This window comes from Bos mutus, chromosome 6 (genome assembly GCF_027580195.1).
Source record: "Bos mutus isolate GX-2022 chromosome 6, NWIPB_WYAK_1.1, whole genome shotgun sequence".
Classification (NCBI taxonomy): domain Eukaryota; kingdom Metazoa; phylum Chordata; class Mammalia; order Artiodactyla; family Bovidae; genus Bos; species Bos mutus.
This window is the reverse complement of record NC_091622.1, coordinates 111,100,975-111,245,153: the sequence shown is the minus strand read 5'-3', so window position 1 is coordinate 111,245,153 and position 144,179 is coordinate 111,100,975. Positions and strand designations below refer to the sequence as shown.

The 144,179-nt window shown below is 44.9% G+C and overlaps 1 protein-coding gene across 1 annotated transcript; it reads left to right on the top strand.

Annotated features, from left to right (window-relative positions):
* The first annotated feature begins 83,443 nt into the window (after positions 1 to 83,443).
* On the top strand, positions 83,444 to 143,432 carry TAPT1 (transmembrane anterior posterior transformation 1). The gene is made up of 14 exons (XM_070372732.1): positions 83,444 to 84,518; positions 97,588 to 97,718; positions 112,458 to 112,576; positions 123,188 to 123,350; positions 126,089 to 126,224; positions 128,032 to 128,129; positions 128,314 to 128,383; positions 132,015 to 132,095; positions 133,419 to 133,528; positions 134,933 to 134,992; positions 135,525 to 135,593; positions 138,584 to 138,660; positions 140,561 to 140,721; positions 142,733 to 143,432. Exons 1-14 carry the CDS (start codon positions 83,726 to 83,728, stop codon positions 142,948 to 142,950), a joined length of 2,286 nt encoding a protein of 761 aa, XP_070228833.1. The 5' UTR covers positions 83,444 to 83,725; the 3' UTR covers positions 142,951 to 143,432.
* The last annotated feature ends 747 nt before the right edge of the window (positions 143,433 to 144,179 follow it).

Here is a 144,179-nt window from a genome sequence, read left to right as displayed (position 1 = left end):
TAGAGTAGGTTTCCCTCGACTCTTTGCAACCCCATGGACTGTAAACTACCAGGCTCCTCTGTCTATGGAAATCTCTAGGCAAGAATACTGGAGTGGATTGCTATGACATACTCCAACAGGGGATCTTCCTGACCTAGTGATCAAATCCGAGTCTCCTACAGCTCCTGCATGTACGAGGATTCTTTATCCACTGAGCCATCGGGGAAGACCAAAGCATCCACTGGAGCTTGTAAATGATAATGATTTCCTGATAACCCATGAGAGCACGGATGATCATACCTGGTAGAGCTCTCAAACTAGAACTCTTTAGGCATGGTTGACCAGTTGTCCGGTGCTTTTCAAACTTATTTATTTGACTACACTAGGTCTTAGTTTCAGCACTTGGGATCTCCCATCCTTCTTGTGGCATGTGAATTCTTAGCCAGGGCAAGTGGGATCTAGTCCTCTGACTAGGAATGGAACACAGGCCCCCTGCACTGGGAGCGTGAAGTCTTGGCCACTGGACCACCAGCGAAGTCCCAAATCATCCTATGCTTTAACCTTTTCCTCTTGCCCTCTGTAATAGTAGATGTCCATGGTTCTCCTCTCTGATAGTATCTCTAGAGCCTTCTTCACCAAATACACTCTGTGTAACTCCTAAGGTCTGATCTTTGCTTTCTCATTGTATATGCAGTGGTTCCTCACCTTTCATCGGTTACATAACCTACAGAGAACAAGTGGTCAGCCACGGACTGTGGTCCTTCTTTCCAGAAAAAAGACACTCATATGACCATCTCCTTCACACACATACTCTCTCTCCTACAAATACACACACACACACTCACACATTAGTCACTCAGTCGTGTCCGACTCTGTGCGACCCCATGGACTGTAGCCTGCCAGGTTCCTCCGTCCATGGGATTTTCCAGGCAAGAGTACTGAAGTGGGTTGCCATTTCTTCCTCCTATGGGAGCAGCCAAATTCACTTCACAATTCAAAATTCACTGCATATGCTACCAACTCTGGGAAGCCAACCATAATTAGAGAGAATCAAAATTTCCATTTTGTGATCTCTTAAGTCAATTTTTTATTCTTTACCTAAAATATTTCAGACCTCCCACAGTTTTTAACTGACTGTGGGTGTGAGCATGCTAAGCTGCTTCAGTTGCATCCGACTCTTTGTGACCCCATGGACTGTAGCCCTCCAGGCTCCTCTGTCCATGGGATTCTCCAGGCAAGAATACTGGAAGGGGTTGCCATGCCCTCCTCCAGGGGATCTTCCTGACCCAGGGACTGAACCTGTGTCTCCTGCATTGACAGGCAAGTTCTTTACCACTAGCGCCACCTGGGAAGCCCTATAACTGACCCTGTGTGTGTTAGTCCTTTAGTTGTATCCGACTCTTTTGCGACCCCGAGGGCTCTATCCATGGAATTCTCCAGGCAAGATTACTTGAGTAGGTTGCCATTCCCTTCTTCAGGGGATCTTCCCACCCCAGGAATCAAACCCAGGTCTCCCACATCACAGGCAGTCTTGAGTGTCTGAGCTACCAGGGAAGATGCTAATTCTTGAGGAAAGAAAGCATGTCCTATTTACTTTTGCAAGCTCCACAAGAATAGAGGGAAGGCAGTTAAGCTTCCCAAGCCTTGGTTCTTCCATACACAGGAATCTGACAACTTCTATAAGTGGGTCTTTGGGAGGGGACTCAACAAGGAGATACATGTGATGCACTTGGCACATTTCCTGGCACACAGTTGGTCAAATATGTTTCTTGAATAAAAGGATTCTTGATTTTGGAAACAAGTAGACTGTCCCTTCTTTCTGTTAAAGTGATTAAGTCCCTAAATGTCAGGAACTGAGCCAGGGACTAAAGATGCAGAGGTGAATCCACATGTTGCTCCAATAGGTCTGATCTTTCAACCTTCTCAGTCAATACTGAGACACCTCCCTCTGAAGCGCTGCTATATTAGCCATATTTATGAAAGTCAATTATAAAGCATTATTTTGTTTAAGACTGTGCACCTGGCTTTTCACTCCGAGCTGAAAATGAGCATGGGTCATCTGCTGTGGCTGGCTTCAGTCTCATGGCAACAATGGTCTTAACAGCACCTGCAAGTTGTCCCTGATAGAGCAGAAAGAGCACTCAAGTTGGAGGTGGTGGGTCTAACGCCACAAGGTATGTCCGTCTCCTCCAGACCACATTGCCCAGAGAACAATGAACCCACCTTCTGTATTCCTCAAGGCACCTCAGCTGTTGATATCCTTCAGTATGTGTGTGCACAGTCACTCAGTCATGTCTGACTCTTTGCACCCCCTGGACTGTAGCCCACCAGGCTCCTCTGTCCACAGAATTTCCCAGGCAAGAGTGCTGGAGTGGGTTGCCATTTCCTCTTCTAAAGGATCTTCCCGACCCAGGGATAGAAGCCGCGTCTCTTGCACCTCCTGCATTGGCAGGCAGATTCTTTGCCACTGTGCCACCTGGAAATCTATTTAGAAGTTCATGTTTCTAATTAAAAGTCTGTTTACAGCCTAAAAAATAATATCTTCCTGAGTTCTGCCATCTTTCCTGCCAGATCACTTCCCAGAATGTTGATCCACTCCCACCTGTTTCTCCACACCCTTGCCATACTTGTCAGACTTCATATTCTGTAACAATCTGATTCTAATCCACCCAACAGGTGCATTGTGGCATCTCATTACCGCTTATTTTTTATTGAAGTATTGTTGATTTTCAATGTTGTGTTCATTACTGCTGTTCAACAAACTGATTCAGTTATACACACATACATATATATGCCTATACATACATTTATTTTTTACATTCTTTTCCATTATGGTTTATCATAGGATATTAAATATAGTTCTTTGTGCTATACAGTAGGAAAGTGAAAGTGAAGTCGTGTCTGACTCTTTGTGACCCCATAGACTGTAGCCCAGGCTCCTCTATCCATGGGATTCTCCAGGCAAGAATACTGCAGTGGGTTGCCATTTCTTGTTGTTTATCCATTCTACATATAAAAGCTTATACTTGCTAACCCCAAGCTCCCGCTCCACCCCTCCTCCAACCCTTTTCCCCTTGGCAACCGCAAATCTAATCCCTATATCTTGTTTGTTTTGTTTTTGTTCATCTGTGTCATATTTCGCATGTGAGTGATGCCATACGGTAATTTTCTTTCTGTCTGATTGACTTCACTTAGTATGATCATCTCTAGTTGCATCCATGTTGCTGCAAATGGCATTGTTTTGCTCTTTTTTATGGCTGAGTAGTATCCGTTGTATATGTACCACATCTTCTTTATCCATTCCTCTACCGGCGGACATTTAGCTTGTTTCCATGTCTCACTGCTGTTTAAATTGGGCGTGTCTATGATGAAGAGTGAGTCTGAACTCTTTTCCATACTTGTGAGCCACTCGAGGTGTCTATTCTGAATCCCTACTCTTTGACCACTGCGTTAGTATTTGTGTCTTTTTGTTGTTCTTGATTTGCCAGAGCACTTTGTGTATACTCGATACTAATTCCATTCAAAAATTCTCCTATTGTTTCATTACCTTGCACGTCTATGTTTCTACATTTCGGTCTCAAACTGTCTAAAAGTTCTCCCTTTGTATATGGTGTGAGGCAGAGATCCCACTCTATTTTCTCTCTAGTATTAATCCATTTCCCAGTATCACCATCTTAAGAACTGGCCCTTTCCCTTTGATATGTCTGTCATTTCTTTCATACATCAAATTCCTAGATATATATGCTGCTGCTGCTGCTGCTGCTAAATTGCTTCGGTTGTGTCCGACTCTCGTGACCCCATAGATGGAAGCCCACGAGGCTCCCCCATCCCTGGGATTCTCCAGGCAAGAACACTGGAGTGGGTGGCCATTTCCTTCTCCAGTGCATGAAAGTGAAAAGTGAAAGTGAAGTCCATTGTTGAAGTTGGTTATTCCTGCACCAACTCTTTTTGTTACCATATCATGGCCGTATGTCTTCATATTTGCCAAAGAATTCCCCCTTATTTGCTCTTCTTTTAAAAACTTGACTTCCCTGGCAGTCTGGTGGTGAAGATTCCACACTTCCAATGCAGAGGGCAAATGTTCGATTCCTGGTTAGGGACCTAAGATCCCACATGCTATGTGGCATGGCCAAAAATCCAGTTAATTAATTTTTTAAATGGACTTGGCTACTCATAGACTTTTAATAACACCCTCAAGTTTGAGAGACTGCTAACTTGATCAAAAAAAAATAATAATGCTGAAATTTTAATTGTGTTTAATTCATAGACTGATTTTAGGAGTTTTGACTCCGTTATAATTTCAAGGCATCCCACTTGTGAACATAAGGTCCAGTCACGTTTTCAGGTGTTTAGCTATGTTTTAATAAAAGCTTTAAATTACTCTCTGTAGTGTTTTGTGCATTCTCTAATAAATTCTTAGAGATGTTACAGATTTATCACTGTTGTGAAAATTGTAGTATTTTCCACTATGTTTTCTGGCTTTTATTCCTGGTATAGAGGGACACCGAAATTTGAATAGTCTCTGCTAACATTCCCACTCTCACTAGTTCTAGTGGTTGGTGACTCTGAGGTGCTATGTGGATGCTCACCCCATCCTCCCCACGCCATCTGTACAGGAGGACAGGCTGCAGTCCAGACTCAGGTTGCCTCCTATGCCTCCTAGTGAGGTGAAGGAGGAGAGGGGATGATGCCTCAGGATGCTGAGCCTCTGGTGTTACACGGTCTTCTTAGTCTCCCCCATCAGCCTCCCCACCAGGCAATGCTGGCCTCGGCATTACTAAAACTCTCTTGGGGTTGCCTCAACAAAGGACCACAGTGGGGTGGACTAAGCAACAGAAACTTATTGTCTCAGAAATCTGGAGGCTTGAAGTCTGGGATCAAACTATCAACATGGTGGATTCCCTCAAAGACCTGTGAGGGAGAATCTGTCCTGTGCCTCTCCCTGAGCTCCTGGGGGCTAGCTGGCCATCTTTGATGGGTCTCGGCTTGCAGAAGCCTCACCCGCATCTCCGCCTTCACCTTCACGTGGCTTTCTCTTTGTGTGTGTGCCTGTCCCCAGCGTCCCCTCTTTGTGTGGACGGTCGCCATATTGGATTAGGGCTCACTTGCTCCATCCATCTTGACTAATTGCATCTTCAATGACCTTATTTCCAAATAAGGTCACACCCTGAGGTACTAGGGATGAGGACTTCAACATATGAATTTTAAGAAATTCAACCTTTTTACAAAGTCAGCCAATTCTCAAATTTGAGGCTGTTATTAAAAGTCCATGAGTAGGCAAGTCCCTTTAAAAAATTAATCAAGTTGTTTCTTGGACCATGCCACACAGCATGTGGGATCTTAGTTCCCCAAGCAGGGATCGAACACGTCAGCCTTCAAGAACCTTCCTGAGCCCTGAGCTCATCTCCTCCTTGGTATGCAGAGAGGAAGGAAGGTTCGCCCCCACCTCTCATTTTCTCCCCACTCCAGCTATGTGTGGGTGACATTCTTAGTTGTCTCCAGCCAGGGCTGTGCTTTTGCTGCTGTGTTTCTGGTTCCCACTGGCATAAAGCAGAGAAGAGAAAAAGATACACAAGAGAGTATCCTTAGGGCTTCCCTGGTGGCTCACTGGTTAAGAATCCGCCTGCCAATGCAGGGGACGTGGGGTCTATCCCTGGTCTGGGAAGATTCCACATGCCTCGGGGCAACCAAACCCATGAGCCACAACTACTGAGCCCTGGAGCCCTAGAGCATTTGCTGCACAACGGGAGATCCCACTGCAGTGAGAAGCCTGTGCACCATAGCCAGAGGGTGGCCCCTACTCACCACAACTAGAGAAAGCCTGTGGGCAACAGTGAAGAGCCAGCACAGCCAAAAATAAATAAATGAAAGAGAGAGACAGAAAGAGAGGATCCTCCATCTAAAGGGCCCCCTCCCCATTCTGAGCTGTCGGTTTTCTTCCACAACGTGGCCCAGTCACTGTTTTGTCTGCGGGAGCTGATCAGTTTCCTTCACATTCTCAGGTCCACCACCCTCTTGCTTGCTTCATCCTTGTCAAAGACCGCTTTCAAGGCAGGGAGACACAGTCTATGTTAATTTGCCATCTAGTCAGAACCATTTTTTTCTGGGCTCCAAAATCACTGCAGATGGTGATTGCGGCCATGAAATTAAAAGACGCTTACTCCTTGGAAGGAAAGTTAAGACCAACCTAGACAGCATATTAAAAAGCAGAGACATTACTTTGCCAACAAAGGTCTGTCTAGTCAAGGCTATGGTTTTTCCAGTGGTCATGTATGGATGTGAGAGTTGGACTGTGAAGAAGGCTGAGCGCTGAAGAATTGATGCTTTTGAACTGTGGTGTTGGAGAAGACTCTTGAGAGTCCCTTGGACTGCAAGGACATCCAACCAGTCCGTCCTAAAGGAGATCAGTCCTGGGTTCATTGGAAGGATTGATGTTGAAGCTGAAACTCCAATACTTTGGCCACCTGATGCGAAGAGCTGACTCATCTGAAAAGACCCTGATGCTGGGAAAGATTGAAGGCGGGAGGAGAAGGGGATGACAGAGGATGAGATGGTTGGATGGCATCACCGACTTGATGGCCATGGGTTTGGGTGGACTCCGGGAGTTGGTGATGGACAGGGAGGCCTGGCGTGCTGCGGTTCATGGGGTTGCAAAGAGTCAGACATGACTGAGCGACTGAACTGAACTGAACTGAGTCAGAACCATTCTTTACCTGGAGCTGTTCTCTCAAGACCTGAGTAGACAGCCCAGCCCAGCTGTTCGTTCACCAGTGATTTCCGATTTAGGAAAGGAAAAAAAAAAAAATGGAGCTTTCACAATTCCCACAATAGAAGCACATGGATAGGTAATTAAAGCTAAAGCAAAGTTTTAAACCACATCTTAAAGATTTTTGCTCAAGAAAGACTAAGCATCTATAGAAAAGTTAGGACATTGATAAATGATAGTTTTCCAGGCAGGGTTATTGCTGCAAACAAAAGGATGCTGGGTAAAAGGCCATCAATACGTTGGTTTTTCTTTCAGCCCTTATTCAGTGGATACTCTGGTTCCTCCTCCTGTTCTCATGCTGTCCACAGTTGCTGGAACGACAGGGGCCCTGGGGTGGGAGGTAAGATGCTCAGAGCTTCACCTTTGTCACTGAGTCGCCTTGAGAGGGTCCTCATCCAGCAACGGGTCAGATTATCAAAGTTCTCACCAAATTGAACATGAAATAGTGTGTGTTTGTTACGGAGTAAAGATGAGAATGCATTGTGTTTTTGTTAGTTTCTCTGAGAGCTTAAAAAAGCTAAAGCTCCAAGAAATTTTGCTTCAAGTTTCTCTCACCTTTCTGTAGCTCGCAGAGAGCTACACAGACCTATTTAAAATGATCTGAAATCAGATTGGTTTTATATAGCCGATGGTAACATGAGATTGGCGTGCCGCGGTCCACGGAGTTGCAAAGAGTCAGACACAACTCGGCCACTGAGCAACAACAACATGAGATTAATAAGGACACCATTTGACTCTAACATCAGGGCTTCCCTGGTGGCTCAAACGGTAAAGAATCTGCCTGCAATGCAGGAGACCTGGGTTCGATCCCTGGGTCGGGAAGATCCCTTGGAGAAGGGAACGGTTACCCACTCCAGTATTCTTTCCTGGAGAATTCCTTGGATAGAGGAGCCCTGTGACTGCCACAGCCCATGGGGTCACAAAGAGTCAGACGTGACTGAGCAACTAGCACTGTACATTTCTACTTGGATAAAGAACGAACGTGTTCTGAAAACATCTGAAAGAATGCAAGAAAAAACAAGCACTCTTTTGATTTAAGGAATTGACTTCCAAAATGAAGGGGTTACAGACTCACAAATAAAGAGAAGAAACTAGTGGCTACCAGTGGGGAGAGGGAGGTGGGGGCAGAAAATAGGGTAGGAATTAAGAGGTGCAAGCTACTATGTATAAGATAAGCTATAAGGAAGGATATGTTGTACAACACAGGGAATACAGCCAGTATTTTCTAGTAACTAAGTGGGGTCTAAACTTTAAAAATTGTGAATCACTATATTGTAGAGCTGCAACTTATCTAATGTTGCACATCAACTATAATTGAAAAAAATGAAGGGATTATAAAATCTTCAAAATGGGTTCTATCTATCCCCCAAGGGCTCAGAGAAGCACTGTGTTCTCTTTTCATGGAAAAATGCCATGTCTCAGAAAACAGACACTAAGAACCCCAGTCCCTTCCGAAGACAGATCATCCACCTCCAATGAGGAAAGTATGCATATAATGCTATTAACAGTCCTTTTAGATTGGGACTTATGCCTGCCTGGATGCTGTTGTTGTTTCTAATGGACTTTATTTTTAAGAAAAGTTTTAGGTTCACAGAAAAACTGAGCAAAAAGTAGAGAGCTTCCATATGCCCACAGCCTCCCCAATTCTTAACATCCCCCACAAAGGGGCACGTTTGTGAAAATCCATGAACCTTCATGAACTCATCATTATCACCCAAAGTTCATAACTGAAATCAAAGTTCACTCTAGGTGTTGCACATTCTGTGGATTTAGACACACGTGGGCTTCCGAGGTAGCGCTAGTGGTTAAGAACCAGCCTGCCAATGCAGGAGACTTAAGAGACTCTGGTTCGATCCCTGGGTCAGGAAGATCCCCTGGAGGAGGGAATGGCAACCCCCTCCAGTATTCTTGCCTGGAGAATCCCATGGGGAGAAGAGCCCGGCAGGCTATAGTCCATGGGGTCACAAAGAGTCATACACAACTGAAGCAACTTAGCATGCATGCATAATGACATGTATCCATCATTATAACATCATACAGTCTTCTCCAGTGGCTCAGAGGTAAAGAATCCACCTGCAATGCAGAAAACGCAGGAGATCTAGTTCGATCCCTGGGTTGGGAAGAGCCCCTGGAGGAGGGCATGGCTACTCCGGTACTCTTGCTTGGAGAATCTCATGGACAGAAGAGGCTGGCGGGCTACAGTCCATGGGGTCACAAAGAGGCAGACACGACTGAAGTGACCGAGCGTCGTGTAGTATTACACAGGGTAGTTTCACCGCTCTAAAAATCCTCTGTGCTCCTCCTGTCCGTCACCCCTCCCCTTCTAATGCTTGTATCTTTTAAATATCAATCAACATTCTTATTTTGCAATAGTTTTAGAGTTTCAGACAAGTTGCAAAGATGTTACACAGAGCTCCTGTACACCCCTCAGCCAGTGTCACTCACTGGAAACATCTTACATTTTACGCTTGTCAAAACCAAGACCCTGACATTTAACCAAGCTCCAGACTTTACTTGATTTCATCATTAGTTTCTGCTACTATCCTTTATAGTCCCAGATCCGGCTCAGATGCCACATTGCATTTAGTTGTCATGTCTTCCTGGTCTCCTCTGGTCTGGGACTTGGTAGCTGTGACCTTGAGAGTCGTAAAAATGTTGATCAAATACCCTATAGAATATCACATTACCTGGGTTTGCCTGTTTGTTCGTTCATTTGTTTTTTTTTTTTTCATTATTAGCCTGAGGCTGTGAGGTTTTTGAACAAACATACAGGTATGAATTAATCTTCTCATTACATCCAATTAAGGGGTGCAGGACACCCAGGTGGCATCGTATCACATGATGTAACTTTGGTTTATTTCCAGGTTTCTCCACGGTAAAGGTGCTCTTATTCCCTTGCCCTGTGCTATTCTTTGCAAAGAGTCACTGAGTGTAACCCACTGTCGGTGGTGGGGGAGGTGGGAGAGGAGTGTTTGGCAATTAAACCTTAACTCTCGAAAGGGGGGCCATCTACTCATATTATTTGGAACTCTCCTTTATCGCCTGCTCTTTCGATGAGTATGTTCCCTTCTGGCGTGTAGTTCGTCTGTCCTTGCTGTGTGCCAGTCATGTGGGACAGCCAGCTCACACCAACGTGGGAGGGCCTTATTGTCACGTTTTCAGGACTTGCAAAGCTGGTTGACATACCAGTCTGCAGTCAGTGTGCTGGGGGTATTTACACCACAGACATTGGCCAACACTACAAATCAAGACCCCACCCCACCCCTAGAACTGGTTGTTAAACACCAGCACCCTCCTTTATCATCTGTGTGATCAGATATTATTACGGGCCCTTTATTTCTTTGCTGATTGAAACAGAAAGTGGAGTCGGAAGATGTCCTCATTCTGCCATCCCCCTCCTGCATCAGACACTAGCCCATCGTGTATAGAAAGGCCCAGCTGTACATCTAGGTGACCCATCCACTGTTTGCCTCCATCAATGCATGAAATACACCACTCTTAAGGCTCCCAGCTGGGAAGTTTTTAATACTTGTATTTTTATATACTGTCCTGAATGCACACATGAAGTTTCCAGTCAAAGCAATCCTTATTCTTTACCTACAACAATAACTACCATTCCTCATGCCCCCGTTCTTCCCCCTTCTGGGGTGGTGCAAAGTGAGCCTCACAGGCACAAAGGGAGGTGCCCAACCACAGGGGCGGGACGCTGAAAATATATATCTGGGAGTGCATACGCATATTGTTCCCTGTGCTCCAGAGAGAGGGAGAAAAACCTCATTTCTTTAAGGTATATGCTTTCCTTTGGGGGAAACAAGGAGAAAATTCCAGAATTTTTACACTTTGGAATTTAAATAACTATCTCTAGGGTATAGAGAAGACAAACTGAAGTTATAACTAAAAGTCTTCTCCCCCTTTGACGAGTACATACAAGGAGAGATAAGCCTCCTAAGGTTCTTCAGTCAGTCTTTAACTCCTCAAATTGGTCCTTCAATCCAAGTCCTAGATTTCTTTGCTCAGAAAGCCCTAACTAGTAAAAACATAAAAGTGTTTTCTCTACTGGCTCACACCATCATCTAGGAGAAGGAAAAGACAGTACAGATTCTAGGTTTATTTAACAAGGACTAAAACAATGACAGATTGGCTGAGCTCAGTCTCTGAAGTCTCACATTTTCTTGTGTTATTATCCAAAACACCATCATTATAGCTTCACCAAAAGAGGCAGCCCCGGTTTGTAGAAATCTAAAGATGAACACCTGGGGCTTTCCAGGTGGCGCTAGCAGTAAAGCACCTGCTTGCCAATGCAGGAGACTTTAGAGACACAGGTTCGATCCCTGGGTCGGGAAGATCCCGTAGAGGAGGGCATGGGAATCCACTCCAGTCTTCTTGCCTGGAGAACCCCATGGACAGAGGAGCCTGGTGGGCTGCAGTCCACGGGGTCACAAAGAGTCGGACACGACTGAGCACGCACACCACACATACTGTGTGCCTCTTTGTCTTCAGTCTTGGATCCAAATCACTGACCATAGAGAGTAAAGTCCCAGTAAGTTCTCTGTTACACAATCACATCCCCAAGAGGTTGACTATAGGAAAGATGTCAAACCCTGTGGTCAAATCCCACAGTTGCATTTCCCATGTTTAATAGGATGACTGACTGTGATGTTGCAGCTTCTGTTGCTGTTCTGTTCAGTTGCTCAGTAGTGTCCAGCTCTTTGTGACCACAAGGACTGCAGCACATCAGGCCTCCCTGTCCTTACCTATCTCCCAGAGTTTGCTCAAACTCATGTCCATTGAGTCAGTGAAGCCATCCAACCATCTCATCCTCTGTTGCCTCCTTCTCCTCCTCCCCTCAATCTTTCCCAGCATCAGGGTCTTTTCCAATGAGTCTGCTCTAGAGTGACATTGCAGGCACTCAGTAGCTCTTGAATGAATGAATCAATGGAAACAGTGACAGACTTTATTTTGGGGGGCTCCAAAATCACTGTAAATGATGACTGAAGCCATGAAATTAAAAGACGCCTGCTGCTTGGAAGAAAAGCTTTGACCAACCTAGACAGTTATTAAAAAGCAGAGACATTACTTTGCCAACAAAGGTCCATCTAGTCAAAGCTATGGTATTTCCAGTAGTCATGTATGGATGTGAGAGTTGAACTATAAAGAAGGCTGAGCACTGAAGTATTGATGCTTTTGAACTGTAGTGTAGGAGAAGACTTTTGAGAGTCCCTTGGACAGCAGGGAGATCCAACCAGTCCATCCTAAAAGAAATCAGTCCTGAATATTCACTGGAAGGACTGATGCTAAAGCTGAAACTCCAATACTTTAGCCACCTGATATGAAGAGCTGAGTCATTAGAAAAGACCCTGATGCTGGGAAAGATTGAAGGCTGCAGAAGAAGATGACAGAGGATGAGATGGTTGGATGGCATCACCGACTCAATGGACATGAATTTGAGTAAACTCTAGGAATTGGTAATGGACAGGGAGGCCTGATGTGCTGCACTCCATGGGGTCACAAAGAATTGGACATGACTGAGTGACTGAACTGAACTGAACTGAATGAATCAATAAATCAGTCAATCAATCAATCAATTTGACTCTATGTTGGGAACCAAATTAGAGACTGGATTCTGTCTTTTCCTTACATTGGTACTTAATGGATTTTGTAAGGAGGCATTAGTCACCTCTCATCTAGCGTTGATAATAAAGATAAAAAAACAGGCACCCACTAAATACTGGGTAGGGATTATGGTTTAAAACCCTTTAACAGCCCTGTGAAGTAAGTATTATTGTCCTTGTTTTGTAAATGAGGAAATTGAGGCTCAGATACTTTAGTAAAATGACCAAGAACTCTCAGGATATATCTGATTAGTATCCAAGATTTCTCTCTGTATGTTTCTTGACCGAGAACGTGCAGGTTTTAGCTTTTGACTCCAATGTAGGGATGGCATCTGGGTGTGGTTTCACAGAACAACATTTAGGTGGTAGTTTTTGCCTGGAGCGCCATATCAAGGTCAGTGCTGTGATCCCAGACCAATCGATAGATTATGTCTGCTGTGCCTACCTAAGGGGGAAAGTGGTGGACACATGTACCAGCCCTGATCTAGGCAACTGTTGATACTTTTTCCAGCCAAATTAGAAACTGAGAAAGTCTGTCTTTGGTCTCTCCAGTCTCCCTGCTTCTGCGGCCTCATCCCCTCCTCTTCCTTAGACTGGGTGTCTGGTCTCTCCCTCACTCTGGCTTCGATATGGATCACTTTCATTTGTCTGTAATGACTCTCCCTGTGTGTGTTTGCACTTGGTCTTTAGAGTCTCGGGCTGTTCTACTGAGTGTGAAGTGTGCCTGCCCTAGAATCACAGGGCATTCCTTCCTCCCCCTAGCTGCCTGTGTGATGCTGTAAAACTGACTTAATTTTACTCAGACGATCATAACTCCTGCCAGACCTACTTCTAGCCTTGCCTTGAGAATTAAACAAATTTAATTAATTAAAAGACAATATATAGTCTTACTATCGGGATGTGACAGCATTTGTCTACTGTGGAAGGAAGTTCCAGACTTCCTGGAGGAGATAGTCTCCCTGACAAGTCCAGTTTCTCAGACCCTCTGCCACTATCCCATGTGGGCTTTGGCTAGTAAATAGCTCTGTGCTTGCATGCTCAGTCATGTAAGAAGACTCTCTGCGATCCCATGGACTGTGGCCCACCAGACTCCTCTAGCCATGGAATTCTCCAGGCCAGAATACTGGAGTGAGTAGCCATTCCCCTCTTCAGGGGATCCCCCCAACCCAGGGATTGAACCCAGGACTCCTGCATTGCAGGTGGATTCTATACCAGCTGAGCCAGAAGGGAAGCCCATGATGTTCAATAAATGTTAAACACTGGAGACGAACTCTTTGCCTTCCCTCTCACTTCTTCCCCATCAGTTGCTTCCAAGACAGCAATTACTTCAGCCACCAAGGTTCTTCAGTCTTGTTCTTTCCCAGAAATTGTTCCAGCAACAGGAAGTGGTGTTGCAGAGTAGGCAAGAGTGTAGTCTTTGGGTTCAAAACCCAGGTCTGCCACTTGTGAGCTCTATGACCTTGGGCAGGGTTTTTTTTTTTTTGCCACTTTTGAGCCTTGATTTCCTCCTCTGTCAGATAGTATTGTCATCACAGTGTGGTAAGAAATATTATGAACATAATTTGTTCATGTAGTGCCTTGCACATGGTAAGTCGTAAGGATAGTTAATGGTTGCTTATTCTCACTAGTCTGTAAGTGCCAAGAAGGCTGGGACTGTGGCTGGCTTTTTCTCCTCTGAACTTCTGATCCTGGGGAAGACTAGCCATCCAAAGTGAATAAATAGCCCCATGAGTGAATAAATGAGACACGATGTATTGGGAAAGTAAGTCCCCCTGCTCCCGAATCATGTTTGCTGTTGTATCTCCACGTTGCTTGTTCCCAGCAAACTGTGGGAAATGAATACATATTTGTTGAATGAATTACTGGCCTTTAATCAAAATGAGTCTCCAATTACATAATGGAGAGCACTGAAAATGAGATTCAATGTAAGAAATTTCGTCTTATGGGCCTTTTCGAGATAACCTAGTTCATTAATCTGCATATACTCAATCTTGATGCCCCCTCCATTTGGAAATTATATGCAAATGAAAAACAATGGAAAGTGTGTTAGTTACTCAGTCGTGTCTGACTCTTTGAGACCCCATGGACTATGCAGCCTTCCAGGTTCCTCTCTCCATGGAATTCTCTAGACAAGAATACTGGAGTGAGTAGCCATTCTCTTCTCCAGGGTATCTTCCTGACCCAGGGATCAAACCCGGGTCTCTGCATTGCAGGTGGATTCTTTACCAACTGAGTCACCAGGGAAGCCCACTGTAAATGCAATGCATGTATATTATTTCTTCCTTGCAATAAAAGCATCCTGATGGTAAAATTGTCTTAATAAGTCAAGCTACACTTTCCCCCTCCTTTGGCTTAAATGAATATCTCTGTGATCGCCCCCAAATTTTTATACCTGTATTCAAAAACTTTTCTTTTTACCATCTAATGACATCACTTGCTGTATTTTGTGAAGTTCTCAATCCATGGGGTCGCAAAGAGTCAGACACGGGTGAGTGACTGAGCACAGCACACACAATCTTACCTGAAAGATTTTTTAGATTCATTGCTTATTTCTTCTTTTTATTTGTTTCTCCAGGCCAGAATATTGGGGAGGGTAGCCAGTTCCCTTCTCCAGGGGATCTTTCCAACTCAGGGATCAAACCCAGGTCTCCTACATTTCAGCTGGATTCTTTATCAGCTGGGCCACCAGGGAAGCCCAGTATATACATATCCTTTTTTAGATCCTTCGAGGAGAAGGCAATGGCACCCCACTCCAGTACTCTTGCCTGGAGAATCCCAGGGACGGGGGAGCCTGGTGGGCTTCCGTCTGTGGAGTCACACAGAGTCGGACACGACTGAAGTGACTTAGCAGAGTAGATATTTTTATATCTGAAACATTAGCAAGGCAATATATGAAGGGTGATATGACCTGTCACCAACTTTATTATTCATCAATTGAATTGAATTACTGCCAATGGCTTTTTAAATATATTGTTTTTCCTAATATCTAATTTTCTACTATTACTTCTCTTGCTCTAACATAACTGATTTTTCTTTCTCTTTAACTTTCCAGAATCTAGCCTAGTTTTTTCATTGTCTTTCAATTGTTCTGAATTAAAAATAATATTAGTGATTCTCTTGAATATTTCATGAGAATAGAAAGGAATAATTTATTTATAGTCTCCAATGATCACATTTTGGCTGAAGAGGCAGTCTTTTTTTTTGTTGTTTAGGGAAGATTGTTGTCATCATTACCCCTCTGTAATACTTCAAGATGCTTATTATTAATAGATATAAAATTAAATTAAACTTAGCACTCACTGTTCATGCCAAGAACTTTACAATAATCAATGTTATCATCATAACTCATACATGCATATATTTTTTAAGTTTACTAAAGCATTTTCACATTCATGATCAAGTCTACTCAATCTTATAGCTCTGTGAAGTGGGAATCATTTTATTAATTTGGAGATAAGGAACCTGAGGCTCAGAGAAGTTATCCAAGACACAAACAGAGAAGAGCCAATTCTGAGAGCAATTCTAGAACTCACTCCAGTGTTATTCTGTAGGAATACCATGGAAACCGAAGAACGAAGGGAATGTAGAGATTAGCTGATAGAGAAAAAAGCAGCAGCAAACAGACTGGAGTTGTTCATATGCGTTCCACAGGATTTAGCCGGCGCCTACCGAGCTCTATGCCACGTGTGCGCATTGTTGGGATGAAACAGTGAACAAGGCACAGGGTGTTTCTGTTTCCCATGAACTGACTCTCTAATGAAGAAGAGAAATAAATGGGTATTGAGTATTGGAAAGGACCTCTGAGGGCTTCGTATGCAGCTCATTCAATCTGCAGGTAAAGAAACTGAGGTCTTGGGAAGCTAAAAGACTTGTCCAAGATCACAAGGCAAGTTGTCAGAATTCCAGCACAGTAAGCCAAGATTCCTGGTCCAGTTCAGTTGCTCAGTCATGTCCAACTCTTTGTGACCCCATGGACTGCAGCATGCCAGACTTCACTGTCCATCGCCAATTCCTGGAACTTGCTCAAATTCATGTCCATCGAGTCTGTGATGCCATCCAACCATCTAATCCTCTGTCATCCCCTTCTCCTTCCTTCAATCTTTCCCAGCATCAGGGTCTTTTCCAGTGAGTCAGTTCTTCTCATCAGGTGGCCCGAGTATTGGAGTTTCAGCCTCAGCATCAGTCCTTCCAATGAACACCCAGGACTGATCTCCTTTAGGAATGACTGGTTGGATCTCCTTGCAGTCCAAGGGACTCTCAAGAGTCTTCTCCAACACCACAGTTCAAAAGCATCAATTCTTTGGTGCTCAGTTTTCTTTATGGTCCAACTCTCACATCCATACCTAACTTCCAGTCTAATGGAATATATAGAAATATCATTTTCAAAATTATTGTTGAATAATAGGTCAAAGAAATCAAGGAGAGTTGGAAATGGAATTCTGAATTCATCTTCACCATATCTATGGATTATAGCGCATCCATTATCTGCATACTGTTTTGGCTGCTGTCACTGCAACAGCAGAGTTGAGTAGTGGCAGCAGAAACCTAAGGCTTACAAATCTGAAGTACTTACTATTTAGAACTTTATATGAACGCTTGCCCACTCCTGTGGTAGTGGAAAGAACTCCAAGTGAGGGTCAGAAATAATTGCAATGCCAGTTCTACCACCTGCTAACTTTGTTATAAAGATAGTCTGGCTTTTCACCTGCCCCACAGCCATTCCTTACTTCTAGTAAATCATCCAGGTAAGGATTTCCCCAGATAAAATCTCTGTGATGGAAGAGTTGCATCACTTAGGAAGGGTTTAACTGTAAATATCTGAGGACCAAACTCAACTGCTTTAGGTAAGAAGGAAAGATACATAGAGGCCCATGGACAGGCAAAGATTCAGGCAGGAGCACATTCAGTGACTCAGTGATGCCATCGAGGACCAAGGATCTTACCATGTCTCCATTCTATGACTCCATTTCACAGATTTCAGCAAGTTCTTCTTAATACTTATCCCCTTTGTGTTTATGTTTTGGTCAGTTGATCAGTTGACCAGCTGTGTCCAACTCTTTGCAACCCCATGGACTGCAGCACGCCAGGCTTCCCCATCGTTCACCATCTCCCAGAACTTGCTCAGACTCATGTCCATTGAATCAGAGATGCCATCCAACCATTTCACTCTCTGTTGTCCTCTTCTCCTCCTGCTCTCAGCCATTTCACTCTCTGTTGTCCTCTTCTCCTCCTGCCCTCAGTCTTTCCCAGCATCAGGGTCTTTTCTAGTGAGTCAGTTCTTTGTATCTCAGGTGACCAAAGTATTGGAGTTTCAGCATCAGTCCTTCCAATGAATATTCAGGACTGATCTCCTTTAGAATGGACTGGTTTGATCTCCTTGCAGACCAAGGGACTCTCAAGAGTCTTCTCCAACACCACAGCTCAAAAGCATCAATTCCTTGGCACTCAGCTTTCTTTATGGTCCAATTCTCACATCCATACATGACTAATAGGAAAACCATAGCTTTGACTAGATGGATCATTGTGTTTATGAGACACAGCCATTTTTTCTTGTAGGAATCACCTCTCTTGACTGACACACTATATCCAGAAGTGTTTTGTAAACTGTTAGGTGCTATACATAGATAAGGAGTTGGATTATTATTGTTGTGTTATTTTATGAGCTCCCTGAAAAAACAAACAAGAAACAGCATTAGGAATAATGAATACAAGCAATGCCTTGACTCTTGAGTGCTTAGGGAAGGAACCCTTCTTGACGTGTAGTGGGGGCTGCTAATTTTCCCACTGGACTCATCTTACAAAACCAAAATTCTCTTCCTGTTAAAAATGCCCCATTTCCCTTCCTTCCAGCTCCCAGCAACCTCCATTCTATTTTCTATTTCTATGATTTTGACTGTCCTACGACTGAGCGACTGAACTGAACTGAAGTAACTCATGTAAGTGGAGTCATACAGTACTTTTTTTCTTTTTGTGACTGATAATTCATTTAGCATAATGTCCTCAACGTTTCTCAATTCTGTAGACCTACCTACAGGTTAAGTAGGTCAGAATGACCTACCTTTTCAAAGCTGAATAATATCCACTGTGTGTATTCACTATGTTTTGTTTATCCATTCACTTGTCTGTGGACACTGGGGTTACTTCCACATTCTGGCTATTATGATGGGGCTGTTAGAAATATGGGTGTGCAAGGGGCTTTATGATTTGTGAATGTGGACTGCTCCGGTATTGTGATCTCATTTAATTTTCCTGGTTGCCATGTGAGGTGGGGTGGCAAACTGCTCGTCATGCCCCAGTATCCAGTCTCGCTCCTTCCTTAGTAGCAGAACCCTCTCTAGTTTCAAGTGAGCGCGTGGACAACCAAAGTGAAGATGAAAATGTCCCACTCCCCTTGCAGCCAGATGGGGCTGCTTAGGTAACTAAGTTCTCTCCAATAAGTGTGAACAGAGGTGATTGTGCAGCTTCCAGATAGGCTGTTAAAAGCTAGGGGCCCACCCTCACCTTCCCTTTTTCCTTCTCCTACAGGCTGGAATGCAGATGTGGTGGTGAGCTGCCCTGGATCTTGTGGACACACAGGAATGGGGAGCAGCAGGGAGCCTTAGTCACTGACTTTGGCTGTCCTGTGGAAGGCATAGCCCCCTGTGCTATGTAAGGCACAGTCTTTGGAGTTTCTGCGAAGGTTGTCAGTGTGCATGGTCAGTCGTGTCCAACTCTGTGCCACCCCATGGACTGCAGCCCTCCAGGCTCCTCTGTCCATGGAATTTTCCAGGCAAGAATAATGCAGTGAGTTGCCATTTCCTCTTCCAGGGCATCTTCCTGACCCAGGGATCGAACCTGGGACTCTTGGGTCTCCTGCATTGGCTGGCAGATTCTTAACCCCTGGGCCACCTGGGAAACCCAAGGTGTTCACCCTGTATCCCAGCTAATACCAATAGGTTACTGTTAGAGCTCTTTCACAGATGAGGAAACCACTGCTCAAGCAGAATGACTTCCATGCAATCACAGCCAAGGGTGGACCAGAGCTGCCTGGCTCCTCACCTGCTTTCTTTCCCCTGTACCATCCTGTCCCAGATAAACTTTAGGTGATGTGCATGCGTCTGCGACCGTGCTTGTGTTCGCGTGAGTGTTGTGTGTGTGTGCGTCAATTTAGACTTTTTGTTGAACTAATTTCTAAAAACTGTAAAGCTCTAGACATTAAATAATATTTATGTGGCTGCATCAGGTCTTTAGTCGCACCGTGAGGGGTCTCTCAGTGCAGCACCTGGACTCACTAGTTGTGGCGTGTGAGACACCAGTTGCAGCACAAAGACTCAGGAGTTGTGATGTGGTGGCTTGGTTTCTCCACCGAGTGTGGAGTGTTAGTTCTCTGAATAGGAATTGAACCCATGTCCTCTGCATTACAAGGCAGACTCTTTACCCGTGGACCTCCAGAATGAGTGAATGAGTGAAATCCCTCAACTGTATCCCGACTCTTTGAGACACCATAGACTGCAGCTTACCAGGCTTCTCCATCCACGGGATTTTCCAGGCAAGAGTATCAGAGTGGTTTGCCATTTCCTTCTCCAGGGGATCTTCCCGACCCAGGGATCGAACTCAGGTCTCCTGCATTGCAGGCAGATGCTTTACCCTCTGAGCCACTAGGGAAGCTAATTGTTAGGGACCTCCAGGGAAGTCCCTAAATAATATTTTGATTGCACCCAGGACACTGTGTGGTTCAAAGACATTTTTAAATACAATACTTTTGTAAGGTGAAGTCTAAGTCCCAGTTTTGTTTGGTTTTATTAAGCAAACTCAGATTCTCCTATGCTACATTTGGTTAGGGCAAAGTACACACACAAACACACACCCAGACACGTGCACACACACCCAGATACGTAAGCCTCAATTGTCTTGATAGCCCGTCATATTTGCTTGCAGGCTCTGTTGATAACAATGGAGGAGGGAGAGACAGTGGAGAAGACAAGATGCATAATTTGCACTACTGAATTTTTCTATTTTTTTCACTCTATTTTTTTTAATTAAAAAAATTTTTTTAGTTTATACAATGTTGTTTTGGTTTCTCCCGTAAAGCAATGCAAATCAGCCATTATTATACACACATCCCTTTCCTAGCCTCCCTTCCTCCCCTCCCCTCCCCCACCCCACCCTTCCAGGTAATCACAGAACACCAAACTGCACTACTGAATTTTTAAATAAAAGCTCCCCAGACCAATCACATTTGCAGCTTAAGTTGTTTTTCTGTTGCTTGAGTGGTTTAGAAAGTAAAACACATTTGAAGGAAGACGGGGGAGCAGACTGAAACATTGGTTTCGAACCTCAAATGACCATGAGTTTAGTGGGAGTATATTACTATACTTGCTTAATTCTGCCATCTGGTAAGGTTTTCCATGTGATTAATGAGAGACCATCATACAACATTACCAGAAGGGAAACAATCTCACTCACCAATATAGCTAAACTGTAATTACTATGCAAATGATTTCAGTAAATGTAATAGAAAGGAATCTCTGGTCATTACAGGGCAGACAATTCACAATGCTAATTGGGGTTAGTCTGTTTTCTGAAAGTAAATAATATTAACAGTCAAATAAATCCAAACTAATATTAAGTTTGATTTTGCTTATAATCAAGGAGAATGGCCTGCTTCCGAAATTACATTTCTATTCAGAAGATAAACTATACTTGCTGCAATCTCTAGTAAAAGTACAATGAGTTGGGATTGAAAATACTGGGGAACAAAATCATATGAAGATGAGATTTAGGACTTGAGAAAAATGGTCCTCAGCTGAAAATTTTCAGGCCAGAAGACAGACATGGAAGTGTTATTGTTGTTTGGTCACTAAGTTCCTTTGCGACCCCTACCAGGTTCCTCTGTCGATGGGATTTCCCAGGCAAGAATGCTGGAGTGGGTTGTCATTTCCTCCCCCAGGGAATCTTCCCAACATTGGGGCAGAACCCCCGTCTCCTGCATTGCAAGAGGATTCTTTACCACTGAGCCACCAGGGAGGCCCCAGATGTGGAAATATACAAGCTTTAACTCTCAGAGTTGCTTATATATACTTGGGGTCAGAGAAAATGTCTCAGAACGTGAAGAAAAAAGGGCAAAGAGGAAGAACACTGCTGCTAAGTCATCCTCTTAGATCTTGTAGTTTCTCCTCAGTCTCTCTCCTGTTACCCAAGTTTAAGTCTTACATCACCACTTACTTGTTCTATGATAATCGTTTTCAGATCTGTCTCTTCCTCTGCCCATTCTCACTTAGTCTTGCCCATCCCATGCTCTGGAAGGGCAGAAGTTCCTTTTCCCCCACAGCTAAAGCCCCACATTTTCTACCTTGGGAGGAGGTATCCAAAGGCTCCCTCCATCACAACCTTTCTCTCCCCATCCTGTACGCCCACTGGGACACGGAACCTGAGCTTGGACAATGGGCTCCTTTTCCCGTTGGAGCTCATAGCAATGGAGCCCATCCTTCCAGCTCCAGGCCCCTGTTGCTTGCGCTCCACCACACACAAGGTTTCTGTTTGTGGCCCCTCTCATTCTGTTTTTAAGGCAGATCCTCCAGCCTCCCTCCCTCTCCCTGATCCACACAACATCCCTCTAACAAATTCTCCTTTTTATATGATCTTAGCCAAAAAAAGAATCCTAACAGATACACTTATCCTAAGAAATTTAAGTCAGATCATCAGAGCATCCAGTGGGGCTCCGGGGCAGGAAGAAGGCAATGATTAGACAGTAAATTAGGGCTGTTTCTTAAGGTTGCTTGTGGTCAGCTTAAATTCAGAAATATCCTGTAAGCAGATGACATCATCAGAAGCAGTGGAGGTCGTGGTTAGGAACCAACCTCCAAACTCAGACCCAGTTGGTTTGAACCTCACTTCCTCCACTTCAGAGCTGCATGACCTTGGGCAAGTTGCTTACAAGTAAAAGGCAGGGTGCAGGAATCCATTCCTCCCAGGATTGTTAGGAAAATGGATGAGTTATATGTGTGGAATGCATAGAGCAGAGTCTGATGCCAGCAAGCATGGTAAGCATGTAAAATGTTATTATTAAGGTTTCTGAAAAACAGCTTTGAAAAATAAGATTCAATACACTGACTTGACATCTGTGTACAGAGAGTTAGGTAGCATCCAAAGTCATCCCCCTGGGGCTACAAATATTCCCATAGTATTGCCATGATTCAAGCCTGGGATTTTTCCCTTCAGAATTTCTCCTTTAAAGCCTGCCAAACATAGAAGCCTTGGACTGCAAGGAGATCAGACCAGTCAATCCTAAAGGAAATCAACCCTGAGTATTCACTGGAAGAACTGATGCTGAAGCTCCAATATTTGGGCACCTGATGAGAAGAGCCAATTCTTTGGAAAAGACTCTGATGCTGGGAAAGATTGAAGGCAAAAGGATAAAGGGGGTGGCAAGAGATGAGATGGTTAGATAGCATCACCAATACAGTGGACATTAATCTGACCAAACTCCAGGAGAGAGCGAAAGACAGGGGAAAGACTGGTGTGCTGCAGTCCATGGGGTTGCAAAATCAGACGCAACTTAGCGGCTGAACAATGACAGCATGCGTAGATAGGTTTGGTTGCCTTTGTGCCACTTAGAAAGGGATTCCGTTACTAAATACCAAGATAGTAACCGTGAGAATATCCAGCCTATGCCTGACCGTTCTCCCCAGTGGTCACTCATGCCCTGCCAAAAACGTAAATTACAGAAGTGAGGAATTACGAGTCTTTGTTCTCACAGACCCCTCTGGTTCACGAAAGTGAGTCCTGGGAAACAAGCAGGTGCTTGCCTGACAGCAAAGTATCCAGTCCATGATCCCCAAACTCCTCGGTCCCTGATGGCCTTCTTAGATAGTTTCTAAGGCACCTGGGTCCCAGGAGATGTCCCTGCCCCTCCCCATTGTTTCACTTCTCCCAGAAGCCCTTGATCAGCACCTGTGTCCTCTGCTTTACCTCCCGGTCCTTCCCCCAGGCTGGGGTGGGATTACTCTCCAGCCCTGTCCAAAGCGCTCTCAGGCTTTCCAAAGGGAGCTAATCTGATGCACCTTCACTTGAACGAGTTCCCAGGAGCCAGAGCCACCGAGCATTTGAGAGTCCACCAGGGCCTTACTAAGTCCAACCCTCTATACATTTCTGGAATTGAAGGCAGTGGGACACCCTGTACTCTGAACGAGATACTTGAGTTTGCAGCTGCCTGTACGTCATTGGAAAAGACCCTGATGCTGGGAAAGACTGAAGGCAGGAGGAGAAGGAGACCACAGAGGGTGAGATGGTTGAATAGCATCACTGACTCAATGGACATGAGTTTGAGCAAACTCCAGGAAACAGTGAAGGACAGGGAAGCCTTGTGTGCTGCAGTACAGGGGGTCACAGGATCAGACACAACATAGTCACTGAACAGCAATAAGAGCAGGACATCAAAAAGTCTATGGACCTCAGTCCCAGACTCCATCGTACACGTGTTTTGCATCCATCTTCCTGCTCAGGATGTCTTGCTTGAGCTGAGGTGGTGGTGGATAGATTCAAGGCACAGGCACATTTCAAGGCAGATCTGAGTCAGACACCAGGGCTTGCCAGGCAGCCCTAGTGGTAAAGAATATGCCTGCCAGTGCAAGAGATGCAAGAGACTCAGGTTTGATCCCTGGGTTGGGAAGATCCCCTGGAGTAGGAACTGACACCCCACTCCAGTATTCTTGCCTGGAAAATTCCAGGGACAGAGGAACCTGGTGGGCTACAGTCCATGGGGTCCCAGAGTCAGACACGACTGAATGCACACACACACACACACACACTGAGAGAAACAGTGGCCAGTGAGCTGAGGCTGCACTTGCCCGCTCGCCTTCTGATCCCCAAAGGTGGTCAGGTTACCAGGTCCTGTCGTGGACACAGTGGTACTGTCCTTCCCCGGAAGTCACTACTCTCAGGTGGGCTGCTGGCTCACCAGCAATGCAGGCCTTAAAGACTTTTTCACCCAACTTGTCAGGTTCTTAGATAAAAGTTCATTTGATTCCGTAGAGCTTTAGAGGTAATTACTGTCTCTAATGCCAGCCAGTGCCATGGGTTCCAATTACAGCACCCTAAGTGACAAGTCAAGGCTATGGTTTTTCCAGTAGTCATGTATGGATATGAGAGTTCAACTATAAAGAAAGCTGAGTGCTGAAGAATTGATGCTTTTGAACTGTGGTGTTGGAGAAGACTCTTGAGAGTCCCTTGGGCTGCAAGGAGATCAAACTAGTCAATTCTAAAAGGAATCAATCCTGAATATTCATTAGAAGGACTGATGCTGAGGCTGAAACTCCAATACTTTGGCCACCTGATGCAAAGAACTGACTCACTGGAAAAGACCCTGATGCTGGGAAAGATTAAAGGCAGGAGGAAAAGGGGACGACAGAGGATGAGATGGTTGGATAGCATCACCAACTCGATGGACATGAGTTTGAGTAAGCTCTGGGAGTTGGTGATGGACAGGGAGGCCTGGCATGCTGCAGTCCATGGGGTCCCAAAGAGTCAGACACGACTGAGTGACTGAACTAACTAACTAAAATAATGAGAGGCTTGGGAATAAGGGATAGTGACCCCCTCAGTGTAGCCAGGGATGCTTAGAAACAGGGCTACCATAGGACTCATGACAAGCTTCAGGGGAGAAATCTCTGGTGCATGGGAGCAGTCACTGAAATCAAGGCAGACATGCATGGAGGAGGCCCTCTGACAAGGAGGTTCTGGATTACAGGCCCCCCATCACAAGGCTCTGGAGAGGCTTGGCAGCACTTCCTAGGCTGTGCCCAGTGGGTTTCCATGGCTACAGGTTGGCATGGATCTTCCTACATGATTATGACACAGAGCACCTCATACCTTGCCAGCAAAAGGTGCCAAGTAGTCAACATTCTGAGTTCTGAGTACTGTCGGGTAACAGGATAATGACCTCTCTCCTTAAAATGCTTACTGAGCAGGGTTATTTCAACAGAATGAAACCACCATCCCAAGCCACATGCCAATAGGGATGGGGCAGAGGTTAAATTTTAACTGTTTTCCTAATGGCTCAGTGGTCAAGAGTCTGCCTGCCAAAGCAGGAGATTTAAGTTTGATCCCTGGGTCAGGAAGCACCCATGAAGAAGGAAATGGTAACTCACTGCAGTATTCTTGCCTGGAGAGCTCCATGGACAGAGGAACCTGGCGGGCTTTAGTGCATAGGGTCACAAAGAGTTGGGCACGACTTAGCGACTAAACAACAACAACAAAAGAGATTAATTTAGGGCTTGAGTAGGAGGAAATTGAGACATTATAAGATACCAGCCTGGCCTCCCTCCTCCTGAAGACAGGGACAAAGTCTCCAACTCACCACTCTGGCTCTAGTACCCAGGACATTTTGGCCCTCATCTAATGTGGTTGCTCTTCAGTCCCTGTCTTGTCCAGCTCTTCGTGACCCCATGGACTGCAGCACGCCAGTGTCCTCTGTCCTTCACTGTCTCCCAGAGCTTGCTCAAATTCATGTCCATTGAGTCGGTGATGCCATCCAACCATCTCATCCTCTGTCTTCCCCTTCTCCTCCTGCCTTCAGTCTTTCCCAGCATCAGGGTCTTTTCCAGTGAGTCAGTTCTTCGCATCAAGTGGCCAAAGTGTTGGAGCTTCAGCTTCAGCATCAGTCCTTCTGATGAACATTCAGGGCTGATTTCCTTTAGGATGGACTGGATGGTTGCCCTTGCCGACAAAGGAACTCATCCAATAGGAGCTGGATAAATACTTGTTCAGGAAGAGCTCTAAAAATGTCTTCAGTGGGAGACTATAGGAGACAGACGTTTTTCCTTCAGTCACACTGTCTGCTTTTAAGTTGGAACACAGCCACAGTCATGATCCTCCTTCCCTCTGATTTTCCTTCCGTAATTTTTTTCTAATCTATTCACAGAGATAATATGTATAGTTAAAAATGAACCAAAATAGAAAAGGATTAGATGGTTAGTGACCTCCACTCAAAACAAACCTTGTCAAGTTCAGAATTAAGCAGGAACATGTGGCCACGGTGATCTGTTATCTACTCTGTGTATCTAATCTAAAAAGGCCCATGTCCAAGACTCATTCCAAGATTTTCCGCATGTCTGCTTATCCCCAGAGTAAAATCTGTCCCTATCTGAATCACCAAATCCCCAATGCGGGGGATACAGGTTTGATCCCTGGTCTGGGAGGAGCCCACATGTCACAGAGCAACTAGCAGAGCTCAAGAGCTTAGAGCCTGTGCAGTGTCGGACATGACTGAGCAACTGAACTGAACTGAACTGAAGCTTTCTTACCATTAGCAGAAATATACCCATTTCTCCTTAAAATTCTTTCAGTGTTTTAGAATGTATTTTGAAAACCATGCTGTTAGGTGCAGATGAGTTCAGAACTGTTCGAGTTTCCTGGGGGGTTGTTTATGGTTACGATCGTCTTTATCTCTACCATTGATTTTACTGCTATGAAAAAGCTAGTACCAATTATTAACACAGCCAGTAATAATTAGATAGTTTTTGTTGTTGTTCAGTCACTCAGCCATGTCCGACTGTTTGTGACCCCATGGACTGCAGCATGCCAGGCTCCTCTGTCTTCCACCATCTCCCAGAGTTTGCTCAGATTCATGTTCATTGAGTCGGTGATGCCATCCAACCACCTCATCCTCTGCCACCACCTTCTCCTCCTGCCTTCAATCTTGCCCAGCATCAGGATCTTTTCCAATGAGTTGGCTCTTTGCCTCAGGTGGCCAAAGGATTGGAGGTTCAGCTTCAGCATCAGTCCTTCCAGGGAATCTCAGCATTGATCTCTTTCAGGATTGACTAGCTTAATCTCCTTGCAGTCCAAGGGACTCTCAAGAGTCTTCTTCCACATCGCAATTTGAAAGCATCAATTCTTCGGCGCTCAGCCCTTTTTATGGTCCAACTCTCAAATCTGTACGTGACAATTGGAAAAACCATAGTATACTAGTATACTAAATATTAACATGGAATTAAACTAATATAGGCAATTAACAATTACTAGTAATAATAAGTATATAATTTTAATAATTAATTGTATGAAATTAATAACTGATCATTAATGGCTAGTAATAGTATAAGACTATGGATATAGTAGTTTTTCTTTTTCTTGGCTTATATAGAAAAAGGTGTTTGAGGAGTCAAAGAGGATGGTGCAGGCTCAACCCCGTCAAGCCAGCTGCTAACTGTAGCTCAGCATCTCTCAGCTCCGGACAGCATCTCTGAATAGGAAGGGTAGCTGCTGCTGCTGCTGCTAAGGCGCTTCAGTCGTGTCCGACTCTGTGCAACCCCATAGACAGCAGCCCACCAGGCTCCTCTGTCCCTGGGATTCTCCAGGCAAGAATACTGGAGTGGGTTGCCATTTCCTTCTCCAACGCACGCATGCATGCTAAGTCGCTTCAGTTGTGTACGACTCTATGCGACCCTATGGACAGCAGCCCACCAGACTCCCCTGTCCACAAGATTCTCTAGGCAAGAATACTAGAGTGGGTTGTCATTTCCTTCTCCAAGGAAGGGCAGACGCACACCTTTTCCTTGCCTTGCATGACCTGAACAGATGCAGGGTGAGTCCCCACAGGCCGGGTGAAGAAGAGTTTGCTGATAAACACTTCTTCCTTGGCTGCAGACCACCCCACTGCTCCAGAGCTGAGGTTCCTTCTTCTGACCAGGGTCCTCCTGCCCCTCTGATGGAGCGACATCTCCTCCCCAGCCCAGCTCAGCCCCAGCAAGCTCTCTTATCAGGACAGCATGTCCTGGTGTCCTGATGGCCATCAAGACACTTCAGCCTCATCCCAGCACTGCTGTGAAGACGCTCTGGGGCCAGAGAAAGCCACAGGGCCCATCTAAGTGATGCTTCTTCTCTAAAAAGAGAAAAGTACATGTTTTTAAAGTCTGAGGTCATTTCTAGCAGAGGAGATGCTATGAATCTATGAATGATTACAGTAGGTGACCTGCTTGTCACATATTGGAAACTTCAGATATAAAGTACTTTGCTGAGAAATTAAAGCCCTAGAACTGGGGACAAAATGGTGGGGAGACTGGGAATGATGGGGGGAAGTAGGAATATAAGAATTTACTTACTAGGGTGCAGGCTGGTGCAGCAGGAACACTTTGCTTTAAAGAAACACTCAAAAGAATGATGACTTGTTTTCCCAGGAAATATCCCTGTTTTTGTGAACCTCCACATCTCTAAAAAATGAAACATGACAATTTTGAAAACAAAGCAAGCTATATGTAAGGCTAAAAGATTGCAAAGATATAACATGCCTTTGAATTTTTTCAAGATTTTGCTTTTTTTGTATTGGGGTATAGCTGATTAACAATGAGGTAGTGTCAGGTAAACAGCCAAGGGACTCAGCCATACATACACATGTATCCATTCTCCCCCAAACTCCCCTCCCATCCAGGCTGCCACATACATTGAGCAGAGTTCCCTGTGCTACACAATAGGTCCTTGTTCATTATCCATTTTAAATATAGCAATGGGTACATGACCTTCCCAACCTCCCTAACTATCCCCTCCCCCTGGAAACAGTAAGTTCATTCTCTAAGTCTGTGAGTCTCTTTCTGTTTTGTAAGTAAGTTCATTTGTATCATTCCGCCTATTCCACTTAGATTCCACCTTAAATTCCATTTAGATTCCACCTATGAGGGATGTCATATGATATTTTTCCTACTCTGACTTACTTCACTCAGTATGACACTCTACATCCATCCATGTTACTGCAAATAACCTGCTTTTGAATTTTATTTTAGACCTCCAAGAATCTAACAAAGTAACAATGCTTTTTAAAAAAACTAAGAGCATTCCTATTATATAGACCCTTCATTTTCTAGGGAATCTAGCCTATGTCAATACTTTCACTCCAAGTGTGGAAGTGAAAGTCTCTCAGTCGCATCCAACACTGCGACCCCATGGACTGTAGCCCGCCAGACTCATCTGTCCATGGGATTCTCCAGGCAAGAATATTGGAACGGATAGACATTCCCTTCTCCAAGGGACCTTCCTATCTCAGGGATTGAACCCGGGTCTCCAAGAATACTGGAGTGGGTTGCCATGCCCTCCTCCAGGAGATCTTCCCAACCTAGGGATCAAACCAACGTCTTTTATGTCTCCTGCATTGCTAGGCAGGTTCTTTACCACAAGCGCCACTATATAATTTGGGAGAATCACAATACTCACCAAAATTCAGATACAAAAAGCACAAAATTTGAACTCGCCCGCACAGCCCTTCTGCTATTTCACTAGGTGGCAGCAAGGAATAACAAATAATGATATCACACAGTAGCAATAAAACTGAAAAGTTACTTTAATAACAAAAGTCAGCTTCTCACGGATTTCTAAAACAACAGAAAGAACTTCAGTGCTTTTTTAGCTTAACTTGAAATTGGATTTATTAGAGGCATTATTGTAGTCCACACATTCACACATTCCATTTCAGGTAAAAATTCTTGAGACTGAAGTATGATGGAGGAAAAGGGTGGATTCTACGAGGTATGTTTTCCTCATTAATATTTAACCAAAGGAAATAACAATTCACCTCTAAGCAAAGAATCCGCCTGCAATACAGGAGACCTGGGTTCGATCCCTGGGTTGGGAAGATCCCCTGGAGAAGCGAAGGGCTACCGACTCCAGTATTCTGGCCTAGAGAATTTCACGGACTATACGGTCCACAGGGTCACAAAGAGTCGGACACAACTGAGCGACTTTCACTTTCACTTTCTAAGCAAAGAGAGCTGTTGATGGATACCAACGCCAGTTATAACAAAACTTTTCTCAAAGTCAGATCTTGGATTTTACTTGTCAATGAATGACCTACAAATGAAAATTGAAATTTTAACTCTAAGAAAACATACCAGCACAAATTAGAAATCTAAGACTGTTGGTAGAAAACTGGCATTCTACAGAGTCAGGGCATGAAGGTGCTTCCTTGACTTCATATGTATACATGTCTGTGTGTGTGTGTAGAATTTCCATATTAAAATTCAAGCTCTTTCATACAAAAATCCAGATTCTTGGCTTCTCTAGAGCCCACAGATCTGCAAACATTGAATCCATATTTTCTCTTTTTTAATTTATTTTTTAATTGCAGTATAATCGCTTTGTTTATACCACAATGTGAATCAGCTATGCTGCTACTGCTGCTCAGTCGCTTCAGTCGTGTCCAACTCTATGCGACCCCATAGACGGCAGCCCATCAGGCTCCCCCATCCCTGGGATTCTCCAGGCAAGAACACTGGAGTGGGTTGCCATTTCCTTCTCCAATGCATGAAAGTGAAAAGTCAAAGTGAAGTCGCTCAGTCGTGTCCGGCTCTTCATGACCCCATGGACTGCAGCCTACCAGGCTCCTCTGCCCATGGGATTTTCCAGGCAAGGGTACTGGAGTGGGGTATACTTATATGCTCTCCATATTTTCACATGCAGCAGAAGGCTGGCATCAAGTGGCAGCCGCCCCCTTTAACCAACTAGGAGCCCTTCAGAGTCTTCCATCTGCTCTGATCCTGGTGTCTGTTTCCTAGCTATGTTAGTTTTCTATTGTTTTGTAACAATGACCACACAAACTTAGAAGCTTAAAACAGCACCCATAGGGCAGCTGACATCTCTGTGGTCAGAAGCCCTGAGGTCAGAAGCCCGGGAACAGCATGACTGCATTTCCTGCTCACAGTCTTACAAAGCTACCGTCTGTGTGCCAGCCAGCCTGCTTTCTCATCCCCTTCCAGACCACGTGGTGGGAGCAGGGACTCAGTCCTGTGTGGTTGTATGCCTACACTTCCCACTTGTCTCTTGGTTCTGAGCAGGAACAGTCTCAAGTCCTGCTGGCCGCCAGCATTCCTTACCACGTGGCCTCGTCCATATTCAAAGGCAGCAAGGGAGCACCCCACCCATGCCCCAGCTCTCCCTCCAGGAGGAGCCCAGTCCCCTTTGAGGCCTCACCTGACTAGGGCTGGCCCACCCAAGTTCTTCTCCTATCCTTGAAGCCAAGTCCCTGTGTGACACAAGCTACTCATGGGGGTGACATCACACCACAGTGACAGTCCCAGGGCTTCTGCAGGCCATGCACACGAACACGAGGCAGGACTCTTAGAATCCTGTCTGCCACACTTGGCTAAATCAGTGTATCGTTCATTATCAAACTCGCACTGGCGTTTTTGTTGTTTGTTTCTTAGAATCGTGTTCACATGGAGCTATTTCCATGACAGGTTTCCAGCAAAAATTGAGAAGATGAAAATGTGAAGTCCATATAGTTTGAGAACAACAAGACAAATGTTCATACATGTTTCATATCAAAATAACATGGACTTTTTTTAGACTTGGGCCCCATGATTCATCTTTGCTGCCCACCTGGGAGTTTCAGTCTGTGGCCTCTGGCTTAAACCGTACTCAACATCTGTCTCCACTGAAGACATTTGAAGAACCTCTCCAATGCCTCTCATGTGACATCTGGCTCCCCGATTTCACTGCCCCTCTGCTCTTGAGTTTAGGAGCTTCAATCTTCAGGGTTCCCCGAGATGAGAGACTGTGCTTTTTTTTCCTAGTGCTTCTCAAATTCTCTGTGATGAAGAAACTTCCTTCCCCAACCCATCACGTATAGCTCATGACTCAATGAACATGAGTTAGCAAACTCCAGGGGATAGTGAAAGATAAAGAAGCCTGGTGTGCTGCAGTCTGTGTGGTCAAAAGAAGTTGGACACAACTACTTAGCAACTGAAAAATAACAACAACAACCCACCGCAGAGTGACATTTAAAAAAAAATACTGTAGAAATAAAATGAGTTCACTGATGATCTCAGATATTGAAGCAATGTAAAAAGTTGCTGTGAAAAAGTGTGAAAGTGAAAGTTAGCTGCTCAGTCGCATCTGACTCTTTGTGACCCCATGTATTGTAGCCTGCCAGGCTCATCTGTCCATGGAATGCTTCAGGCAAGAACACTGGAGTGGGTAGACATTCCCTTCTCCAAGGGATCTTGCCAACCCGGGGATCAAACCTGGGTCTCCTGCATTGCAGGCAGATTCTTTACCATCTGTGCCATCAAGAAAGCAAAAAAAAAAAAAAAAAAAATTGCTATAAAAGTTTCCAAATTTTACCTTGTAAGAGACTGTTAGCAGACTACTCACGGAGAGCTACCACCGTTGTTAGCACAAGAAGCTAATAATGACCATTCATTAAGCATGTTTTCAGTGTAAATGGAATTACATATACCTAGCATCAAATTGGAGAAGGCAATGGCACCCCACTCCAGTACTGTTGCCCGGAAAATCCCATGGGCAGAGGAGCCTGGTAGGCTGCAGTCCATGGGGTCGCACAGAGTCGGACACGACTGAAGCAACTTAGTAGTACTAGTAGCATCCAATTACATATAGTGCGACAGTTGTGATAGCTATATTTTCTGGTGGAATTATTATGCCAAGTATTGAATTGGTCAAAAAATTCATTCAGGTTTTTCTGCAATGTTACGGAAAACCCAAATGAACTTTTTGGCTGACTCAGCATTTTCCTAGTTCTTTACGTAAATTATCTCCTCTAGTCCTCAAAATCTACCTGTGAAATAGATTTTACTATTATTTCAGAGCTATGAAAACCAGCCCCAGATCCTGTAAATAAGTTGCCCCTTTACACACAGATAGTCCGTGTTCTCAGACACCACACTCGGTGGTCATTCATGGGACCGACATTCATGTGGCCACAAGGAGAGCTGGGGATTGAATGTGATTTTGTGTCAGAGACCAGGGCTCAAACCGCAGCCCCTCCAGCTCCCAGGTACATGACACGGGTTAAATTATTTAGCCTGTCTGAGACTCATTGTCTTCATTAAATTTCAGCATTGTAATATGCTTCTCACTGGGACAAAGGGAGAGAGAGGGTTACATGATGTAATTTGTGTTCAGTTCAGTTCAGTTCAGTCGCTCAGTCATGTCTGACTCTTTGCCACCCCATGAATCGCAGCACACCAGGCCTCCCTGTCCATCACCAACTCCCGGAGTTCACTCAGACTCACGTCCATCGAGTCAGTGATGTCATCTAGCCATCTCATCCTCTGTCTTCCCCTTCTCCTCCTGCCCCCAATCCCTCCCAGCATCAGAGTCTTTCCCAATGAGTCAACTCTTCGCATGAGGTGGCCAAAGTACTGGAGTCTCAGCTTTAGCATCATTCCTTCCAAAGAAATCCCAGGGCTGATCTCCTTCAGAATGGACTGGTTGGATCTCCTTGCAGTCCAAGGGACTCTCAAGAGTCTTCTCCAACACCACAGTTCAAAAGCATCAATTCTTCGGCGCTCAGCTTTCTTCACAGTCCATCTCTCACATCCATACATGACCACAGGAAAAACCATAGCCTTGACTAGATGGACCTTTGTTGGCAAAGTAATGTCTCTGCTTTTGAATATGCTATCTAGGTTGGTCATAACTTTCCTTCCAAGGAGTAAGCGTCTTTTAATTTCATGGCTGCAGTCACCATCTGCAGTCATTTTGGAGCCCAAAAAAATAAAGTCTGACACTGTTTCCACTGTTTCCCCATCTATTTCCCATGAAGTGATGGGACCGGATGCCATGATCTTTGTTTTCTGAATGTTGAGCTTTAAGCCAACTTTTTCACTCTCCACTTTCACTTTCATCAAGAGGCTTTTGAGTTCCTCTTCACTTTCTGCCATAAGGGTGGTGTCATCTGCATAGCTGAGGTTATTGATATTTCTCCCGGCAATCTTGATTCCAGCTTGTGTTTCTTCCAGTCCAGCGTTTCTCATGATGTACTCTGCATATAAGTTAAATAAGCAGGGTGACAATATACAGCCTTGACGTACTCCTTTTCCTATTTGGAACCAGTCTGTTGTTCCATGTCCAATTCTAACTGTTGCTTCCTGACCTGCGTACAGATTTCTCAAGAGGCAGGTCAGGTGGTCTGGTATTCCCATCTCTTGAAGAATTTTCCACAGTTTATTGTGATCCACACAGTCAAAGGTTTTGGCATAGTCAATAAAGCAGAAATAGATGTTTTTCTGGAACTCTCTTGCCTTTTCCATGATCCAGCAGATGTTGGCAATTTGATTTCTAAATGATAAACTTGTCCTAAGCATTAATTACACACACCCTCAGTTTGTAAACCAAGGTATCCATGCTCAGGCTTAGTTGTGTCTGACTCTTTGAGGCCCTTTGGATAGTACCACACTAGGCTTCTCTGTCCATGAGATTTTCCAGGCAGGAAGACTGGAGTGGGTTGCCATTTCCTTCTTCAGAGGATCTTCCTGACCCAGGAATCAAACCCCCATCTCCTATGTCTTGTGTATTGTTGGTAGATTCTTTACCCACTGAGCTGTGTAATATTGTTACAGGTGTACTAGTAGTGATTCTCAATTTTCAAAGGTTATACTCCATTTACAGTTATTATAAAATATTGGCTATAATTTGAATTAGCATTTTCTGTTTTTTTTTTTTTTTCACATTTATACCCAGGAGTGGAATTATTGGTCATATGGTAATTCTATTTTGTTTTTTGTTTTTGTTTTTTTTTGAGAAACCACCATACTATTTTTCCACAGTGGCTGCACTAATTTACACGCCCACCAGCAATGCACAGGGGTTCCCTTTTCTCTACATTCTTGCCACATTTGTTATCTGTGTTCTTTTGGAGGATAGCCATTCCAACAGGTGTGAGGTGATGTATTATTGTGGCTTTAATTTGCATTTTGCTGATGTAATGATGCTGAGCAACTTGTCCTGCGCCTGTTGGCCCTCTGTATGTCTTCTTTGGGAGAGTGTCTATTCAGGTCTTCTTCCCATTCTTAAATTGAGTTGTTTGTTTTACTGATATTGAGTTGCATGAGCTCTTCATATATTTTGTAAATTAACCCCTTATCAGTCAAATCATTAGCAAATATTTTCTCCTATTCAGAAGGCTGTCTGTTTTGTAGATGGTTTCCTTTGCTGTGCAAAAGCTTTTAAGCCTAATTAGGCACCATTTGTTTATTTTTCCTTTTATTTATCTTGCTTTAAGAGACAAGATCCCAAAAATAATGCTACAATTTACATTGGAGAGTGCTCTACCTATATTTCCTTTCAGGAGTTATATGGTTTCTGGTCTTACATTTAGATCTTTAGTGAATTTATTTCTGTGTAGGGTGTGAGAAAATGTTCCATTTTCATTCTTTTACATGTAGCTGTCCAGTTTTCCCAGCACCACTTATTGAAGAGGCTGTCTTTTCTCCATTGTGTGTGCATGCCTCCTTTGTCATTGATTAATTGATCACAGTTATGTGGGTTTATTTCTGGGCTCTCTATGCTGTTCCATTGATCTATGACACACATGAATTTTTAAGGTAACGTTGGCATAGTCTGTAAACAATGTCCTTTGAAAAGTTTCTTTAAAATATGCTGTGTCAGTGAGGGCCAACAGAATAGAGAGATAACCCAGAGAGGACCTGCATCACTCAGGGCTCTGACAGAGAAACAGAGCCAGCATATTAGACAGACAGACAGACAGACAGATAGGTGGATAGATAGATATTACATACGTTACACATCGTGAGAAATTAGCTCAGGTCATTGCTGGCTAGGCATCAGCTAGGCTGAAGCCATCAGCTAGACTGTCAAAAAGTGTTCCCTCGGGATGCTTGGGTGATGCTGCAATCCACAGGGCCGCAAGTAAAATGTCTTCTTTCTCAAGGAAACCTCAGTTCTGCTCTTAAGACCTTTCAACAGAAGGACCTTGAATCAGACGTACCCACATTATTGATCATCATCTCCTGAAAATCAACTGCTTGTAGCTGTTGATCACATCTATAAAATACCTTCCCAGCAACACCTAGATCAGAGTTTGATGAATAACTGGGTGGTATACCTTAGTTGATACAGAAGACCGACCATCACACTACTGATGGCAAGAATCCATACCGCACTAGAGCTGGGGGGACAGTGGGATGCTGTGCTATCCTAGAGTCCAGATGCTGCGGAAGCATGGTGGGAGCTGCCTGGTAAGAGTTGGGACCACAGAAGACACATCACAGGTGGCAGAGCTGCCATGATTGGTGGGCGGAGCCAAAGACAAGGGAGAGAAACACCTGCCCGTTCCCCACTTTCCACCCATGTTTCTCATTGGCCAAAACTTCAGGAAACCAGAAGGCAAAGGGGCCTGGGAAATGTAATTTTCTCTGATGCAAAACAGTCTGGAGGAGTGAAGGGCAATGGGACTGTTGACATTATGTACCTAAACAAGAAAAGAAAAAAAAAAGGACAATGTGTCCCATCCTAGGGAAGGTTAAAATTCAGAAAACACTCCTTGGCTTAAGATAACTTGAAAGACAGCCTCTTCAGAAAACAAAGAATAGCCATGTCATTCTTACCTTTCATTTGTTTAGTAAATATCAAAGTTTTATGTGGTTGGAGATAAGGCCTCAGAAGAGGGACTTGGGTGCAATGCTTAAGAGCCTGGAGTTTTTCCCTGTGGTCTACGTGCCTCCAAGTGTGATGTGAGCACCACTTGCATCTGGATGACCTGTGTAGTTGTAGAAATAAAGATGTCTGAGCCCCATCCCAGACTACTGAGTCAGAACGTATGGAACGGAATACAGAACTGTGCATGCTCATCAAGATTCCCGGGTGATCCTGAGGCAGACTCAAGTTTGAGAATCAGAGTTTCAGGCAAGATGGGGAGCCATAGAGGGGATTAGCAGAGGAGTGTGATGATAAGATTTAAGTTTCAGAAAATAAGAATACAAATAACCAACACTTATTGACCAAAAGACCAAACAGTGTCTTATGTGCTTCACATGTGGATTTATTTAACTACTCCAGTGTCTCTGTGAACGATAGCCATTTTTTTTTTTGTTCTGAGTACCAAAATAATGAGTAACAGCCAATGAGTGCTTTCCAATTTCAGATAACTAAACCAACATCTGAAGGGGCTGAATCAGAACTTCATTAAACAAACATTATTTGCTCCTGATTTGGGGAAGATAGCGGAACGTGCACCACCAATTGCAATTGCATGTGGTTTATCTAACCACAAGTTTGAGCACATTCAAATACATCTACAGATAACACCCAGTGGGCGCGTGTTCAGTCGTTCAGTCATGCCGGCTCTCTGCAATCACATGGACTGCAGCTCATCAGGCTCCTCTGTCCGTGGACTCTCCCAGGCAAATATACTGGAGTGGGTTGCCATTTCCTCCTCCAGGGAATCTTCCCAACAAAGGGACTACACCTGAGTCTCCTGCATCTCCTGTGCTGGCAGGAGGGTTCTTTACCATTGAGCCCTCTGGGAAACCCAATACCTAGTGAATTTCTGGCAGTGTAGTAGAGTCCTTTGGTCCCATTATTAACACCTTCCTGCACGCACACTCTTTGCCATGTGACTCCGAAGTGAGCAGGGTGCTCTGTTGCACCCCTTGACCTTGGGCTTAATCATGTCACTTCACCAGCAGAGGTTAGCAGCTGTGACAGAAGCAGAGGCTTGAGATAGGGTGCACACTGGGCTTACTCTCTCTTGTGCCGCTGTCATCACGAGTGTGTGCCCTGGCTGGCCAGTTGGAAGATGAGAAGCACGTGGAGTGAACTTCACCCCACCAGCTGCACCAGCATGGCCAGCTGAGGTAAAACATATTCTTAGTGTAGACTGCACTACGGTTTCATAATTTCTTGTTACATAGTATAAAATTGGACCATATATAACTCTATCGGCACTACATTTCAATTCTTCTTCATTGCACGGTGGATCAGGAATGACATCTGCCGCATCAGGGAACAAAGGATGTTGCAGCCATCAAGCCATCTCAGGATGGAAACACGGTGCCCGCCATCAAGCCCACAACCACTGCAGGTACGTACCCTCCCCCAAGGGTGCTCCCTTGGAAACTCAGGAATGTGAAAACACAGGATACTGGCCCCAGAGAGCTGAGGTCCACAAGGAATAATTTCAATGAGTCCAGAATTTTGCATCTTCCCATGTATAGAAAAGCACTAAATTCATTAACTTGAGATATCTCATTTTCTTTAATTAACAGTCATCTTTTGATGTTCCTACCACCTGATTCTTGTTACAAAACTCCTATATATCCTGGCTCCTCCTTTATCTCTTCTGAGCGGTTCTCTCAGAGCCATCTGAGAGTCCTATCTCCTGGGCTTGAAGTTCTCAGGAAACCTGCCAAATAAAACACAACTCACAACTTTGATGTTGTGCATTTTTCTTTTCAGTCAATGCTATGCTGGTAAAATTCCTTGTAAACTGTGCTTGGTGAACAGTGCATGTCTCTCTAAAGTGATTGCTTTTTTCTTTAATTTTTCCAACTCTGTATCACCCTAAAACTTTATCCCATGTTTTTACAGGTCATGATCCTAAGAAATGTGGAATGGCCTTCCATTCCAGACACATCTAGGAAGGAACTTAGGGTTCTTGAGGTTAGTGCTAGAGCTGAAGGTAGAGTAAGGCATTCCCACCAAGACAACAACAGGCTCTAAGATCGGAGTTGCTGGTGAGGTCAGAGTCTAAAACAAAAAGAATGAAAGTCCAGACACAGAGGATGGAGAGAAACCACAGATTTGAAGAAATGATTGTAGTCCAGCTCTCCAAGGAAAACATTCAGGGATATGGAGCTGATTTTAAAGGCAATACCTACATAGAGAACCCTGAGGAATCTAAAAAAACATAACAAAACTGGTAGAACTAATTAAATGGAGCTGTCAAGGTTTTAGATACAAGGTCAGCAACCAATTATATTTCTACATATCAGCAACAGACATGAACACCTAAATTCCCAAAATAAGCCATTTTTAATAGCATCAAAAAACACAAACCAGTTAATAGCAAATGGAAATATATGTATATATAGGCTCTGTACCTTGAAAAATACAAAATACTGATGGGAGAAAGTAAAGGAGAGCTAAATTAATGGAGAGCCATATGGACTCAAGGGACATGAGTCTGAGCAATCTCCAGGAGGTAGAGAAGGACAGGGAAGCTGGCGTGCTGCAGTCCATGGGGTCACAAAGTGTCGGACACGACTGAGCGACTGAAAAACAACAACAAAATTCACAGATTAGAATACTCGATATTGTTAAGATGTCAATTCTACACAATCAGAAAAGCAGCAGGCAGTTTTTTTAGAAGACTTACATTCTACAGTTTTTTTGTAAATCTAAATGACTTAAAACTGCCAAAATGATTTTGAAACAGAAGAGTAAAGTTGGAGAACTTACATCGCCTAGTTTCAAAACTTACTGCAAAGCATCAGAAACCAAGACAATGTGAGACTCATACAAAGATAGACACATAAATAAATGGATCAGAAGAGAGTTCAGAAACAGATGCCAACAGACACGGCCCATTGATTTTTGCTGAAAACGCCAAGATAAATCAATAGCAATAGTCTTTTCCATAAATGATGTTGAACAACTGAATATCCATTCACAAAAAATTAACCTCAACTCTTAGCTCACTGCATGCATAGAAACCAGTTCAAAATAGACAAGAGGCAGACATAAAAGGGCAAACTACTAAACTTCTATAAAAAAAAAAACATGAAAATCTCCCCAACATTGGGGGCTTCTCAGGTAGAATACAGAAGCTTGCGTTATAAAAGAAAAATAATAAATTTGAGTTTTATAAAATTAAAACCTTTTCTTCAAAAGATGCTATTAAGAAAATGTAAGAACAAGCCACAGATGGGGAGAAAATATTTGCAATGAATGTATCTGACAAAGTACTTGAATTCAGAATATACCAAGAATTCTTACAATTGAATAATAGAAGGATAAACACTCAATAAAAATATGCAAAGGCTTAAACAGACACTTCACAGAAGAAGATGATATATGAATACCCAAAAGACAAACAACATCATTAGTCATTAGGTAATGCAGAAAATTAAAAGCCAAAAACAAAATACAGCTATCCATCTATTAGAATGGATAAATTTTAAAATATTGCCAGGAAGAAATGAAGCAATATTGCTGGTAGAAAACAGTTTGGCATTTTCCTATAAAGCCAAACAACACACTTACTTTCTTACTCCTGGGCATGTACCCCCTACCAAATATTCAAATTTATGTCCACACACATGAATGTTCACAGTAGTTTTATTCATAAGAGCCAAACATAGGAAACAACTCAAACGTGTTTATTGAATAAACAGATTGTGGTATATTTGTACAATAATACAGTGCTTCCCTTGTGGCTCAGTGGTGAAGAATCCACCTGCAATGCAGAAGAGCTGGGTTCAATCCCTGGGTCAAGAAGATCACCTGGAGAAGGAAATGACAACCCACTCCAGTATTCTTGCTTGGAGAATCCCATGGACAGAGAAGTCTGGTGGGCTACAGTCCATGGGGTTGCAAAAAGTTGGATACGACTTAGTGACTAAACCACCACCACCATAGACAATAAAATAGCACTGAGGAATAAAAAGGAACAAACTACTGATACATATAATAACATAGATGAATCTCAAACATATGATGCTGAGGAAAAGAAATCAAGCATAAACAAGTTATACTGTCTACCACCATTTATTTACACAGTCAAAACTAATATGTAATTCCACTCTAGAAAAGGCAGCACTAGTCAATACTAAGTGTCTTGGTCAGCTCAAGTTGCTATAACAAAAATACCATAAACTAGGTGGCTTAAACAACAAACATTTCTCATAGTTCTTGAGGTCAGATAATCCAGGATCAAGGTGAAGACAGATCTGGTGTCTGGTGAGAGCCTTCTTGCTGGTTTACAGAAGCAGATCTTCTCCTTGTATCTTTACATGGTAGAGACAGCAGACAGCTCGATAATAAGGGCACTTACCCCATGGAAGGAGGAGCCTGGTAGGCTGCAGTCCACGGGGTCGCTAAGAGTCGGACACGACTGAGCGACTTCACTTTCACTTTTCACTTTCATGCATTGGAGAAGGCAATGGCAACCCACTCCAGTATTCTTGCCTGGAGAATCCCAGGGACGGGGGAGCCTAGTGGGCTGCCGTCTATGGGGTCGCAGAGTTGGACACGACTGAAGTGACTTAGCAGCAGCAGCAACCCCATGATGCGGGCCTAATTATTCATGACCTAATTATCTCCCAGAGGCCCCACCTATTGGGGGTTAGACTTCCAACACATCCATCTTGGGGAGATACAAACATGCAGTTCAGGACACCAAGAGAAACCAGATCTGTGGTTTCCTAAAATTGTGAGTGGGGGACATTTGAATGCAAAGGGACATGAGGGGACTTTGGGGGAATGACGGGATTGAAACTACATCTTGAGTGTGCTGGTGATTCCATAACCGTATACATCTTTCAAAACTCATCGAACGGTGCATGTAAATGGGGGAATTATTTTATGTCAATTATATACTAGGATAAACAAGATAGTGGGTCCAGCAGTGGGGATAGGGAAATACGGAAGGGAGGAAGCCTAGTCACCGCATCCATGTCGCTATTGTCTGCAACTTGTCTTTCATGCATAGTAAGTGGGTGGTTCTGGTCACCATGCCCACGCTTTCTCTGCTAGCATGTATTAAAGCTCAGTACAAATAGCAGAGAATTCTCAGTCTCTCTGCCCAAAAATACCTCATGCTTTATGGTTCTCTGTTTTTGTACGTCTGTGTTTCTTTTTGTTATCTTTACTCCCACACTTCCCTGGCTTTCCTGGTGGCTCAGAAGGTAAAGTCTGCCTGCAGTGCAGGAGACCCAGGTTTAATCCCTGGGTTGGGAAGATCCCCTAGAGAAGGAAATGGCAACCCACTTCAGTATTTTTGCCTGGAAAATCCCATGGATGGAGGACCCTGGCAGGCTACAGTCCATGGGGTTGCAAAGAGTTGGACATGACTGAGCAACTTCACTTCACTTCACTTACCCCCACACTAGTCCAAACACACCCAGATAGATAGAAGCTAGATAGGTGAGAGATGGATAGATAGATAAATATGTTACTCATCTGGTTTACATATAAATCCTGTCAGCCATAAGCTTAGCATAGCAGACAATGAGATGAAAAAGCTAACTGCTACAAAATATTAAGTGCAAAGAACATCTCATATTTATTTCTAAAAAATTGTATGTTCACCAAATGAGCAAGCACCTGGAGAAGGTGGAAAAGAGTGAGGCAAGCAGAGAAGCAAGTAAACTGGTCTTGGGAAAAATCTAGGAAATCTATCCATTGAGATAGAAAGAAAGAAGGTCTTAAAATAGAGGTGTTTAGGAAGGATGCTACAGAATGGGTGGCCTTTTGCCTCTGCGTTGAGGGAAATAAAGTGAATGGGAGGGGAGGAGCTTGAGGGAAAAGGGGAAACTTTGTGTCAGTCTCTGCGAGCCGTGGGCGATGAAGGCACGGCAGAAGGGCAGGGGTGATGCTGCGTGGGATCAGCTGTGGCTGAAGTCATCACTGATTGATGGTTCCAACTCGTCTTGAGTCAAAATCCATCTCCTCTGAAAGTGCTGGTTCTCCTCCTTGCCTTTCATATGCAGGCATTTGTGCATTTTGCAAATGCAGAAGATATGTAAGATAGATACATAAAAAATATATATATATATTCAAGATATACATATATATATATATAAGATAGTATAAGATACAGAGAGTTACAAGATAGTAACACCCTGATGTTTCTCACAGCCTAGAGATATGCAGTGTGTGTGACATGTATATCTGGGTTGTGAGAACAGCAAAGCGTTCCTATCTTTGTATTATGATAAGCCCCTAAGTTGTCTTATTTCCAGTTTAATATCTCAACCTGCAGCTGTTCCTCAAAGAGCTGCTGTTTGGCCATTTTGGCAGCTCTCTCTTACAGATAGATAAATAACAATAAAAATATTGGTCATACTTCACAGTATGTGGTGGCTAATTTTATTTGTCAGCTTGGCTGGGCCATAATTCCCAGACAGTTGGTCAAGCATTGCTTTTGATGTTTCTCCAAAGGTATTTTTTTGGAGGACAGTAACACTTAAACTGGTGGAGTTGGGGTCAAGCAGATTGCCCTCCACAATGTGGGTGGGCCTCATCCAATCAGTCGAAGGTCCTAATAGAAAAGACTGACCTCACCCATGAAAGAAGGAATGCTACCAGCAGACTGCCTTTGGATTCAAACTACGACTCTTCCCAGGGTCTCCAGCCTACTGGCCTGTTCCATCAGAATTTGGACTCACCAAGCCTCCACAACTGCATAAGCCAATTCCTTAAAATAAGTCTCATAGATTGATGGATAGATAGAAAGAGAAAGAAAGAAAAATAAATATAAAGATTAGACATACATCCAATCCTTTAAAATAAATCTCACAGATCAATAGATGGAAAAATAGATACAAAGATTAGAAATAGAGATTGAAATACAGGTAGAGACAAATCTTTGGTTCTATTTCTCTGGAGAATCCTGGCTAATACACTTTACAAGAAGTACTTTCACATAAGGTAAGTGAATTATGGAAGTCATTTGTGCTAATCAGCTTACATAGCCTTTTCAAACATCTTTCACTTGGAAAAGAACATAAAGATTTTTGATCTCACTTCCAACTCTCCTAACTATAATTTCCAGACTTCAAACCCCACAGACGCCACTGACTTCTCAGGATATCTAGTTTATCAATATAGATCTTAAATGAGTTACAGAGGAATATTAAATATCAATTCCTTAATAGCATTTTTACAATATAGTGACTAGAAGTTTGTTTATTCACCAACTTTCCCTCTGATCATCAAATAAAGTGGTGTTTTTCAAATAACGCAGGATTTCTAACATTCCAGTTATACATATTGTTACTCAAGTGGATTTGAAATTCTGCATCAAATCTATAGTTCATGATGAGGAACTTGTCAGAATAAAAATGACTAATAATGGATTATCAGGAGCAGAGAACAGCTATGGATGATGCAATTGGCAACTCGCCCACGTATTCCCAAAACCAGACTGCATTTCACAGATTCCTAAAGGAACACTCACACGCCTCTCCTGATGCTGAGTTCTCGGGGGTCTTTTCTTTGACCTAGTTCTTTGACAGAACATTACTTGCTACTGCTAAGTTGCTTCAGTCGTGTCCGACTCTGTGCGACCCCGTAGGTGGCAGCCCACCAGGCTCCCCCATCCCTGGGATTCTCCAGGCAAGAACATTGGAGTGGGTGGCCATTTCCTTCTCAATGCATGAAAGTGAAAAGTGAAAGTGAAGTCGCTCAGTCGTGTCCAACCCTCAGCGACCCCATGGACTGCAGCCTTCCAGGCTCCTCCATCCATGGGATTTTCCAGGCAAGAGTACTGGAGTGGGGTGCCATTGCCTTCTCTGGAACATTACTTAGAAGCAAACAAACCCTAGTTTAGGATGGAAAGTGAATGGGAGAACAGTATAAATGGGATATATTCTCTCTCCTTTCAACTCCAGTTCCCAGAGGGTATAGTTTAGAGCTGCATCAGAACATAGGCAGGCTTTCCGGGTGGTCCCAGTGGTAAAGAAATTGCCTGCTGATGTAGGAGATGTGAGAGACTCAGGTTCAGTCCCAGGGTTGGGAAGATCCCCTGGAGAAAGGCATGGCAACCCACTCCAGTCTTCTTGCCTGGAGAATCCCATGGACAGAAGAGCCTGGAAGGCTACAGCTCATAGGATTGCAGAGTCGGACGCAACTAAACGACTGAGCATGCACACACGCAGAACACAGGCACCAACACAGCTGACCCAGATATTAAATCAGTGAAATGGTTTCCTATAGTGAAAGACAGTTTGTTTACAATACTGTTTTCCGGTGTGCAGCATAGTTATTCAATATTTTTATAGATCGTGCTCCCTTTAAAGTTAATACGAAACAATGGCTGTATTTCCCTATGCTGTACAATATATCCTTGTTGCTTATCTATTTTATACACAGCAATTTGTGCCTCTTAATCCCCTACTCCTACCTTGCCCTGCTTCCTTCCCTCCTCCCCAGTGGTATCCAGGAGTTGGTTCTCGATACCTGTGAGTCTGTTTCTGTTTGTCTTATTTCTTGGATTCCACATATAAGTGATAAATACAGTGTTTGCATTTCTCTGTCCAACTTATTTCACTAAGCATAATGCCCTCTAGGTCCATAGCAAAATTGGTTTGTATTTGTTAGAAAATGACTTCTATGCTACACGAACGTCTCTACCCCAGACCTCTATTCTTTTTCTCTGGTTCCTCCTTAGGGCTCCTCCAAGGCTTTCTCACAATCTTTAGCTAAAGGGATAATTCTGGGAAGGGTCGGAGGTCTTGGAACCCTACTCTCTGTAGCTACTGCTGGCAGCCATTCTGACTGATCTACACACACGCTTTACCAATTGCTAAGTATTTTAAATATCATTCCTGGTTGGTTGGGAAAGTTTTGAGCATCTTTCTCTCTCTCTCTTTTATTTATTTTTTTGTCACACAAAGGCTTTTGATTCCTTGACCTATTTTTATTGAGAAAATAAATAATAAAAAGCAGAAGCATTTTTATAACAATCTACACCTTGTAGATTTTCCAATACATTAGCTTATTCAACCATTATTTATTGTCTTACCATGTTCTGCCCTGTAATAGGTATTAAACACAGGTGCGCGCACACACACACAGACACATACACACATCATTTACTCCTCACGACAACCCTGTGACTTGGGTGCTGCTTTAATAACTTCCCCCCAAAATCATGTTAATATCACCTCACATTTTCCCCTGTGCTAGGTGACTAGCTCTATGCTAAGCACTGTGCATGCATTTGCTCATTGAATCTACAATGATATCATGAGATATGTGCTTTTTCTCATCCCCAATACATAGATGAGTCGTCTGGGACCAGAAAAGATTAGGCAAATTCTTAAGGTGCGTGAGCAGCAGGAACAAAGCAGGCACTCTCATCCAGTTTTTCAATCTCAACTTTTCCATTGCCTTCTCCATTGTTCCCTGTCTCCTTGCATTAGGAGTGGATATTGGCAGAAGTCTTGAATAACAGGGCTGGTGTAATTTCTAAATGGCTCAAAGTATCTTGAGCTCTAGGTTTCAGCTTTCGGATTGCCAACTTACAGTTTTCGCTTTAGAGAAGGGCCATGTTCACATCAACTAATCTCACTGATCTCTAGATGAAGTCCTGCTTCAGCTACTCAATGGTTCTTGTCTTTAAAGAGTGAGCATTTTGCTGTCCAGTGGAGACTGTTTCTGTGTTTTTCTTTCACACTGTATTTAAGATTCCCTGGCAGCTCAGAGCGTAAAGAATCCACCCACAATGCAGGAGACAAGGGTTTGATCCCTGGGTCTGGAAGATTCCCTGGACAAGGCAAGGCAATCCACACCAGTATTCCTGCCTGGAGAATCCCATGGACAGAGGACCCTGGCAGGCTACAGTCCATGGGGTCGCAAAGAGTCAGACCTGACTGAGCAATTAACACAAGTTTAAAATACTGAGAGTGCAACTTCCTGCAGACATTATAGAGACTTGCTCCATTACTGCCCCCTCCCCACTCTGCCCTGCTCTTTCCTGGTGGAGGATGCTACACCAGAAGGGGGCAGGGACTGTGCTGTCGTTTTATCCTTGGTCACTAACCCAGGGCTTCGGACATGAGAACATGATAAGTACCGTTTGAACGCAGGAGTAAGTATGAGTGAGTGGTGGTGCTTTTTCAGTGTCCCCAGAAGAGACAATTGTCCTCATCATGACGACCGTGTGCTTTTGGACCCCCAGCAAACCTCCACTCCCATCAGGTCAAAACTTGACCATGTCCAGTATATGGCCTCTGGTACATGGTGCTCTCTCTTAAAAATGAAAAAGATACTCTTGGCTGTGCTGGGTCTTTGTTGCTCTGGGTGGGCTTTCTCTAGCTGCAGTGTGCAGGCTGCTCGTGCGGCGGCCTCTCTTGTGGAGTGCAGTCTCTAGGGCACTTGTGCTTCAGTAGTTATATGTGTGGGCCCAGCAGTTGTGGCTGGAGGGATTCAGAGGGCGGGCTCATGAGTTATGGCTCACAGGCTCAGCTGACCCGAGGCCTGTGGGATCTTCCCAGACCCAGAATGGAACCAATGTCCCTTGCATTGCAAGGTGAATTCTCAACCACTGGCCCACCAGGGAAGCCCATATGGTGCTCTTTATACAACAAATGTTTAGTGAAATTTCTGTTCATTTACTTTACCGGTGTTTGTGCACACATGTCCCACACAAGGTGATACGCTAGATTCTGGGAATACAGTGATGAAGAAGAAGGTAAGCAAGGCCCCGTCTTCAGGGGGCTCACATGCTTGTTGAGGGCAGGAGACTGAAATGAATACTTCCAAAAACTAATGCAAAAAAAGAAGGCGGAGGATAATTACCAATTGTATGAAGGGCTATAAAAAAAATAAACAGGAAAGAGACATGGAGACACCAGAAATAGCAATGAGAAGGTGACCTGTGAGTTGAAATGACCTAAAGATGAAAAGGATGTTGTTGTTGTTTAGTCACTCAGTCGTGTTCAACTCTGCCACCCCCTGGACTGCAGCACGCCAGGCTTCCTTGTCCTTCACCATCCCCTGGAGCTTGCTCAAACTCACGTCCACCGGAGATGACCTACCCATGCAAAATGATGGGACAAGAGCCTCCCAGGCAGAGAGAAAACACGGGCAAGTGCCCAGGCTCCTGGGGAACAGAGCAGAGGGGGTGCTGCTGAAGTCCAGTGGGAAATGGGGCAAGGGTAAGAGCAGGAGAAGCCAGGCCTCCCAGGGCTCCAGAGCACACAGTGGGGCTTTTATTTGGAGAGAAATGCAAGATCAATGAAGGGAGTGTCTTCTGCAGTCTGAAGAGGAAAGAATAAAGACAGGAGGTGATGGGGCTTGGACTAAGAAGGGGACGGTAGACAGGGAAAGAAGTGGATGGATTTGAGTTCTACGTGAACAAAGTATATTTGACAAGAGAGGGGGACAGAAAGGGACTGGCTTAAGCACCTGAGATGGGGAAAAGTGAGATCGGAACAGGGTTTCCATCAAGAGTTTTCATTTCATATATACTATTTTTCCATTACCTATTGAATACCCAAATGGGGCTATCACGTAAGCAGGTGGATATACAAGCCCTGAGTTCAGGGAGAGAGAAAACTGCAGGAGAGAGAGAGGAGCCGGGAATATTCAATTCAAATTGATTTCAAGTATCAAGAACAGATGGTGGTGGCCGTTTAGCCACTAAGTCGTGTCCAACTCTTGTGACCCCATGGGCTGTAGCCCGCCAGGTTCCTCTGTCCATGGGATTCTCCAGGCAAGAATACTGGAGTGGGTTGCCATTTCCTTCTCCAGGGGATCTTCCTGACCCAAGAATTGAACCCAGGTCTCCTGCATTGCAGGCAGATTCTTTACCAACTGAGCTATGAGGGAACTCCAAGAACAGATAGATGGTATCAAAATCAAGCCAAGGATCTGCTCTTCAACACTGGTCAGCACCAGGCTAATTCTATGATCCTGAGTAAATAACTTCTTCGTGTCTCTATTTTCTCATCTATAAAATGGGAATAAAAGTACCACTGCTTAGGTTTGCATTGAGGATTAATAAAATAATCCATACCTTGTCAACTGAATGCCCTCTTTGAGGTCACTCAGACATGCGTCTCTATCACACTCTTAAAGTCCTGGACGGCCGTTCCTGCCCTCAGTGCTCAGTTTCCCTCTCAGACAGCTCTGATCAGCCTCCCACCCTCAGGACCCCCAGGCAAGGGGAAGGCCCCAGTCTCATGGTTGGGGGATGTTAATGTCCTCTCCTGGCAGACTTTCCTCCTTTCTAGCTTTGCTTGAGGACCACTCTAATTTGGCTTAAAGGGACAACCCTCCTTTCTCACCCCAGAGAGAAGACCAGAAAAATACTGTAATGCTCTTATACCTAAGAATCCCACTTAAAGCATCGTCTAGCTTTATCTTAAATAGTTGAAGGTGGTTGATGGAGTTGATGGAGCTGACAAAGAATCGGTTTCTTCACCTCTCAGTAAATCCTGCAGAAATGTGTCTAGCATTGATCTTTATAACACAGAGAATTTGTCATACATCTTAACTAGCTTTGAATTTTAGCCAGAATTTCTACAGGAAACTTCCCATTTCTCATCATACATATTTTATTTGTAATTTTGTTTCTTAGTGTCAGCTTTATTTGCCTATCACGACCTCCATGCCAATAAATCCTGGCCCATGAACCTGAAGTCTAAAGAGATTCAGGAAGAATAACAGTATAGAATATTGCCTCTCTTTTCTATATGCTTCTGATCTTAGGTTACAAATCCTGAATAAGATATTATACATTCTGTACTATAGGAGAGTACATTAAAAAAGATCATCTGGGTGATGTTTGAGTTTAAGGGAGGGTGATAATTAATTGCTCTTCCTCCTCAGAGTCCAGAAACAATTAAGAAATAGGGTCCAATGCATGGAGGCCAAAGCATTAGATTTACAATTCAGGAAGGCTATGTTGGAGCATGGAGCTCATCCTGTAGCAAATGTAGGCTCCTCCTCCTCAGAAAAGCAGGCCACTACATCCAGCAAGATGAAAACCCATCTTCGAAGTCTATCATACAGAGGCAGGAGGCACGAATGAAAGCTGGTTGTTGAAAGGCAGATCCCAGAGAGACAGTCATATGGCCCATTTGGAAGATTGGGGGAAGCAATCAGATAAGCTTGGACAAACAGACGTCCAACTTTCTCTACCTCCCCAATCAAGATGGAGAGAGAAGAGAGAGATACTAAAATTATTCCTTGCCTCCTTTTCCTTCCTTACTCCTTTAAGGAAAGGCTGGATGAGAGATGAGTGCTCCCTCAAAAAGAAGAACTAAATGCCATTAACATTCACTTGGAAGTGGAAAAACCCTGGGAGGATAGCACTGTCTTGAGGTCATTTGCTCTGAACCTACTAGGTGTGAATTTTTCAGGGGAAGGGGTGCAGGAAGCTTTTCTGCCAGAGAGAGACCATGAGTGAAGGGGAGGGGGAAAGGCAGCTGTCCTCAGGGACAACTACGTGGTCTAGATGGACTTGAACATCAAGAGCTTCAGTGGGTAACAGAGGGAGACCCTGGAAGGGCCATCTGAACTTGGGTTGGGGAAAATCTTGGTTACAAGCCAAGGATTTGTATATATTCTTTGGTCAGAAATTGGAAGACAGGCAAAGTTTTTGAGTAGGAGAGGAACATAATTATAGCAATGCTTTAAGAAAATTAAGTCAGCCGCAGAGTTTGGAATATATTATCTGGGGAGAGTTTGGAAGCAGTAAGATAACTGAGAGGCTCAAGTGGAAGCAGTGTTAATTAGTGTCATCTTGAGGTGGGTGGGGGTGATGGAAGGCACAAGATATGTGTGTGCGGTGCTTTAGAGTTTACAAAGTTCTTACCCCATCATTTATTACTGTTGATAAGGCAATTGTGGGAAGTAAATCACTCAATGGTAGACACACTGCAAGTCAATCAATTTGCATCAGTTAATCTTAATTGAATTAACACCAGGAAAATGCTAAAGGACTTGGTGACTTGACACAGGAAGGAAGGCGAGTGAAGAGGCAAAAATTATTCACAGCCTTCAAGCTAGAATAAGTCATTCATCTCTCAAATATTTATTTAGCTCTTACTATAATGCCAGGAACTGTTCCAGATTCTGGGCTGCAATGAAGAATTTGGTGAACCTTACCCTCAGGGAGCATCTGTACCAGGGATAAGATTATATCAGAAGATGTACAAAGAAATATAAAATGTCATGGGATTAAAGAGACAAAAGTCAGGGTGAGAGTACGGAGGGCGAGAGCATCAGGGAGGTACTTTTTAAGACGTGTGATCAGAGTCCTTTCTGTGGAAGTGACAGAGATCTGGAGGCTAAAAGGGGAGCCAAAGTCCAGGCTAAGGACTTCTGGTCATTGGGCAAAAGAATGATTCGTAGAGGAACAAAAGTAGAAATACAAAGACAAGCAAGAAGGTACAATACACGGGTCCAGGCAAGAGATGATGATGGCTTGACCTAAAGTGATGTTTTTAGAGAAGACAAAGGACCAGCCAGATTCCCCCAATATATGTTTAGATAAGGTTTCCAGGATCTGTTTTTTCAATGTGATGTAGTATGGAAGAAAAGGAGAGAAATTAGGATGCTTCCGAAGTTTCCACTCTGAGTGGTTGGGTATATAGTTGTTCCCTTCTCAGATGGAGACTAGTGGGCCAAGGAATCAAGGGCTTTGCTTTGAACCTGTTATCTTTGATCAACTTGCTGAAAATTCAAGTGGACAAGTTGCAAAGGAAGGACATGATTCTGGACTTGAGGGAGATGTCAGGGTTAGAGATCTAAACATCAGATGGCTTTTCCATCACCCAGGAGGGAGACGCTGATTCTTGTACTCATCCAGCATTTATTAACTACTTACTGTATGTTAAATACTTCTCTAGGCCTTGGGGGTGCAGAGATCAAAGACATTTTCCTTCCCTTCAAAGGGTGCACATCTTGTCAGGAACACAAATGAGGAAACAGCCAATCAGGCTGTAATGTGATAAGTTTCATAACAGGAGTTTCCTACTTCATAACAGGGGTGATACAGGAAACCACAGAGGGGCAGTGGACCCAGGAATTCAAGGAAGCCTTCCTCGAAAAGGTGATGCTCAAGGGAAGTTCTGAAGGTTGAAGAAGGGTTGTCTGGGAGAAGAGAAATCCAGGCGTAGAAAGAAGGGTTATTCAGGTGGAGGGAACATTGTTAAGAGTGTTGAAGCACAAGATTGCATGGCATGGTCATGCATCTGTGGTTATACACGACTGGGAAACCGGGTGTTTCTGTGAGGGCAGCAAGAGAAGAGATTGGACAGAGGTGGGTGAGGACAGATCATGAAGACCCCTCTAGGTCATGCTGAGGAGTCTGCCAGGTGGAGAAGAGAACAACCCTAGTCTTAGAAGTGCTGAGTCTGAGATATACACAGGACGTGTCTAGAGGGCAACAGAAAATGGAAGCTCAGACCCCAGAGAAGTTTGGGGCCAGACTCTTACTTTCATTTCTAGCTATGTCTGTAATATTTCAGCCTCTCCCTCACAGAGATCATTGTTGAAGACATTATTGTTGTTTTTGTTGTTCAGTCACTAAGTCTTGTCCAACTCTTTGTGACCTCACGGACTGCAGCACACCAGGCTTCCCTGTCCTTCACCATCTCCCAGAGCTTGCAGATGAGTCCATTGAGTCAGTGATGCCATCTAACCATCTCATCCTCTGTTGTCCCCTTCTCCTCCCGCCCTCAAGACCCAGAATCAGGGTCTTTTCCAATGAGTTGGCTCTTTGAATCAAGTGGTCAAAGTATTGGAGCTTCAGCTTCAGCATCAGTCCTTCCAATGAGTATTCAGGACTGATTTCTTTTAGGACTGACTGGTTGGACCTCCTTGGTGTCCAAGGGACTCTCAAGAGTCTTCTCCAACACCACAGTTCAAAAGCATCAGTTCTTTGGTCAAGCTAAAGAAGTTCAACCTTCTTTAGGGTCCAACTGTCACATCCATACATGACTGCTGGAAAAACAACAGCTTTGATTATATGGACCTTTGTCAGCAAAGTAATGTCTCTGATTTTTAACATGCTGTCTAAGTTGGTCATAACCTTTCTTTCACAGAGCAAGCATCTTTTAATTTCATGGCTGCAACCACTGTCTGCAGTGATTTTGGAGCCCAAGAAAATAAAGCCTGTCACTGTTTCCATCTTTTCCCCATCTATTTGCCATGAAGTGATGGGACCAGATGCCTTGATCTTCGTTTTCTGAATGTTGAGTTTTAAGCCAGTTTTTCACTCTCCTCTTTCACCTTCATCAAGAGGCTCTTTAAGACATAGATGTGAACTAAATGTCCAAGAAACAGGGAATGCAGAGAAAAGAGGAGCAGGAAAGGGACAGTTTGTAGGCAATGCCCACAGCTTGAGGACGGGGAGAGGAACAGAGTCAGGATGGAAATCAGGGCCAGAAAGGTCAGGGATGGTCAAGAACTGAAAGAGTACATCATCAGTGGAGCCAAGTGAGAGGGTAGCAGGCAGGAAGGCCAGGGGTCTCCAAATGGAGGAAATAGCCTGCAAGTGTCAGACATTGTTATCTCTCTTAAGCGGCAGGAGGAAACAAACTAGCGATATTTTTTCCTTCTCTATACAAATTTAAAAGGAGGTTTCTCTTAAAATACTATGTTGCCATAATGACACCTGGTTTCATCTGAAGTTAACTATTCTCAAGCCTAGAGATAACCAATGCCTTTTCCTTATGGGAATGTCTGTCTTAAGCTATGCTAATGTGCTAGGCATTTACCCCAGACTCTGTTTTCAAGTCGGTTCCGCCTCTTGGCTCAGAACCTACTTGACAAACCAGTATGTTATATTCAGATATTGTTCCCCTAATCCATGTAAATGAAACTATTTGTATGGTGGTCTGCCCTTCTTCAAGATTCAAGTTAATCATTTTATGGCCCAGGATGAACCTTTTAGTGCCAAGATTATCCCAAAATACATCTTATTGGTGAGGGCCCTGGTGCCATTCTGAGTTTTAAGACATTCCTTTCTTTCATTAACAGACTGCTAGTACTTTTGCCTGGAAAATCCCATGGACGGAGGAGCCTGGTAGGCTGCAGTCCATGGGGTTGCTAGGAGTCGGACATGACTGAGCGACTTCTCTTTCACTTTTCACTTTCATGCATTGGAGAAGGAAATGGCAACCCGCTCCAGTGTTCTTGCCTGGAGAATCCCAGGGCCGGCGGAGCCTGGTGGGCTGCCGTCTATGGGGTCACACAGAGTTGGACACGACTGAAGTGACTTAGCAGCAGCAGCAGCAGTGACTATATAACATCCAGCTGAAGACTAGCAGGGGGGGTACTCTTTCTGCCCCCTTCTGATGCCTATGTCAGAAGCTTTCTCTATCTCCTTTATGCTTTAATAAAACTTTATTACACAAAAGCTCTGAGCGATCAAGCCTCATCTCTGGCCCCAGATTGAATTATTCTCCTCCGGAGGCCAAGAATCCCGGCATCTTTCCATTCAGCAACAACTTTTCACAAGGACAGGGGAAGATGCGTGAAGGGGACAGTGGTTGGAAATGCCATATACTGAGCAAGGTTAAGGAAGGTGACATTTGAGGGAATGTCATTCAGTGTGCTGACCAAATGTCCCTCTGTGACCTTTGGGAGAATAATGTAGAGCAGCCAGGCATTAGAGGGACTAGGATTGGGGAGAGAAAGTGAAGGCGGAGAAGGGAGACTTCCAAGCCTCTGATCCTGAGCTCAGCCTAGTTTCCTGCCTGGCAGCGGCCATCTGTATTCAACCTTCATTGACCCTTTTTCCCTGGCTTCCTGTCCTGTCTCTCTGTCTGCTGTCTGCTGTCCCAACAGCACAGCATCTCCTGCCAACAACAATCCCAGCGTTCAGCCAATCAGCAAGCTATGAACTGAATCATCAAGTGGACTTCATCCGATAACAGAATAGGTCAAGGATTACCTCGATGACACGTGTGCTGTCCTCGATTCTGAAAAATGATTAGGATCTCTTTGAGGACACCTTCGACCTGGAAAAGTCCACAAGAATCTATGAAGAGTGGTTACTAACCGGGTCCAGAAAGTAGGACATTGTGGGGGGTGGGGACGTTTTTTCATTTCTACTGTATACCCCATTTTATCATTTTAGGTTATTGTCGTTGTTGTCATTGTTTTACAACAAAAATGTGTTAGTTTTGTCATTTTAAACACTTTTGGTAAAAAAAGAAAAACAAATGACATCACCCCCACCCCCGCCATGCTTCTAAGCTGCAGAGACACCATTTGGCCAAGACCATCTACATTTCTTCTTCTCTTTGTGTTCTCCTCTCATCAATCTTTGGCAGCTAGAATTAACTCAATGGAAATGTTGGCAAACCCTCCAGTCAGACATTTGTTCTCTTTAACATCATGGCCGTATCAAGATAATTGTTCTCCTGTATCAACTGATATCTAGCATTTAATTAATTGGCTTTGCATATCCAAAAGCCACTTATGCAAATTAAAATGATGACTCTGCTCAAGAAACTGGGAATGATAACCATGGTCATTATGAAAATGAGTGAAGCTAATCAAAGCCCATTGTCATCATTTTCTTTTTAGAGACCAACAGCTGAAACAAGTGGAATCAGGAAAAGAGTAATTGGCCACTTATTCCAAACGCCCACCATTTATAATAATAATGAACGGCACAAATAGCAAACAAATTGAGAACTGCTCCCGTTGAATTCATCAGTTACCAACATGACCGCTTTACCACTCACTACTTGAATTTCTCCCTTCTGTCTCTGGCCCCTTCCCTCTCCCTGGACCATAACAACCTCCTCCCAGAGACCACTCTTGTTCCTCTTAGGTATAGTCTCTACACCGGCCACTGGAATGAAGTCCTTAATACCAAAACCAGGCCACCGCCTTGATTAGAACTCTTTAGCCCAGAATTAAGCTCTTTATCAGGCATTCAAGATGGCTGGTCTCCTGGCTCCCACCTGTGGATCTTCTGGACTCAGGCTCATGGTGGATCAGCAGAAGCTGCCCACCTGGACTTGGGACTATCCTGTGGCACCAGAATCATTGCCAGACTCTGCTCTGTCTTGTGGGGAACGTCCCTTCGGGGAATTCAGGTGTCCTCTTCTGTCTCAGCACCTTGGTCAGGACCACCACCATCCACTGTAGCAGGTTTCCCTAATTTTAAAATTTAGGAGACTTTGCTGACAAAAGTCCGTATAGTCAAAGCTATGGTGCTTCCAGTAGGCATGAATGGATGTGAGAGTTGGACCTTGAAGAAGGCTGACCACTGAAGAACTGATGCTTTCAAACTGTGGTGTTGGAGAAGACTCTTGAGAGTCCCTTGGACTGCAAGGAGATCAAGCCAGTCAATCCTAAAGGAAATCAACCCTGAATATTCATGCTGTTCAGGACTGATGCTGAAGCTGAAGCTCCAACACTTTGGCCACCTGATGTGAAGAGTTGACTCACTGGAGAAGACCCTGATGCTGAGAAAGATGTAAGGTAAAAGGAGAAGGAGACGACAGAGGATGAGATGGTTGGATGGCATCACTGACTCAATGGACATGAATTTGAGCAAATTCCGGGAGATGGTGATGGACAGGGAAGCCTGGTGTGTTGCAGTCCATGGGGTCACAAAGAGTCGGTCATGACTTAGAAACTGAACAGCAACATGGTAGCCCAGTGGCTAAGGCTCCACACTCCCAGTGCTGGAAGCCTGGGTTTGATCCCTGGTCAGGGAACTAGATCCCACCTGCTGCAACTGAAGATCCCTCATGCTGAAATGAGGGTCAAAGATACTGCATGCCACAACTAAGGCCTGGCCCAGCAAAAAAAAAAAAAAACAGTTTTGGTGGAAGGGGTTTGGTACCTTACCTCTTCTCTTTTCACAAGTCTTTTGGGATCTTTAGGCAAATACGTCTACTTCCTCCCCAAACCTCTGAAAAATGAGGGAAAGTTTGGCTAAATCACAGGATTTTTTTTTAAAGCTACTTAGTATGCCATTTCCCAAAGTCAAGGTATACCTCAATTGTTACATTTATATAAAGGATGCAACTCCTATGTGAATTCCTGTGTTCACCTTTAACTAAAAAATTTCAGCACACCAGGTACTCATTATAGATATAAGCAGACACGTACATCTTAAGTCTTATTATCTCTGCTTAGAAAGTGACTTTTCTGAAAACATCTTTTAATAATATCATTGCAGTTTTGTAGGTAGTCTGACACATCATTCCCTGGAGTCAATAGCACTAAGATTAGAGCCTTCTTGACATTAACCAGAAACAAAATGAATGGACTGTCTCAATCAACTGTTAATTACTTATTCTGCCCAAGACTTCTAAAAGAAAGAAGGAAAGAAGCTAGCAATTACAGATTTCTCAGACCGTTAATAGGCGCTGTTGCAACAGCATCTGCCTCTATAGCTCTCAATCACACACACACAGAAAAGGGCAATAGCCACGGTTCTTAGGATCAGGTAAGTCTTCGGAAGGCAAAATTTTCAAACTCAGTTTTCAAACTGTTCAAGCTCTTTCACCAAGAATAACCTTCCCTCTTAGAAGACATTACTCAGGTGTCTAGAAAATGGTGACTGCAGAGACAGGACTGTCCACTGAAAACCTAATGGGAAAAACTTTAGAGATATGATGCTGGACCATCTGATATCAGTAAAACTTTCAGCAGGACCCACAGACATACAGTCAACTAGCAAGCTGTGTTCGTTTTAAAGACCCTTCGATACACAAAAATACAGAGTTGGACACAATTATGTCTTCAAGTCCACCAGCTTTCTGAGTTCATTTATTCTTACAAGGACAAGTTGAAGCAGACAAGGAAGTTATTTCAGGACACCGGGAGCGCTACAATCTCTGGGAGTCATGTTTGGAGCCATCTGAGGTATCTAACCAGGAACAAGGCTGCCAAAGTCAGGCACACGTTCCATCCATTCAGTTTGAGATTATTGAGAGAGGTTAATAAAGCTTTGTGTCTTTCTTCATATTATAGTTTCCTTTTACTCCAAATAATAGACTCTTATCCCATTTTTGTCTTAAGTCTCAGAGGTCAATTTAAAAGGTTTGGGCAGTGATTGTCAGGAGAAATATCAATAACCTCAGATATGCACATGACTCCACCCTAATGGCAGAAAGTAAAGAGGAACTTAAGAGCCTCATGATGAAAGTGAAAGAGGAGAGTGAAAAAGCTGGCTTAAAACCCAACAGTCAAAAAAGGAAGATCATGGCATCTGGTTCCATCACTTCATGGCAAATAAATGGAGAAACAATGGAAAAAGTGACAGATTATTTTCTTGGGCTGCAGATGGTGACTGCAGCCATGAAATTAAAAGACGATTGCTCCTTGGAAGAAAAGCTGTGACCAACCTAGACAGCATATTAAAAAGTAGAGACAGTACTTTGCTGACAAAGGTCCACCTAGTCAAAGCTATGGTTTTTCCAGTAGTCATGTATGGATGTGAGAGTTGGACTATAAAGAAAGCTGAGCACTGAAGAATTGATATTTTTTGAACTGTGGCGTTGGAGAAGACTCTTGAGAGTCCCTTGGACTGCACGGAGAGCAAACCAGTCCATCCTAAAGAAAACCAGTCCTGAATATTCATTGGAAGGACTGATGTTGAAGCTGAGGCTCCAATACTTTGGCCACCTGATGTGAAGAACTGACTCATTGGAAAAGACCCTGATGCTGGGAAAGATTGAAGAAAGGAGGAGAAGGGGACGACAGAGGATGAGGTGGTTGGATGGCTTCACGGACTCAATGGACATGATTTTGAGTAAACTCCGGGAGTTGGTGCTGGACAGGGAGGCCTGGTGTGCTGCAGTCCATGGGGTTGCAAAGACTCGGACACTACTGAGTGACTGAACTGAACTTGTCTTTTGGAGCAGCCTCATTTATATGAGTTAAAGTCAACAAAGTCAGGTAAAATTTCTAAATAAATTAGGTAAACTAAGTAGAAAGCATAACACACTGCCATAGTCGATTGCTTCTAGACCTAGACACAGGCATGGCACAGCTCTGGTCTTTTAAACAGATGCTGGATTATCAAAAAATGAATGGCTGATATTTCCCTTTTGCTAAGTTCTCTATCTTCTAAGATCATCATCCTATCAATATCCTAATGGAACTGTCTGGGCTCCATAACACGAATTGATGCTTTCAAATTGTGGTTGCTGGAGAAGACTGGAGAGTCCCTTGGACAGCAAGGAAATCAAATTAGTCCATCCTAAAGGAAATCAGTCCTGAATATTCATTGGAAAGACTGATGCTGCAATGAGTCTGCAATACTTTGGCCACCTGATGTGAAGAGTTGACCCATTGGGAAAGACCCTGATGTTGGGAAAGATTGAGGGCAGGAGGAGAAGGGTGTGGCAGAGGATGAGATGGTTAGATAGCATTACCAACTCAATGGACGTGAGTCAGAGCAAACTCTGGGGGATGGTGAAGGACAGGGGAGCCTAGTGTGTTGCAGTCCAGGAGGTCACAAAGCGTTGGACACGTTTAGTGACTGAACAAAAACAAACACGCCAGGTGCCTTGGGAAACCCCGGCACAGGCATACACATGGAGGTGCCATCTGCACCCACTTAGCACCTCCCATGTCAGTGTCTCCAAGGCGCCTGTGAGGTTATATTTCTAGTCATCAGTATGCCCTCTTAGCTTCCTCCTTCCACTTTGTTGCTCCAGGATCGTGGGCAAAATCTGTGGGCATCCAACCAAAAAGAGCTACATCATCCAGGAGGTTCAGCTTCCACCATCCCTTCTTCAGAGAAGACAGGGACAATGAGTGACCAACACAAGGGTCTGAAACACCGCCCCTTTGCCTGAAGAGGGGACCAGCTCTGTGATGCAGCGCATGCTCTGAAGCTCCCCACGGGGTCAGGTCCAAGTCAGCCCCCAGGCCACGTCCATGCGGGGTCCCCTCCTCCTTCCCCACTCTTGTCTTCTTACGCTCCTTCTGCGGGGAGCACTCCCTCAAAATATCACAGTCACAGCACCCCCTGCCTCAGGCTGTGCTTCTAAGGACCCAGCCAAACCCAGCTGGGTTTAGCAAACGTTTTCCAGAAGGGGACTGAGAACCCAACACAGACCCGCAAGGACTCAGGTCTGTGTGTTCCTTGCTGTGTTGCTAAACCAAGGATCCCCAGAAAGAAGCCCGCAGAGTAGAGAAACTTCTTCTTTCTGCAGGATGATGAGACAAAACCATAACTACTTTCATGGCTTCAGAGATTTTTATTTTGTTTTCTCTTAACTGCCTCCAAGGAAGCGGATGAGCTCAGGAAGGAGAGGCCAGCAAATCCTTGGTATAGGAACCTCCCAGAGTTTGACACTTGTATCAAGGAGTTTCTAGGACCTCTCTGGTGGTCCAGTGATGTGTAAGATTCTGCACTCCAAATGCAGGGGGCCCGGGTTCGACCCCTAGTCAGGGAATCAGACCCCATATTGCCACAACTAAAGATCCCGCGTGTCGCAACAAAGATCGAAGATCCAGTGTGCAGCAACCAAGACCCAGCACAGCCAAATTAACAAACAGATAAATAGGTCCTTGAAAAAGAAAAGTTCTAGAGAAGCATAAAGATGGTGTGGCTGTCAGATTATTTAGCTCCTATAAATCTGCCCTTCACCAGACTCATTCTTCTTGTTGTCTTTGGCAACCACTTTTTCGCACAGAATAAAGCATACTTGCCTCCATTCTGGTAGGGACTGAGACTACTGCTGGGAAGAGGGATGCAGGATGGCGTGAGCGAAGGTGGAAGGTGGTCTGATCCCAGGAAATCCTGTGGGCGCCGCAATGCACAGGAAGGGCACGGTTTTCCCCTCCATGGAGCCGGGTAGCCTGGGATGCACACGTGTTCTCCCTGCCGCAGCCACATCAGAGGGACTGACAAGTTGCCAGGAGACTGCAGGAAAGACAGCAGCCCACATGACACAGTGATGAGGAGGAGAAAGTCGGCAAAGGGTTCACTGAACTCAGGACATCTGATCTGTGCCTGAAGGCTGAGACACAGAGATTAGCCAAAGGAGGCAAGGTGAAAGAAGGCAAGCCCAGCTGAGAGTTCCGGGGGGCAGAGAGGTGACCGCAGGTGGCAGGGGAAGTTCCAGAGAGTCCTGCAGGGCTGTGCCAGGAGATGAGACCAGGAAGAGGGCTTGGAAGCCGCTTGAGAAGGTCCACAGGATTGTGCAAGCAGTTGCCACAGGAAGTGGTCTGCCCAGCCTGGGGGGAACGGATTAGAGAGAAACAGAGAAGGCAGCGAAGTCTGTCAGGAGGCTCTAGAAGTGATCGCCAGTGCTCACCGTGTACTTAGGACATCCCAGGTGCTGTGCCGAGCATCTTCCACACTTTATTTCACTTAATCCTCACAGAGGTTAAATGTGACAAGCCCTGTCATGCATCTCAAACGGCAGGAGGAAACTGAGACCCGGATGCCTAAGTGAGAGGTCCAGGGAGCCAAGGCTGCTAAGCACGGAGCAGTGATGTCAACCTGGGAGTCAGGACCTCCTTGGTGTCCAGTGGTTAAGACTCCAAGCTTCCCATGCAGGGGGCATGGGTTCGATCCCTGCTTAGGGAACTAAAATCCCACACGATGCTCTGCAGAGCCAAAAGCAAACAAAAAACCTGGGATTCTGGCTCCAGAGTCGGCAGGCTTTTCTGCTCGACTCCAGGGGAGAAATGTTTGAGGTTCTGTCTAGGGCAATAAGAACTGGAAGAGAAAAGTGTGGACGTGTTAGTTGCTCAGTTGGGTCCAACTCTTTGCAACCCCATGAACTGTAGCCCGCCAGGTTCCTCTCTCTATGGGATTCTCCAGGCAAGAATACTGGAGAGGGTTGCTATTCCCTTCTGCAGGGGATCTTCCCGATTCAAGCATCAAACCCAGGTCTCCTGTATTGCAGGCAGATTCTTTACCATCTGAGCCACCAGGGAACAGAGAAGGGACAAAACAAATGACATTTGCAGGGTGAAGAAGTGAGACAGAGATCAGCACAGATTACTGAGGTTTCCAGTGAACCAAGGCAAGGATATTCAAATTAATAAGATGGGGAACAGCAGCATCAGGGGTTAAAGTCTACCTGTGAGTGAGATGTGAAGGTTGCAGGGACTGTGGGTCTTACTCCTCTCCCCACCTCCCATCTTCCCACCTGGCACAGTCACACTCGCTCTGACCTTTGCTCTACTGAAACGTCTTCTCAAGGAAGTGCCTGGGACACTGGGACAGATGCCATCAACACACTGAGGCCAGTAAGTGCTCTCTGGCTGGACAGCTCTGATCGTAAATGTCGGGCTTATTCCCAAGAAGGGGTCAGGAAAAATCAGGGAATGTGCTGGAGAGGAGGCTTCCCGGCACCACGGAAACCCTGACCTGCTTAAGTAGAGGACCGTCAGTCCCACCCTCAAGGACAAATTCAAACTTCAAACAGAGCAGTTGTTGTTGTTGTTGTTGTTCAGTGACTAAGTCGAAGCTGGCTCTTGGCCGCCCCATGGACTGCCGCACTCCAGGCCCCTCTGTCCTTCACTATCTCCTAGAGCTTGCTCAAATTCATGTCCACCGAGTCGGTGATGCCATCCACCCATGTCACCTTCTGTTGCCCTCTTCTCTCCCTGCCCTCAATCCTTCCCAGCATCAGGGTCTTTTCCATTGAGTCAGTTCTTGGCATCAGGTGACCAAAGTATTGGAGCTTCAGCTTCAGCTTCAGCATCAGTCCTTCCAATGAATATTCAGGGTTGATTTCCTTTAGGATGGACTGGTTGGATTTCCTTGCTGTCCAAGGAACATATTGGACCCCTTCCGACCTGGGGGGCTCATCTTCCAGAGTCTTATCTTTTTGCCTTTTCATACTGTTCATGGGGTTCTCACGGCAAGAATCCTGGAGTGGTTTGCCGTTCCCTCCTTCAGTGGACCACGTTTCGTCAGAACTCTCCACCGTGACCCTTCCGTCATGGGTGGCCCTGCACAGAATGGCTCCTAGCTTCACTGAGTTACACTAGCCCTCTGACCACAACAAGGCTGTGATCCATGAAGGGGAAACAAATCAGGGTCCCCCATTAATTCGGTGCCTGTGGACGGACTAGGGTAGTTCTCAGGGTTCTCTCACAAGACACAAAGCCACTGGGAAGAGAAAATGCTTTGGAAAGTCAGCTTCTGCAAAAATGTTCTAGTCCCAAGCACTATCTTTTAAAACAATCAAGCATCTCTCTCTCTACCTCTCCATCTATTTCTCCCTCCTGCCTACTAACTCCTAGTGGTTTTACCTAAAGGAATTCACTGACAAAGGGCGAAGGCTATTTATTCACTGTGTCATAACTTATACTAGCAGGGCACGGGACACAATGCAAACCTCCATCCATAGAGGACTTATAAATTGCGATGTTGTTACTGCTGCTGCTGTTCAGTCACTCAGTTGTGTCCGACTCTTTGCGACTCTAAAGACTATAGCCTGCCAGGCTCCTCTGTCCGTGAGATTTCCCAGGCAAGAGTACTGGAGTGGGTTGCCATTTCCTCCTCCAGGGGATCTTCCCATCCCAGGGACAGAACTCACATATCCTCTGTCTCCTGCATTGCAGGAGCCCTCTCTTTACCACTGAGCCACCTGGGAAGCCCATAAACTATGATACATTCTCATAATCCTGTGTATTCAGCCTTGAAGAAAAATGAGATCAATGGCATATGTACCAATATGGAAGCTGAGATAAATGATGTGCAAAAAAGCAAGGTGCAACCCAGCAAGTCATATGCTGTGTTTCCTATATATATTCTTGTATTCGCAGAAAGAAATAGTAGAAGGCTACTTGCAGCCACAGCCTGAGTTACCTGCAGACTGCAGAGGCAACAGGGGTGCGGAGCACAGGAGGAAGGCAATGGGGCCCTGAGGATGACTCTCCCCTCTTGACTTTGGAATCACACAAATCTTGTGTTCCAAGAGTAAAACTTAATGTAAAAAAAAAAATCTCCTGCAGAAATTAAAAGGAGATATTTTACGAAAGTAAACCCTAGGGAGAAGTCAAAACGTGGTGTATGGCCCCCTGGACAAAACCCCCAAAGTGGGGGTCCGACTGGGGCCCGCCGGTCCTCTCCAAAGGGCTTTCCAAGGATGTCTATAGGACGGGAGGAGGACACAGGCGGGGACAGGCGGGGCTGCATGGAGAAGGGGGCCACATGGCTCAGGAGGAGGGGGCCCAGAGGAAGTGGCAGGAGAGCCGGAAGGGCAGAGCGGCAGGAGGGCGACAGCACTCCCACCCTACCCCTCCGCCGGCCCGCAGGGACTTCCCCCTCCGTCGTGCCAGGACTCTGTCATTCCCCCAGATTGTTTTTAAATCGGAAACATTTTTTTCTAAATATTTAGAAGAGACCCTCTCTGCTATCAGCATTTGGGGCTTGTGGGACAGGACCTTAACTGAAGACAGTGCACTGTGTCTTTGTTTCTCCACGTGTGTCCCACCCTTGGTCTCTGCTCCCATGTCCCCATCAGAGCAGGGAGGTGCCCGTAGGTTTCACTGCCTTGGGGAGCAAATGGGGAGGGTAGACCTCAAATGCTTGTCTGTCCAGCACTCACTGCTCCACCCACTGCACCAGGAAAGAGGGAAGACGAGCGAGAAAATGATGTCTAGGGTCCTGAGAATGAGGGGATCCTGCTAATATGCCAGGAATGGACTGAACATGAGGCCAGGACTCTCCAGGCAAAGCCCAGCCCGAAACCTGTGCTCCAAGCAAGGCAGGGAGACAGTGGCAGGCGGTGGGGGGCGGCGGTGGGGAGCGGCGGGGAGGGGGGCGGGTGGTGAAGGAGGAGGGGAGGGCAGGGGGGGCCTTGTGGGGAGACCCACGCCATGTGAAAAGGCTGTGCAGAGCCCCAGCTATAAAGACAGGCGGTGAACACTGCCCAGCCCCAGCCCCACCCATTCTCTGGCAGGGAAGGAGGTCAGGAACTCAGACACACGTCAGGAAGAGAGACCACTCTGAGATGGGGTCAGGGTTTCCTCTTCCCAGCAACCTCCGTGGGTCTGGAAGTGCAAGTGAAGTTGCTCAGTTGTGTCCAACTCTTTGCTACCGCATGGACTGTAGCCTACCAGCGTCCTCTGTCCATGGAATTTTCCAGGCAAGAGTACTGGAGTGGGTTGCCATTTCCTTCTCCAGGGCATCTTCCCGACCCAGGGATTGAACCCCGGTCTGCCGCACTACAGACAGATTGCTTTACCTTCTGAGCCACCATGAAAGCCCATGGGTCTGGAGTTAGTATTGTGGCTTAGAGGTTAAAGCATCTGCCCGCACTGTGGGAGACCTGGGTTCGATCCTGGGTCAGGAAGTTCCCCTGGAGAAGGAAATGGCAACCCACTCCAGTATTCTTGCCTGGAGAATCCCATGGACGGAGGAGCCTGGTGGGCTACAGTCCACAGGGTCGTAAAGAGTCAGACACGACTGAGCGACTTCACCCAGAACCCACAGATCACTTGCATGCAGGATTGATCGCACACTTTGATTTAGGGGATGAAAGATACGCCCAGTACCTCTGATTCTTTCCAACCTCATTAGACACATGCACGCTACAAGCGGAACTCTGGCTTGGTGCGGGGAAACAAAAGTAGGGTGTCTCTGATTTTCTTTGAGCTTACCCAGCCCCGTCCTGACCCACCAGGGGGTCACCCCACACCGGGTGTCTGTGCTAAGACCCAGAGGCAGCGGCATCTCTGTGGGGTTGGGAGGGCAACACGAAGCAAAGGCAGAAGCTGAGAGAACTTGTCAGGGAGGACTCATGATCGCTCGGTCCACCTTTCTTGAATTCAGAACGAAATTCCAAGGAGGTCACACAAACACAGTTGACTCAAGAACAGCCAACAGAAGTGCCCTGTACTTTGTCCTAAAGGCAAAACAACAGCAGAAAAACAAACCAAAGAAAGGTCAGAACGGGGACAGGGTGGGAGGGATGCTAGCTATAAATACAAAGGAAGCAAAGACAATGAGGGTTCTTCGAAGTCCTGAAGGTGGTAGCTGTGTCAGCTGCTACAGGAGACAAGCTTTCGTGAAGGTAATCACAGTCCTGAAACCTGTTCGACTTCCTGATACCAAGTTAACCTTTGGGTCTGTGTGAACTGGCAGGTGAAATGACAACATGAGGGAAAGAGTGCATTTCATGTGTATCAACGGTGAAACAAGTGAACTCACAAAACAGAAAGAGGCTCACAGACTTAGAAAAGGAGCTTAGGTTGCAGGGCTGGGTGGGGGAAGGGATAGTTAAGGACTTTGGGAAGGTCATGTACACACGGCTATATTTAAAACGGATAACCAACAAGGACCTATTGTATAGCATGTGGAACTCTATTCAATGTCATGCGGCAGCCTGGATGGGAGGGAGGTTGGGGGCGGGGGGAGAATGAATACACATATATGAAAGGCTGAATCCCTTTGCTGTTTACTTGAATCTATCAAAACGTTGTTAATGAGCTATACCTCAATACAAAATTAAAAGTTTAAAGTTTGAAAAAAAAAAAAAAGAGTGAATTTCATATGTTCAACTGCTCTCCTAAGATTGCTATTTGTTGTTATTGTTAGTTGCTCAGTCTTAGTCTGACTCTTTTGTGACCCTATGGACTGTAGCCCACCAGGCTCCTCTGCCCAGGGGATTCTCCAGGCAAGAATACTGGGGTGGGTTGCCATTTCCTTCTCCAGGGCATCTTCCTGACCCAGGGATTGAATCCACATCTCCTGTACTGGCAGGAGGATTCTTTATCACTGAGCCACCAGGAAAGCCCAAGATTGATACAGATTCTACAAAAATAATAATAATTAAGGCCATGTACTGGTGTATGCCTCCCAGGTGGCTCAGTGATAAAGAATCCATCTACCGATGCAGGAGGTGAGGGTTTGATCCCTGCGTCGGGAAGATTCCCGGGAGAAGGAAATGGCAACCCACTCCATTATTCTTGCCTGGAGAACCCCATGGACAGAGGAGACTGGTGGGCTACAGCCCATAGAGTGGTGAAGAGTCAGACGAGACTCAGCAACTGAGCATGAATGTGTGTACGCATCTCTGCTGGCTTTTTACCCCGTCCACTTTCACACATTATTGCGACTCATTCACTCATTATTGCAAACTAACTCACCTGCTGGACCGTGAGCTCTGAGAGGGCTAGAACAGTGTGTTTTCATATTTTAACCACACTGTTCACCACAGTGCTCGGTGCAAGTAAGCACCTACTAAGCAGGAAGCAAAGAGATGGCTGGGGGGGCTGGGGGGATCTTGGAGGATGCACAGCAGATATGTGTTGCTTCCTGCCTCCTTTTTTGTGAGGCAACCCAAGTACTGTGCAGTCTGAGAACAAATGGGAGAAGCAGGGATGGGCAGGGTCATAGCACCATGCCCGTGAGCAGCAGTTCTAGGTCAATGTGCTAAACGCCAGCTCGCAAACTAGAAAGCAAGGGTGTCAAAACATGCGTGAGTGCATGCTAAGTTGCTTCAGTCGTGTCCGAATCTTTGTGACCCTATGGGACTGTAGCCCGCCGGGCTCCTCTGTCCATGGGATTCTCCAGACAAGAATACTGGAGTGGGTTGCCATTTCCTCCCCCAGGGGATCACCCGATTCAGGGATCAAACCCGCGTCTTTTACTTCTCCTGCCTGGGTAGGCAGGGTCTTTACCACTAGAACCACCTGGAAAGCCAGGTGGCAGCTGGACATTCACTACAGCAGGTCAAGGCAGACGACAGCACTGTGGGTTTAGAGACAAGAGGTAAAACCCTCTTGGCTAAGGATTTTAAGTGTGAATCTAACAGCGACAGTTGAAGGCAGAGCTCCAGGCTCAGTAAGGCATTGCAATATTAACTGGGACACCAAACTAGACAGGCCAATTGATTTATGATGGTTACATCTCTGGGGGCACTGGGTGGCTGACTCACTGGATACAGAACTTTAGGCAGCGAGACTGATGTCAGATCACACCCCCTGGAAAGGACTGGGGCCTTAACTGTCCTTGGAGATCCTCTTCCAATTCTCCTGCATGTTCATTCTCTTGCTCCAACCCACAGGCCGTTAACCATGCTCAAACCTCTTTTCTGTTTGTTGTTGGCTTAGTCGCTAAGTCATGTCTGACTCCTTTGTGACTTTAAGGGCTTTCCCAGGCAAGAATACTGGAGTGAGTGCCATTTCCTTCTCCAGGGGATCTCCCCAACCCACTGATCAAACTCAAGTCTCCTGGTTGGCAGACAGATTCTTTACCACTGAGCCACAGGGGAAACCCATCTCTGTTTTGTTAAAAGGAAATAAATAAACCAATCAACACATAAGCAAACAAGCTTGCCTTCTAGCAGGCTAGGTTGGCTGGAGGACTTAATCCACTCTCACTCTCACTCCTCTTGTGAGTCCCCACCCACCCCTCCCTCCCCCTCCCCACCCACCCACCCCCCACCCTCTCCCCCACCCCCCGCTGTGTTTCCTGCTGTGACAATGAAGGTGTCACTGCTGCTCACGCTAAAGGACAGGTTCACGTGCCTGCTGCACGCCCTCTGCGGTGCCCTGGTCACTGACCACTGCTCTTCCTCGACGCGCCTTCCGTGGTGACACCGTCTGCTGGGTTTCCTCCTGCCTCTCCTCCATGGACCTCTCCTCCGGCTCCTCCAACTTTCTGGAATGCTGGTGCTCTTCCTACTTTTCCTGGGTGCTCTCCAATCATACTGCCTACCCTCCTTGGGAGATGTCACCCATCCCCTTGTCCTCAACACCCAACGCAAATGACACCCAAATCTACATTTGACCCCAATTTCTATCCAAATCGCCATACCTAAATACATATGCTATTTCCTGAACACCCCTCCTTGGCTATTAGTGGGCTGAAATAGGCCACTTTTATTCTATCATTAGAAGGCAGTTTGATTTGAAGGACCAAAATGAAGCTGACAAGGGCCAAAATGAAACAGATTTCCCAGGAAGCTCAATGGTAAAGAGTCTGCCTCAATGCAGGACACACAGGAAACTTGAGTTTGATCTCTGGGTCAGGAAGGTCCCAGGGATGCATGACATGACAACCCACTCCAGTATTCTTTCCTGGAAGATTTCATGGACAGAGGAGCCTGGTGGGCTACAATCCATGGAGGGGTCATGAAGAGTCAGACATGACTGAGTGAAGAGTCAGACACGACTGACTGACTGAGCACGGAAAATGAGATGCAAAAAAATTTATGACAGATGAAAAGCTGACTTGAGGATCATATATCATTGCTAAATTTAAAAATCACAATTTTTTTTTCAGAAAACATTGGGTTAGGTTAAAAAAAAAAAAAAAAGCAAACCACTGTGGGCAATAGCTAAATCAGCAAATGGTAAAATATATATATATATAGTTTATAGATTAATGAAAAATCAAAAGATTTGATTAAAGTTTATGTATATAAAAATTTGGCATGGTAAAAAAAAAAAAAAAAGTGGACCTAAAAGGAAACTTGCCATAGAAAAAACTATGATCTATAAAAATTTGACAGTGATGAAGAAAAAGAGGTTGAAAAGTCATGTCTTCCTTATGAAAGGGACATGAGAAAGATTTTATCCTGATGGAAATATTGGTAAGATGAAAATGAAAGTAGAAACCAGTGGAAACAGTTGTAATATGCTGCAGAGAAAGTGGATCAAGGAATTAAATTGCCTCCATGGCATTCACAGAATTCATCAGTGTTGACATCATCCTAACAGAGGTGTTTACATTCCAGAACAAAACCCAGCAGGGTCTAAATATACAAGAGCTGAAAACGATGAAGTCAAAAATGTCCCACACTCCCTCATGGGCACTTCAAACCCCACAGTTTCCAAACAGGACTCTCTTTTCCTCCCCCACTTACATCCCACATCATTTCTTCTCCCTCACTCCACTCCCCGCCCTCTCACCGTATCTGATCACATCCTGCCTTTTCTGGCTCCTAAAGGAAAAGGAAAGGAAAGTGAAGTTGCTCAGTTGTGTCTGACTCTTTGCAACCCCAAGGACTATAGCCAACCAGGCTCCTCGGTCCACGAGATTCTCCAGGCAAGAGTACTGGAATAGGTTGCCATTTCCTTCTCCAGGGCATCTTCCTAACCCAGGGAACAAATCTGGGTCTCCCGCATTGCAGGCGGATGCTTTGCCATCTGAGCCGCCAGGAAAGCTTTCTTGCTCCTAAATGTCCCTCGATGGGTTCCCATCACTCATCCCCACTATGATTCCTGCTATGGAAGCCACAGCACTTGAGCGCAGCAGCCTCTTAACTGGTCCTCCTGGTTTCTGAGACTATGGTAAACCACTCCCACTCACTGGACGGAGGGAGAGCTTTCTGAATCTCTCATCTGATCACACATTCGTCACAGGTTCCCTCTGCCTCGTGCCTGGCACGCAGGGGCCCTCATGGGTTTCTACATCTCCATCCTCAACCCCGCATCCACTGGTCAATGACGGCTGTCTCTGTGTCCTGACCTGCCATCTTCTCTCTGATGCAAGAGCAGTTCACGTTATTCCCGTAGACCTCAAATCCAGCTGCCCTCATCCAAACCCAAGAATCGCTGTGCTTGTGAATTCCTACATGTCCTTCAAGAATGACATTCCAGTTGCTTGTTTTCTTGTCCAATAAATCATAAAGTTCTCGGGGGAGAATCATGCCTCATTCACCACTGTATTCTTAGTACAGAGTACAGTGGCCTATGTGTAATAGGAGCCCTCTCTATGTGTTTGTCAAACAGAAGGATGGATCATATTTAATCTTCACAACAATCCTGCACAGCAGGCATTACTACCTTTATTGAAGGAAGCACAAAGAAGTCAGGCAACTTGTCCAAGTTTCCACGGAAAGTAAACAGCAGTTAAGGTTAAACCTATAACAGTTTAACCATAAAGTGTACATTCTTTTTATTCCATCATGTACTGTCTCTGTTACAAATTGGGTCTGGTTCCAAATAGGAAAAGGAGTACGTCAAGGCTGTATATTGTCACCCTGCTTATTTAACTTATATGCAGAGTACATCATGAGAAATGCCGGGCTGGATGAAGCACAAGCTGGAATCAAGATTGCCAGGAGAAATATCAATAACCTCAGATATGCAGATGACACCACCTTTATGGCAAAAAGTGAAGAACTTTCTGAAAGTGAAAGAGGGGAGTGAAAAAGCTGGCTTAAAATTCAACATTCAGAAAACTAAGATCATGGCATATGGTCCCATCACTATTTCCCATATGGCAAATAGATGGAGAAACAATGGAAACAGTGAGAGACTTTTTCTTCGGCTCCAAAATCACTACAGATGGTGACTGCAGCCATGAAATCAAAAGATGCATGCTCATTGGAAGAAAAGCTATGACCAACCTAAACAGCATATTAAAAAACAGAGACATTACTTTGCCGACAAAGGTCTAAGTCAAAGCTACAGTTTTTCTAGTAGTCACGTATGGATGTTAGAGTTGGACTCTAAAGAAAGCTGAGCACCAAAGAATTGATGCTTTTGAACTGTGGTATTGCAGAAGACTCTTGACAGTCCCTTGACTGCAAGGAGATCCAACCAGTCCATCCTAAAGGAAATCAGTCCTGACTATACATGTGAAGGACTGATGCTGAAGCTGAAGCTCCAATACTTTGGCCACCTGATGCAAAGAACTGACTCATTGGAAAAGATCCTGATGCTGGGAAAGATTGAAGGCTGGAGGAGAAGGGGACGACAGAGTATGAGATGGTTGGATGGCATCACTGACATGATGGACGTGAATTTGAGAAAGCTCCGGGAGTTGGTGATGGACAGGGAAGCCTGGAGTGCTGCAGTCCAGGGGTCACAAAGATTCAGACACGACTGAGTGACTGAACTGACTGAGTGTCTTTGAATTAGATGCAAACAAAATATAGATACGGAGACAATTCCTACAGATATGGTGTTGAGAGTCAACAGGAGAGCAATGCATTGAAAAATGACAGTGTAGGGCTTCCCTGGTGGCCCAGTGGTAAAGAATCCACTTGCCAGTGTTGGAGACACGAGTTTGATCCCTGGTCCGGGAAGATTCCACATACCACAGAACCCGTGTGCCACAACTACTGAGCCTGTGCTTTAGAGCCCGTGCTCCACAAGAGAAGCCACTGCCATGTGAAGCCCACTAGCAACAACTGCAGAGAGCCATCACTGAGCCCCAGCTCTCGAAACTTGAGACAGTCTGCACAGCAACGAGGACCCAGCGCAGCCAAGTAAGCAAGTGAAATTACTAAAAATAAATAACAATGCAGTTGCAGGCGCATGGATAATGGGTACATACAGGAAACAGACTGGCCACGGGGAAAGGGGAGGTTAGGAAAGACTGGGAGGAGGGATATGCCAACTAGGGTTTAAAGGATGACTAAGAGCTTGACTGGCAAAGCTGGGAAGCAAATCCTTAGGCAGATGTAGAAAATGAGTTTTCTCATATACCAGTTGCTGCATCATAATAAGCTTAAGAAATTAATATGCCCTCCGAGTGTTGTTTAGATGACAAAGCACTGAATGCCAGCATTTTGACATTTCAAAATACTGAAGTGATTAAATGTGTAAGAGTAAGTGCCAGCGAAGGTGATTTCTCAGAAGTGTCGGGCACAATGCTGGAAGCCGCTTTCCTGGACACTGCCAGGGTCCTCGGGCAGGCTGTTATGAACACATTTCTTTGTGTCGTGTACCTCGTCAACCTATTCTGCTGTGTTCTAAGTGCTAATTAAAATTGTACACTGCCTGCCAAAGGAAAAGTGCTTATATTAAAACAATAAGAGTCTAAATTAAATGGCTCCAAACAGCCTGATTCCAAGTTGACGTACAGTTCTTACCCCACCCCAGAACTGTTGGGGGGAGAGGGGTAAGACTCAGACATAACATTTACTAGTGTTCTTTCTGATATTTATAATTATTCAAAATAATCTAGAGCTTTAATGTTCCAAAGAGCAACCTCCAAGCTGTCATCCCATTTTATTCTTTCAATAGACTGAAAGATTTGGGGCTTGGAGCTGAAATGTAATATTCTCTATGTAAAGAATACATTGCTTATCATTAAATTGCCCCTGTGATTCTCTGACAAATACCTAATCCTTTGCCTTCTAGCCAAAAAAAACAAAACACATCTTTAAGAAATGTTTGTTCTGTAAACATACTGAGATAAATCCTCAGAAAAAAAGATGTCAGAGATCTCTTCAAGAAGATTAGAGATCCCAAAGGAACATTTCATGCAAAGATGGGCTCGATAAAGACAGAAATGGTATGGGCCTAACAGAAGCAGAAGATATTAAGAAGAGGTGGCAAGAACACACAGAAGAACTGTACAAAAAAGATCTTCACGACCCAGATAATCACGATGGTGTGATCACTGACCTAGAGCCAGACATCCTGGAATGTGAAGAATTTGTTCACTACGAACAAAGCTAGTGGAGGTGATGGAATTCCAGTTGAGCTCTTTCAAATCCTGAAAGATGATGCTGTGAAAGTGCTGCACTCAATATGCCAGCAAATTTGGAAAACTCAGCAGTGGCCACAGGACTGGAAAAGGTCAGTTTTCATTCCAATCCCAAAGAAAGGCAATGCCAAAAAATGCTAAACTGCTAATTGCTAAGTCACTTTAGTCGTGTCCGACTCTGTGCGACCCCACAGACGGCAGCCCAACAGGCTCCCCCGTCCCCGGGATTCTCCAGGCAAGAATACTGGGGTGGGCTGCCATTTCCTTCTCCAATGCATGAAAGTGAAAAGTGAAAGTGAAGTCGCTCAGTCGTGTCCAACTCTTAGCGACCCCATGGACTGCAGCCCACCAGGCTCCTCCATCCATGGGATTTTCCAGGCAAGAGTAAAAATGCTCAAACTACCACACAATTGCACTCATCTCACATGCTAGTAAAGTAATGCTCAAAATTCTTCAGGCTTCAGCAATACATGAACCGTGAACTTCCAGATGTTCAACCTGGTTTTAGAAAATGCAGAGGAACCAGAGACCAAATTCCCAACATCCGCTGGGTCATGGAAAAAGCAAGAGAGTTCCAGAAAAACATCTATTTCTGCTTTATTGACTATGCCAAAGCCTTTGACTGTGTGGATCACAATAAACTGTGGAAAATTCTGAAAGAGATGGGAATCCCAGACCACTTGACCTGCCTCTTGAGAAATTTGTATGCAGGTCAGGAAGCAACAGTTAGAACTGGACATGGAACAGACTGGTTCCAAATAGGAAAAGGAGTACATCGAGGTTGTATATTGTCACCCTGCTTATTTAACTTACATGCAGAGTACATCATGAGAAATGCTGGGCTAGAAGAAGCACAAGCTGGAATTAAGATTGCCGGGAGAAATATCAATAACCTCAGATATGCAGATGACACCACCCTTATGGCAGAAAGTGAAGAGGAACTAAAAAGCCTCTTGATGAAGGTGAGAGAGGAGAGTGAAAAAGTTGGCGTAAAACTCAATATTCAGAAAACGAAGATCATGGCATCCGGTCCCACCAGTTCATGGGAAATAGATGGGGAAACAGTGGAAACAGTGTCAGACTTTATTTTTGGGGGCTCCAAAATCACTACAGATGGTGACTGCAGCCATGAAATTAAAAGACGCTTACTCCTTGGAAGGAAAGTTATGACCAACCTAGATAGCATATTCAAAAGCAGAGACATTACTTTGCCAACAAAGGTCCGTCTAGTCAAGGCTATGGTTTTTCCAGTGGTCATGTATGGATATGAGAGATGGACTGTGAAGAAAGCTGAGTGCTGAAGAATTGATGCTTTTGAACTGTGGTGTTGGAGAAGACTCTTGAGAGTCCCTTGGACTGCAAGGAGATCCAACCAGTCCATTCCGAAGGAGATCAGCCCTGGGATTTCTTTGGAAGGACTGATGCTAAAGCTGAAACTCCAGTACTTTGGCCACCTCATGGGAAGAGTTGACTCATTGGTAAAGACTCTGATGCTGGGAGGGATTGGGGGCAGGAGGAGAAGGGGACGACAGAAGATGAGATGGCTGGATGGCATCACTGACTCGATGGACGTGAGTTTGAGTGAACTTCAGGAGTTGGTGATGGACAGGGAGGCCTGGTGTGTTGCAATTCATGGGGTCGCAAAGAGTCGGACACGACTGAGCGACCGAACTGAACTGAAAAGTTAACCAGGTATGAGACTTGGACTTTGAGAATAAGACTTGTTGTTGTTGTTCAGGGGCTAAATCAAGTCCCACTGTTTGCGATCCCACGGACTGTAGCACACCAGGCTCCTCTGTCCTCCACTATTTCCTGGAATAAAACTTAATACATAGTAAAGGGGGGCTGCCCCGATGGGTCAGTGGTAAAGAATCCACCTGCAATACAGGAGACTCGGGTTCGATCCCTGAGTCGGGAGGACCCCCTGAAAGAGGAAATGGCAACCCACTCCATTACTCTTGCCTAGAGAATCCCATGGACAGAGGAGCCTGGTTTAGCTCTGGAAACAAACTCAGTCTTGAACCTCTACTCAAACCCTGCATCTTCCTGCCTTGCTCTCTCTGCCCACACTGTTCCATCTCCCCGTTAAGGCCTTTTTAGCCACCTCCCTCTGCCCCGTTTTCCACCTGACAGACACATCTTCCCGGTGAAGTCGCTCAATCATGTCCGACTCTTTGCGACCCCTTGGACTGTAGCCCACCAGGTTCCTCCATCCATGGGATTTGCCAGGCAAGAATACTGGAGTGGGTTGCTGTTTCCTTCTCCAGGAGATCTTCCTGACCCGGAGGTTGAACTAGGGTCTCCAGCATTGCAGGCAGACTCTTTACCAGCTGAGCCACCAGGGCATCTTCCAAGACCTGTTCAAAAGCCACTTGCTTCTAAACTGTCCTGCCTGCCCCGTGCCCCCCCCCCCGCCCAGCGGAATTATTCCATCTCCCCTCTGAACTACCACAGCACTTCAGTCATCCCTCTACAGTGATACTTACCACGTGTGTGTGTGTGCTTAGTTGCTTCAGCCTTTTTTCTCTTTGCAACACTATGGTCTGTAGCTCAACAGGCTCCTCTGTCCATGGGATTCTCCAGGCAAGAATACTGGAGGGGGTTGCCATACCCTCCTCTAAGGGATCTTCCCGACCCAGGGATCAAACCAGTGTTCCCTGCATTGCAGAGGATTCTTTACTTACTGAGCCACTGTGGCTCAGCCATCAGGGAAGCCCTGATACTTATCATACTGCAATATAATTACTTGCAGACAGGAAATACATGTCATTTGTCTTTGTTACTCTTGGGTTCTGTATAGTAACCAATATCAAACACACTCAACGAATGTTTGCTGGATAGGAAATGCTGAGGTCTGTGGATTAAAGGTAAGCAACTTAAGATAAGCATTATAATTTAGAATAGGGAACTTGACTTCATCAGAAGAAAAATAACATTACAAGCTTTATGCTAAGTCGACATCTAACTTCAACCTAAAATACCCCCAAGAGTATTCATACTTAAAACCTCCTAAGTCTAAAACTGAAAGGAAACTTCAAGAAAATATAGCCCATCCTCTGCTATCAGGTTAAGACCCAGAGCTCATCCCAAGGACTAGTAATGTCTTCAGACTCAGTGAAGCTTTTCCAGCCTACTGCCATCACTTGATGTTAGATTGTAGAATCTTGTCCCATCCTTGTACTAAGTCGCTTCAGTCATGTCTGACTCTTTGCAACGCTATGGACTGCAGCCTGCCAGGCTCCTCTGTCCATAGGATTCTCCAGAAAAGAATACCGGAGTGGGTTGCTAAGCCCTCCTCCAGAGAATTGTCCCAACCCAGGGATCGAACCTGTGTCTCTTACGTCTCCTGCATTTGCAGGCAGGTTGTTTACCTGGGAAGCCAATGGGGAAGCCAGATTGTAAAGTCTGTGCTGTGCTTAATCACTCAGTCATGTCTAACTCTTTGTGAGCCCATGGACTGTAGCCTACCAGGCTCCTCTGTCCATGGGGATTCTCTAGGCGAGAATACTAGAGTGGGTTGCCATGCACTCCTCCAAGGGATCTTCCCAATCCAGGGATTGAACCCAGGTCTCCCACATTGCAGGCGGATTCTTTACCATCTGAACCATCAGGAAAGCCTTTGTAAGGTCTACTTCCAAATAAAGATGCCACCCACTCTGGTACAGAAGCAAAACAGATTGTTTTGAGAAAACCATCAGCTAGCTAGCAATAAATGCTTGCATGGATGAATCCACCTGTGTGTTTATGTAAGTCCCTTAAGAATCAACGGACACTGCCTATCTGAAAGTTTAGTTTAAAAATTACAGATTCTGAAAAAAAGAAAACCACTCCTAATATATTGTTTTTAAAAATACAACTTAACAATCCCCACAAATACAAAGAAAATGATCTGCTTTCAAGGGAGAAGCCAATTATACTACTCTCTATAAAACAGAACATTGTCTATAAAATACCAGTGAAGAGACCATATCGTACCAATTAGGCTTTCTCTATGGAACGTTATTACAATGTAAGAAGGAAATAAACGGCCGAAGATTTAGAGTGAATATTAAGTTGCCCAAACTCACCAGAATCAACTTATTTTTGAACCTGTAATTACTTAGTACAAGAATGATTTTATTGTCTGCACTAAGATAAACTGGAAACTATGAAAGAGAATAATAAGCTTGTAAAAATAAACTCAGATTGCATGAAACTGAACAATATCTAGAAAAAGGATATCTAGCTAACCATGTCAGATCATAAACTCCAGAATGATACATATTAAAACTGAATAAAATAATAAAAATAGCTTGCAGGACTAGAAATGAATTTTTATTTGTATATTGTGTTACTACAGAGCTAAGAAAAGGTCAGAGTTAAAGTCAAGAGATGATAAATAATGATCAACATCTGATTTAGCTTGTTTCCTTAGCAATCAGATATTTATGTGTGAATTACCCCTGCCACATTTGTAACCCCAGCACATATCTGTCACTGGTGGGCACAGGCACAAGGCAATGTGAATTAATATTAGTATCACCTTAGGCAAAGCATAATTAAGAGGATGAAACTGTCCCAAGAAAGTAATGCTCAATGCCCAAGAAAGTAAAGCCACAAGACACGTTTTCTTTTTATTGCTATTTTTAAGAACTAGCTATAATAATGTTTTTCTCCATGAAACTGTACACCTAAGCTAAGGTACTTATTAAGCGTTCATATGGAAGATAAGGAGGTAAAAGTTGTGCAGTATTTGAAATTGATACTAAATTAGAAAAATATCGGAAACCAAAAAAGGATTTTACATATAAACGTAAATTTAGAATATTGAAAAGGAGATTACGACAGATGCTTATAAAAAAGCAATTTGAAAATTCAAGGCCTTAAACTCATACAAATTTCTAAAGCCTGGATAGCAAAAACCCTTTTAAAAAAGGATTATTTTGAAACTCTATTATTTTGGTATCAAAGACCAAAAAGAGATAAATACTTGGGTTTGCACAAGAAGAGGCAAAATTTAAATAATGTTAGTAAGAAACAAGGGGTACATTCACTTCTAACTATATCAGAAACAAAGAGGAGAAATGGAAAAAAATATTAGAGTGGAAATACTGATTCATGAGCAGAAGGGAAACTAATTACAAGGGCAGGACTGCATGATCACAGCCGAAGGGAACTTAAAAGGGCATGAAGTAAAGAGAAAGTGCCTCAGTTACTCTGATCCAAGAGAGCTCAACTAGAGACACTAAAAGAAAAATTGACCTGAATAGCATGTGAGGTCTTCTGACTACCAACTACGACTCAGTAACTGGCCAGAAGAAGCAATAAATAACTCACCACCAGGGAATAATGGAAACAGACAATAAAAACAAAAAAATTCTGAAAGGCAAAATCCAAAAGGGCTACCAACATGAACTAAGAGATAAATGAAATCTTCTCTGCTGCATGATTCCTAAAATTAAAACCTTTGGTAGCTAGAATCCATTCTAATGAAGGATTTTGACAGTTATCAACGGTTCAGTCTGCAAATGGATTCTTGTTAATTAACTGACTAAATGATTAAAACCACTCTAAACACGACACATCTGTTTTTTTAATCGGGATAATGAAAAATGAACAATGTTTTTCTCCTCAAAGAGAGAACTCTGGACTGCACAGTTTGCTAAGCCATCACTATAGTCTCTCCCATCAGTATTTCAGAATTTTCCAGAAATTTAAAATTTCATATGAAACAAACCTTATAACTGATCATGAATAAAAGGTCTCATTAGCCAATATAATATGGGTTTATGTTCATACACTTTTATTACATAAACAGAACCTACTTTTAGGTCTTCAGAACAGAGTATCTTTTATGAAGCATCTCTTGTAACAAAATACAGTTTTCAGTAGGTCCTGTTTAAAATGGTTTGAGTCCTATATTCTTGTGCCAGAGAAAAGCTTTTAGAAATAAGATTTTGCTCATGACCATTTTAGTTAAGTTGTAACAGGTACATTAGAATCAAAGGCACAGCATTCAATTTGTGTTACATCTTCCAGAAACAAGCTGAGTTGATGTTCTTTAGAGATTCATGGAGTAAAGCCCAGACAGGATAAAACATAACAAGCGTCAGTCCAAAAATGATTACTGAAGAAGGGAAATATTATTACTGAAACTCAGAGATTCAATAAACTCACATAAATTTACTGCAAAGGCTTGCTCTGGGGCCCATAGTATATTTTATTTCTTTAGAACATCAGTTGCAAAGCTGCTCGGATTTTTTAAAAACATCAATTCATACATTTTTTCTCAGAAAGAAAATGGCAGATGAATTAACTTCAGCATTACATTTTGTGAATTAGATCCATGGTATTTATGGTTTAGAGAATAGAAGTCATGTATTGCCGAAATCAATTTTCAATTGGGAAATGCAGAATTCTTTTCAACTGTACTCTATTCATTGGAGAAGGAAATGGCAACCCACTCCAGTGTTCTTGCCTGGAGAATCCCATGGACGGGGGAGCCTGTGGGCTGCCGTCTATGGGGTCGCACAGAGTCAGACACGACTGAAGTGACTTAGCAGCAGTACTCTATTTGGTGGTTGAATCTATACTACCAAAATGAATGTTACAGCAGTAATCATCTCAAATACTGGGTTGGGCCAAAAAGTTTGTTTGGGTTTTTCGTAAGATGTTTATAACCCAAACGAACTTTTTGGCCAAACCAGTACCTCTTCAGTTGCTGTTCAATGCCACCTTCAAGCGGTATTCTTAGACTTACGTGTGCACAGGTCCAGTATAGGAAATTTACAAAAGTCCTGGGGTTAGGACTGGAAAGGTCAGTGGGAACCATCAGTTCTCACACACAGGGATGAAGAACTGATGCTTACATCATGAAGGGACATTAAAGATAACACACCTTTGATGTGCTATCAACAAAGTTGTGTGCCTACATGCTCAATCTCTAAGTCGTGTCCGACTCTGTGACCCCATGAACTTTGGCCTGCCACACTCCCCTGTCCATGGGATTTTCCAGACAAGAATACTGGAGTGGGTAGCCATTTCCTTCTCCAGGGGATCTTTCCCGACCCAGGGATGGAACCCACATCTCCTGCATTGGCAGGTGGGTTCTTTACCCACTGAGCCACCAGGGAAGCCTCTATCAATAAAGTTACTGCATTTGAAATCCCTGCATTCAACTTTTAGGCCTGATTACAAAGTAATTCTATAACTAAGGATTTCATACTTTTCTACAAATCTTGAGAGTGTAGGCAAATATCTAGCTTTTTACAATCCAGGGGTCCAAGAATCTGCAAAGGGTTAGGAAGGATTTATCACAAAATTCTACAAAAGGACACCAGGGTAATCTAGTGTAATGCTCTACAGGGGAGAAAATGAAACACAGAGATGTCACATGTGTCACCTTAGGTCAAAAGACTGATGGGACAGCTAAAGCCCCGGCTTCTCCAGATTCAGGGTCCTTTCAAGTCAGCAAAGCACGTGATGTTTTTGTTACTCGGGAAAAGTATATGGAGCTAATTTCAAACATATTTTAGGGGCAATATACCAGAAATATTATCAAGAGGTAAGTTGCTTCCTACTCAGTCTAAACAAAAGGAAGCATTCAAAGTTAGCACTAAGGAGGAATAAAAAGGAAAATCTTTTTTTGTTTTGTTCTTTTAACTCCTACTATTGTGTAGGTATTGCCCCATTTACTAGTGAAAGATACTAAGAACCAGAGTTTATAGACTCAAAAGAAAATTTTCTGGAGCTTGAATCCATGGTTCACATACAATGTGTTCAATGTATTTTCTATAGTCATAAAATCAGTTATTAAACATTTATTAAAAATGAAGTTGTGATTTATTTTTTAAACTGTATACACTACTCACCCACTTTTCATTCTTTTTAAAAACATTTTGTGTTTTGCTCTTTTGAAAATACAGCAGCTACATGGTAGCTATTACCACCATTAGGTAAAGGCTACACAGTTAATTAAGAATATGTGTAGCACTTTACAAGCTCTTGATTGAATTTACATAATCACTTATGTGTACATATTAAAATGTAATTTAAATGTATAAATCCCTTAAGTTTCTCCACTCCTTGAATAGTTTTCTTTCTATATTGTTGATATGTAAAGACTATTCTCAGCTTCTCATTCTTGCCCATCACTTTCCTCTATTGAAACTATTACCCAGCAATGAATTATTTCTTTCACTTGCAGTTAATACAGTGACATGTTAACAGCATACCATCTAATTGTTGAATTAATGTTTTAAGTTCAATTCCTGTAGCTTATTGTCAACCAAATCCTGCTTTTAACTTATACCTTAACTCAAAATGCTTCTTGATGTGTCTTAAATGGTGAGGGTTATCATGTCTTTTTGAACTACTCCTATTATTTCCTAACAGTAGCATTATAAATCTAAGCGTATACCTTTTGTTCTGCAACTGATAAAGAAAACATTGTATTTTAAGTTCTATTTATTGTTCTCAGAGAACTGTTGATTTTCTATGCTCTATAACTATTTAAGATTATGTGTAACTTGCCTTTTTGATAATACACAATACATATTTGACAATACCCTTTTCCTGGATTCTGAAATTCTGACAATGGGTTGAATGAACACAAATAAACTTTTCACGTACAATAAGATATTTGACTAATTATCAATACCTAGACAAGGAAAGAATAGTGTTAACTGAAAAAGTTAATGTTCATTTCAAAAATGCTTTGTATTTCCTTTTTGGCCATGCTGAGTAGCATGTGGGATCTTATTTCCCAGATCAGGGATTGAATGCAAGCCCCTTGCGTTGGAAGCACAACCACCACAGAAGTCCCTCAAAAATGCTTTTTATCATGTTCCACTTCAAGATGGGTTTGTTTGAAACGGTGCAATTTCATAAAACATCAGAGAAAATAATGTAGCGCCAGTAAAAAGATCCACTTGGTGAAAAGTTATCAGAGTTTCAGCTTTCCTGCTTCTGGTTAGTTCCTCTGCTGAAACACCTTCACACCTGACCTGGACACAGGACTCCCTCCCTTTGCTGACTATTTTAAAGGACAAAGACGGCCTTTAGAACAACTGGTCTTCTTCAGGCCCTTACAGAACAAGAGAGAAATCCATTCCTACAACTGGCTGCCTTAGGAAACAGACTTTACAATTCTTTCCCTTCCAGTTCCTGTGGAGTTAAAAGCAGGGACCATCAGCCAGTAAACCTGGTGAGACAGGAATTGGGAACTGACAGCAACAAGCAGTAAAAGCTTCCTTCCTCCTGGACAATCGGTAAATAATAGAACAGGATGGTTTTACTCTATCAAAAATCAGAGAATAACAGAATTCGAGCCTTAAGGAATCTCAGAGGCCACACAGTTTTCAGTACCTTTTGATTTTCAAAATAAATCTGAAGATTTGACCAGAGCACTTGTTTTTGACTAATTTAACTCAGTTTTGACAGATGTAACCAAAACAAGAGAATTTCGTGGTCACAGGGATGTTTAGAAATGTAATTCTCCCAACAGTTCCGTTTTCTGAAGGATAAGGATGTTCCAAAGACATCAGTTCCTCCTTTCACTGGCGCCCGAGGGCCAGTTCCCATCTACCGGGTCTTCCTGGTCCAGCTAGGTCCCTCACCCCCTACCCCTCGACCTGCTCTTAAATCTGTGAGGCAGCTGTCCTCTCTGCATGGAGCCCAGAACAGCCCACTCTGAGTCTGCAACCAGGTGGGTACCCGCTGGCGACAACAGAACCCTCAAGGTCTCTGATGAACCACCACGAGGTCGATTTTTGCTCTGTTCACAACCCGCTTGTATCTATCAGAGCTTCCCTGGGGGTTCAGACGGTAAAGCGTCTGGCTGCAATGCAGGAGACCCGGGTTCAATCCCTGGGTGGGGAAGATTCCCTGGAGAAGAGCATGGCAACCCACTCCAGTATGCTTGCCTGGAGAATCCCATGGACAGAGGAGCCCGGCGGCCTACAGTAGTCCGTGGGGTCACAAAGAGTCGGACACGGCTTAAGTGACTTCACTTTTCTATTTATCTATCTAGCTCTCCAGTTGAGGTCTAGGGAACTTCCAGACAACTTAACCTTAAGCGAAGAATTCCAGTTTTCCTTAATCAAAAGGGAACCCCCAGGGGCACAGGTTTTAGTTGGCAGACAAGAAACTGACCGGCCACAAAACCCCCCACGCCCATAAACGGAGCGGCCGGCCCCTTCCCAGAGTCTGGAGCATCCTGACTCCCAGCGGCGGCGGCTGGACACCCCGCTCGCTGCGGAGTCACACACGCCCGAGCTGCCTATGGCGGTCACCCCAAGTAAAGAGGGGGCGCCCCGGTGGATGAGCGAGGGCGGCCGAGAGCCGCATCCTAACCCTAACGCCGACAGGCGGCCTTAGGAGGTCCGCGGGCGCGGAAAAAAACAAACGCAAAAACGTAGACAGCACCCGGCTCCTCGGGCGGAGTCCCTGGGCCCGTGCCCTCCCCGCTCCGCACCCCCACCTGTTGGGCAGCATCTCCAGGGCACCTTCTGGCCCAAGTGCTTTGGAAACTGTCAACAACAACAACAACAAAAGCCCAGAGGCCCGGGATGCTGACGGGCGAGCCTAACAATGCAGAAGAGCGGGAGCCCGAGGAGCCGACCCGCGGGGGTCGGGGATCATCTGGAGGCCGGGCCGCAGCGCCGCGGCCGTGCCAGCGGTGCCAAGACCGGGCGGGCGGCGGCGCCGGCGCACTCCGGGCACCGAGCCTGCAAAAGGGGCCCCGGGCGAGCAGCCGGCCACCTCGCAGACGGCGGGCAGCGGGCGCAGCAGCAGCGGCCGCCGCTCCGGGGCTCCTCGGCCGACCCTCCGGCCGCCGCCGCCGCGCTCGGCTTGCTCCCGCCGGGGCCCCGACCCGAGCCCCGGTGGCGCTCGCTCTCCCCGGCCGCGCGGCCCGGCGGCATGGAGCCCGGCGCGGCGCGGGAAAGCAGCGCGCGGCACGGGGACGGCAGGAAGAAGATGGCGGCGGCCGTGGCGGCGGCGGCGGCGGCCGCCTCCTCTCACGCGCCGCTGACGCCAATGGCGCGCGCCGGCCGGCGGGCCGCGGATGGCGGCGGCGGCGGCGGCGGCCCGGGCTCCGCTGAGGGGCGGGGCGAGGCGGGAAGGGGGCCGGCCGGAGGCGGAGGCCGGGCCGGCGCCTGGAGGGAGGCGGTGGGGACGGTTTGCTGTGCTCGGAACATGGCGGGCGTCGGCGACGCGGCCGCCCCGAGAGAAGGCGGCGCGGACGGCGCCGAGCGGGATGGCCGCGCTGAGGCGGAGCAGCTGGGCGGCGGCGGCCACGGGCCCCCGCCGGCGCCTCAGCACACGGAGACGCTGGGCTTCTACGAGAGCGACCGGCGGCGGGAGCGGCGCCGCAGCCGCGCAGGTGAGGAGGGCGGGCGGGGAGGCGGGCGGCGCTAGGCCGCGGCCGCGGCGGCGAAGGGCGGCGAGAGGCGCCGCGCGGGACTCCGGCCGCGAGTCCGGGGGCGGCCGGGGCTTGGCTGGGCGCGCGCGGAGCCGGCGCGGCTCCCGAGGCGCCGCGGCCGCTGACAGGCTCCTCGGGCGGGGCCGCCGGCAGCGCCGAGGCCCCCGGGCGATAAAACGCCCGCCCGGCCAGGTGCGTCCGAGAGACAGAGAGAGGGGGGCAGCGGCCGGGGGCGTTCGTCCCCGCTCCCTTTTCCTGCTGCTTCTGGAAGGTCTTTCTTTAAAACAAACAAACGAAACAGAGCGCCTGGGGTGTCCTCCCGCCTCGATAACGTTGGCGAGCATCTCACCCCCGACCCCCGGCTCGAGGAGCTCAAAACTGAGCAGCGCGAGGCTGGATTTCATTATCTGTGTGCCAAGGTGACTTCTGTTCTGTTTTCAGCGAACTTGAGTCATCCGAACCTGTTAACTTGCTCTCTAAATAATGTGTTCTTCTGCCGCAGATAACGCGGTGGTAATGACAGCGAAGTTTCAGCTCTTCTGCCCAGGGTATAAATATTTAGCACTCCTGCACATGTTACCTGTGAACTTTTCCTAAACCGAAACTTCAGCCACTTTAAAAAAAAAAAAAAAGAAAAGGCAGCACTTGCGAATCCTCCTTTCAATGACCGGTTTTTAAGCCTGTTGTTTTAGTATTGTTTCTTTCGGCTGTAGGATTTTATTCTTGTGTTCAGAAAGTTTTTAAAAGTTGCCTTTGTATTCATACTGCAGTTCTGTTATGGGGCTCGAAAGAAGGGAAGACATTGAGATGTATGTTTCAGTGAATGTAGAGTGATCGTAGCATTTTAATTCCTGCGTAATTCTGAGTTTTGAAAATCAGTGGAGCCATAACTCCCTTTGAATTTCTTCCAACTACAAATTGTTTCAGCTCCACAGTAGGAGCTGCATTAGCCGTTATTCCTGCAGTTCGTGCTAATAAATGTTTAAGTCCTAAGGCTTACTGCATCATTGGCTGTACTTGTGTATGGAAGACTTGAAAGTCCTTTAGTGCTAACTTGGTCTGATCAAGTGAGATGGTGATTGATTTGCTAATTATCAGAGCTAGACATAGGTTAGCTTTTGTAGAGATCTTTATCTTTGAAAAATTAAGTACAGACTGTGCCTTGTTTTGTCTTTCTCAATGGGACCACTTAAAAATTCTCAACTCTGTTTGATTAAGTTGTCACTTTAAACTTTTGCTTGGGAGAGTGTTTACTTTCTGAATTGGTCAGATCTGAGTAAGACAAAGGATTAAATCTCTCAGCTGTCTGTTTACTTACTTGGACTTGAAAATTAAAAGCACTCTGGTGCAAATAGAGAGCAATGTGGCCAGGTTTCATTGTAATTTTTTGAAATATTTATGAGTTTCAGGAAATCCAACATTATAAATGTTGCTTGCACGCACAAAAAATGAAGTTGTCAGGAGCCTTTTGATGAGCACAGATGCTGGGACCCTTAGCACCATTTCCGTAGCCGTGCCCAACATCCCTCTGGATACCTGTGACCGTGGACTTCTACAGACTTCATGCCGCCCATGCATTCTTCCTCATCATGGGTTGCTGAGGGTGGTTTACTTAACATGTTCGAAGCTGGACTTTCAACCCAGAGTTGCGGCAAGTCGTTATCAGGGACACACTTCCGGCTCTGGTTGTTGGGGTAGTTAAGTGTTTCCCCAGTTCCATCCGTTCAGTGGAGGTGAGATGTGTGTGGCAGCCCTTGAGGATCAGGACTTAGGTGAGGGTCCCAGGAGATCTCAGCAGGAGTCACCAGCCAGCGTTGTTCTGTCTTGGCCTCCACGTGGGCCCCTTGTCCTCTCTCCCAGGTGTCTGTCCCTCTCTAGTAGGCACACAGCTCTCGCCACTGCCGGAACCCACTCCCTAACACTGATGCTGTTCTGGTCAGACTCTCCTCACTGGAGATTCGAAGCCTTGCAGTCATTCTGAAAGGCCGTGGCCCGCTCGAGTGCCCAGTGCATTCACCCTGACCCTCCAGCATCGCTCCCTTCCGCTGCTCAGCATCCTTTCCTTCCTCTCCCGTCCAGAATTTAGAAAATTCTTCCCTAGGGGCTGCCCTGGGCCAGAGGGCCTTAGAGTGGCACCACCTAGGGTCCTGTGAGCAGCATTTCTTCCTGAGTCAGATGTCTCCCAAGACTGGATGCTTGCACTAAAGGTGTTGCTCTGTCCATTTTTTATATTCCCGCGCTGCCTCTGATACTCTGGTCTTCCCTCCTTTCCTGCCAATTCAGGGCAACCTTTGTCTTGCCTTTTGAAAGTCAGAATTTTAGTGTCTTGGTGGCCTAAAGCATCAGTTAGTTCCAAAGTCTCCTTTATCATTTCTCCCAAGGAATGTAGGACTTGTATAAATTAGATGTTTGTTGGCCTGTCCTAACCATCCAAGATCCTGTAAATGAATATACAGATTAGGTAATTAGCCACACCCTATCAGTCCAAGGAAAATAATTCAGAACATAGTGTTTGAGGTTCCTAGTTTTATTTTGTACTTGTCCGTGTTTATGTATGTGTTTGTAGAATGCATAAGTACGTTAGTTGGTATATATACAGCTACATCAAGGGTCAGCTTTGTTTTTCTCCCTCAAACTCTTGTAATCATTTCATTCACTGAATTCCCTCTGAGTCGTGAGTAGCCTGGTGGTGGGCTGAGACTTTTCTCAGGTCTGGTACTTAAACTGTACCATGGTTAGAAATGCCTAGTTCACGCCTCACTCCCAGTTTCGTTCTCTCTCATGACGGTCGCTGTGTATTTAACCCGCCTTGCCTCACATGGTCCCCCGTCTTGAACTCTGGATGTATTCGTCATCACAAACTGCAGATTCATCTCTTCTTTTTTTCTTCTTCTTAAAAAATATGTATTAATGTGTACACTTAAGAATAGTTAAAATGGTAACATTTATGTATATTTTACTGCAATAAAAATAAATTTAAAAATTAAAACAAAATATGACCAACTTCTATTGTCCTTTTTGCTATAAGACCAGATAATAAGTACATATTGCTGATACTTCCTAGTGATCCAGTGGTTTCAGGACTCTACGCCTTCACTGCCAAAGGCGTGGGTTTGATCCCTGAGCAGGGAACTAAGATCCTGCCAGCCAGGAGGTTCCCACCCGCCTCACCAGCACTCCCCCACCCCTCCACCCTGCCAAAAAAAAGCACATGTTGCTATGTGTCCCTGTTTGTTCCCCACCTCACTGCTCTGCAGAAGTTCTAAGTGGTAGAGTTTCTGTATAACCATGTTCCCGTTTAGGAATCTAGGTCCAGCGAGTCAACTTTGGACCAAGCGTTGGGCAATCCATTCTTGGCTTATTTCGGTGGTTGAATTGCTTTGTAGACTCTGTGCTTGCCTAATCTACTTGGCTCTGTTTCATAACTCCACCACGCAGTGGTTTAGTATCCGAAGTATTTAAGTTGGCTCTAATAACTGGAGACTTAACAATAGAAGACCTGGTGTAGAATAAACACAGCAGCTACTGGTGAAGATGAAGCAGTGACTATGTAATGCAGGTATTGGAATATGTGTAGGAGCAGGTGTTGCTTATAAAACAAAAGAACTTGGAGTAGGGTATGGGTGAACAGCCAGGTTTCTGACTGTAAATGGCCCCGGTGCCATGGGGCCCATTTCGTTCCTTTCCCATGGCGACTCTTCACTTCTGGAACTTAAACTTGTTACCACCACGTTTGCTCCTCTTCACTTTCTTTGCATTTTAGACCTCTTGCTTACCTCCATGAGAGAGTGGACAGAGCAAGGAAAACTAAAGCCCAGAAAAACCAACTGACGCCTTTTTAGCAGCTCCCACAAAAGATTTCGTCTGGGACTAAGGTTCAGATTCACCATGTCTGTCCTGTTGTGTAACTGAAAATTTAATATGTTAAAATACATTTTCATTTAACCAGTCCTGAGTCGGACACGACTGAGCGACTGAACTGAACTGATCCTCTACAAATATGTTGCATAGTTATCCTTGTGGCCCGAGAGTTATCCTGATGGATGATTAAAGCCTGTGATTTGGAAAATTATGCCCTAAAGTAAATCAATTTCTCATCTACAAAGTGATCCAGTGGTTTTAGGACTCTACGCCTTCACTGCCAAAGGCGGGGGTTTGATCCCTGAACTGATCCTTAGGCAGTTGTAAAACTGCCTAAGAAATTACCTGGAGTGACCACAACTCTGATACAGATAATGTAAAATTAGCTTCTTTTCTTCTGACAAATGATTGCTTTTCTTTTAAAATTCTCACCTGCTTTATTTAACTAGTACTTGCAAACTAAAAAGCAATGATATGATCTTTGCCCAGGTCAATATCTTGACCTTTTTAAAGATGTTAAGCTTCCATCTGGTTTGCCCTCCGAAATTCAGTCCTAGAAGCTCATTTGCAGCCCATCTTGGGGAATGTTTGCGTGAAAGAGGTCTTTGAAAAGACTATATCATTGACTGTCAAGTTAATGATACTCTGTTCCCATATTTAGTTCTTTGTAACCTTGTAACCTTGGAAAAAGTCACCACTCTTTTTGTATCTGTTTTTCCATCTAAAAATTTATGAATATCTTTTCTGTTGTTTACTTCCCAAAAGAGGTTATTTATAAGTAGATTGAGAGCTTTGACAGCTTCAGATCAGATCAGATCGGTCGCTCAGTCGTGTCCGACTCTGCAACCCCATGAATCGCAGCACGCCAGGCCTCCCTGTCCATCACCAACTCCCGGAATTCACTCAGACTCACGTCCATTGAGTCAGTGATGCCATCCAGCCATCTCATCCTCTGTCGTCCCCTTCTCCTCCTGCCCCCAATCCCTCCCAGCATCAGAGTCTTTTCCAATGAGTCAACTCTTCGCATGAGCTGGCCAAAGTACTGGAGTTTCAGCTTTAGCATCATTCCTTCCAGAGAAATCCCAGGGCTGATCTCCTTCAGAATGGACTGGTTGCATCTCCTTGCAGTCCAAGGGACTCTCAAGAGTCTTCTCCAACACCACAGTTCAAAAGCAGCAATTCTTCGGCACTCAGCCTTCTTCACAGTCCAACTCTCACATCCATACATGACCACAGAAAAAACCATAGCCTTGACTAGACGAACCTTTGTTGGCAAAGTAATGTCTCTGCTTTTGAACATGCTATGTAGGTTAGTCATAACTTTCCTTCCAAGGAGTAAGTGTCTTTTAATTTCATGGCTGCAGTCACCATCTGCAGTGATTTTGGAGCCCAGAAAAATAAAGTCTGACACTGTTTCCACTGTTTCCCCATCTATTTCCCATGAAGTGGTGGGACCGGATGCCATGATCTTTGTTTTCTGAATGTTGAGCTTTAAGCCCACTTTGTCACTCTCCACTTTCACTTTCATCAAGAAGCTTTTGAGTTCCTCTTCACTTTCTGCCATAAGGGTGGTGTCATCTGCGTATCTGAGGTAATTGATATTTCTCCCGGCAATCTTGATTCCAGCTTGTGTTTCTTCCAGTCCAGCGTTTCTCATGATGTACTCTGCATATAAGTTAAATAAACAGGATGACAATATACAGCCTTGACGAACTCCTTTTCCTATTTGGAACCAGTCTGTTGTTCCATGTCCAGTTCTAACTGTTGCTTCCTGACCATATTTGAGTTAGGAAAGCAAGATTGCTATCATTGATTCCTAGTTGGCCTTGTACAAGGGTATGCCTTTGTATTTGTGTAATAAACTTGTAACTAATATCTTAGTGTAACTTTAGTAAAGCCTATTAAGGATCACATTATTTAAGATCATGGAGATTTGCATGTTTCATAGTATTGTCCTAGCAGTTAACCAGTATTACTTTCCAATTTTTTAATGGTCCATGCTATTTTAAGAAAGATATATTTGGACATATTACTGAACATGTAAATATATTTATGATTACTCATTACTTCAAATTAATACTTTTTATCCTGAGTTCTTATTTGTCTCTCAGAAGATAATTAATCATAACATGTCTCTGTTCAGGTATGAGGAAGAAGCCATTCATACTGTGGTCTTTGTCAATTTAGGGTAGTGGATCACAAGCAACTCTGCAGTAGATGCATACTCATTAAAACAATCTGGGCTAACTGATTCAGGTTTATGGTTGATATTATTTTCCCAGTGTTAAATGTTCATGACTGGCAAGGCTCACTTATTCAAATGTAGAAGCTCCTATTTCTATTAAATAGTGAAATACTTCTATTTTACTGAATAATATTTCTTGTTGGTGAGAACTGGATAAATGAGCTAAAATTGGTTGACATCTGAAAAGCTCAAATGGTATTGAGAAAACAATTGGGTTATTTTATTTTGGAAAATAATTTGCACTTACACTAGAAAGACAGATGTTTGACATAACAAATGAAAGTCACTCTTGCTAAGAAGGCGTGAAGCCCCGCCGCAGCACGGAGAAAGCGCAGGTCCCGTTGTGTGTGTGCTCAGTTCCCGAGTCGTGTCCAGCTCTTTGCGCCCCTGTGGACTGCCGCCCGCCAGCTCCTCTGTCCATGCGAGCTCTGGTCCACTGAACCAGCTGAGTTCTTGAAGAGTGGCAGCCAGAGGTCAAAGAGCAGTAGCCATCTTCCTGAATAATTAGCCAGGCAGCCTGCCAGAATTGCAGGACAAGTGAGTTCAGGTACATCCGTATAATGGAGAAAACAGTGTTTAAAACAATAGCAGTAACAAACAGAAACACTGAAACACAGCTATGCTGCAGAGCGGAAGGTTCCAGAACAGAAGTAGAAGGTATATTCAAGAATGTATCCGTGACCAGGAAAAGGTTGTGGGGGCGGCGGGGTGGGGACCAGACGGCAGCGGGACTGCCGCATTGTACCTGAGGAGCTCGGGCCACAGGGCAGCAGAAGCCCCTTCTGCAGTGCGGATCAGAGGCTCCTCCTGGGAGATGGAAGCCAGGCCAGGGCTCGGTCGTCTTCTCTAGAAGGATCGTCAGAGAGATGGATGGTAATTACGATCCAGGGGGAGAGTGTGTGTGTGCAGTCGCTCAGCCGTGTCCAGCTGTTTGCAGCTCCAGGGACTGCAGCACGCCATGGTTCCCTGTCCTTCACCATCTCCTGGAGTTTGCTCACATTCATGTCCATCGAGTCGGTGATACTATCTTAACTGTCTCATCCTCTGCTGTCTGCTTCTCCTTTTGCCTTCAGTCTTTCCAGCATCAGGGTCTTTGCCAATGAATCAGCTTGTTGAATCAGTTGGCCAAAGTATTGGAGCTTCAGCATCAGTCCTTCCAATGAATATTCAGGGTGGATTTCCTTTAGGATTGACTAGTTTGATCTCCTTGCTGTCCAAGGGACTCTATGTAGAGTCTTCTCCAGCACCGCATCAATTCTTTGGTGCTGGGTTCTATTCCCAACTTGCCTCTTAGCTTTTCAGTGACTTTGGACAAGTCTCTGAAGCTCTATGAGCCTCAGATTCTTGATTTGAAAAACGTGAACACTGTCAACTGTGCCTTTAGCTCTCAGAGTTGTGGTGAGGGTTTGATGAAGTACTGTGTGCAGCACCTTTGTAAGCCACCTCAGTCAGGTGTTACATTTGTGTTAGTCCCTCAGTTGTGTCTGACTCTGTGCCAGGCTCCCCTGTCCATGGAATTCTCCAGGCAAGAATGCTGGAGTGTGTGGCCATTCCTTTCTCCAGGGGATCGTCCCACTCCAGGGATTGAACCCAGGTCTCCTGCATTGCAGGCAGGTCTGAGCCACCAGAGAAGCAGAGGACCCTAATTCCTTAAGCAGGGCCAGTCCTTCAGGAGTGTGGCGGGGTGGAGGGGTGTGGTGGACAGGGAGGAGTGTGGGGAGGAGGAGGTAAGAAAGCTTTCCATCTGTCTCACCCATGAAGCTTGGTTCTTTTGTTAGTATTGCTTTAATGTTTCTTTTAAAACTGTTCTCCAACCCATTGCTGCTGCTGCTGCTGTCACTTCAGTCATGTCCGACTCTGTGCGACTCCATAGACAGCAGCCCACCAGGCTCCCCCATCCCTGGGATTCTCCAGGCAAGAACACTGGAGTGGGTTGCCATTGCCTTTTTTGCTCCAACCCACTAGTATGGTGTTAATGATAGGTAAACCTTACCCTTAGACTCAACTCATTCGGGGCTGGACTTGGGGAAGATCCGGATACATGGTGCTTGGTTTCAGAAAGTTTAAGGGCTGGCAAGGGAGCTGCTTAGTAAACAGTGTAACATCACAGAAGTAAACCCAGGGTGCTGGGAGCACAGAGATGGGGTCGGGGGGTGGTTCCCAGTTTTCCAGAACACAGTGGCCTGTTTACAAAAGCACTAAAGACAATGATAGAATGATCTAGTGCCAGAAGGTACAGGCTTTAGGGATGGACTGCTTGATTTAAATGCTGGCTGTACTGTACGCTTCTTCTGTGACCTTGGAGGCCTCCTTCACTTCTCTGTGCCTCAGTTTCTTCATCTATAAAATGGGCATGATGATAAAGCCTGTCTCGTGGTTATGAGAACTGTGTACTCAAAACATGTTTTATCCTTTAATGCTTGTGTTTACTGTTAAAATTTCCATTGGAGAATCAAAATTGGTATTTACAACTGAAATTCTTGCATTTCTAGAGGTAGAATCCTGATACAGTACTTCTTCACATTTATAATAGAGTTAAAACACCCTCATAGGTTTATATTTTATAATTTTTTAAAACTCGTTTAAGGAAAGTTCCTTAGGTTATACATTTCGTTAAATGTGCTTGTTAGACATGTTCCCTTTTATCCTTGGAAACAGGGTTGCAGCCGTAGCAGTAAAGGTTAGGTGACCACCAAACGCGGATTGGCTAGTGCTGTGACCATGTGAAGTTACCAGTAAGTAGTTCCAGACAGCGTGTCATGATTTGCGGTCTTCACACCCTTTCATACACAGTCGCTGGAACATCCTTTGTGAATGACAAGCAGGTGACAGGTGTTGTAAAACCGCTCCAAACCTCGGTTTCCCTCTTCTGTGACGTTGAGATATGTGGGTGGAGCAGGGTCCCAGGACCAGTGGGGACAGAACCGGCGCGGATCCGCCCTCATCTGACGGCTCTCCCTGTGCCCTCCTCTGGACCAGGGCAAAACCCTCGCTGTGGAGGAGGCTCCGTCTTCTGTGGGCCCAGGGAGGACACCGGCCCGGAGGATGACTTTCTAAATAAGCAAGGTACAGGGTCGGGCTGCAGCCCGCGGGCCCACCTGGCCTGAGCTTGCCCAGGTTCAGGACCGAAGGAAGAGCCGGGACTCGGCAACAGAGAGACCTCTGTGGTTTGAAAGGGATGAGGGTGGGGGAGGGGGGCTTCCAGGGAGAAGGTGGGGGGGAGCTCTTTGGTTACCAGGGAAACCAGCCGAGGGCCACGCCCCTCCCCGCCGTTTGACCAGTACAGACTAGGGCCGGGGGCAGCTCTGCTGGAAGTTCAGCCCTGCGCCAGGGACACAGTGAGGCAGGCCCTGGTCGGTCAGCCGATGGACAGAGAGCAAGAGGACAGCCGTCTTGAGCGGCCTCACCACACGGACAGCTCATCCCAGCCTTTCGGTTTAATTTGCTTTTCAAAAGATACACTCGTGTGACAGCCTGTTTATCTAATCCTTCACACACCGAGATACTAGCTCACGCCCCCCAGCTCCCTTCCCTGCCCTTACTGTATGTGGACGATGTGCCGGGGCCCTTACTGGCTGTGCCCCTGGGGCGGAGTGCAGGTGCCTGTCGGGGACCGTCCTTTGGATGCTCACTGACCAGATGCTCCAGAGCTCTTCCCTGCTGAGAGCGCCCGCATCTCAGAACACACCTGCCCCAGTCCCGGGCACTGTGCTCGAGAAGCTGCCGCGCTCTGCTTCCGCCGCCTCTTATTTCCGATTCTTGCTCTCCACCACACCCTCCTCTGTGACTGCCTTCCTCTCCTCTGAGCCACTCATTCGTTCAGGGAGCATCGGCTGAGCCCTCTTTAGCGCTGTGTCCCGAGGATGCAGAGGGAAAGAACACCGGAGGAGTGTGTGTGTACCCGGGCTCCAGGGGAAAACCCGGGGAGTCTTCCTGGAGCAGGTGACTCCGCGCGTCCCTCGCCCATAGAGGCTCACCTGTGTGCTCACATGAGTGGACAGAGGGAGCCTACACACAGCGTTTGCCCGCGGTGAGACGTGTTGTAACTAGAGAACAGCGACCTTGACGTTCAGGGGAGGCAGGCATGCTGCGCGGCGGGAAAGAAAGATAAACTGGGCTGAGTTGGCAGGGCTCTGCTGTCCCCTCTGCCAGGGTGTTGACCTCGCTTGGAGGTGCCACGAGCCCCGGAGGGTTTCTGCCGCCAGCCTGTGTGTGTGCCGACCCGCGCCAGGCCAGGTGGGGCCTAGGGGAGCGAGGAGCGGAAGGCGGGCGCTGGTCAGCCTCCACAGTAACCTGGAGAGAGCCGGGAGGACCACATGCAGACGGAGTTCGGAACAAGAGGGCAAGTTTATAAACGTTTTGAGGAGGAGTCATCAGGGCTTGGAAAGGGGCGGGGGGAAATGGTCAGAATCGGCCCCCAGCTGCCGGCCTGGAGCCTTGTCACTGGTGAGCCCGGAACTAACGATGGGGCTGCAGTAGTGGGGATTAATGGGGGAAGGGTGGATTGCAGTTTGCCGGCTAAAGGTGCCTTTGGAAATTCTAGGTGGAATTGCCCACAGGCAGTGGGAAGTAGTCCAGGCTCAGGAGTCAAAACCGGAAGCTATGGCAGCGTCAGGATTGAGGTGATGGTTTTGACCTTAGACCGCCCCAGGAGAGAATGTGTAGGGAAGAAAGATAAGAAGAATGAAGAAAAGACACCTGGTGACACATGAAACAATATGGCCTTACAGGGTGGCCGGAATTTTACTGTGGCCCTGCTGTGTTGCATGTGTGTGCGTGTGTGTGAAGTCCTCAGTCATATTTGACTCTTTGCGGCCCCACGGGCTGTGGCCCGCCGGGCTCGTCTGTCCATGGGATTCTCCAGGCAAGAGGACAGGAGCGGGTTGCCATGCCCTCCTCCAGGGGATCTTCCCCACCCAGGGATCGAACCCTTGTCTCTGGCGTCTACCTGCATTAACAGGCAGATTCCTGACCCCTTGCCACCTGGAAAGCCCATAAGAAGCAAGAGCACCCAACCAAACCCGCAAGCCCTTCAGGATCAGGTGGAGGAAGACCAGGGAGTCTGGTGATGCGCCCTTCGGGGCTCGTGACCCTGCTCGCTGGCGTCAGTGCCAGTTTGTGCCAGCGCAGTTTCTTCTGCTTCCTGAATGTCCCGTTGCTTCCCAGCATTCATTCACTTGAAAGAATTGATATTTATAGATATTCACTAATGAAAGCGTCTCTCTTCTGTCCAGTTGGAAAACCGAACTGTGTTCAAGTCTTAACTGTTTGGTCTTTCTCTTCGGTTTTAGCTGTCCTTGTTTACAGCACAAAACACTCTTTTTTCCCCTCTCCTTCAGGCCGTAGATCTTGTGCTGGATCTAGCCAGCCACCAACGTGTTAGAAAGTTCCGAGCCAGAAGTGTCACTCCGTCCGGATGCGGTTGCCTTGAGGCGCACACGGCGGAGCCCACACCTTGTGTCCGTGGCTTCAGCCGAGGTGTCCTGAGAGCACCATGCCCGCGGTCACTGTGCAGCCTGACCTGCCTCTCTGCCCAGCTGCAGTAGGCCCTGGTCGGGTTCTCCACCTCTTTCAGTCTCCAGGTGGCTTTCATGGTACCACTGACTCTCCAAGTCGATTATGAATCTTGTATTTAAAGAAATCTGTAATTTGGGGGTGGGTGGGACTCTGACTTCTGCACATAAGCAAGCCACTTCACCTGATGTTCAAGGAACTCGCTGTCTGTCCCAGTGCTGGAGGAAGTCAGCTGTTTTAGGCCCACTGGGAGGTAGTAAGTCCACTTCTGAGTCTTCCTAGAGACTCTTCCAGAGTGTTTAGGACTGTACACTTCCCCACCCCCGCAGCCTTTAAATCCTAGCGTCATATAAGACAGAACTCCGCAGGAGGACGCTTGTGAGTGAAATCGACCTTCCTGCTTTGTCATCTGTGGGAGGGAACACCAACATGGGGTTTGGGGAAGGAGCAAGAGGCCAGCTCAGAGCAGAGAGGACGCTTTGCAGCCCTTGGTGTCCTGAGTCCGGGAAGAGAGGACAGCCTCCTAGAGAGTGAAGGAGGAAGGGAGGATCTGAGGCCGGGGGCCAAGAGGTCGACCAGGTGGTGGGCTGCCGGGAAGCATGGCCCACACGGTGGAAACATTAGGATCAGGTAACAACCTTACTTGCCATCCCAGGTCTGCCAGATACAGCCCAGTGGAAAGCGTTCAGCCTCCTCCAGCCTTTCTTTGCTCAGCTGAGATGAGACAACGGAGGGTGAATTTGCATCAGAGGAACGGAAAACAGGTGGACAGGTCCACGGGGAGTGCGGTCTTCAGATGGGGTTGAGGTTCTGTCTTGTGTGACTCACAGTTACCATCGTGTTGGGAAGCCTTCACCTGGGGAAATGGTGTTATTTAGACACTGGCAGCATCTCTGAGGCTAAAGAAGAAGGAAGGATTTGTTCCAGTGTCGAGTGTGTTCTTCCGCCCAGCTCACTCCTGGACTGGAGGAGTGCCTCTCGGGTGACTCAGCTTGTGTGTGTGTGCGTGTGTGTGTCTCCGTTTTGTGTGCACTTGGTACCCACTCTGTGTGTGTGTGTGTGCGTGTGTCTCTGTTAGTATCTTTTCCCCTGCCTTCTACTCTGCGTCAGCCCAGGCCCTCTATCACCTAAGACCCCTCACTAGACTCTCAGAGAACTTCTGACTTATATTCTGGCTTATAGCAATGGCCCCTGGTATATTCCCCTGACATTTTCGGTTTATATCACACAAAAACAGCAGTTTTCTCACTCTCCGCTGATGGCTTATGTGTAGTTCAGTTCTGGGCACCGAAACGTAGATACTTTGTTTTATAACCTTGTTTTACGTCTGTGTTACCTGGGGCGCCAGCTAGCCTTGGAAGTCGCTTGATAAATGCTGTTCTTTTTGTTTTGTCTTTTTTTTTCTTGTAGAGCTTTCACTATTCAGGTTCCTCAGCGCTGAACTAACCAGAGGGTACTTCCTTGAACATAATGAGGCCAAGTATACAGAAAGAAGAGAAAGAGTGTACACGTGTATGCGAATACCAAGGGAATTGGAAAAGGTACTGTTATTTTTTTTAATTACTTGCCATCATTTTGAAAATTATGTCAACATGTTAATTCTATTAAAAACAATTTGAACCGCTTGAGTGGAATTTTTTAAATATTGGGAATAATGTGATCATGAATAATTAGGTGGAATAGGAATTCCCAGATAGGGAGAGTCTTTAAAAAGTGCATTTTTCAGTGTCAGATCCAGTGATCTGTAACTTCGCTATTTATTAAACTTGCTGAATTCCCATTTGAGTCCTCCCTGGTGGCTCAGTGGTAAAGAATCTGCCTCCAATGCAGGAGTCATGGGTTTTATTCCTGGGTCAGGAAGATCCCCTGGAGGAGGAAATAGGTACTCACTCCGAGTCTTCTTGGCTGGAGAATCCTGCAGAGCGAGGAGCCCTTGCCCACCAGGCTCCCCGTCCATGGGACCACAGACGAGCTGGACACTCCTGGCAACTAAACAGTACAAGCAATAGTTCCCATTTCTGTCCCATCCAGATAACTTTCTTCAAGGAATTACTCTTTTCTTATCCTTCTAGTTCTCTTCAGTTTGTTTTTCCTAGAATCAGTTTTTTTTTTTCCCATTCAGCACGATATAAATTATTTAATTTCCCCCTTTGTTAAGGTGTCAGTTTCTCAGAAAGCCCTCATTTTTAAAAATGTAAAGGACAGTTTCTTCAAAGAAAATTAGATAGTCTGTTTCACCTTCAACACAGAAAGCATTTCAGTGGGGAATAAACACATAACAACAGCACCGATCCTTCCGTGTGGTGCTCCCTTGATGTCTTCGTGCTCCCTTGATGTGTCCTAGGCCACCAGGACTGATCAGATACAAAGCCAAGGCTGCCCTTTTCCTCTGCATTCACAGAGTTGATGAGTCTGAACCATCTGGAAATTTCTTATAAGAAGGAAAGAGTTAAGCGATAATTCAGCTTTCAGTTCAGTTCAGTCGCTCAGTTGTGTCTGATTCTTTGCAACCCCAGGGGCTGCAGCTGCTAGGCTTCCCTGTCCATCACCAATTCCCAGAGCTTGCTCAAACTCATGTCCATCGAGTCGGTGATGCCACCCACCATCTCATCCTCTGTCATCCCCTTCTCCTCCTGCCTTCAGTCTTTCCCAGTATCAGGGCCTTTTCTAAGGAGTTGTTCGCATCAGGTGGCCAAAGTATTGGAGCTTCAGCATCAGTCCTTCCAGTGAATATTCAGTGCTGATTTCCTTTAGGATTGCCTGGTTTGATCTCCTTGAAGTCCAAGGGACTCTCAAGTCTTCTCCAACACTACAGTTCAAAAATACCAGTTCTTCAGCGCTCCGCTTTCTTTATGGTCCAACTTGTACATCCATGGAAGTTTCTTATAAGAAGGAAAGAGTTAAGCAATAATTCAGCTTTATCTATGCTAAAACATGTTTTCATACATTTTTAGAAACGGAACTTTTGATGTTCGAGTCACTTCCCTGGAATCACAGTTTCTCTTAGAGTTGGTATGGAAGGGTTTAGTTGGTGTGCTTTCTCCGTGGGCTGTAACAACAGGAGGAGCGGTAGACAGTGAGAAGGGAGGGCACGGGCAGTTTGGCCGAGGTTTGTTTATTTCTAACCATCCATCCGTATGGTAGAAGGAGGAGGGTCGCTTGTGAAGAGGTGGGTTGACAGACCTTGTTTTCTTGGGTTTTTGGTGGCAGGTGGCATGCGAGAGCTTTGGGGGGTTCTGTATTGGGGTGAGGTTAGACAGTGGAGGAACCAGCAGACGTTTGGTGCCTTTGGCCAGGGTCCTCAAACACGCGTGGCTGTTCCCGTGTCACTGCTTTTCTCTAGGGCTCTGTGCTGGAGCCAAGGCCTGGAAGTAAGGGAGGTGTTTGTGGTGCGGAGTGGGGGGCGGCGGTGCAGCCCTCCTCCCGAGGGCAGCGGCTCCCTTGTTTTGTGTATTAGAGTAGCTTTAAGGAGGAACCTGGCAGGTGACATTTCTTCTGCTTTTTATTTACAGTAATTCTTGTGTCTTTCTTAAAACACCTGAACCTGCTTTTCAAAGCTCGCTTTTTTCTGCCGTGATCAGCCATGGGCTAGAAGTGGAAAGCTGCTGCAGCTAACCCTGCCGGGGGCCTGCCTTCTCTCTGCAGCCTGGATGCTCGTCCACCGCCTGTCTGAGCTGCTGGCCTCCCTCTTTGCTCTGGGCGAGCCCAGAGGGTCGTGCCCACTGTCCACAGGCAGACTTTATGGACTTCAACTAAGGAGGTGTCCTTCTGACCCCTTGTACCACTCCACCTGCGGTAGAAATAACTCACAGTGACAGGACCCCCATAACTGTCACCTCGTCAGAGGCAGGCTCAGTACCCCCATCCTTCTCTTTCCTCATCTGTTGTCGTTCAGTCACTAAGTTGTGTCCAACTCTCTGCGACCCCATGGACTGCAACACGCCAGGCTCCTCTGTCCTCCTCTCTCCCAGAGTTTGCTCAAATTCGTGTCCATTGTGTCGGTGATGCCATCCAACTATCTCATCTTCTGCCACCCCCTTCTTTTGCCTTCAGTCTTTCCCAGCATCAGGGTCTTTTCCAATGAGTTGTCTCTTCATATTAGTGGCCAAAGTTTTGGACCTTCAACTTTAGCATCAGTCCTTCCAGTGAATATTCAAGGATAATTTCTGTTAGGATTGACTGGTTTGATCTCCTTATAGTAAGGGACTCTCAAGAGTCTTCTCCAGCACCACAGTTCTTTTCTTCATTCAGTTCAGTTCAGTTCAGTCGCCAGTCGTGTCCGACTCTTTGCGACCCCATGAATCGCAGCACGCCAGGCCTCCCTGTCCATCACCATCTCCCGGAGTTCACTCAGACTCACGTCCATTGAGTCAGTGATGCCATCCAGCCATCTCATCCTCTGTCGTCCCCTTCTCCTCGTGCCCCCAATCCCTCCCAGCGTCAGAGTCTTTTCCAGTGAGTCAGTTCTTTGCATGAGGTGGCCAAAGTACTGGAGTTTCAGCTTTAGCATCAGTCCTTCCAAAGAACACTCAGGACTGATCTCCTTTAGAATGGACTGGTTGGATCTCCTTGCAGTCCAAGGGACTCTCAAGAGTCTGCTCCAACACCACAGTTCAAAAGCATCAATTCTTCGGCACTCAGCCTTCTTCACAGTCCAACTCTCACATCCATACATGACCACAGAAAAAACCATAGCCTTGACTAGACGAACGTTTGTTGGCAAAGTAATGTTTCTGCTTTTGAATATGCTATCTAGGTTGGTCATAACTTTCCTTCCAAGGAGTAAGCATCTTTTAATTTCATGGCTGCAGTCACCATCTGCAGTGATTTTGGAGCCCAGAAAAATAAAGTCTGATACTGTTTCCACTGTTTCCCCATCTATTTCCCGTGAAGTGATGGAACCAGATGCCATAATCTTCGTTTTCTGAATGTTGAGCTTTAAGCCAACTTTTTCACTCTCCACTTTCACTTTCATCAAGAGGCTTTTGAGTTCCTCTTCACTTTCTGCCATAAGGGTGGTGTCATCTGCATATCTGAGGTAATTAATATTTCTCCCGGCAATCTTGATTCCAGCTTGTGCTTCTTCCAGTCCAGCATTTCTCATGATGTACTCTGTATATAAGTTAAATAAGCAGGGTGACAATATACAGCCTTGATGTACTCCTTTTCCTATTTGGAACCAGTCTGTTGTTCCATGTCCTGTTCTAGCTGTTGCTTCCTGACCTGCATACAAATTTCTCAAGAGGCAGGTCAAGTGATCTGGGATTCCCATCTCTTTCAGAATTTTCCACAGTTTCTTATGATCCATGCAGCATTGAAATCACAAGCAAGTTTCTGGGTGGATTTCTCACAGAAACTTGTAAGCATTTCATATTTGTCATTGTGAGTTCTAAGTTGTCTTCTGGGAAAATCTCTGCAGGTCTTGATGGGGCTTCAGTATAAACCAGTGTTTTTCAACCTGTGGTCTGTTGTAGGGCCACTAGTAGGTGGGATAACCCATGCACTAAGTTGTAATCAATGAGGATTTATTCTGTTTAATTGAAGAATAGAAAAAGTATCACATTGCATTCATTGCTTGTACTCAGGGTAAGTGTTTTGTTTTGTTGTTTTTTTTTGGAAACTTCGGTTTCACTTGTACGTGTTTGAAACGTTATTAGCGTGAGAAAAGTTTAGTGGACACCGCTCACACACAGTTGCCATTATGTTCTAATCCTGTTGCCCACGAGAAAGGCTTTGGTTTTAGGCCTATTTAGGACATGTCGATTTAGTCTCTGAGAACAATACTTCAGGTGTTTTACTGCTTAAAATATACAAAAGAATATCATCTTTTTCAGTTTAGAGAAGTTTCTTCTTCTATTAGGTTGGTGCAAAAGTAATTGTGCTTTGGCTCTTTGATATTGGAGTACATTCTTATATAAATGTGGTTATGTTATACCCCATTTTAAGGCTCATTTCTCAATTTATTTTTTTTTCCTAATGACTTACTACTTGCTGTTTGTTTTACGTTTATTTTAAGACTATAAAAATGATATTAGAGAAAAAGCAAATTTGAGCAATATTTTTATTCAAATTCAAAGTGGGTCGTAAAGCAGCAGAGACAGTTCACAACATCAGCAGTGCATTTGGCCAAGGAACTGCTAATGAACATATAATGCAGTGGTAATTCAAGAAGTTTTAGAAAGGAGGCGAGAACCTTGGAGATGACGGGCTTAGTGGCTGCCCGTTGGAAGTTAGCAACAACCAATTGAGAGCAATTATCAAGGCAGATTTTCTTACAGCTACATAAGAAGTTGCCAAAGAACTCATTGTCAACCATTCTACATTCATTCAGCATTTGAAGCAAATTGGAAAGGTGAAAAAGCTCGGTAAGTGGCTGCTTCATGAGCTGACTGAAAAATCAAAATAAAATCGTTTTGAAGTGTCGTCTTCTCTCATTCTCTTCAACAACAACGAACCGTTTCTCGATCGGATTGTGATGTGTGACGAAAAGTGGATTTTATACAACCAGTGATGACCAGCTCAGTGGCTAGACCAAGAAGAAGCTCCAAAGCACTTCCCCAAACCAAACTTGCATCAAAAAACAAATGGTCTTGGACACTGGTGGTCTCCTGCCAGTCTGATCCACTCCAGCTTCCTGAATCCTGGCAAAACCACTATATCTGAGAAGTGTGCTCAGCAAATGAATGAGATGCGCTGAAAACTGCCATGCCCGCGGTCAGCACTGGTCAGCACAGCGGGCCCAGTTCTTCTGCACGACAGTGCCCAAGCACACGTTGCAAAACCAAGGCTTCCGAAGTTGAACGAATTGGGCTGCAGAGTTCTGCCTCGTTCGCCATAGTCACCTGATCTCTCGCCAGCCGACTACCACTTCCTCGAGCATTCTGACAGCTTTTTGTAGGGAGAACACGGCCATAGCCAGCAGGAGGCAGAAGATGGCTTCCAAGAGTCCGTTGAATCCTGAAGCATGGATGTTTATTCTACGGGAATAAACAAACATTTTTGTTGGCAAAAATGTGTGGATTGTAATGGTTCCTATTTTGATTAATAAAGATGTGTTTGAGCGTAGTCATAATCTAAAATTCACAGTCCAAAACCACAATTTCTTTTGTATCAACTTAAGACTAAGTGGAGCATAGAGGAAAGCAGACTTAGATTTCAGTTTAATTCCAGGCTTAAATATCTCTCATAACAGCGTGAATTCACTCTGCTGTCCCTAAGGCCTTTATTTGATGTGGGGACGGGGTCCCACTTCAGGCATTTATCGTGAGAGTTGAGAGGCAGTCGAGACGTTTGTGGTAATATAACTTATTTTTATTGGTTACCTTTGTGTTTATTTAATATATAATGCCATACTAATTTTTAAAAAAATGTTCTTGTTACTGTATTTCCACCTAACCTTTGCAGAAAGAGAAACTTGATAATTAAAGAGCATTTTGTGTTTTCAGGGGTTGCAGATACTATAAAGCATGTAATTAATGCTTATTCTTTTAAAGTCAAGAGAAAGGTCAACTCAGCATCTCCAACTGAACCTGTTTAGTGGTTGTTAAAAAGAAAAAAAAAAAAGACAGGTTTTTTGTGTAATGTTGTCAGTAGATTAACATGTTATACTTGACATTTAATAAAGATGAATTACTTATATATTTAAAGTAGTTTTTCTAGTTATTAGCACATTTTTATGCCTGAACTTCTCAATGTGACGTAAGGATATAAAATTCTGGAGCATTTGTTGACCGGAGGCAACACTTCTTCTTTTCCTCTGCAGTCCTTTCTCCACGCTCCCACATGCGCCAGGGGTTCTTGTCTGGATCTGCTACTAACTGCACATATGCTCCACCTGGGGAGCTCTATTTTTTTCTTCCACACAAGGAGGAAGCTAAACTGCAGTATCTCTGCATCCTGAACTGAGAGCCAGGATAGCAAAGTGGTTGAAGGGCATGAACTCGAAGGCCAGCCTGCCTGAATTTGAATCTTGGCTCCACAGTTTATCAAGTATGAGGCCGTGACCAATTCACTTCTGTTTCTGTATGCCTCAGTGTTCTCATCTGAATGTCAATTACATGGTAAGCCTTCTGTGGGCTTCCTAGATGGCTCAATGGTAAAGAATCCAGGTTGGATCCCTGGGCGGGGAAGATCCCCTGGAGAAGGAAATGGCAACCCACTCAGTACTCCTGCTTGGATAATCCCATAGACGGAGGAGCCTGGCAGGCTACCGTCCATGGGTTCACAGGAGTCGGACATGACTTAGCAACTAAACAAGCGCAAAAGCCTTCTGTAAGTGTTTTAAAATCTTTACAAGTCTCACTTAGCAAATTGGAATGCCCTGCCTGGGAGAACAGGAAAAAGTTTGAAAGATTTCTTGTCCCCTGGTTGCACTGCTGTGACTGTTTCGTTTGCAGTGGGGATGGCAGTCACCTGGGCTGAGTCCAGCGGGGAGTGGGTGGGAGGGGACTGGTTTTCAAGGTTCTCTGTGTCCCTCTTTGATCTCCAGCTCTACTTCTAACCAGACTGCTTCACTTGCTAATAAAGGGCTCTTCTAACCCTGAAGGGTCATGATTTCTGACCCCTGGCCTCTTGGATTGCTGATTTCAGGCGGAAAGAACCTTTAGGAAAAATGTTTTCTTCCCTTTCTCCTTGCAGTCAAGCTATCTGAAAGTGAAGCTTATATCTTTCATGGGGGTTTAGCTGATGGCCACAGAGATAATGCTTGCTCTTTGGAAGAAAAGCTATGACAAACCTAGACAGTGTATTTAAAAGCAAAGACATCACTTTGTGGACAAAGGTCCATATAGTCAAAGCTATTGATTTTCCAGTAGTCATATATGTATGTAAGCACTGAACCATTAAGAAGACTGAGCATCGAAGAAGTGATTCTTTTGAACTGTAGTGCTAGAGAAAACTCTTAAGAGTCCCTTAAACAGCAGGATCAAACCAGTCCATCCTAAAGGAAATCAGCCCTTCATTGGAAGGACTGATGCTGAAGCTCCAATACTTTGGCCACCTCATTTGAAGAGCTGGCTCATTGGAAAAGACCCTGACGCTGGGAAAGATTGAAGACAGGAGGAGAAGGGGGCTACAGAGGATGAGATGGTTGGATGGCATCACTGACTCAATGGACATGAGTTTGAGCAAGCTCCGGGTGTTGGTGATGGACAGGGAGGCCTGGTGTGCTGCAGTCCACAGGGTCAGAAAGAGTCAGACACAACTTAGTGACTGAACAACCAACCACCCGCCCTCATGCAGTTATCTTCTCAGTTTTTGATTTGAGTGCTAGGTTCCAGGCACTTTTACCGTGGGGAAGTACAGAGGTAAACATGGGACTAACGAAGGGAATGGCAAGGTGATGAGGAAAAAGAGGTCACTTCTGTACAGTTTAGGGCATACGTGGAGGTGTTGGTTAGTGTTAGTCGCTCCATATTTTCCGACTCTTTGTGACCCCATGGACTGTAGCCCACCAGGCTCCTCTGTCCATGGGATTCTCCAGGCAAGAATACTGGAGTGAGTTGCCATTCCCTTCTCCAGGGCATCTTCCCGACCCAGGGATTGAACCTGGGTCTCCCATAGTGCAGGCAGATTCTTTACCATCTGAGCCACAGGGAAGTCCATGTGGAGGTGAGGGGTGAGGTATGCTAAGGAGACCCAGAACTGGGAGGTTGTCAGGAACACAGAGGACAGGCGCACTGAAAGGACGGGCTGGAACCAGGTGACGGAAGGTTAGGCTGAGGGGTTTAGACTGGCATCGGGAGGAAACGAAAACTTTCTCCTCTAGAATACTTTTAGCTGTGTGTATTGTATAACGGAATGGGCTTCCCGGTGGCACAATGGTAAAGAACCCACCTACTGATGTGGGAGACACAGAGAAGAGGCCTGGGTTCTATCCCTGGGTCAGGAAGATCCCCTGGAGAAGGAAATGGCAACCCACTCCAGTATTCTTGCCTGGGAAATCCCTGGTGCGCTACAATCCATTGGGGTTGTAAAGAGTCGGACACGAGTGAGTGAGTGAGCATGAATACCTAACAGTGACTTAAACAAAAAGGTTTTTACAACTTCTAACAAGCCTAGAGCAAGGAGATCTGTTTCCAGCGGATTCATGCGGCCAGCATGGACTCAAGTCCTTTTTCTCTTTCTCTTTCACCATCACTGGCAGATTGGCTCTTGGTCCCCTTACTGCCTTTCACTAGAAAGATGTCAGCTGCACCTCCGACCTTATATCTGCATTACAGTCAGATGGGCAGCGCCGCCTTCTCCACCGACCCTTTCATAATAAAAGCTTCCGCAGTGGTGCCCAGTGTGCCTTCTTCCGCCGATGCCTTGTGGGCCAGGCTGAGCCACACAGCCACCCCGCTGCACGGGGCCTGGGCTGGGGTAGATTAGGCTTTTCCAGCAAAGGGAGAAAGAGATTGAGGGTGATGAGGGGTCATCTGCCCCCTCCAGAGCTCTGCTTCTGAAGCATAGCGATGTTCAGCGTGGACTGGAAATGAAAGAAGCAGGGAGAGGTCAAGACCACTCCAGGTGTGTGCTCTTCAGGTTCAAACCAGTTGATTAATTTACTTCTTTAAGACATCTATCCCTCAAGTTAAACACATGTCAGATGTAGGGGTGATTATTATGAAGACTTTTATCAAAATTACTTTTCTATGGTAACATACATTTATATAGCTTTGCCTATCCTAAGATGTAGAACTAAGGTGAAATCATAATTTTGACTTTTCTTTGCCTTATAATTCTGTGCATTTTGACAGTCCTTTTCATTGTTACCATGCTTTGTACGTTATTTATAGAAAATTGAATTCAACTGCTTAGTCTTAAATAGTAACTACTTAGGTCACATCAGGTTGAAGAGATAAGTATGACGGTAGGTACAGAACGTTGTCTTTGGGGCATAGACTATGTTACTGTTGCAAAGGAGAGGTTAGTGCCGCACAGGGGGTCTTGGGGTGGAGATGAACAGCCTCACCTTCTCATCTCAGGTCCACCGATCAAGGCATTGCTTTTGCTTTGACTGTCTTTGTTTGAGATTAGGAGGTTGGACTCGGTCATCTCAGGAGGCCGGCAGTCCATGACCCTGTGAATGAGTTTGCCCACAAGGAGAGGATGTGGCAGCAAGGGAAAGAGTCACAGAAGGGAGATTTGATCTCGCTAGTGGAGGAACTCAGTTCTGCTCTTTTGACAGTCAGACAAGTGATAAACATTTAGGAAAAATAAATCAAAAACTTCTTTCAAAATAGGAACTGAATGAAAATACCATGTAAAGCCTTTTTGTTGCTTTGTAGTGTTGAGGGTATGTTAAGAAGAGGTAGTTGCAGCTGCTGTTTCGCTTTTGTGTCAGTGAGACAGTCCTGAGATGGCATTGTGAAGCTAGCGGAGAGCACTCAGGCGCTCTCATCAAGGTGCTTCCTTCTTTCTGTGCCTGGCAGCAGCTCGTGCCCATCTCTCTCCTCATGGGGGAGCTTTGCTGACCGTTCCTGCCTCCCCGGGGTGCCCACTCCCCAGCCCCTGTCCCCACCCCAGCTCGCACACAGCCCTTATCTTGTCCCCAGCGCACCCAGAGTACATCCTTCATCCAGCCCTTACCGTGCAGTCCTCCTCTTTAGCTTTGAATTCCCTGGGGAAGGGGTCCCTCCCCAGTGACCTCGTATCCCATGTATAGGACTGAGCAAGATGCAGGAGTGGACCCAGAACCTCACACACTGAGACCAGGGGCGGAAAGAAAGCCCTCCTCCTGCTTGACCCCTGCCTCCTGGCTCCCACCCCATAGCAGCGGCCTCTGCTCCAGGCGCTGCTTGGGGGCTGTGGGGGAATGGATACAGAATTGCCAGAGGTGGTTTCTGCAGCTCAAAGAGACATCTTCCAAATCCTTGTGCTGCTTTTAATTGTATCCATAACATTTTATTTATTTTGAAATTCCAAGTGGCATTAAAAGGAAGGCAGGAGGTTTTGGTCAAAAAAGGAAACATTTTTAAAAGGTGAAGAAACCTTGCTCTGCTCTCCATGGAGAGGGGCCAGCATTTGATTTGTTTTTATTTGTTTTGAGGCTACTAATCTTTCAGATGATCAAGAGCAATAGCAGTAGGTTCAAAATGAGTGTGGTAAGAGCTGGTTGTGGAACTTTTCACTAGCAGGTGATGTTGACCAGTGTTACAGAATCATGGTTGGTTTTCACATTGGAGTTCAGATGTTAAAAACTTAATGGTAAATCCTTTTTTTTTTTTTTTTAACATACAAGCCCAAATCCAGTGGCGAGGCTGAGGCTGAGTGGCAGGTGTCATTAGTAGAAATAGTGCTTCAGTCTCAAAGCCACGTCTCCTGCAGACCTGCGGGGGGCTGGCCCTGCCTCTGCCGCTCAGGTACCAGGTGAGCCCCCAAACCTTGCTGCAGAGTTGGGGGCATGGTGATGAGGTCCAGGTGGAGATGAGGCTGGACGGAGGCCAGCGCCCTGCCCTATTGCCCAGTACCTGTGAAAGGCTTCTGAAACCCTTCCACACAAGATCTCCCGTGAGACAGAAAGGCAGGGGACTCTTAGAGCGAGCAATGAATGCTTAGTTAAAAGAGAGAAGGAAGAAATCAAAGCCTGAGTCAGCCCTGGGAAGTTTTCACACAAAACCTCGTATAGCATTTTGTCATCCATCCCCGGGAAAATCCACCAGCTGGAAAAGAGATAAAAGCCTGCAACTGCAGCGTAGGATTTCTTTTTGAAGCATGTTCATTATGCTTTGGTATCTTTGCATTTTGTTATATTTCATATAATTGGGCTTCCCTGGTGGCTCAGCTGGTAGAGAATCTGCCTGCAGTGCAGAAGACCTGGGTTCGATCCCTGGGTTGGGAAGATCCCCTGGAGAAGAAAATGGCAACCCACTCCAGTACTCTTGCCTGGAGAATCCCATGGACAGAGGACCCCGGTAGGCTACAAGTCCATGGGGTCGCAAAGAGTCAGACACGACTGAGCAACTTCACTTTTTTTTTCATTCATATAATTGCTGGTTCAGAGAGATGACGTATTTGTAAGGCTCCCCCTCCACCACCCCGTAAAGCTCAGACACAGCTAAGGCCAGAGACAGTTATGCTTACACGTACTTATATGTAGTTTACCACCTTCTACACGGTGGGTGAAGTGGGGGTGCAGGGAGCTGGAGCAGGAGAGAAACGGGGGCGGGGCGAGCGAGAGACAGGGACCCGGGCGCACGGTGACGGGACCACCGTCTGCCTGGACGGGTGTTCACCCACTGTCTAAAGAGGCGCATCCTAGCAGCATCGTGCTGCTCTGATTTTAGCCACACCACTGTATTCATTTTGACCTTTCAAGTGACATTTAAAGGAGATTTTTGTTTCTGAGAAGGGAAACAGCGGGTGGCATATGACACCAGTCTCTCTGCTTTGTAGTTACACCTTGTACATTTTAGGGACAATTTCATCAGCCATTGCTTAAGACTGCATGACTGCTTTGTGGTTATTTGATCCCAGTGAAAAGTAAATCATAATACTTGTCTGTTTTATCAAGGTGGGCTTCCATGGTGACTCAGGGGTAAAGAATCTGCCTACAGTGAAGACTGAGGTTCAGTCCCTGGGTCGGGGAGATCCACTGGAGAAGGAAATGGCAACCCACTCCAGTACTGTTGCCTATGAAATCCCACGGACAGAGGAGCCTGGCGGGCTACCGCCCATAGGGTCGCAAAGAGTCAGATACGACTGAGCGACTAAGCAACCACAGCAGTCTACAACATTTTATCAAGATGCCAAAGCACGCTGCCTCCTATACCTAGCAAAAACTGGGCGTGAGATCTTTTGCTGCGCTCACACGGCTTCAAACCTGCGGGGCCGGGGGGTAGACAGCCGCAGCGCACAGGCCAGCTCCTGCACTCCGACGCTTGGCCCTGGTCCAGAGTCCAGCCGCCAAAACTGTGGCTTCCTGGTGTGCGGAGCAGGCTGACAGGGATGAAGCAGTCAGCACTCAATGCCACATGCCCAGAGGCCCAAGGACACGGGAGTCCACTTAGCACAGACACCCAGACCTGGGTCACCAGGTAGATTAAACCAGACGCCCTGGAGCGCAGCGCCCATTAGGGTGCCCAGGATTCATCTCCCTCCCTCAGGGGTAACTGTTCTCAGGATCACATCTTGTTTATTGCCTTTTAAGGACATTTTCTCATTATCGTTTGCAAAGGATTTAAAAGAATGCTATGCTTTGTGAACAAACGTAACACCTGAGCAGTAGGCGCAGGAGTGGACTCACTTGTTTGCCTTTCTGAGCCTGAAAGGCGTAGCGGTGCTTTCCTGGCCCCCTTGAAGTGTCTGGTCACAGCTGCTTGCTTCCTTCCATTTTCACGTTGTGATCTGTCGTCACAATAGCTCCAGTGGTCCCTGGGTGCTGAGTGTGCAAGGGTCAGGGGATTTTTGCTTCCTGGGCTGATTTAAAATGCGATGGGAAGGCCCTTAGATGTTTGTTACTGGTGCTTGCCATAGATGAAAAGCAATACTAAAACAAGTTTCTCTAAGCCTAAGAAGGATGACTGTTCTCCAACAGAAAGTCCGATTCTTTAAGAGACGATTTCAGTCTGGTCAGAAGACCCAAGATGGAAGGGTCATCACGGTTGGTGTCTTCTGAGGCCTCTCCCCTTGCTTGTGTACTCCGTCTGCTCCGTGTCGTATCATCTTCCCTGTGTGTGTCTGCATCCTAACAGCTCCTACAGGGAGGCACCAGTCATGCTGGACAAGGGCCATCCTTACGACCCCATTTTAACTTGATTGCCTCTTTAAAGAGCCCCCCACTCCAAATACAGTCACATTCTGAGGTGTGGGGAGGGAGGCCTGTGGTCAGGCCTTCAGCATATAAATTGCGGGGAGGGTATGCAGCTCTTCCAGTAACTTCCAGTGGGTGTTAGCTACTTAGTACATTTCTGTAGGTCAGTTTATTGACTAAGAATACATGGAGTGTTGTGTGTGAGGGTGTGTACATCATACCATGTCTGTGTGTCAAATGTACAGAAAGTCACTCCTCTTGAAATAGTACAGGTTAGCAGCCTGGGTGTGGCTATTTGCTAAGGCATCACAAGATTCTACCCTCCATCTGTGAAATAGTGTTCTTCAGTCGCTAGCTTGTGTCCAACTCTTTGCGACCTAGTGGACTGCAACACTCCAGGCTTCTCTGTTCTCCACTGTCTCCTGGAGTTTGCTCAGACTCATGTCCATTGAGTCGGCGATGCTGTCTAAACATCTCATCCTCTGCCACCCCCTTCTCCTTTTGCCTCAGCATCAGGGTCTTTTCCATTGAGTCCACTTTTCTCATCAGGTGGCCAAAATATTGGAGCTTCAGCTTCAGTCCTTCCAATGAATGTTCAGGGTTGATTTTCTTTAGGTTTGACTGGTTTGGTCTCCTTGCAATCCAAGGGACTCTCAAGAGTCTTCTCCAGCACCACAATTTGAAAGCATAAGTTCTTTAACAGTCAGGCTTCTTTATGGTTCAACTCTCACATCCATACATAACTACTGGAAAAACCACAGCTTTGACTATATGGACCTTTATCAGCAGAGTCGCTGCTTTTTAATATACTGTCTAGGTTTGTCATAGCTTTTCTTCCAAGGGGCAAACCTCTTTTAATTTCATGGCTGTAGTCAGGATCTGCAGTGATTTTTCAGCCCAAGAAAATAAAATCTGCCACTGCTTCCACTTTTTCTCTTCTATTTGCCATGAAGTGATGAGAGCATGAAATATGGTCCTAAATTTAACAGATAAAAGTGTACAGTGTCACCCGAAATAGGAAGGATGTGGCAAGTACACGAGAAAGCAGAAGAGATGAAGACATTAACAGCTACTCCTCCAGTTAGGAATAATGACTTCTTTGCACAGCAAGTTCAAGTGTACCTAAAATTGTATTAAAATCAATAATCTCTTTACATTAAATTTAGAGTTTAAGTTTTATCTGAAAGGTTTTCTATAACATCTCTGCAGCTTGAGGAAGTACCCAGAGAGCTACTATGTCAGATGTGGCATACTTGTGGTTGAGGGTGACTTGTCTTTTGAATAATTGACTTGTGTAGATGATAAACCAAAGGCTCCGGAAGAAGAACTACAAGCTTGCATTTTGAAAAGGAATTTTTCATTAGAATATGGCTCATGTACACAAGGAGAACTGTTAACTTGTTATTCCTGTAGCTAAGTTATGAGAAATGAATTTTCTACCAAGTTTAGAAATTCCTTGATTGTTTGAAATTTTCATCTACAATATTTTAAAGAACACTTATTTTGCATTTTGTCTTTCACGTTCTTCTCTCCTTTTAAAATCCAGCTCATGGTTTTTGGAATCTTTCTGTGCCTGGATGCGTTTCTCTATGTGTTCACCCTGCTTCCTGTCAGAGTCTTCCTGGCCCTATTCAGGCTCTTCACCCTGCCTTGCTATGGCCTAAGGTAAGTTTAAGATGATGAACTATTGTAAAGGTTTAAATTATTTTTGCTACTTGTGCTTAATAATCACTTGGATAGATTTTTTTAGAATAGGAATAACTCATTAAGTTTCTTTAATACTTTGGCCCTTAATGCTGTTTATCTTTGTAGTGAATATTATATAATATGCTTATTTAATATTTCTACTTTTTATGTGTACTTTTTTTTTTTCCAAATAGTTCTGAACAAGAACTTTGTTTTGGCTAGGTGACAAATGTTAATAATGCAGGAGATTGTGTGTGTGTGTGTGTGTGTGTGTGTGTGTTTAGTTGCTCAGTCGTGTCCAACTCTTTGCAATCCTATGAACTGTAGCCTACCAGACTCTTCTGTCCATGGAATTCTCCAGGCAAGAATACTGGAGTGGGTAGCCTTTCCCTTCTCCAGGGGATCTTCCTAACCAGGAATCGAACCCAGATCTCCTGCGTTGCAGGCAGATTGTTTACCATCTGAGCCACCAGGGAAGTATAGAAAGGGCCCAGTGTGGAGGGTCAGGACCGACCACATGGCCACTGTGCAGGCTCAGCCTGTACTTTTATTTTCTTCATGTCCCCAGCCTCTTGGGCATCGTCTGTATAAAGTGAGGAGCAGGTTCTAGGCTGGGAAATGGAGGGGCGGGTAGCATCAGTAGCCCTTACGGAACTCCCCCTGCGGGCTGCTCCTCCACCTCATTGGAGAGCCACCGTCTTTGTGGTCTGGCAAGCCTTACCTGCTTACAGGTGAGACCGGTCTCCCTCTGATTTGTGAGAGGGGAAAACCCTGAAAGGCATTGTCCTGGTGGGAAGAACCAGACAGCCTGGCCTAGCAGTGATGAGCTGATGACTCGTGAGCCACTGCCTGACTTCTTTCAGCCTATATCCCCGTCCTCAGAAAGCGGGTATTTAGCGCCGGTATCTTTTACTGCAAAGATTGAGAGATGTAAAAAGAATACCCAGTGTAGTGACAGGAACAGATACTAGTTTCCTTCCTTCCTTCTCTTCCAAAACTAGGAACAGGAAGATGAAAACGTAAAGCTTACATGAATCTTGATGCTTTATTGGTCTTGAGGTTAGAGATCGGATTTTACAGTTTTTCCTCAGTACTTGTATCTCCATGCCTCTACTCTGTGTAGTCCCTCTGTGTAACATTTTTACAGTTCTTAGCACAGTTGCCCAAGTTGCATTTCTAACATTGCGTCACTTTTTTAAATACATTTCATTCCGAAAAGTTTCAGAATACTGAAATGGATAATAATATGTGAAACTTAGCTATGAAGTAGGTGATTCTTCCATGGGTATATTAAATGTATAATTAATAACATTATTATCAATAACCACAGAAACTGAGTTTAATATACAATATATCCAGAATTATAGGTTGTTTTCTTTTCAAAGACTAAAGTCCTGGAAGTTTCTCTTTTAGTAAATGAGTGTGTACTTGGTATTTAGTAAGTACCGAATGACATTCAGCCTTTTTGAAAATGAGCCTTAATCATTTTAGTAAGGAAGAAATCCCTCTGATATAAATTAGAAGAATTTATTTATCATGATATTATGATAAGAGTAAAAACTCCTTTGCAAGATTGCATGGAATAAAACAATTACAAGGATTAAGATCACATTGTTGTTACATGTAACACTTTATACTCTTGTCTTACTCTGCTTTGAGAATGAAAGAATTATGTTTTATATTTTATTAAGTACAATTAATCAAATGGGAAAATCTTTTTTAGGAATTTACCATCAACTTTAAGTGATTCAAGTACTTGCTTTATGCTTTTGGAAGAATTTTTAAGAAGGCCTTATTCATACCAGGAAACCTTTTTGGAAGACATCTGTAACATTCACAAAGCCTCACCTTCTGTACCATCCCTATTTCTTTATCACCTTTGGGAGCTCAATAAAGTCATGGTTATTTCAGTTACCTTTTCAGAAGAGCAGAAAAAAACAAAAATCTAGTAAGACATTACTAAACAGAAGTCTTCATGTGTGATTGTGTAACAAGGATGAACACATGGAAAGCTGGGTAAAGCCAGGTGAGGCTGCCTCATGCCATATATAGATCTTGATGTCTGCTCCATGAGCCAGGTTGCCTCTAAGTTATTCTCAGCTAGGCAGTGTGAGGCACGTTCCTGCTCTAGCTGTCTTTAAGCGTGTTCTGTGTGGCTGTTGGCGTGATGAGGCAAAGGGTCAAAAGGCTGTGTGACCTAAAGACCCCTTCCTTCTGGAGGGGCTCCTGGGGTCTCTCAAGCCCTCAGTGGATGTGCACGGGATGAGTGAGGAAGGGGACTTGCCGTGTTCCCAAGGGCCTCTGTTTCTCGGCTCTTATTTGAAGAGCCGAGTTCTCGCTGCGGCAGAGGCATCTAGACTGTGTCTGTGTCCCCTGGGGGAGCAAGGCTCCAAGGTCGCCTAGAGAAGCCCTTTGGTGTTTGTTCTGGAAACGGGGAGAGCTGTTGGAGAGAGCCAGGACGCCTTTAGCCCTCTGCTCCTGGTGGCTTCAGTGGGTCGATGGTCCCTGGAGCCAACCTTTTCTAGACCTTTTCAGATTTTTTTTTTTAGCCTATAAAATAAAGATGATAGCTTTCATATATTACTCTAAAATACTTTTTAATCTAAATTAATCTGAGTGACATTTTGAAGCAGGATTCACGTCTGTTCTGTTTTCACTCTCTTGCAGCCAGGCCGACACTAGATGGCAGCCTGTCACCCTGCTGCAAGGCGCCGTGCAGTTTTCCTGGGCAGAGGGGTCTTGCTGTTTCTGCAGTTTGGATCCTCTGAAAAATTACATTTTATGCCGTCACTTATATTTATGTATATACCGTGAAGCACAGTTAAAATGGTATAACAGAACGTCAGCATTTCTAAGCACTCCATGAGCATAGGCAGATCATACAGAATATGAAGACCCTGCCTCCCTGTCTCAGTGCCTTAAGTGTGCTTTATCAGAATGGAGTACTTGGCTGACAGTAACATGGGCTGCAGTCCATATTTTCTTTGAGCAATTTAGAAAGCAAAGTCTTCTGAGCATTATTTTCTTAAAGCACCTAACTTGAAATATTTGAAACTTAAAATATAATGTAAAAAATTGTATTACCAAAACTATTGTTAATACTAAGTCTAAAACCTTTCAGATATTTTAAGAGTATATGAATACATTTTCTCTTTTAGAAAATTATTAATCAGACAAGTTTTGCCTTCTTTTTCTTCCAACATTCTATTCTGTTCAGGATTATTTGATTTTTCTTTCCTGTGGCTGTATCATGTTCCATCTTTTTCAGCAAGCAAAAAGTGCTCTTTCCTTCAGTCTGACTTAATTTTTTCGAAGAGTTAAGAAATGAAAAAGATCAGCAAAGAGGTCAATTGTATTTTTTTCTATTTCCTTTTTCTCACACTCCTGTGTTTTAGTTTCCTTTCTGTTAAAAAAAAAAAAAAAAGTTAGGGACTTCCTGGTAGTCCAGTGGTTAAGATCCCACGCTTCCAGTGCCGGGGCACAGGTTTGATCCCTGGTCAGGGAACTAAAACTCACCTGCCTCTAGCTGCAGCCCAAAACAAACAAAGTTATTGTCTTCCTAGTCTCTTAGTTCTTAGAAATTATACCCAAAGAGTTGGGGAGGGAGGAGAAAGGATATTTGTCAAAGTGGTTAAGATGCTGGCATGAACACAGCAGCAGTTCGCAGGCCCTGGTGCTATGTTGTTGGCGTCCGACAGTGGCCGAGGGCTGGCACGGCCCTCCTTTCAGAAATGGGATCGGTGCTCTCACCTCCTGTACGTGCAGTCACATCTGGCAGTCACATTTGTGGGGTCTGTGGAAGCTGACAGTCTTCCAGGTTTTCTGCTTTAGAATGGACTCTTTGAACCCACTTCTGAATCTTCCATAAACCGGCCACAGGGTTTGGCTTGGAGGTTTTATCGGCCCTGACACAAAGCTGACTCGCTGCTTTTCATTCATTCTGAGGCCACTCCGCAGCCCTTACGGAGGCTGACCTGTATTGTGGCTGCTCCGCTGGCGGGCACTTTGCCAGCCTCTGACCCTGTGAAAATATTTTTTTATTTTGAGATGTTGGCAGGGTAATTTTTCTTGACTCTGTAGTTGTATGCACGTTATCTGCAAAGGGTGCACTGCTTCCGTAAAACGTTTACACCCACCCTTAGCAATTTCAAGAACACTTAGGTGAAAATTATTGCTAACGAATTAACAATCTTGAAAAATCTTTGCCCTTACATACCTTCTTGTAGGTTAAAATAAATGCATGCAGGTTCTCTAAAAGCCTATTGATTTATGTATTTCTTCCCTCTTTCTCAGGTAGGGTAGTATAATTTTGGAAAAACATTTGAGAAAATTCTTGAATTAGGATAATTTTTTAAATGATGAGATGAAAATGAGAATTAAGTTTTGGTTTATTATATGAGATGTCTTTGTTTCTTGAAAGAATGAAAGTATTTTGTTTTTAGAAAAGTAGACTGTTCTACAGTAGCTACATTATGCTAAATGTAGCATAATGTGCTTTATGCTAAAGAGGTATCCAGTGTTATTTTTCCGAACTTATAGAATAAATAAATAATAACAGTTGTATGTGTATTTCTAATTTACCTGGCATTTTTATGAATCCTTTTTCCCCCTCCAAGCTGTGACTTCATCTTGTGTTTTAGAACCCTCAGTCTTGCTTGCGTTAGAAGGTGAGCAAAGTTGTAGAGAAAAACGATACTATCTGGTGCCAAGAACTGCTGGTTTTGAAAACTTTGCTGTGATATTTTAGACAGCAGTGAGTGTAGGTGAGGTTTAAGGTAAATGCTGGAGTATTTTTCTTTTAACTATTAGAGCAAGTAAAATGCGTGCGAGTAAATTTTACTGATTCTCCCCCTGGCTTTAAGCATATCTCTTATTGGAAGCTTCAGGTACCTTTCTGTTTTTGAGGCAGTGGTAATTTACCCTACAGAAATCTCTCTCATCTGAAGAATTAGGAATTTCAGATGCTTGAGCGTTTCTTAACCCGTTGGGTTTCCTCCCCCTGCCTTACCTCCTCCAAGGTAGTTCTCCCTGAAGTGAACTTCACACACGAATGTGCACACACATGAGATTTTTCCTCTTTTTAGACAGAAGCCTTAATCTCGACCTGAGTGATTTGTGCTACCCCTGTCATGCTCGCATCACTTCTCCGGCAATCAGGGCCGGCCGTCATTGCCCCTCCCCGGCAGGGCCTCCGTGCTCGCTCGTAGAGAGCAGGGTCTCGTCAGAGGGTCTTCCCACCTCAGGTGCCGTCCCCTCCTCCTCCTCACCTTGGCGCGCTCAGTAGCGCAGCGACATTACAACGTTCTCTCTCTCTTTCTCTCTCGTAAATCAGACCGAAGGGAGGAGCACTCTCACTTCCTTTGTAGAGTGGAATGTGGTGTCACAGGGACGCCTCGTGGTGAGTAAACCCTGATTTTCCTTCTATTCTCTTGGCCAAATTGACATCAGTACAAACAGATATTGATTATACTGAGAGACAGACATGACTGCTCGGAGATGGGCGCCTCGGAAGATGAGAAGCAGACGTGACTGCTCGGAGATGGACGCCTCGGAAGATGAGAAGCAGACATGACTGCTCGGAGATGGGCGCCTCGGAAGGAGCGAGCCTCCTCATCCTGCCGTGGTGACAGCTTTGTCCACATTTGTGCAGGAGTTGAGCAGAATCTCCCCTCACCTGGGAAGATCACTTGATAAAATGAACTTCAGTTGCACGTGTTGTCTAGGTTTGACATCAAGTCCTTCACTCCCCACGCCACATCAGTTCCTTCACCTGAGCTTAAGTTCCTTCGGTGTGAGCGGTTTTTATTTTGCATCATCCAAGCACCAAACATAGCTTCATCAAGCCAGTGCTTTTTTTCCTAGTATAGTTTGGAATCATTTTAAAGCCCAAGAAACACTTTAGTCATTCAGTTTAAGCATTTGTAATTAATTTTTCTACTGTCTGTTGCAAAAACTTAAGGTGTTCAATTTTCAGTCTTCTAAGTAAGGAAAACCTCTTAATCTCAATAGTTTATTGCAGTTTACTTTAAAATTAGAAAATGACTTCTCTTTCAAAAATGGACACCATTTTTGACTTTTCACATTTTTCCAATAGTCCTTTGTATTTCTTCATTCTTTCAGTCATACCATGAGCAGCTAGAAGCGTTAAGAGGGAAAGAAAGATAGCTCCAGCCTGTGTATTTTGTGATGAAGTGCCTTGTGCTGGTGCCTTGGCATGTTCGAACAGCGATTTGAACATGAAGTAGGCACAGGTTACCCTGGTCTCGTGGTCACGGACTCTGCCGCCTCTTTCCTGGTCTTCCTGTTCACTTGTTAGCTCACGCTTCAGTCTTAGTGAGCTGAGCACCTCCTGCTGCACAGGGTGAGGAAAACCCTGCCACTGACCATCTTCGTCTGCTCCATCATTCTGTTCGCCAAGAGTGCCCTTGAAGCAACGGGGTCCTTTACTGGGTAAATGTGCAAATCCAGGGAAAGTATTTGAATGACCAAAAGATAAAATTTAGAAATGCAGAAAGTTTAATTTCCGCAAGCGTGGCTTAACCTGAAAGTTTTAAATGATTTTAGGTTCTGTTGAATTTCTTGGTTAATAGTACTTGTCTTGTGATAACTGATAGCCAAGCTATAAATTAGATTAGCAGGTTTTTCACTTTGTCCAGCAGCTTCCTCCACTTGTTTATGTGTTTGTGTGGGATTTTCAGCATTTGCAAAATGAATTGTGAGTAGCTGCTGTTTAATAGGCATTTATAAGGAAGAGGTTCACCCTGAAAGCATTACTCAGGAACCAGTTCAAAGCTGATCGGCAGGGCTGGTGGATAAGCTTCCTCTGGAGTTGGAAACGTGTATCACACGGTCATCCACAAGTGTCCTGCAGAGAAGGAAACAGAGACTGGCGCTGGCCCAGGTTGTTTTCACCAGGTGAACTCACTCTGGGTTCGATCTTACTTCAGAGAGGCTGTGATGCCACCTTAGAATTATTTTTCTTCAGTTTTTGCAGCTTTCCTTTTTCACTTGCAGGGACATTTATATGATAGCAGGATCCTTTGTTTCTGAACAGTTCTGCTTCTTTTATTTTTTATTTGAATAAATCTCTTTAATTTTTAAAATCAGTCATCTCCATAGCAACCAGTTATGATGTACGCAATGGAACATTTCCACCAAAGCAGAGAGTGCACAGAAAGCAGCGGATCCAGTGGAAACAGTCCTTTTTTTCCCCTCTTTCTTTTTAGAAACAAAGAGCAAAAATTGTAGCTATATTTGGTATTTAGCATAGTCATTTTTCCAAATGAGATGACAGTACAGTGATAAATTATACAGTATTAAATTATGCTGAAAGATCAAACATGCTGAGTTGCTGATTCCTGTGAGTTTAAAAAGTTCTTTTAAAGAAATGTCTAGAATAGTAGGCAGGAGTGAGAAATTGCCCTCTGGAGCCAGAGGCCAAGAGTCAGATCCTGGCTCTGCCACTTGTTAATCCCAACTGCAGCTGCAGACACGTTCCTGATGCCCTTTGGGAGATTAGGGTGGTGATGGTCCCTTCCTCTTAGGGTCTCATAGGGTTTCTGTGGAAGCTGAAGGAGAGAACGTACGAAGTGCCTAGAGGGGCCTGCCACACAGGGCCTGGGGATTGTGGCGTGTTTCTACAGTGCTTCTGCATTTTCCCGACTGGGTTTAATCCTGGGCAACAGAAAGCTAAGTTAGAGTTGTTTATGCTAGATTTTGAACTTAGTATCGTCTTGGTTTAAGCAGTGGAGTATTATATTATTTGAGGTTATAGCTTTTCAATGTTTGATTCAGTTCAGTCACCCAGTCATGTCCAACTCTTTGCAACCCCGTGTACTGTAGCCCACCAGGCTCCTCCATTCATGGGATTCTCCAGGCAAGAATACTGGAGTGGGTTGCCATGCCCTCCTCCAGGGGATCTGCCTGACCCAGGGATCGAACCCAGGTTTCCTGCATTGCAGGCAGACTCTTTGCAGCTGAGCCACCAGGGAAGCCCCTTCCTTCTTAGAGAATATTGTTCCACTGTTGCAAATGTTTATAAAGAGACGCAACTGAACATATATCTGTTAAAAGTCCCTTCATCTCTTAAAGAACTTTGGCTGAAACCAGTTACGCCATTCTGTCCTAAAAGCTCTACAGATTTCTGCTTTAACTAGTTACCTAAAACCTTTTGGTGCTTAATGCAGACTCACTAATGCCATCCTGCGTTTGCTCCTGTCACGTTCTTTCACTCATAAAGCACAGCCTCCAGCGCTTAAACAGAAGGCCGCGAGCGATGTGTGCGTTTCAGTGTGTGCCCATCTGTGCCCGCACTTCTGCGGGGACGCGGGCAGGCGCTCCTGGCTGATGCTTCATTTGTGCCCCAGCCGCTCGGGGGGACAGACAGTCCAGGGGCCCAAGAGTGTCCGCATGTCTCCTTTTCTCATGATTTGCATTAGAAATGTTTACCTCCAGCTCTTGACAAATACTTATCTCGGTGTGGGGGGAGGGGGCAGCGAATTCCCTTGAGAGTTGCACAGCCCTTGGCAGAGTTCTGTGCTCTGGGCTCAGTGTCCGAACTAAGACATAGCTCACTCCGGATTTCATGGGGAAAAACAGGGCTGCGTCTGCGGGGAGAGAGAAGAGCATTGGAGACAGAAAGGGACAGAGAAGTGATGGTAGAGATATATCAGCCTTGTCCTGGAGGCAGTTTTCCCCAAGATTTGAACTTTCACTGCTGAGAAGAATTCCCCTCGTCTCTTGCGCCCGTCTCAAGGCCCGGGGTGTGACCTGGACCGTCCTGACCCATCTCTGCATCTAAGCTCGTTGGTTCAGCCCAGGGTCATCCGCTGCTGGCCCTCCCTGGCCGCAGTCTTCACAGAGTCTGCCTCTTCGGGGCGTTGGTCGGGTTCCGTGTTCTCTGTGATGAGACTGGAAGCCGTGCCCAGGGCACATTGCTGAGGTCCTGCGTGCCTCACCGTCACTTACAGCGCACGGTGCTCTGGGCAGCGGTTACCCGTCCTTCTGAACCCAGCAAGGATCTTTGCAAGAAAAGCACCCCTGATCTGAATGTGTCCGAGGGCTCAGCAGGAGTTCAGGGAGTAGGTAGCCAAGGAACAGCCAGTAAGTGAAAGCTCAGGACGCTGGCGGCCCTTCAAAAGTGAGGCCACCCCTTAGTAGGAGCCAAAGTGCCATCACAGCGGTGGAAGTGAAGAGGCTCTGCGTCTCCTGATGCAGATCTTCGGGCTTTCTGTTGATCGCACAGAATGTAAAAGCTGCCAAGGCAGGGGGCTGAGCGTTTTCCATCTTGAGGAGTCGGCCTGCAGTAGACTGGGAGAAAGTACCTTTCCATTCCAGTCACAGAAACTTTACGTGCCATGATAGACATCTTAATTTCTTCTTTTGTAATGTATTTTTTCCCCGTATCTTAGGAATACATTTCCATTCACAATTTAGGTTTAGCTCTTTGTACTCTGACCTCGGAAGTACAGAATGATTCTGCTCATATTAATTAGGGAAAAAAACCATCATCAGCACTTGAGCCCCGGAGGGTTGGGGTACCAGCCCCACATGCACTGGCCAGCCTGCCATGTCCACGGTCCCTCTGTGTCCAGGACTCCTCTCTGTCTGTGGTTCCTCAACCAACCACAGGTCTCAACCAACCGCAGGTCACGTAGTGCTGAAGTACGTATTGATTGAAAAAAATCCACGTATAAGTGGACCCGTACAGTTCAAACCATGTTATTCAAGGGGCAACTGTATTTCCAACTCATGTTCCAGAGGGCTAATGTTTGTAATACAACAACCATCCTACAAACTAGTAAGAAGAAGATACGAGGAGAGAATTCACAGAAAGTATAGATAAATACATAAAGAAGATGTCAGTGTTCTAGTGAGAGAAATCAACAGTGAAACTACTGGGTTGAATTTCTCACCAGTGGCATTAGCCAGTGTCCCTGAATGGATGCACGTGAGCTTCCGGGCGTCTGGTGCACGTGTAAATTGGTGCAGCGCCTGCAGAGGGCAGCACAGGTATCACCAGAAGGGTAAGTGAACGTAAATAACGCGAGATTCCAGTTTTAAGGCTTTATCCTATAGACGTGTGTTCACTTACGAGGTATGACGTATTACATCATGGTTTATAGCTGCAAAGGGCTGGAAAATGTTGGTCTTATGTTAAATTATGGTGCGTCCACGCAGTGGAACACCGTGCTGTCTATAAGAACTGATGAAGGAAAATAGCGTAAAACACTATCCCTGCGTCAGAAGGGCCGCGCCCGTGGGGTCCCGGGATCCTGATGAGCTGGGAGGCCTGTGTCCTCATTGTGGAAACCCATTGCTTCCGGGCACTCGGGCCAGCAGCCACCTGCCCTCTGTGGTCACTCATTAAGGTTCCCACTTCCTCTCATTGTAATTCTGGTCTAGTATCTTTATATTCGCTACCTGGGCAGGAGACTTGCTACTGTTGAGTAGTCAGCATAACTTTGCTCGTTAACGTGAAGTTTTTGTTTGCGGTTCCCTTTGTTTGCCACTGCCTATCCCATAAAGATGATTTAATCCAGAGCGCGGAAGGCGAACCTCGCCTTCTTCATTACCGCTCATCTGTTTCAGGGACAGACGTGTGCTTCAGCCCGCCCAGGTGTGTGACGTCCTGAAGGGGGTCATCTTGGTCATCTGCTACTGCATGATGCACTACGTGGACTACTCCATGATGTACCACCTGATCCGGGGGCAGTCGGTCATCAAGCTGTACATCATCTACAACATGCTCGAGGTGAGTCCGGCAGGCCCGGCCCACGGCACACAGCGTCCCGCACAGGACGCCCTCCCGCCAGCTCTGCCAGTGGCACCTCCAGCCTCGGCTTCGTACCGTCAGGGGTGGCCTTGTGAGAATGCATATTCTGATTTAGAATCCCTCTAACAAGATGGTGCCTGTGCACCCAGGACACGCTAGGGCAGCCAGTCCACAGGGCATCATGTGTTCTCCAGTGGGGACGAGGACGACTGGCCACCTAGACATTTTGGAGTCAGTGCCGCCTTGAGAGTGTAAACTGTCAGATGACAGGGGAGTATTTTCCCGATTCATTGGAAACCCATGTGTGCTTTTTGTTAGAACTTTAAATCTTATGAAGAAATTTTTAGGATTATGTGTTTATTGGCTATAGTAGATTTATATTTTAAATTGCTTTTAAATTTTCACACAGAACAAGTAAACGATTTCCCAGTTTCTCTAAGTATTTAACACTTTTAATACAATATGTCTTCAAAGTACACTACACTTTAAAGTAGTCATCCTGTGGAAAATCTGCATTTATGTAAAGAATAAACAGTTATACAAAGTGCAAAATAAAAAGCCACTTTGCTTTATAGGCAGAATCTTAAGTTTTTTTTTTAAATAGTAAACTAACCTGAGTTATATCATTAACCTTTAAGACTCAGTTTGCACTTTTCTGTACTACTTTTTGGGGACACCAGTAAGGTCTCCCTGTCTCTTAGATTCAGTTCAGTTCAGTTTAGTCACTCAGTCATGTCCAACTCTTTGCAACCCCATGGACTGCAGCATGTCAGGCCTCCCTGTCCATCACCAACTCCTGGCACCTACTCAAACTCAAGTCCATCAAGTTGGTGATGCCATCCAACCATCTCATCCTCTGTCATCCCCTTCTCCTGCCTTCCATCTTTCCCAGCATCAGGGTCTTTTCCAATGAGTCAGTTCTTCTCATCAGGTGGCCCAAGTATTGGAGTTTCAGCCTCAGCATCAGTCCTTCCAATGAACATTCAGGACTGATCTCCTTTAGGATGGACTGGCTGAATCTCCTTGCAGTCCAAGGGACTCTCAGGAGTCTTCTCCAACACCACAGTTCAAAAGCATCAATTCTTTGGCATCCAGCTTTCTTTGTAGTCCAACACTCACATCTATATGTGACTACTGGGAAAACCATAGCTTTGACTAGATGGACCTTTGTGGGCAAAGTCATGTCTGCAGTGGCTTTTCCTGACGCGTGGTGGACACGTGGGGCTATGTGGGACTGCTGGCCCCTCTGCTCTGCCACTGCCTGGGTGTGATAGGTGGGGACTTCCCATCTCTTCACAAAACCATGCACTCTAGCCATCCTGGTTGCTCCTAAATTCATCGACTGAGATGAGTTGGAACCACACCCCAGCTTCCTGGTGCAGGCTCGTTGCCGCACACCTGCTTTGCTGGGTCAGGTGAGATGCCGGCAGTGGGCTTGCCTGGGTTTGTGAAGCAGAGTAGCCGTCCTGTGCTCCCCTCCCTCCCATCAAAGAAAAGCCCAGGCCTCCTGTCCCCTCTGGCCATGTGGGTAGGTCTCCTTGTCAGGTCCCACTGCCTCCTCCCTGGGGGGATTGCAGCTGACCAGGCTTCTTCCTCCCCGCAAAACTTAAGATAGGTGCCTCCTGTTGTACAACGCCTCCCACAAGCTGCTGCTGTTGCTGTTATCAGGAAGTAGCCAAGCGGGAGGATCCATGAATTGCTGATCCCGGTGGTTTAAATACTCATTCACTCTGTAGACTACAGTTGATGATATAGTTGAAGCGCAGTGAAGCAGAGTCCAAGCTCTAGTCTAGAGATAATGCCCTCCAGTCCTGGTTATCCTGCACATGCGCCCAGCTGCTGAGTGACTGCTCTTCAGCTTGTCATCTGTGAGATGGAGACATTAGAAGAATCACAAGGTTTCCAGGAGACAGAAAATAGAAGGAGCTTAGCACAAGCCAGGCGTCTGGTGGGAGCTCCCTCAATGGTAGCTATCATTTCTTCATTTGGCAAATGTTTAATCAACACTTCCTGGATGCTGAGCTCCCAAAGAGCCCCAGGTGGACAAGCCTAGTCCCCTGGCTAATATTCCACAGGTGGGAGAGAGGCAGTGATAAATACCATGATGAAGAGGAACAGGGTGATGCTTTAGAGACCGCAGGAGCCAAAGGTTGGATAGGCCAGGAACGTCCTGTCTCAGAATGTGACATTCCAACTGAATCCTGAATGATAGCCCTCCTTTTTTTCTTTTTTATGTGCTTCTCTTTATTGTACTATATTCATGGAGATCAGTACTTGAAAATGTCTTCCAGGAATAAATTTGCTTATTGTATTCTTATATGATAAACTTCAAACAAATCACAGCTATTGTTACCAATATTAGGTATGAGGAGAATGGGTCAAATCATATATTTGTCCTTAAAAGTTTGAGTCCTGAATTTAAATTCAAAGAGTTAAAACCAGAAGAACTATGATTTTGATGTGTCCTCTCCGTTTTATTTTTATGACTAAGATTTTCCTAGTTATGCACATGGCTAGTTAGACAAATTCTAGTTCAGTTAGTACAGCCCTTGGGCGCTCCGCTTGTGTCAGAGAATAAGGAAATGTGAACGATTAAGTAAACAAAGATCCTGTCTCTTCTGGAGCTCATCCCCTCCGGTGTTCGTGTAGCCTCTGAATTTTAATAAGATGTACAGATGGCATAGTAAGAAACGCGTTCCCTTACTTTTTCTCTTTAGGTAGCAGACCGCCTGTTTTCCTCATTTGGGCAAGATATATTAGACGCTCTGTACTGGACAGCGACGGAGCCCAAGGAGCGGAGGAGGGCCCACATCGGGGTGGCCCCCCATTTCTTCATGGCGGTCCTCTATGTCTGTATCCTTTCAGGCTGCTCGGAGACGCACATTTTACATCATCCTGTTCACTTAGCTGTTTCTCAGAGAGGGGTGTGTGTGCGTGTGTGTGTGTGTGTATGTGCGTGTGTGTGTATCCTAAAGATTAACGTGAAATGTCTACTTTATTTTGAGAAATTGATTATAATAGTCTGTTAGTCCTTGAACAACACAGGGACTAATCCAAGTATGGGGCTTCTCTGGGTGCTCAATGGTAAAGAATCCACCCACCAGCGCAGGAGACAAAGAAAATGCAGGTCTGATCCCTGTGTCAGGAAGATCCCCTGGAGACGGAAATGGCACCCCACTCCAGTACTCTTACCTGGGAAATCCCATGGACAGAGGAGCCTGGCGGGCTACAGTCCATAGGGTTGCAAAGAGTCAGACATGACTTAGCAACCAAATGGCAGCAGCAGCAGTCCGGGTACCAGTTATAACCAGTCTCTGTATCCGAGGGTTCGGCCAACAACAGACCATTTAACACTGTAGTATTTTACTATTGAAAATCACATGTGTGTAAGTGGACCCATGCAGTTCACACCCATGTTGCTCAGGGGTCAACTCTAAATTAAAGAGTCTCATGTGTGCATGCCCCTTGAAACTGCTAGAAACTGGTTATAAGGAAGGATTTTAGAATAAAGGGGTAGTTATATTTATACATACTTCAAATTTATATAGATCTATATAGCTTTTTCATACTTACATTAGAATTTTATAAAGCTGCCTTTAAACCTATGAATTCTTTGTTATAACCTTCAGCTGAGAATGTATGCAGTTCTTCAATAAAAAATAAATGAAAAATAAAATGTATACAGTTCATCTAGAAGTAAAATTTGAAATTAGCTGGGGAGGAATTCTAGAGGTTTTCTTTCCCCCTCCCTCACCTCCATCGAAAAGCTTTTCTTTTGGAGAATAAGTGTTTTACTATGTAACACAGTGTGCACACGTGTGTGTACTATGCATGCCTGTGTGTTTACATGCATGTGCACACTCACACTCGTTTCATATGGGAGCAGGACGGGTTCAAAGGAATGTGTCGCCTGGTTTTTGTTTTGTCCTGTCTTTGAAAGAGCAAGGCTTAAAAGAACTGGGTTAACATCCGGAAAGTTAAGGGACTGTATGGGGAGAATGTCTGTGGTGAGTGAAAGATTGTTTCAGACACAGTGGAGTAAAAAGTTACAGTTCTCATTTAAGCTCTTCCATGGAATTTAAACTCTTCCACAGGCGATATAATTCTGCAGCTCATGAATGTCTTCAGAACTGGCATCTGAAGAAGAATCTTAATTACCAGACATTTCTGACTCCTGCATTCCCCATCCCCTGATGAAAACCAGAGAGGAAACCAGTTCCAGAAAGGAAACCAGTTCCAGACTGACTCTCACTTTATGTTCTTTTCTGTTTTAGAATGTATATATCTAAGTCTCTTCTTTCAGGATTTACCATAATGTACTCCATTATGTAATAAACTTTTCTGAGATCCCGTTGCCCAGGCATCGTGCCAAATGCCAGAGCTCCAGAAAGAACAAGACGGCTGTCCTCCAGAGCTCGCCGTCTAAGTGGCTGGGTCGTTTCTGCTTTTGTTTGTTCTGTAGTTTGTTTCATAGGTTTCTTCTCCCATCAAATTTGTATCAACTAGGGAAATTGCAAAGATAACTACTTATGTAGGGCATGATTTAGAAAGCATAGTCGTATTTTTCCCCATTTTAAACTTCTGAGATTTTACTAACATTACTGTAAATATAAACTGGAACCAGAATTCAGTTTTTCCCTTGACATCACTTAACTGCCAGTTTTGCACGCCATCCTTATAATGGTTCAAGCAACCACCCTCAACGTGGCTTTTAACTCTCACAACAAGTCCCTGCTGACTATCATGATGTCTAATAACGTAAGTATGAGGTTTTACTTTACACTTTTGAGGTTGTATGGGTACTTTAACAGCAGTATTCTAGATGGGAGAAAATGGTTTTTTTCCTTAATTGTTATTTATTCTCTGGGAAGTTTAGTATATAGCATGTCACTTTTTTAAACTGTGGTAATAATAAAGATGACTTTTGTGTTTTCTCTTTCAGTTTGTCGAAATTAAAGGAAGTGTTTTCAAGAAGTTCGAAAAGAACAATCTTTTTCAAATGTCAAATAGCGGTATGTACAATCAGCTTCTGCTTGAAGCTTTAAGCAGTTACTGCGTAATTCATTTTGAAACTCTTAATGTCACGTTTCCAACAGGCCACTGTTCCTCTGACTTAAAGCTGTGTTTTCTCTTAACTCTCTCAACATCTTTACCATGTTTTCTGTATTTTGGTTGTCGTGATCTTGAGGATGTTTAATATAATCAATAATTACAGACATTTGCATAGTACTTTACCATACTTTCATACGATGGTGGAGTATGGTGCCACACTTTACCATACTATAGCACAAGGTGCTATACAGATGCCCGTAGTTAGTTAGTATCTTATCTTCCTAACTCAGAAATTTCTTGGAAGCTGCTGGTATTACTCCATTTTACAGATGTGTAAACTGAAATACAGAGAAAATGATCTGACTCGCTCAAGGTCACCCACTTAGCCACTGAGAGAAGAATTATGATGAAAAGCCTCAGATGGGCTCTTAGGTCTCAGCTTTCTCAGTTAGACTTACTGCCTCCTTCCTAATTCTACAGAGTGTGAGCGCACAAAATTTATCCCAGAAACATCGTCTTAACGTAGTTTTCGCAATCAGAACAGCAGTGTCTTGGTTCTCAAGGTGTGGCCCACGGATCCCTGGATAGGAGTCTGCAGAGTCAAGGCTGTTCTTGTGAAGATGTCGTTTATCTCGTTCACCACGTTGCCATCTGCACCGAGGTGGCAAATGGGGGTGAAAAGGCCAAGGAGAGACCACCAGGCGCCCACCGGAATGTCCGGTCCAGCGGCTGCGCTGAGGGCCAGCGCGAGAGGCTGCAGCCTCCCCGGGACCCCTTAGGGGGCTTCCTCCAGCCCCGCACAGTCACCTGCCCTGTCGCCCAGCAGCAGGAACATGGTTTCACGAGAGGACTTGTGCGAGAATGGTTATGGCAACCTTATTCACAGCCCCAACTTAGAAACCACCCAGACCCTGCTGTTCAGAGGAAAGCAGATACGTAAATGCCAGTGTATCTGCACTGCGAACACTGCTCAGCAGGTAGAACCGCGGTGTTTTCGACTGTATAGAGGAGTCGCAAAAGCTTTATGCCGAGTGAAAAGAGGCCAGACATAAATAAGTACATGCTGTGTGATTTCATATTTATGAGGTTTGTGATCATAATTTATGATAATGGAAATCAAACAGTGATTGCCTATGGGGGTGGGGATTGGCTAGGAGGGGGTGTGCAGGAACTTACTGCAATGATGGAACTGTTCGTGTTTTAGTTATGGGAGTGCTGGCAGAGCTTATGCGTTCATCAGAACCCATCAAATTCTACATTTAAAACTTTGCATGTGTGTAATTTTGCCTCTGTGTTAGGCAAGGAAAGTAATGGCACATGATTATATTGAAGCAGAGGAACGTTTGGAATTACAGGAGATTTGATAGGCAGGGAATAAAAAGAACTCACGAGAAACTTTCGGCCGTTCTGTGGAGCAGGGATAAAACCTTCGACTTCAAAGCTATGAGAGGCAGTATGAGCTTGTGTCTTTCTGTGCAGTGATGCTCTTTCAAACATGTGCTGCCAAGCTCTGTGAATTTGAAATGGAAGAGGAAGGGGAGAGACAGGAGGGAAGCTGAGATAGGATTTCTTCTTCTATGGAGGCAACTATAAGACTTTTCACTTGTAGCAGAAATCACGCTGTTTTTAGCCTTATTACTTAATAGCCTGATTTGAATAGGCACTCTTTGTAGAGCTGTAAACTAGGCATGCAAGTCTTTTTAACATTTTAACAGTTTTTAATCTTTATTGTGTGGAGGAGATTGTGAACAATTTTCAACCTTATCACCAATGCTGCTGCTACTGCTGCTGCAAAGTCGCTTCAGTCGTGTCCGACTCTGTGCGACCCTGTAGATGGCAGCCCACCAGGCTCCGCCATCCCTGGGATTCTCCAATATGTTGAGATAATTAATGTCCCCTTTCCTTTCTTTTAGAAACAAGTCCCCAGAATTATAACGTCTTAGCTTAGAAAGATTAGGAATTTAGTATTTCAGTTTTAAGAAAGCTCTGAAAACAATGGCATATTGATCAAGCAGTGCATGTGAGTTTAGAAGGGATTCAAGAGTATATCATAGCTTAAAATGGTTGGTAATCACCATGAGAAGCCCTGCCTTTCGTTAGAGGTAGAATAGCTCATATTACAGTGCAATGTGGTCTGCCTTGTGCCGCCTTCTATCTCGCTTCAAGTTTTACAAGAAAGTAACTTTACCTAAGGTAGCCGTAAAGCCCATTCCCACACAAGAAAAAGAAAAATCTCTCCTAGAGAGATGCCACGTAGGTGGGATCAAATTCAGTACCTTGCGCAAGTTTAATGTTAAAAACCTGGTTTGGAAACTTTAGAGCAACTTTATCCCTTTCATTTTATTGCCTGACTGCATTTTTCTTTCGGGGACTTGTCCGAGGACACATGAAATAGAGTTTAGTTAATAAAACCCAACTTTTTAACTTTTGGTCCTTTCTTCCACTTCATGTCAGTGTAAGCCCCAGCTGAGTATGGAATCTAGGCCTTTCTGACTTGGGTTCTTAAAATGAAGAGTTTTATATGGTTTTTAACCCACTGACATTGTGAACTGTACATTCAGAAAGATCCTGCAGGCATTACATTGGTGTGAAGTAAGGTTCCAGCTCAGGGTGATTCTGTTTAAGTCTCTTAACATAAGCCTGTGTACCTGCATTCATTTGAATAACTGTGGGAAATAAAATAGTACTTCACATTTAAAATGTGATTGTAAATATATTAAAGCATATCCCTGTTAGTGGTAACTTAGAAAAAGAAGATTAATAATTTGAATATCAAAAATACTTTTAAAGCATTCATCACCAGTGTTTTTAAGTTCCTTAATAACGATTAAAAGAAAACATTCCCATTTTGGTAGAAGTTTCACTTTTTAATTAACGTAAGAGTTCACCCCAAGTCAGACAGATTTATTTCATTCCATTTCCTGATTACATAGTATCTTAGATGCTGATAAGAAGATAACAGCTTAAAAAGTGAACTGTATTAACTAGCCCTTAGCAGGAATTTAGTTCTTTGCTTTTATTAAATTCATTCAGACTAAGCTCAGAATACTTAGTAATTAATGTGAATATCATCATGAAACCTAATTTTTGGCTTATCTTATTCCCCTAAGTTCCTTTAGTAATGCTGTTGGCTTTGTTAGCTAGCTAAAGGAGTCATCCGGTTGGTTCTTGTGTTCCAGACCTGAAATATTTACCAGATCGGAAGCAGTCTGGGAAGCAGGGGTTTTATGTTACCCAAAGTCTTGTATTTTACTCTCTGTTTCTATTTTTTTCTTCTTTTGTAAAATAAAAACAGTTTCCTTATGTCCCCAAAGACCACTGGAGGAATTTGACTATGTCTGACTAGACTGATGGTTTGAACATTTTTTGAAGTTTGTAGAGAACTGGCATTTCTGTAGGATTATATTGGTGAAAGAAGTAAATGGCTTGCCAGTATAGCACCACCCTATAAATAAAATTTTTATTTCACAGACATTAACACTGTAATATAATTTCATCATACTCTGACTCAAAAGAAAATTATTTTGGATACATACTATAATATTATTATTTATATACACTCTACTATTTTTATGTTAAACTTTTTTTCAGATATTAAGGAACGATTCACAAATTATGTGCTTTTGCTAATAGTATGTCTGAGAAACATGGAGCAGTTTTCTTGGAATCCAGGTAAGGAAGTCTTTACAATTATGGTGCCTTTCAATTTTACTCTTGAGTGAAAAATCATTCTCTTCCATGGAATAAAATGAGTACGCAGGAAAGTGCAGGAAACTCCAGAAGGCTTTAGCTGGTCCACTCTTCATATGTAGGATGGGTTGACTGTGCTCTCTATGGGGTGGTAGGAGCTAGACCCCCCGCAGTAGTCTTTGGCCCAGCATGGAACCAGTGATAAAGAACCTGCCTGCCAATGCAGGAGACACAGGTTCAATTCCTGGGTGGGGAAGATCCCGGAGTAGGAAATGGCAGCCCACTCCATTGTTCTTGCCTGGAGAATCCCATGGACAGAGGAGCCTGGCGGGCCACAGTCCGTGGGGTCGCAGAGTCAGACACGGCTAAGCGCGCACAGTTCCCACGGGCCGTGCAGCATCGCTGGAGCCACGCACCCAGTGGCCCTGCTGAGCATTGCAGCATAGACATTTTTCTCTCTCGCAGACGAGGAAACTGGAACTTGTTAATAGACCATTTCCAGCATCAGGTAGCCAGTCAGTGGCGGAGCTAAGTGTCGAAAGAGGTCGAGGTGCCCTGGCTAAAGCTCAGCACCACGTGAGACAGGCAGAGACCTCCTTCCCGGTCAGCAGGCAGAGCCCCAGCCCTGCGCCCTCCACCCGCAGCCAGCTGCCCCAGGCCGGGATTGCCGCTGGTCCCTGCCAGCATTTCTGATCTTCCTGCTCTGTGCCCTCGTATATCCTCCTTCAAGGCCTAAGCAGGTTATCCTGATGTCTGCATTTGTTAATCAGGCACTTGGTACTGGGTTCACGTTTTAATAAACATGGTAAAGATGAGCAAATTTGGCAGGTTACCTCTGTATGACGGTGAAATAAAGGATGGATCAGTATCGTTGAATCTTAGTGATGAAAGAGAGAAAAACAGTTCAGTTGACTTTAGCACCTTGTCCTCCTGGTTACCCACTGTCACACCGAGGCAGCACCAGAGGCTTAGACGGAGCTTCCTCACTCACCATCCCACATCGTCCTGTGGCTCTCCTGGCTTCAGGGAGAAGCCGGGCTCCGCTAACCCCGGCACCCGCCTCAAGGCTTCCTCTGTACCCAGCACGGAGTAAGCACTTGTTGAATGACTTAGCCTTCATCCTGAAAAGATAGGACTCTTCCTGATAATTAATTCTATGCCGCTTCTCTCTCCATTATCACTTGTTGGAAATGCTCTAGTTTTGCCCCATGGAGAGTGCACTTTCTTCTGGTAGCCTGTGATAGGATGTTAGGATTCTGTTCAAATTACGAGATGTAATCGTCTCTCTTCTCCCCTACTTTATAGATCATCTCTGGGTGTTATTTCCAGATGTCTGTATGGTGGTCGCATCAGAAATTGCTGTGGATATTGTAAAACATGCTTTTATCACAAAGTTCAATGACATCACGGCAGATGTATGTATTTTAATAGGCAATTCAATGTTTGGTGTTGACTTCTGATTAAGTATCATAAGGTTGTAGGATAGCAAGTTAAATTTACTGAATTTATGAATACGGTAGAAAAGAACTACATTTTTAAAGTTAGAATTATAATTTTAAATTTCTAAAAATGATTTTGCTGCCAAAAGTACATTTTTTCAATATTAAATAGTTCTGCTTCTGTACTTTTGGATAGAGGTATAGACTGATCAGTAGTTGAAATCAGGGTGTCACTAAAACCATTATAAACAGTTAATACCATCATAACCTGTCTTGTTAAACTTTTAAAAGTCACATTGTTCCTATTTAAAACATTAGATACCAAAACTTCTATCTTTGACTAGATTGTTTAGTATTTTATATTTTAAAGTTGATTTTCTTTTCTGTTGTGATTATTAATAGGTTTTTGGTAAGTCCTAGAAGACAAACACCGTATATTTTTCTACTGAAAACATTTGTTGGAACTTTGAGCAATTTGCTTTGTTACAGCCAGGCATTTTGTAGCGTTTCCAAAAATAGAAATGTGGCTGTAGGCTTGATGTAAACAAAATGAGGCCTACTCGCTGAGCCATCCCACCAGTCGAGTTTTCAAGAGCAATGCTCATTCCTCCCCCAGGCCCAAAATGAATGGTAATTCACCAATATCTCAATTTGGTTTGGGTTGTGCATGCTTATTGTCATATTTTAAAAGGCAAAGACTTAAAATGCAATGCAGTGCAGCTGCTACAATCGATGATGGGATTATGGCATTTCTGAATGTTTTAATATCCTTGAATAAAAGATGATCACGCAGTTTCTGGCAAAGGCCGGATACGACAATTTCACCCTTTACTCTCTTGGCTTCCTTTTCATGGGACATTTTCTCAGCAGCGCAAGTCAAAACTAATAGCCTTGATTCAAATATTTAGTGTTTTGTAGTGGAAATGACAGTTTACAAGTGCTTTCAGGACTACTGTGTTCTCCAGCTCAGCTTAATATCATACTTAGCATTCACTCTTCTAAGAAGGCATCATTATCATTAGACGTACAGTAATAATTTTTAAAACTGTTCATTTAATTTAAATTTTCAGAATTATTTTCCGTGCCTTGCACTACTTAAAATAGCCACTCTTCCTAAAAGTCTAAACTCTGAACAACCATAATCATTAAATATTTATCCTTCTTTAAAGGAAACCTTTAAAAGGCCTTGAACCTATCAAGGGGAATTGAGGCTCTTTTTCACTCTTATTGTAGGTGAACAAATAGGGAAAAACTACCCAGAGGTCACTTGGTTATTAGCACCTCCTTCCTGGCTAGATATTGAACATTTTATCTACAAAGTAAATCTTTCCATGTTCTGTATTTGCACTGTATTACTTAATACCTCATTCTTGTCTTTAGGTTTACAGTGAATATAGAGCCAGCCTTGCTTTTGACCTTGTTAGCAGTCGACAGAAAAATGTAAGCATTATATATATATATATAAAAGGCATAATCTGAAGTGAACAATGGTTTAATTAATTAATAATTAATTTTTTGAACAATAGTTTAATGTAGCATGGGATATTAATTACAGGAAAGCTAGGTAAACTACCTTATTTCTGTTCTTGACACTAAATGTTTACAAAATAATAAAAATAATGCTAATACTTATTACATAGGGTACGATTTCTACAGCATTGTAACAGTTATGCAACTTTGTATTTTAAACTTCTTATGAACATTTAGATCACTTCATTGTTTTACTAAATTTCAGTATAGGTACTAGGGTCTCTTCTTACTCACAGTCTCACCTGTTGAGAATATTTGCTGGTGATGAGTGAATTGTACTTTTTTTTTTTAAGTTTGAAACATTTATTATTTTAATTAAGATAACAATAAGAAACATTACATGTGAGCACAGACAGCATTCCTGTACCTGATTTTTCTGATGAATTCTGCTTTTTAACTGCTTATTAAATCCCGTAAATCCCTTTCTCTTCTCTCTGTCCAGGCGTATACTGACTATAGTGACTCCGTGGCCCGGAGAATGGGGTTCATTCCGCTCCCACTGGCTGTTTTAGTAAGTCCATACGCTTTTTATGATGAGATGACCGTCATTAAAGAATATAAATAAATGGATTATCAGTCAGTTTGTTCTAAAATGACTTGATAGTAAAATTAAAGGTCCATGACTTAGAAGGAAATTTTGTTTTAAATTATAATATTTCCCTTTTGGATTTTGAGCCATTTAATGGATAAAAGATGTTAAGGCATATTTTACATGATAGCTTTCCTAACAATGAGAATATTCATTTTTGCTTATTCATTTGGCAGTGATTTTTCTTTTTGAATGGAAATACCTAGTGATAGGCGTTGAGTGGCCACTGTAACACATATTGGTGGAAGTATAAGTTGATCCAAGATTTCTAAAGAGCCCTGTGACCAGTATTATGCTTTGATGAAGTAATTCCAGTTCTAGGAATTTCTCCTAAGAAAACAGTCATGAAAGTCAAATGGTGATTTATAGGAAAGGTTATGCACTGCAGTAGCATTTATAGTAGTAAAAATTTGGCAACAGATGAAATAGATTAAATAAATACAGTATGCTCAAATGAAAAAGTATTCTGTATTCATTATAAGTACTACTTCTTAAATTTTTTTCCAAAGTTTTTACAAGGGAATTTTCTGCTGTTATACACAGGAAATATCATATATATTTTTAAATAATGGCACTGAAACTCGATTAAAAATATTAGTCATCAACTTCTGATATTTTAATGAATTGCTCAGAACAGCCTTGCAAATAGTTACTGTAATATTTAATTAGGGCTCTAATAATGTTAATTATGAAGATTTTGCTGGCTGCACTTATATTTTGTTGCATTCCTTTTTGGCTAACTTCTCACATCAAAACAAATGCAGCTGTCTTTTCACTGAAGGACATCTGAAGTTTTCCAAAGACGCAAAGTCTCATGGAAATGAAGAGATGTATAAAGACGTTTTGGTCATACTAACTGTATTTTTTACCAGCTTGCCTAACTTTTTTTTAGAGGATGAATGATTAATAGATTTAATGTTATTTAAACTTCAGCAGGACTCCCCAGATAAACACTTCTAAATGTTTTCAGTTGTGTTAGTACCTTGTTTTTATTATGTACAAATATGGCTTTCTTTTGCTTAGTGAAAGGAACACCTAGAATTTTGGAAAAACAGAAAATTCTGAAGAGTGAAATTATTTGTTAATGGTTTAAGAGATTGATAAAATAGAATTTAAGATTTTTCCTATGTTTTCTGCAACTGGAAAAAGGATACATACAGTGTGAGAATAAACGTAGGCTGCTTTTTTTTTTTAAGGATTAGTTAAGTGGCTGGATTAAAATGTGGCCCTGCTTTGCCAAATAGTAATTTGTCTAGTAACTTATTTACCAAAAAGTTCTGATCATAATTAGTATGAATTTTTAAAATTAATATCTTTAGATTTTTCATCAATCTTTATTTTTTAAGTGAGTCTTTATGGTTGTTATATTAGAAGATTTAAGTTTAGTTAATACTTGATTAGCAGAACACTTCTGGGAAATCTCCTGTAGTTTCAAAGGAGATTATGGAGCTACGTGCAGACCCGGGAGATTTTCTTCTGCACTGTTTTTCTCACTGAGCACCAGAGTGACAGCAGAGCTTTGGCAGAAATCTAGGGCCCCTGAGGAATAAACTGAGGCCTCAGTAACCCAGCCAATTCCTGCATTAAGGCCAAGAGTAGCAGTGTTTCCTTGTAAATATTACTTTGAGTCCTAGAATGAGTTCATATCCAAGAAAAGTAGATCATATTAAGGTCTCAGGGAAATTAGACTTGGGACATACGTATCTTAAAGTTACCTAATAATATACTGGGTAAAAACGAAGTCATTGAAAGCTCCATTTGCTTTTCATATTTCTGAACAAAATTCTAGAACCATATTACTTTCTGTCACAAATGTTTGATGGCAGGTCATTTCCCCGTTAGAGACTGAGACAGACGTTTTATTAAATACATGTGACAGTTCATTCTGTCTAGCTCCTCCCAGTTGCTCTTTTATTAAAAGCATTTTAAAAATATCATTTGAAATGTTCTTGTGTTATTTATTTAATGGAGACTCTTCCACTTGAGGATGACGTTACTGGATAAGGTTGGTTATTTCCCCTGATTTTCTGTTTTCACGTAGCAGTCCCCACGTACCCTAATATATGGGTACATTAAGCTGAACCTATAACATGTGTAAATGCTTTTCAGTGACAGATCCCATCAGATTTATTCAGCAAATGTCCAGAGATAGTGCTGTTACTCTTATGTTTTTGTGAGATAAGTAAGAAAATATAAGATCCCCTGGAGGAGGGCATGGCAGCCCACTCCAGTATTCTTGCCTGGAGAATCCCATGGACAGAGGAGCCCAGCAGGCAACAGTCCATAGCGTGCAAAGAGTCAGACACGACTGAAGCAACTTAGCAGCCGTAACTCTCCAAAAGAGAAATTTTCTGGCCTTTAAGTAATTAGTTTCGTGATAGTATTTAGTTTTGTTAAACAGTACACGCCTCCGGAGGGTTCCCCTTTCTCTCTCGCTCAGCAAGTCCTCGGGGCTCTTAGGGAGTCAGAGAACAAAGGACGGGAAGAGGGAGACGCCGCCAAGCGCTTCCAGCCCCGTGCGGGCGCGTGCAGCAAGATGAGTCCGTCTATGTGTTCCACAACAGTTTTTATTTTTAAACTTAACTAATTTGCATCTCTGTTAAGTACAGGCAAACATGATAGTCACGAGCTGGGTACAGTGTCTGACTTCAGAGTCAGCCGTTGAATTTGGCATTAGCGGGCATTTTAGATTTGCCCAAAGAATCTAAATCTACCATAAAAGGTTCCACAAGCAGCCAGGTTCTGATGTGAATCGACACGTCCTAGAACTGCTTTCTTGGGTTTAGACAGAGGCCACAGGAAGGTGCCCAGAGTGTTAAAGTCGGCGTGGAGAAACCTTCTTTTAAATATTATCCGATAACTCTGTTGTGTTTTGTTTATGTGATTCGTTGTTTCGGTTTGTTTCTGGCTAGCTCATCAGAGTGGTGACGAGTTCAGTTAAGGTGCAAGGAATCCTGTCTTATGCCTGCGTCATCCTCTTCTATTTGGGGTAAGATGAACTGTTCTTTAATACGTTTTTGGCTATACAGTAAAGTGTAACTGCAAAGGGCTTCCCAGGTGGCGCTGGTGGTAAAGAACCTGCCTGCCAGTTCGGGAGACGTAAAGTGATGCGGGTTTGATCCCTGAGTCGGGAAGATTCCCCTGGAGGAGGGCATGGGCCACTGCAGTATTCTTGCCTGGAGAATCCCATGGACAGAGGAACCTGGCAGGCCACAGTCCTTAGGGTCGCACAGAGTCGGACACGACTGAAGTGACTTCACACACACACACACACACACACACATAAATGCACAATGTGGTAGAAGTTAACAGCAACCAGGTCACAGCTGTCCTGGGATCTCCCTTGACAGCGTGTGTCCCCAGATGTATTTGTGACTCAGTTAAATTCTGGCTAAATTAAATATGCTATCTGGCAGAAGTATTGATGGCACTTTAGATTGTATTTTAATCTTTTAATGAAATCACTTACTTATAGTCCTCCTTATTTAAGGCTTAAGTTTCACCCATGTTTTCTTTTATGATAAAATTTGCCATTACAATCAAATGTTGTTCTGTGTTTTAAAAAATGTTTTTTTCAACTATGTTTGCCACACTAATTATTAAGCACACTCTAGCCCTTGTCAGACAGTAAAGAATCTGCCTGTAATACATGAGATAATAATGGGTTCAATCCCTGGGTTGGGAAGATCCCCTGAAGAAGGAAATGGCAACCCACTCTAGTATTCTCGCCTGGGAAATCCCATGGACAGAGAAGCTACAGTCCATGGGATCACGAAGAGTCAGATACCACTGAGCACACGTGCGCGCGCGCACACACACACACACACACACACACACACATATCAATGTGAAGAGTTTTCTGTTTTTGTTTTTTCAGAATTTTTACCAAATTTATTTCAAATGCCTAAAAATATTATGTACCTTTTGGCCCAGAAATCCCACTTCTGTAATAATAGAAGCAGCATGTTAGAAGTAACCTAAGTAATCCAAAATTGAAGGCTTTGGGGGGCTCTGTTATATGATGGCCAGCACAGTGAAGTTTTGTGATCCCATCACGGTCAGCTCACTGAGGAGCACCGGTGGGTCGGGAGAATGTTCCGGATGTATTGTCATTTACAGCAGTGGTGGTCATACAGCAGAACTGGTTGGCATTTCTGTGTGCCCAGCACTGTTCTGCAGAGAAGGCAGTGGCACCCCACTCCAGTGTTCTTGCCTGGAGAATCCCAGGGACGGGGGAGCCTGGTGGGCTGATGTCTGTGGGGTCGCAGAGTCGGACACGACTGAAGCGACTCAGCAGCAGCAGCAGCATTCCAAGTGTCTTACTGAAATCACCCCTTTATGGATTAACTCGTTAGGAAATTCACTGAGATCCACACAGTCCTGAGCAGTGGAGTCAGGACTTGAACCCACACGCTCAGCCCCCAGAGTCTCTGCTCCGGCTGTAAGCGCCAATCCCCCACCACCTTCTTAAGGACACCCGGTTTCTGGAGAGTGAGAGGTACAAATAGATATCTGTTCAGAGCACAGATGACTGCAGGTTCGTACTCCAGATGTCGTGTGGTCTGCACTGCAGTGGGGTGCTCTAAGTTTTGTTGTTGGTTTCCATCTGCGTTTGCTAAATGTCTTTGTTTTGTAGTAAGACAGTACATGTTAGACAATTTAGCACCAGGTAAGACTTCTAAGTATAATTTGTTCTTATAATGAAACCAAGGAGTTTTTTCAAAAATGCTTCCCTGGGGTAAAGAAGCCTCCAGAAACTCAGGGTTTGCATGAGGAACTGGTCCTGTGGCCCCCAGGTGGTCCTCCATCCCTTCATCTCCCTTTCTCACCAGCCGAGCTGGGGGTGGCTGGGCCCCATGCAGCACGTGGTGGTTTCTTCCTGGTTTTAGGTTGATCTCCCTGAAAGTCCTGAACAGCATTGTCCTGCTGGGGAAATCCTGCCAGTACGTGAAGGAGGCCAAAATGGAAGATAAGTTGTTTAACCCTCCCCCGGCCAGCGCTCCCGGCAAACCGTCCAGTAAATCACAAAACAAGTGTAAATCCTCCCAAGGTGGGTTTGGCTCTCTGTTTATCACCTCTGTGAATCATTACCTAAAGAACCAGTTGTCTGAACTCTCCATGATAAAAAATCACCGTTGAGCAGCACTTTAAAGACCAGATTTTGCTTTGCTCAGCTGTGGATTTCTAGCGTTTATGCTGAGATCTCATCGCAGGCGCCCCTGGGGAAGAGCTCCGAGCCTTTTCTGTTTGTCCCTTGTTCAGTAGGTGGTCGTTGGGCACCTGGTACCTTGCGGGCCCAGGGATAGCTGGGCTGCAGACAAGACGGTCGGGGAGAGCAGGTGGATACGCACCGTGTCGTCGGGGAGAGAGAAGCAGGCTTGCAGGAGGACATGTTGGGTGGGGCTTCCCAGCTGTGAGGGGCTGGGGTGCAGGCTGCACATGCAGAGGCTTCAGGCAGGGGCAGCAACAGCCAAGGAGGCCAGAGGGCCCTGACCCCAGGGGAGAGGGACTGGGGGGTCTGAGAGCCCTGACCCCAGGGGAGAGGGACGAGGGGGTGCCGAGGGCCCCAACCCCGGGGGAGAGGGACTGGGTGGGGGAGTGGGGTGGCAAGAGGCTGCCCAGGGCTCCTGTGGCTCTCGTGAGCGCCTCGGCTTCTGCCGCGTGGGAAGGGGCCGTTGGAGAGAGGGGGGCCGGGATACAGGGTCACTCTCAGTCTCTGTGGGAAATAGACTCAGGAAGGTGAGCCCAGGAGTGGAGGCCAGCGGGGAAACGCCCAGCTCGGCGCACAGGTCACCGTGGGAATGGCGGGAGAACAGATTCCAGGTGCATCACCAGGAGCACAGGGCTTGCTGGCGAGGTCATGCCCTGGAGAGAGCACTTAAGGATGGTCCCAGGATTTCTGGCCTGGAAGATTTGCAAGAATGACTGGGGCTTAATTGTTGTCAGTGGACAGCAGTTCCACGTCCACATGAGTATTTATTCAGATGACTTTTAGTTTAAACGATTTACTCTTCCGTGCCTGTGCCAGGCGGTATATGAGACACTGGAGCTACAGAGGTAAATAAATCAAGCTTTGGGACCTCACAGACTGACAGAGGAGACAGCAAGAGAGGCTGATCCAGATCGGAGAGCAGTGGGGTTATAGAGGGGACGGGAGGAGGGCGTCCTTCCTGGAGCTGGTGAGGCCTGAACTGAATCCCAAAGTTCGAGAAGGAGTAGGACCTGGTGTGCGGGTGGAGCTCGTCAGGAAGGGGACCTGCGGGGGCCCACAGTGAGGCGGCAGAGCAGAGACACGGGTCAGTGCCCGAGCGCGGCGTGTGCCCATGAAGGGGCAGGAGTGAGCCCGCAGGTGGGGCTGCGACAGGGCGGAGGGGTGCCAAGCGCGGCGCCGTGCCCCTTTCTCCATCGTGGCCCTGTGTGTGTCCGCGCCCGTCCAGTCCTCCGTCTTACCCAGGCACCATTTGTGGGGTGTCACTCTTAGCCCGATGACGCTGCTCAGGTAAGGGCTGCATGTACGATTCAGAGATGGGTGGGTCCAGGCCCCCAGACTCTGGATCCCCATGGCCGTTTGGGGTTTTGTTCATTGGTGTGTTTTTAATCTCCGATCTGAACTTCCTAGAGGTAAAATGCCGACTCTAACTACCGTGACCACACACGAGAGGCGGAGTGGTCTCGAGTCTGCTCAGCCCTGCTGTCCTGGGTGGGAGTCAGTGTTTCAGGTCCGCAGCAGTCTTCTTAGGGCCTGCTTGTGTAGGAAGATGCTGCGACACAGGAGTTCTGATTTTCCCCACGTCCGCTAACAGTGCTATTTGTGGGCCATAGTCCACATTACACTGTCATATACAATCTTGGATGAGAAAACGGAAATAGTATAGCCTCTTGAGTTTCACTGTAAGCTATAGGGTTTATACAGCATGCTGTTAATATTAGGCTATGATTTGCTTTATCCGAAAGCACGGACAGTCGACCCTTTTTTTCAGTCCCACTGTATCGGAAAGCTTGTGGTTATGGTAGGCTGGCGGGACACCCTTTTCTGATTGAACGGATCTGTTTTTCCGCAGAAGAAACCCTGTCTGCCTCAGTCACCAGCCAGCCCACTCATCAGAAAGAAAATGCGATCCCGCTGCTTGTGACGAGCAGCTCTGATCAGCTTCTGACCACCCCGGATGGCGACGAGAAGGACATAACACAGGAGAACTCGGAACTGAAACACAGGTCCTCAAAGAAAGATCTGTTAGAGGTAGACAGGTTCACAATTTGTGGAAATCGAATTGACTGAATTCCGGAGCTCCGGGTGCCAAAGACGCAGTCCCGGGGCCCCAGAGGTGGTGCCCCCTGGACGGACAGATGCTGAAGACGGCACTTAAATATTTATTTAAGAACTTAACTTATTGACGGAAAGCAAATCTTAGTGTCCTTCTTCTGGTCACGTGGTCTGGCTGAAAGTCAGGTCACACAAGGCAGCCAGCAGTGACCTCCAGCCTCGAGCCCTTGGACAGATGGATGGCTCAGGAAGGGTCCCTCCTGCTTGGAGGAGCCGCAGAGTCACCTTGGGGCCCGCGGGAGCGACCCCACCACCCTCTCCTCCGCTCCGTCACTCTGTGCTTCCAGAGGGTGGGATTCCACCTCGAGTCTTCCTTGGCGTCGGGATGCACTGGAGACGGTGGAGTTCTCACACGATGCTCCATTTCCAGCCTCATTCTGTTCCCACAGTTTTCAAACTTCATCTGCCAAAGCATTAAAAAAAAAAAAGATAATAAATTAAACTTAAGATAAATGTTCTTACCACCAGAATACTCTTCGAAGATGTATCTGAATTAATCAGAATAAAAAGCTACCTTAAATGAGACATGATGGACAGTAGCATTTTATAGAGGGAAAGAAAAACAAACCCTTAAGCCAGTTTATTTAAAAAATATGAATGAATGAAGGTTTGCATCACAGAAAATGTTTCCTAATTTTTCAGCTTTACTCTTCACAGCCAAACATGAGCTGTGTATTGTGTAGTTGCAGTGGATAAAATAGGAATTCCCCGACAGAAAGGCACTTTTATACTGAGAAAAGCAGAGCAGTATTCATTTTCAGGTAGAGTTAACTGGTTTCCCTTTCAAATTGATTGCTTCTTAAGTTGTTACCGTTAAAAAGGTTTGGTGTTAAACAGGCTGAGGAACCATCAGAGGACAAAATTCAAAGGTATCCACTTAACTGGGTTTTTCAAGTCCCAGTTTTAAAGTCAGCCTTGTGTGGGTGGGGCATCATCTTGCTCGGGCTCCTAGAAAGAACTGGTCTGCCCGTCTGTCTCTCTGTCTGTGTGCCCACACCTGGCCCGGATCTGTGCTCTGGAGGTGGGCAGGCTGTGTGGGAAAAGGAAAGGAGGCGTTTGGGGTGTGCGGGTGGCCGTCTCGGTGTGGACAGGGGCTTGTGTGGGGAGCAGCCAAACGGTGCTTCTTGGTTTTGTTTGAGATCAAGATTCCATTGCTGTTTAATTACCAGTCTATGGCCCACATC

Excerpts from the sequence above, each read along its gene's own strand:
- TAPT1 (XM_070372732.1), top strand. The coding sequence starts at position 83,726 with ATGCAGAAGAGCGGGAGCCCGAGGAGCCGACCCGCGGGGGTCGGGGAT. Across the intron at positions 97,719-112,457 it reads TACCAAGGGAATTGGAAAAG|CTCATGGTTTTTGGAATCTT; the intron begins GTACTGTTATTT and ends TTTAAAATCCAG. Across the intron at positions 134,993-135,524 it reads TTAGCAGTCGACAGAAAAAT|GCGTATACTGACTATAGTGA; the intron begins GTAAGCATTATA and ends CTCTCTGTCCAG.